Raw genomic sequence first — 144179 nt, 5'->3', positions numbered from 1 at the left:
CCAGGAGGCAGCCATAACTTTAAATTGAGGAATATTGTTTTCTGATGTCCCTTGATAGAAAATCCTCACCCCCCAAGAGAATGTGAAAGTTGTCAAAACAGGGAGAAAAAATTACCAGTTCTGCATTCATCCCTGGTTGCCAGTCCTACATATTTTATTTCTCAGGAAACAGCATGTGATGTTCAAGATCCCATGACAATAAGCCAGACACCAATTAAGCCTTTCAGATTTTTATGGAGACATAGTGGGAAAAATTCAAGCCCATAACCAGAATGTGTACCCACTGCAATACAGAAGAGTTAGTGACTACATTCACAAAAAAGTCAATGTCATAAAAGAAAAAGAAATGTTCTAGGTAGAGGGAGACTAAAGAGATGTGACAATAAATGTGATACCTGATCCTGGACTAGGTCCTATACTGAAGCAAAAGAATAAGTATGGCTTATTATAAATAATCTTTATAAAGAATATTTTGGGATAATGAGACAATTGGAATACAGGTAGTCGAGTAGATGAAGTACTGGGTCAGTGTTAGAATTATGGGGGTTAACAACACAGGTATGCAGAGAATACTCCTATTGTTAGCAAACAAACAGAGAGACTTAAGGGTAAACAGCAGTGATGTATGCAACTTATTCTCAAGAGATACAACAAGAAATAATTCTATGAATAAAAAAAGAGAGAAAAAGAAAAAATGAAGAAACTGATATTAAACAATAGTGAACCTGGGTAAAGTATGTACAAATGTCCTCTGCACATTTTCTTCCATTTATTCTATAAATTATTGGAATTATACCCAAATGAATGTTTGTTGTCTTTTTTTACTCCTACTTGAGTTCAATAAGCAAATAACCATACAAAGTTTCCTGTGTGCCAATCCTTGGGGATACATGAATGACAATGACTTGGCCCCTCACACACCCTGGTCTAGAGTGGAGGACCCAATAGCCTCTGAGTTGAGACAGTTTGGCTCAATTAATCTTGCATGAATTTTCCTGGGGACCACAATCTCTTTGTAACCAATTGAAGTGGACATATTATCCCCATTTATTCAACATCCACTCACTGACATAACCGGACTTTGAACAATCCCTACAGTACAATATTCTTTTTTAAAATTTTCAAAATTTGCCTTAATTAGTTGTAAATGACAGTACAATGCACTTTGATACATCCTATATAATGGAGTATAATTTCTCATTCTTCTGCTTATACGTGATATAGAATGTCACCAGTCACATAGTTATGTATACACATAGGGTAACAATGTCTGATTCATTCTACTCTCCTTCCTACACTCATATCTTCTCCCCTTCCTTCACTCCCCTCTACCTAAAGTTACTCTATTCTTCCATAGATGCCCCCTCCTTGTGAATTAGCCTCTGCACATCAGCTAAAACATTCGACTTTTGGTTTTGAGGGATTGGCTTATTTCGTTTAGCATGATATTCTCCAGCTCCATCCATTACAGGCAAATACCACAATTTCATTCTTCTTTAAGGCTGAGTAATATTCCATCATATATATACACACACATAAACATAAAATAATGGAATATTTTTACCACATTGTTTTATCCTTTCATCTGTTGAAGGGCACCTAGGTTGGTCCATAGTTTAGCTCTTGAAAATTGAGCTGCTATAAACCTTGATGATTTTATAATAAACTGATTTTAAGTCCTTTGGGTATAAACAGAGAAGTGGAATAGCTGAGTCAAAGGGTGGTTCCATTCCAAGTTTTCTGAGGAATATCCACACTGCTTTTCATAACAGTACCACATTCTTTGCCAAAAAAAAAACAACAAAACAAATCAAAACAAAAACCTCACATATCTATAATCTCATCATTGCTAAATGGAGAGGACCCTGCAGAGAGTGGAACAGTTTAGAGACCTGGTTTGAGATCCACAGTTCCCATTGCCCATCTTTCCTTCCAGGACATCTGAAAGCTAGAGTTGAAAGCAAGGTCGGAACTGACTTGCCTGAGAATACCAGAGGCCTCCAGAGGCTGAAGAGTCAATGGGAGGGCTGACCACTCCATTTGGATCCCTGGGCTGGTGTGTTGGTGGAGCATCCTTCAACTTCCCTACCCCAACTGCAAGAGAAAGAAATGCTCTGTGTGCTCACTCAGCTTGTCTGCATCCACCAAGGGGAGCTGCCTTCCAGGCCAGACTAACTGGATTTGTCTTTATTGCACTTGATATCAATAGGTTATTAGAAACTGAATAAATCAACATTTTCCAACATGTTGCTTCAGCCTCCAGCTTAGATCAAGTGTTTTAAAAGCTAGCTTCCTGAAGTTATGTGCAATGAATCAAAGAAACCTTCCTTTCTACAATGCAATTTCTGTGGACTAGGGCAGTGAGAGATGGTACTAGAATTTAAATCTGATGAATGTAATTTCCACAAGTATTCTTTTAAAATGGACGGAGTTTTTACCCAATCATGCTATTGGCTTTTCTCTTGGACTTATGTTTTCATCTGCTTTTCAGACAGTGTGCTTATTCTGAAGGGACAGTAAGCCCTGTCTGAGGAGAGCAATGGGTGACTTCTCCTATAGGGTGGGTCCAAAACCACCTAAATCTCACAGGAACTCATCAGTGCCAGTGGAGCCTGAACTCTGCCAGATTTCAATGTGACCAGTTCCATTTTCCTGAAGAAGCCCACTTTCTGTCCCACTCCCATTTGGTACAACATATCATGACTCTTCAGTTATGCCAAAATATTTCAGATTCAATTTCCCCACCTCCCACCCACATCTTGCCTCTTGGATGTCAAGGTACATGCGTGAAGGAAATGTAAACACACCTATTATGTGAGTACATGAAAGAGGTCCGTCTTTCTAATCTAAGACCTAATGAAATTCCAACTGATCATGGAGAATCTAGTCATTCTACTCCCTTGACCCACCAAACTACAAGTGAAATAAGAACCTAGACAACTTCTAATAAAAGCCCACAGACTACCCTTCTTCAGTGATGGCTGGGTCCCATCCATACTGGTTCAGGTCACCAGCACAGTGACATGATAGAAGTCCCCTCTCAGTCACCATCCCATTGCTTCTGCTTCCACCACCACAGCTGCCATTTTCACATCTGTTAACTCTCAGACAAGGGAGAGAACCCCCACAAACACACCCCATTTCATTCTCATGGCCTAATACCACTTTTCAGAACCTTTTTATCTCATCAGGAAATCTCAGCATATTCACTAATAGGAATTAAAGTTGAGAAATTGAAATAGTTACTAATTATCTAACATAAAACAATACCTTTGAAACCAGAGTTTTGAGATAAAACTCAGCTGCTTCTGTAGGCGTGTGGGGGTCTGTGCAAGCTGCAGGCCCCTGCATGCCTCTCCCAGTGGCAGGCCCTGCCCTCCAGTGTTGCAGCAGACCCCAGAGGCTCACCAACCACTTCTTCTTCTTTCTAAATTCTTATCACATGAAGTTGAAGAATTAACTCTGCACCAGGAAACAGAATGGAACCCTCACACTGGAATACCAGGCGCATAGCAGGTTTTCTCCATCCGAGTTCTTGGCTAGGCATTTATATAGTCCTTGGTTTACTGCTATTGGTCCAAAATTATGCTAATTAGGGTTTGAAAGAAGTACCAGTGCTATTGGTCCAAAGTTATGCTAATTAAGGCTTGGAAACCTTAATTGGCATATTTAATTGGCCAGGATTTTTTTGCCTTTTTTGCATATTTATAGTAGGTTTATTCATAGCTCAGTGGCAAATGCTTGCCTCACATTCCCAAAGGCCTGGATTTGAAACTCTGTTCCAAAAGAGAAAAAAAGAGAACCCCACCCCCACCCCCCAAAAAAGAATAAAAGAAAGAAAACATGTGACTAAACAAAGTTTATCAGTACACAAAACCTTATTTAGAAACATATATGGAATAACATGGACAAATCCTGAAACATTATGCTACATAAAATAAAGTAGATGTGAAATATATGTACTTCATGGTTCCATTTTTAAGATATTTTGCAAAGTCAATACTGAAAAAAAAGCAAATTATGGTTTGTAAGGGATTTTAGAATGGTTGGAGCAAACTAAACAGTAGCATACGATAATATGTAAGGGTGATCAAATGCTCCTATCTCTTATTTTTCATAGTAGTCATATAACATACATACTTGTGAAAATCCAGAGAATAATACAACTAAAAATAATAAGCATTATTTTGTTCTAGTTAAATTTCAATTTAACTAATCTAAACATTTTCTTTAAAATATGTAGGTTTAAAATAATGTTGATAACCACTAGTGCTAATCTATCCATAATGGTCTTGGCTCCATTTCTAGCATCAGTTTTCTATGTGTCTTGAGAACCCTTGTTGGTATTTTAATTTTTATTCTATGCATTAATTTTGGAGCAATTAATTTTTTGATTAGCTTTTCTTTCTATCCACAAATATTGCATAAACAACTCATGTTTTTATTGTGCATATTTTATATTTTAAAATTTTTATTGGTTCTTATTAGTATGACAGCAGAATCCATTTTGATATAATTATACAAAATGAAATATATCTTATTCTAGTTAGAATCCCGTTCTAATGTGTACATGGTGGTGGGATTCATTGTGTTCTTTTCATATACACACATGGGAAAACTATGTCAGATTCATTCCATTGTCTTTGCTTTGCTTGTCCCCCATCCCCTCCCTCCATTACCCATTGTCTAATCAACTACACTTCTATTCTTCTCTCACTGCACCCCGCTTATTGTGGGTTAGCTTCTGCCTATCAGAGAAAACATTCAACCTTTGTTTTGGGGGATTGGCTTAGCACAATAGTTTCTCTTGATCCATCCATTTGCTGGCAAATGTCATAAAGCCATTCTTCATTATGGCTGAGTAATACTTCATTATGTACATATACCACATTTTCTTTATCTGTTCGTCTATTGTAGAACACCTAGGCTGGTTCCATAGCTTAGCTGTTTGTGAATTGAGCTGCTATAAACAAGGATGTGGCTGCATCACTGTAGCATGCTGGTTTTAAATCCTTTGGGTATATACTGAGGAGTGGGAGAGCAGGGTCAAATGGCGGCTCCATTCCATGTGTTTTGAGAAATCTCCATACTGCTTTTCAGAGCAGTTGCATCAATTTACATTCTCACCAAAAATGTATAAGTACATATTGGTAAGTTCTTAAGTCCCAATTTTCATGAAGTCTGACCCACTTCTATTTTCCCACAGCAGATCAGGAAGCAGGAGGTTGAGGTTTAGTGTGGAACTGTAGCAATGTGTGGAGTGGACCTCTGTAGCAGACGTCCATCCAAAGGATGACAGATTGGTGTGCCTTGGCTTGCCTGGCATTGACAGTCTGCATCTGAATGGCAGGCTCCATGAATCCACAAGCTGTGTTTGCCACTTGCTGTAGGACCCACCTGGGCCAACACTCCACCACTCCACCACTCAGCAGCCACTTCTATGCTGGGGCCCATAGGCTTGGCAGCTTGGCAGACAAAGTGTGAATGTTACTTTTACATTACCCAAACAACTACATGTTTTTCAATTTCAAACATTTCCATGAGAAAAAGAGCATAATTTGACATACTCACAAAAGCTCTTAAATATCTGGCTGAAAAGAAAATAGGTAGATGCTCATATTTGCTTCTGCCTTTGATCTACTAAGATATCACACAGCATGAAGTCTATGGAAAATCCCACCATGTACTCATGGGAGAATGAGAAGGAATGAGGCAAATACATTCTTGGTATTATTGTACAGCATAGTTGACCTTTGGGACCCTGAGCCTGGCTGGTACAGGTGTTGTAGTTGGGACTTTAGATGGAGTTTGAGCCACTCTGCACTATCTCTGCTATAAACACAGGTATGCATGTATCCCTCAGTTCTTATCCTGGTCATCATACTTCATCATACTTCATTATACTTTATAGCAGCACAATTCACAATCGTCAAACTCTGGAACCAGCCTAGGTGTCCATCAATGGATGAATGAATAAAGAAAATGTGGTATATATACACAACAGAGTTTTATTCAGCCATAAAGAAAAATGAAATTATGTCATCTGGAGGAAAATGGCTGGAACTAGAGACCATTATGTTAAGTGAAATAAGTCAGATTTGGAAGGTCAAGAGTCATATGTTTTCTCTCACAAGTAGAAGCTAGAGAGGGAAAAGGAAAGAAGGTGGGGTGGATCCATGAAAATCAAAGGGAGATCAGTAGAGGAAAGGGACCAAGGAAGGAAGGGGGGAAGTGCTAGAGAGTGATATTGGTCAAATTATATTATTATAGTGTGTGTATGTATGAATATGTAACACTAAATCGCATCATTATGTACAAATATAATGCACCAATAAATATGTGGGAAAATATTTTAATCAAGCTGAATATTAAATTAAATTCTTTTCTATTTAAGAAAAAGAAGAAGGCTATTCTAGCCATATTTGCATTCCTGCCAATGGAATGGGGAGGAGAAAGACACAGCCCCTCCTTTGAAGGACCCTTCCTGGAAGTTGCACACATTCCTTCCATTTACACCCCATTGGCTGGGATTCAGTCATACAGGTACACTAATTTGCAAAGGGGGTATGATGTATCGTCTTTATTCCCACAGGCTATAGGCAGAGCAAGAAGGGAATACTGGATAAAGGGAGAACAGATATGGGTAGCACAATGAGCAGCATCTGTCAAGAATAACGAATGAGGATCCTCATGGCTTGTCCCTTCTCTTCTGTCTTTGACATCCTACCAATCTCATGTAAACACCTATCTCCTCCCTTGCAGCCATTCTTGACTGCTTGCATCTAACCAAGCACTCTCAAGTCTCCCCATATTCTAGTCCTTTTCTTTCTGCTGGACTGGGCCTCTGTACATTCTTTTTCTTCCCCAATTTCTTTTCTTCTATCTCTTTTCCAGCCTCATTCTCCTGTATTCTGCTCTGACCCTCTCGGCCCCTTGCTCCCAAAGCTAACTCTCTCTCCTGCAACCTCCACAGCACCTTGCACTTCCCTTTCATATGGCACAACATTGTCACCAGTTGTTTTCTCTGTAATCTCTTCTGGTAGGCTGCAAGTGCCTTGTGATGGTTTGAATATTTAATGTCCCCAGAAAGTCCATGTGGTGGAAGTGTGGACCCCCAATGTAGCAAGGTTCAGAGGTGAGGCTTTGAGGGGATGACGAGAGCTGTCACATCACCAGTGGATTAATCTTATTTGGTAGATTAATAATTTAAATGGACTTCCAGATAGTGACTATAGGCAGGTGGGTGTGGCTGGAGGAAGTAGAACAGGGATGGTGATGTCTTGTTTCTGGCTTCTCTCTCTCTCTCTCTGCTTCCTGCTACCATGAGTTAAACAGCTTTCCCCTACTCTGCCCCTGCCCTTTCTCTATGATGTTCTTCCTCATCATGATGGAGTGACCATGTACTGAGTCCTCTGAAACCATGAGCCCAAATAAACATTGCCCTCTTTGTCAGGTATTTTGGTCCCAGCAGTAAAAATCTGACTGACAGATTCCTTCAGGACAGATCCTGGTTCTTCTCCATCTCTCCCTCTCAAGCCCCCTCTCAGCCCCTGCTTAACACAGGTGGGTGGTGTTCAAAAATTCCATGATTATCAAAACTCTTTGCAGCTCACTATTCCACTGTCAGAAGCAAAGCCAGAAGTCACTGGGGTCTAAATATGTTTGGATGTGTCTCCTTTGTAAAAAAAATGTGAGGAGAATACATTTATATGACTCTAATATCAAAACTCTCATAAAGGAATGCTCTGAGGGGTCTCACATCCATGTCTTCATCTGCTCTATTTATCTTGTCCCCCAAAGGAACTATTTTTATTAGTTTCTTTTCTACCTCCCAGCATTTATGCATATGAAGCAGATATGAATATATGCTTATTTTCCTCCATTTCTTATGCAAAAGTTAGCACCCTTCTGCTTCTTGGTATTTTTTTCCCATGCTGAACAGCCTATCCTAGCAACCTTCTGATGTCAGTAAGGAGAATCTCCTGATTCCTCTTTACAGTGCAAGAGAATCTCACTGTGCAGATAAAGCATTGCTTTTTTAAAAGAGTCCTCTCTTTGTCCTTACAAACATTCCCAATGTGTCATTTCACATACAGGAAATTGGGTCTAAAATAAATTCCAAAATGGGATTTCTGCATAAAAGGGTAAATGCATTTGATAGTTATTGTGGTATGGCATTCCTAAACTCAAAAAGGGGGACAGTGGGGGGAAGAGTCAAATATAAAAAAAGGTAATCCTTCAAGCTTTTTAAAAATCATCTTTTCTAAGGAAATAGACCATGAAGATAGTCAGGGAAAATGATCTCACTGTCATTGGGATGTCCTGTCATATTTGCAGTGGATTAGGGTGGGCACCAGGTGTGAGAAATCACTCTGGTTTGCTCTTTTTACAAACACAATACATCTCAATCCAGTGATTTTCTTGGCATTTACAAAAAGCTCATTTCTGCCTGGGGTTTGTACCACAACAAAGCTTTTAATGGAGTTAGAGATAAAATGACAAATTTCTCACATTGGAAGCACTTTTCCTGGAAGTGTGCAATTTGGCTTCCCATCCCATTCTGGGAGCTCTGAAAACATCCAGCATATCAGATTGCAGGGCCATCTGTGGTTCCCTGACTCCATGGGGAGGGGCACAGACAGGAGCTGCCTCTGGCCCTCAGCAAATGTGCTGGAACCAGGCTTGGACCAGGGCACCAGTGTCCTTCTGTGCCCAACAGATGTCCTTCTGTGAGCTCAGAGTTTCTTTCATCTCTCTGAACAGGCATCTGAACTCTCAGCTCAGACATCCTTAATCCCACAAATGCAAGTGTTCAGGGAGCTCATATAATTACAAGCCCGTTTATGGCCACACAGAATCCAGAGCTGTCGAGGACCAGGAGGAGGTAAAAAGACTCCAGAGCCTCTGACCTACTACAAAGAAGCCTGAATGCCAGCCAGCCTAGGCAGAAGTTGGGGGTGAGGGGCCGACACGTCACACTTGCTGGGAAGAGACACACAGGGTGGTGGGGGAAACAGGCCTACACTCCAGAGGGAGACAGCAGAGGGAGAAGAAGGCCTCCAACTCAGGCTCCAGGTGGACTCTAGATCCAGGTGTGTCTCACAGAGGCAGAGAGATTTGGAGCAACATTAGAAACAGGGAAATTCATGAAGAAGGCCGTGCTTGTTCTCAGGGTCCCTGAATCTTCCTTCACATGTTTTTCTCTTTTCAGCTCTCCACTGAACTCACCCCACCAGACTGCGGCCACAGGCTCCCTCTGATCTCACAGCTTACTTTATTTTCTCTCCTAAACACAATATCCACAATTTCCCACTGAAGTTTGACCTGTGGCTGCTCCACTCTGAGCCTGCTCTGGGCCCCATGGCCAAGCCATCCAGCCTCTTCCAGCACTCTGACCTCATTCCTCCCCCAACCCTCCATTCCCCTCCTCATGGGGCTCCCGTCTGCTCTTCCATCACTGTCAGAGTCCCAGCCCTGGACTTTGGCACTGGCTGTGCCCTCTACCTGGAACACATCCAACCCGAACAGCCACATGGCTCCCCTCCTCAGGGCAGGCTTCTCCCTGACCCTTCTTCTTCAAAGGGCATCACCAATCCTCCTCCCACTGGAATTTTTTACCTCCCTCCATTTTGTTTTCCTTCACAGTAGTTATTACCATCTGTGTACACTGTTCATTTTACTTATATCTCCATCATGTCCCCTGAACACATGTCCTCTCTGAAAGGGAGGACTTCTGTCTGTTTTGCATATCTGAAACAGTGCCAGGCACACAGTAGGGCCCTAAATTTTTGTTGACTAAATGAATACAGAAAATGAGAGGATGGATTCCCATAATGGACCTCATCTACATGGTCACAGAAGATAGCTAGGATTCCAGACCAAAAAAAAAAAAAAGGCATTTTCCCTGTCCTCTGTGTTGCTTGTCCTGTGCCATCGGAATTAATGTGTCATCGTTCTGCATTTTGAATGAGAAAGCCCAGAGACTCAAATTCAGAGGAAGCTCTCTAACATGGGTATTTCATGCCATGGTGGCTGAGAGAGCTTTGGCCAGAGTTTTTCTCGGTTTTGTTCTTTCCCTGCCCACTGTCTGCACCAGCCTCAAGGGATAACAGGGGACCATGCAGGCCCTGGTGCAGGTCAAACCAGACAAGACGGGATGGTCATGGAACTGCACCACATGTCTGCAGGTGGACTCTGATCCCTCAGACAGCATCAGCCAAGTGTGACCCAAGCACTGGGCCACTGTAGCCCAAGTGATGAGCACATAGCACAGGGCACTTGTCTCTTCCATAAAAGCCAAACTCCTAATGAGTTTATATGTGATATTAAGGCCAAAGAACAATCACTTTCAAATCACATGTACATGTACTTATGTAGTCTATATATATATATATATATTTGGTCTGGACAGTAGCCAGGCTACAGGGCTTTAATGATTCATGGTAAAAGGGAAAGAAAAGGTGGGGAGACAAGCAGAGAGGCTCTTTGTAGTATATTTACAGCAAAATCCACCTTTTCTCTGTCCTGGATGGTTATCAGGATTCCATGAGATAATGTGTCGGCAACTTTTCACATCACCTGTTAAACACTCAGCACCATTAACTAGGATTACTTAGAAAATATGAATTGAGATGAGGATGAAATGGAAAGAATCTTGAAAACACAAAAATGTAGTCGCCAGCCCTGTTTAGGGTGTAGGAGCAAGTAATGTCTCTTTGTCCTGCAGCAGTGCTTTTCTTTCATTTCCTTTTCCTGTTGGGCACACAGCTAGATCACCAGCTCACTGCTTCTGCAGATCTCCCCATCATAGGTATTGGCAACTCCAAACTTCCTGTGTCTCAGCTCAAAAAACTGAGTGAACCTTGATCCTCTTACTCTGCCTTATATCTAAAATGTAATGGATCCTGTTGATGCTTACTTCAAAATATCTCCCAAAATCAACCAGTTGGGACCTCCTTGACCCTAGATTTTGGTCCCATCAAGTATCACCACATGCCTTGGCCAGTGACACTGTATCCTGACTGGTTTTCCCAATCCCACCATCACTCCTCCAGGACTCCCTCCACTCAGCAAACAGGATGGTCTTCTAATATGCAAATCCAAGTACACTCTTCTTTCTCAAAACCCTTCTGTAGCCTCCACCTCACTCAGGACTTTATAATAACTTCTAAGTTCTTACACAAGCTGGGTCTGGAACTGGCCTCATGTGCACACCTCTTTTGCATAACCCTGCACTAGCCCCCTGGCTCTTCCTTGAAGTAGCCCCCTTGTAATCCCCTCTGACTGGAATGCTTTTATTTCCAGATCTCCATGTGGCTCCTTCCTTTGCTTCCTACATTCAAATGTCCCTTCATTAGGGCTATGTTACTGGTCCCTGTGCATATGTGCATGTGCATGCATGCACGTGCGCATGCACACACACACACACACACACTTCCTGCTTAGCATCCATTGCCAGTGGACATATAACAAGTCTGTGTTTCAGTTTGAGTCCACTTGGCCTGGGACTTACTCTGTTTTGTTCACTGCTGTATCTTTAGTATGTGGAACAGAACTGGAATGCAGTAGATGTGCAAATAAGATTTTTCTTTTTTTAATATTTGTCAATGAACTAAATGAATTTAGTTAAAGGTTTGCATGGGTGCTAATAGTCCATGCACTCTTGAAAAACAGACAAAATCATTTTTCCTTTTCATCACATAGAACAAAAAGGGAAAATGGATCTCTCCTAGCCACATGAGTGCCAAGGACTTATCCCCTGATGTTTCTTCTCAGAAAAGTAGTGGTACTCAAGTGTCCTTGAAGGTCACAAGCTTGCATGTCTGTGTTCACACAGATACAGTCAATTTCAAATGTGTACACACACACACACACACACACACATGAACACACAGCAGTACAGGAGAAAATGTTTCCAAAGGAGGTGGGCAGTCTACCTCTGGGCTCTGGTGAATAGCAGCTAGAATTGCTGTTATTTTAAAGATCTATAATTAATTTACTCCATGACCCCAAAGGGCCATGGGTATTATCTTCATGCAGTGTTTTTTCAATAATGGGCCCAGATAAGCAGCTGCACCTGGAACATGATGGAAATTCAAATTCTTGAGACCTGTGCTTCAGGAACTTGGTGTGGGTCAGCCCACCACCTGGTGTTTCAACAGACACTACAAGTGATTCTGATACATTAAAGATGGAGAACCACTTTCATTTGAATAAGCAAAAACATTCCGGAGGAAAACAAAGTATAGAAAACTGGAAAAAATGTAAAACACGACATTAAGTTGAATATTGAGTTCTGGCTTTAATGTATCAGAAATACAAGGGGTGAGAAGAACTGACTCTCAGGAAAGGGGAACTCTTATCACTTTACCATCACTGATCTCTTACTCCAATCCAGCTGTTCCTTTCAGGCTGCTGTGAAATAAATTAGCAATGTCAACAGTTCCAAAGGAACAGGTCTCTGCCATACTCAGAGCAACAAATATCACCACTTACACTAACTGGTCTGCTTCTGGGAGCCATTAGCCAACTAGGTATAACAATTTCCTTGCCAGCGTACCCCCATGTTTCTTTAGTGGAATAACTCGTGGAAATAGGACATTTTGCAGCGACATTGCTGTAAGGTGACCTTGCTCAAGGACCAGGGCGGATCCGTGTTTAGGGTGTTCCTGGTTTAGGATAATCCGAGTTTAGGGCGTTCACAGTTTAGGAAGATTATTCATGCCGGGAATAGGGCGTACCCTGCTGCCTGGGTTCCTCTTGAGTTCTTAGGGTCAGACAATATATTTGGGAGACAGAAGCCCAGTGTGTGTGGATTTGGGCAGAGAACGTGGATTTCCCCAGAATGTGTTTGTAGACGGCCGGTGTGAGATCGGGAATAAAGAATTGCTGTTTGAATCTACAAAGTTGTGAGTGGCTCGTGATTTGTGCCCAGGGAAACTTTATAACTTAGAAATGAACATTATCCTTTCACCAGTAACCTGTGCTGAGATGTGTGGGATTACAAAGAGAAAGTCCAAAATTAAATATTAAACTTGCTCAGTATACAGACTAAAATGTCTAAATGAAAAAAAAAAAAAGAATTAACAAAGGACAATTATGAATTGCTTATCATTAGATATTCTCCAAAACCCAATCCTCTAGTTGGAAAACAAGAAACATCATAACAGAGCAGCTGAGATGTAGGGGATAACAGCTCTGAGAAGAAACCTGTGTCTTCTTCAAAAATCCCTTCATCTCATACCCTTCACTGTTACTGACCAACACAGAGGACCAGTCACAGATGAGCCCATATCTCTGTGAACAAACCTTCAGGAGTAATGAAAACACTACACCCATTAATCTTATTCCTACTTGTCCTTCAGGACTAACCAGGGGAATCAGCATGTCTAAGACACATTCTCTGATCACTGTCCCTCAATTCTACATTAAATGTCACATTTATATGCAATTATTGCAGGTAGAAAACACCACCAGAATGATGTATTTACATTTTTATTTTGAGTACTTTGAGTGCAAAGTTCCTACAAACAGGCAATTATTATTTTACTTTTATATCCCCAGGAACAAGCCCAGACTAGCACATAAGTGCTCAATAAATGTTTATTGAATGTTGAATGGAAGTTAAATGCAGATACTGTGACTACATCTGGCACATGTACCACACTAATGATTTAGAGGTGAGGAGAAAGACTTAGTTGCTTTAAAAAATGCAAAAAAGAAAGATTATTCATTGCAAATGTAGTAAAAATGCCACTGTAGGGCTGGGGATGTGGCTCAAGCAGTAGTGAGCTTGCCTGGAATGCCTGCGGCCCGGGTTCGGTCCTCAGCACCACGTACAAACAAAGATGTTGTGTCCGCCAATAACTAAAAAAATAAATATTAAAATTCTCTCTCTCTCTCTCTCTCTCTCTCTCTCTCTCTCTCTCTCTCTCCCCCCCTCTCTCTCTCTTCTCCTAAAAAAAATGCCACTGTACAGTCTCCCTAATGGTGGAAAAAATGCAGTTATTATACCAGGAACCATTTTGAACCTGCCATTATTGACTGTGTAAAAACACCTCTGAAGTCTAAATATGGAGACATGCATTATTTATTATAATGAAAGTACTTTACTACCAATGACACTTTAAATCAAGAAATGTGATTTAGAAAAGAATATTTTTAGAACATTTCTTTTTCCCCCTGGGACTCCATATTTTATATGTAAAACTTACGTGAAGCTTTCAAAGTATTACCTTATTTTTTCTCTTTCCAATTATATATAGTAGTATCTTGTCACAAAAAAAAAATTCAGAAATTGTTTTAAATATTTAAATGGACAAATTGATATCACTGAATTAAAAACACATTGTGTTACAGATGGCTAACTCTCTAAAATAAAATTTCATTTTCTTCTTTTGAAAAAATGATTTTCAAAAGTGAGGCTCAATTTAAAAACTACCTATGTGTGGAGGAGTTAGGGGTGTATTTCAGTCGTACAGCATTTGCCTAGCATGCACAAGGCCCTGGGTTCAATCCCTTGTGCCACAATAAATGAAAAAATAAGAGAAATGTGTACAGGAGCAAAACATACATATGCTTCACTAATACATATAAAAAGATATTCTATATATACTAGATTAATGGTTTTCATGAAAGTAATGACCCTGAAGAGACTTAAAAATCTTTGCAAATGTTTCTGTCATTTATGGAACACATAAAACACTAATTTACCTACCACCTCTTTCAACTTTATTCTATTTTTTCTAAAGCATCCTTAAAATAACAGAGGGACATCTTGAGATGAGGACTGAAATGTGTACTTTGCATGTATATTAAGGATAATAGGTGTGATCAAGGGAATTTTAATCAGAGAATAAAGCAGACAGACTTGAATTATTATCACAGTTGCACACACAACAAAGCTTGATTAAGTATCGGAAGACAAAGTGCTGCATACACAAAGCACAAAAAACAGTCTAATAAATATTTCACATGCTTAGCTGATTTCAATTTGTTTCTTACATTTAACATTTGTTTCTTACATTTAGTCTAATCTAAAGTATACGTTTAAATGTTCTCTTTTTCCTAAGACAAAATGATTCAAAACGTTGTCAAAAACCACTTAACCACTGCATACTTTACCATACAAGAGAAAAAAAAAGAGATAAATGATTAATTTTTAAAGTTACCCAGCAACTCCATTGCATCATTTTCATTGTCAATGCCTTCTTCTGTTACAGATAGGGTAGGGCTGTGGATGGACTCAAAGGAATCCTGAGAAAGCATGGCTGCCAGAAGTTTCTTATGCTGCTGTTGCTGTTGTTTTAATCCTTTCGTCTTGGGCTCCATCTTCAAGCTGAAGAAATATTTACCATTGTTTGTGGTGAGTAAAGAGAATTTACAATTTTTTTCATTCGTGTATTCTGTTATGCAAATCAATGGACTGATCAACTAATATTTTCCCCAAAGATAACAGAGTCATAGAATCTCTCTGAAACAACCTGTGGTAATTCACTAACAAATTTCCAAGTGAGTGTGGGAAACCTGAAAACTCCAACACTCACTTAAAAGAGGAGGCACTATTTTCTGCACCTACCAACTGTTGCCATGTGAGAATTAATAGATTTTCTGATATTTTAAAAGAAATAGAAAGTCCAGGTAATTACTTGCTGATTTATAAAACACATATTGTCAAGCAAAATATAATCCATGGGATAAGTATTTTAACCTGCTACACTAAGATTCAAAAATTAAAAATAACAGCTTTAATTTCTTTTGAGTACGTGTATAGAGTTGTCCCAGCACCATTTATTTGAAAACACTACCCCCTCCTCCAATCATCTTGCAATAATTATAGTGATTTCAAGTCCACCTCTTTGCATAATTTCCTAGTTGACTGTTCTTTCTATTAATATATACATGTGTTTCCTCAAAGCCAGGAGACTGTTCTATAAGTATCAACATTTACCACCTTGAGTGAAGTGTGGACACCTCACTTCTGCTTCAATTCCTTTACCTTTCTTACTTTTAAATATTATTGTTATGAGTGTCCAGTAGCAATATAATTTTTGTTTCAAAAACCACTATAAAAAATCCCTTGTATATACTCATATTTCTCCTTTTTATTCTTTCTTTCTTTCCAATTTCCAAGATTCTCTTGTTCATCATTTCCTGTTTGTAAACCTTCCTTCCTTCTCTCATGTCCTGAGCCTTCTTTCTCCACCATCCATTTCCACCTTGATGTTCTATTTTATCTAGGGCCAAGAACTTTGGAGTCAGCTAACAATGGACTGAACCTCTGAAACCATGAGACACAATAGGTTTTTCCTCCTCTAAGTTGTTCTTGTCAGATCTTTTGGTCATAGTGATGCAAAATCTCTTTAACATTTGTTGTACTTGGAATCAATCTCAGGACCTCATGAATGCTATGCAAGTGCCCTACCAATGAGTTGTAACTCTGATTAATTAACTAAAGTAGACACCACTTTAACCAATCAAACTGAGTGTCACCAATTATGGAGCAAGGTGACATTATATACCTCCTGATATGATACCATGAGGAAATATATAATAAAACTATATAATTGTTTGCAAAAATGTTTAATCAAGAAATAATTTGAGAAATACAGATATGGGAACTTTTTTCAAAATAACTAACATGTAGGTAGTCTTCAAAATCCCAATGTCACGAAGGAAAACAATGCCAGAGGACTGTTCTAGATTTCAGAAGACTAAAGAGACCTGACAATTAAATTCTACACACAATCTTTATTGAACACTAGCTAAAAAATAATAAATAAATATACAAACAAAAGCCCATAAAAGATCTTACTGGGAAAATTTGAATATGTTATAAAATTATTATTAATATAAAAACTCATGGCATCATTGTTAAAAGTTTTGATATAATCATTATATTTTAGCTATACAAGAATATATCCTTATTCTTAGGAAGTGCATTCCAAAGACTTAGGGAATTGATAAGTGATAATATCTACAACTTGTTTTTAAATGCCTCAGAAAACAAAGATTGCAAAATGCTAATGAATATGAGTGGAATATATGTGAATATATCACTACTCTTAAGTTTTCTATGGTTAGAAATTTTTCAATGTAAAAAATTGAGGAGAAAAATATATAGAAGCACACACATGAATATGTATTTCATATCTGTCTTCTATTCCAATTAGGTTCCCCAACAAATAAAGTATTATTGCTGAGATATAAAAATGTACCCCTTTAAAAATAATTTTAAAATATATTAATTACTACCCATGTAACTTTAAATAATTAAAGAAAATTAGTTTTACTCAATAGTAGTATGGTTAAAACATAACTGTACATTTGTCAATTGATGGAAGAAGTTTCTTTAGTCCCGATTTATTGTCATGGCATTGGTATCTGTATCATTTCTGTATGTCTATTAACTGAGAAGTAATGTAATGATATGAAAGTCTACCATGACCAGTTTTATTCACTGAGAAGTAATACAAAAAAAATCACACAATTTTAGTTTTGATTTCACAGTTGATAGATCTAACATGCAAATTGTAATTTATATCTGAAATTATTTTAAATCAAATTATTTTAAAATAACTGTATTCGTGGGTTACTGTGGCACCATTAGCTTTGGATTAGGACAATGGACATACATATTATTTTGAACCAAATCTGTTTTCAACATGAATAACATTGGACAAGTTATTTACCTTTTCTTTTCTTGCTTTCATTGTCTGTAATGTAATTATAGTATTGCCTATTATATAGAAAATTTGACAATTTAAAAGAGCTAATATTTGTAGCACTATGGAAAGTAGCTAGATTAATATGCCTGCTGAATAGGGCAATTGAAGTTCTCATTTAAGATTTTGCATTTTATACTGTAAACTTAAATGACAACAAAATATTTTATTGAATAATATCATATGCTTAACAAAATTACTTTGTTTTAATGCAAAAATACAATTATAGTTCTATAAAGATTTTCCCCTTTAGTAATAAATAATAATTCTCCAAGTACTACTGTTTGAAGCAGGTGTTTTATGAAGATTCTGACAAGTTTATTTATTATTATCTGCCTAAATTATATACAGTAACTAGAAATTACATGTTTCATGCAAAATTAAGATATATACTATCTTAAAGATGTTATTTGATATAAATAAACATAATGCCAATGTTTATTTTTGTTCCCATATAATAACATTGTTTTGTAAAGCTAATATATGATCAAAACATGCCTAGTTACAAATAAGTTTATCTTCCTGAATGTAATCTTAGATTTCTACTCCAGGTCCATAACTGTTTTTCTAGATTCCTTGGGGTTGGATGTGCTCAGCTGCATAAACTGTATATTATGGAACACCTCCAAGGAGGGTCTGAAGCTTGACTTTGGTATTAATTACAGCAGTTTTCTATGTTTTTATGTATCAGCATCACCACTGAGTAGGTTAAATAAAGAATCTACAGTGTTCAGATCTGGTTTTGCTGTCAGGAGTTACAAAACCATTTCAGTTTTCTGAGCAGCTTAAATTTTATAATTACAGATAAGGATTGTGAGAATCACATCCGAACACACAATTGATAGGTTCCCAAATGCTGCTGTTAGGTGAGGGCTGAGCCTTGATGATCCTTGAAGAGCCTTGATGCTGGAATTTCAGAAGGCAGAAGTTAAGTCATTGGAATGACAATGGGAGACATTAAAAGCCTTCTGGTTGACATTGATAAAGGTGGTTTCAACAGGTGAGGGAAATAAAATTCTATTGGGAAAAGATTACAAGTGGAGGGGGACAGTGAACAGAAACTAATGGCAGTGAGGAGCCTGGCTGTAAGAACAATGAAAAACAGAGCATTGACAGCTGGGGCCAGGGAGGAGGCTTCCTTTTGTAGAGAGGCATCCCATTAGAGCTTTATGCTGATGGGAATGATCTAGCAGAGAGAATAGAGGCAGACACAGGGAATAAGCAGCTTGCACAGTAGCTGACACTAAGCATCTAGAACCAAGTGAGGGGCTTGCTTTGGGTGGGAGTGTGAGCTGCACCCACTTGGGCACTGGTGAGCCAAGCCCACCTGTGGTGCTGGGAGGGTGCTTGTGGAGGAAGAGTCTCTGAACCTATTTCCTCCATGAAACAGGAAGCAGCAGCATCAGTAGAGAAGAAGATGAGGAGAAGAGTTGGGGATTTGAGGAAAGAAGTGAAGACATGAAATCATTCCTGAGGAAAGTGGATATGTGGATTGTTTAGCCACTGGCAGCAACTTCATCAGGCAGCTCCAGCATGCACCTGCAGTTGGGAGAGCATGAGTTCAGTGACACCAGCCAGTGGAGCCACAGGTTCTCCAGCCTTTGCTGGTTTCACAACAGAATGAAGAATTGGATTATTAAAAGGAAACTAAGACAAAGGAAAAGAGAGTCCAGTGAGTTGAAGGTATCTTCAAGAGACTGACTACAATAGTGGGCCATGGACAAAAGCTGAATAAGGATAAAAACAAGGAACAAGGTGGTGGGTCAGGAGCAATGGAAATTTAACACAATCAAAAATTATCAGGATGGAAAGTTGGCATACCCAAAAGTTGTGTGCCAGAAGGAATGAACATGGACAAAGGCCGACAAAGGGTGAGAAACCTAAAATTGACATTAGCAATGGCAGATAATGATAATGAGAGGGTCCAGGATATGACAGAGGGAATCAGTGGGTCAGGAAAGGTGGAATTCAAAACCAATAATGAAGAGCAGGTAAAGGAAAGGAGGGGCCAGATTCGGGGAAGAATCACTGATGTTTATATTGATTTCACCAGGAAGGTAAGGATTTAGGGAAAGTGCTTAAGTGGGAAAGGGGAAAGACCAGGGGATGGTCAAGCATGGCTTCAAGAACATGTGGATGATGATCAGGCTGAAAATATGGTAATCTGGAAGGCACAATTCTAGGGAGAATTTTTTTTTGGAGGGGGGGGAGGGTGCGGCAGGTAAAGTGATAGAGCAAAATCTGTAAGCAGCAGAGAAGCAAAGACTGGTCCTGCCTCTTCTCTGGCCCCACAGGCTGAGGATCAAAAAAGCAAAAATAGCACCATTAGGAGAAAATAGCCTCAAAATACAAATCTTCTTTTTGGCAAAAGAAACAATCAATGTGTTGAAGAGGGAGCCTACATTTTGGGAGCGAATTTTTGCCACATGGAAGTCTGATAGAGCACTAATATCCAGGATCAGAACTCAAAAAAGCAAGCAACCCAATCAATAAATGGGCTAAAGAGCTGAACAGACACTTCTCAGAAGATGATGCATAATTGATCAATAAATATATAAAAAAGTTCAACATCTCTAGCAACTAGAGAAATGCAAATTAAAACTACTTTTAAGATTTCATCTCGTGCCAGTCAGAATGGCAGTTGTCAAGAATACAAACAACAGTGTTGGTGAGGATGTGGAGAAAAAGACACACTCATGCATTGCTGGTGGAACTGCACATTGGTTCAACCAAACTGGAAAGCAGTTTGGAGATTTCTTAGAAAACTTGGAATGGGACCACCATTTCACCAGGTATCCCACTCTTGGTTTATACCTAAAGGACTTACAAACGGCATACTATGGTAATGTGGCCACATTAATGTTTACAGCAGCTCAATTCACAATAGCTGAACTATGGAACTAACCTAGATGCCCTTCAATAGATGGATGGATAAAGAAACTGTGGTATATATACACAACGGAATATTACTCAGCATTAAAAAATAAAATTATGGCATTTGCAGGTAAATGGATGGAGTTGGAGAGTATCATGCTAAGCAAAGTAAGCCAATCCCAAAAGACCAAAGGCTGAGTGTTCTCTCTGATAAGAGGATGCTGATGCATAATGGGGGGGAGAGCATGGGAAAAATGGAGAAACTTTGGACAAAGGGGAAGACGGGGTAGGGTGGGGGTATGGGGGAAGGAAAGATGGTGGAATGAGATGGACATCACTACCCTAAGTGCATGTATGACTGCATATAAGGTGCAATGCTATATTGCGTACAACCAGAGAAATGAAAAGTTGTGATGCAATTATATACAATGAATCAAAATGTGTTCTGCTATCATATATACCTAATTTAGCTTGAATTAAGTAATTAATAATTTAGAGGGAGAGAGACAGAGAACAATGTTGTGGGCAGCCAGAATGCAAAGAGCAATGCTGAGTGAAATAAAAGGAAGAGAGGACTGGGGTCTTTCTAAGAGCATCTAAGGGTTCTCCGAGCCTTCATCTGGCCCTCCCTTTTCCAGGTCTCAATCTTGGAACTCTTGTGCAGAGAGAGGCTGTAAATCATTTAAGGGCACAGAAATTGGAGCAAGAGAGTCCGGTAACCAACCTTGGAATAGAGAAACAAACACTCTGGGACTTGGTTTCCTCATTGCTGCAATAAGGATAATATTAATGCTTTCATAAAGATAAAGCAAATCTTAGATTTCATCTCACTCCAGTCAGAATGGCAGCTATTATGAAGACAAACAACAATAAGTGCTGGTGAGGATGTGGGAAAAATGATACACTCATACACTGCTGGTGGGACTGCAAACTGGTGCAGCCAATACAGAAAGTAGTATGGAGATTTCTTGCAAAATTGGGAATGAAACCACAATTTGACCCAGCTATACCTCTCCTCAGTCTATTCACAAAGGACTTAAAAACAGCATACTAAAGGGACACAGCCACATCAATGTTACAGCAGCATAATTCACAATAGCTAAACTGTGGAACCAAATTAAATACCCTTCAGTAGATGAATGGATTAAAAAATGTGGCATACATACACAATGGAATATTACTCAGCAATAAAAGAGAATAAAATTATGGCATTTTCAGGTAAATGGATGGAGTTAGAGAAGATTCTGCTAAGTGAAGTTAGCCAATCCCAAGAAACCAAATGTTGAATGTTTTCTCTGATATAAGGAGGCTGATCATAGTGGGATAGCAAGAGGAAGGATGGGAGAAATAGACGAATTCTAGGTAGGGTAGATTGGTGGGAGGGGAAGGGAGGCAGTAGGAAGTTAGAAACAATGGTGGAATGTGATGGATGTTATTATGCAAAGTACATGTATGAAGACACGAATTGCTGTGAATACGTTTTGTATATAAACTGAGAAATGAAAAACTGTGCTCAATATGTGTAATAAGAATTGTAATGCATTCCACTGTCATATATAAATTTAAAAAATTGATTATAAAAAAAGATAAAGTGAAACAAGATAGAAAACACGGAGCATTCTCTAAGTGGTAATTTAATGGATCATGTGTTCAAAGAACACCAGGTGGCATCCTGAAGATTTGCATGGCTTCCAATGTAACAAGAAAGGGAATATTTTGGGAAGCCTTATGAAAAAAAGTAGCAGTCAATATTTCTGTTCGGTGTTAATATATTCAAAGAATCATTTTGCTTTGGTTTAGAAGGGTAAATGGAAAGATAAAAGTTTAAATTTAGTGGCCAAACTCCCCTACCTCAGCCCCCATGGGCTTATTTGTCCTGGTGAAACCCCTCCCAGCCCCCCACCCATCCCACCTTCTGTCTCCAGTCTCCCCTGTGTTTCCCACCTTGCTCCACTCTGCTTCATGCTCTGTCCCTGAGCACAGGATGGTAAAATTCGTTTGATCTGGCCCAGTGTCTCTGGGTGGTAGAAAACTGGATGATGCCTCTCAAGAACTAGATCCTGAGCTTGTAGAGTGCACCTTCATGGTATTTTAGAAACAATCTATCTCTTTTCTTAACTCCAATTAGAAATTAAGTGGTTCCCTTCATATTAAAGCCCAGGGAGTTGAAGAGATCATAAAGTTTTATGCTTGGCTGTTGTACTTAGGTTTTTATGTAGAAGAGCTTAAACAAAGCTAAATACAATGTTTTATAATCAATTTAGTGAATTTTCACTTATTAAATGCTTATTATGTGCCTAGCAGTGTGGGAGCTGAATTGCAGAAGCAAGACTCTTCTTTTTCTTTTCCTTCCTTTTTTCACCTCTTTCTTTCTCATTTCCTGAATGATATTTTGAATACAGTATTCAAATAAGAATAAATATTTTGAATACAGTATTTTTTTTCTTTCACATTACTCTTACCCAGTATCTAGCACATTATCTGCTATTAATGTTCAATAAATATTCAGCAAGTTGACTTTTTTCTTTTTGAACTACTTTTTTCCCTCTTAAATACACATTAAATAAATTCAAAATTAAGGGGATCCATATGTCTTCAACGTGAGAGATAACAAAATCCAGGTAAATAGGAAGATTGATAGTAAAAAGAAGAAAAAAAGATGAATAAAAGTTAGATTATTAATGCATAACTTCTATGCATCAGTCTACAATGATCAAGATGAATTCAGGAGGGTTGAAGCAAGTATTTTTTAAATCTCATTAAAACACATGGTTTTGACATAAATATGGCACAGGTCTGGAGGAACTAGATATGGAGTAAGCCCCAAATGTTGCTTAACACACATGAGGTCTATGGATAACTAGTGCTGTGTTTTACAAAATAATTATTAGAACTGAGACATGTTTTTCTACACAAATAAATTAATGTATTTCTAAACACCTTAAAATAAATTTTAAGCCCTATGAAAATAACTTCATTGATATTCTGGAGCAAGTGTGTGCTTTATATTTCTGGTTTTAAAAGAAATGTGTTAGTCATGAGGTACAAGTTTTGTATATTTTGGATATTAAGGCTTCTCTATTGGATTTCTTTGGCAGATTTACCACTATTAATATTTTATACACTTAAAATTTTCATGTTAGAGTATTTCTAAGTTACTTAAGTTTGACTTTTCTTTGTCACATTTTACATTTTTTTGTATTATGTCCACAATAATAAAAATATGACAATATTAGGGCAATTTCTTTGCTCTTGGTCTTTGCATGTAAAGGATTACCCTTTCTTTGATCTACTTTGTTCTTCTTATCCTGCTTCATTTCCCATCATATGACCTAATACCTCCTAAATTTATGTCACACATTTGTAATTTGCCTGGTCTGTTTCTCTGGAAAGGAAGCATTTCCTAGCTTTATTCACTGGCATATCAGAAGTCATTTTGAACTTTAAAGAAAGGGAAACTTCTTAACAGGAAGTAAATTTAGTTTCTATAGGGACATTTAACCTACATTTTTAAATAATAAGTTTTCTATTAATTATATGGCATGTTTAAAATCAAATAGCAGTGCTAAGTTGCAAAGCCAGTTCACCAGATCTATAATATTTATGGATATTATTCTTGTTTTAATAAGGTGGTTCAGCTTCAAAGGAGCCTCATTAGATTTTCAAGGCTTGATGAGCCTATTTACAAACTCACATTAAGATTTAACAAGTCATTTTAGGAAATTCATTACATGGCTATTGCAATGTCTAATTAAGATGGTTTAAAATAAGATTACATAGGATTATGAAAAATTTTGTTTATATTTATTTTGTAAACATGTGATCATTTTTTATAACTCTTCATGTGCAGTAGGTATATATGCTTTCCCACTAACTGGCCAGACAACCTACAGCTTGTCTGTAATAAGTGGTATCTGACAAACACAGGAAGTCTTGAAGCATTCCCCAACACATCCCCCTCACTTTTATAAACACCCTTTCTTCTCTTGTTCAGGTGTTTTAATTTCTTTTTTTAAAGCTCTCTCAATTATTAATTTGAACGTCAAAGAAAGATTAAGTGGAAAAATGTCCATCAACACAAAATACAACATTTTGCATGGAATTTAAGAGATTCACAGAGCTCTTGAGTCCCATCCAGAGAATTGCTAGGGGTCATGGATGTCATATTAGTGTCTCCTGTTCTTTTCTGTTAGTTTCTCCATAGTACCCTTGCAACTGCCTTCACTTTAACTAGCACTGAACCATTAGAGGTGTCAGTTACATGTTCCAAAATTGTTGAACCTTTTTGTACAATGCCATACTTGGAGGAGGGAGGATAAGCAAAAAAGTTTAATTGACATACATTATTTTAAAAATATTCTTTAAGAAAATATTTCAGGTAAGTTTCTACCCATAAGACTCACAAGGTTTAGTATAACATCTATTTAATTATCTATAAGAGTGACAATTCAGCCCGTCATGTTTCTATCATTCTGCATGAAAGGGAAATTTGGCTACTTGCCAAAGATGGAGTATTGTAATAACAACAATTCAGAGGAAAATATGAACAATAGATGGCAGGAAAAAATGTGTGCGGGCAACAACTAAAGATAGAAAATAAGTTAATAAGCTGGTGAATTAGCTTTAACTTGCAGATGTCTAGTAACAGTCCTTACCTCCATCACTCCTTTAACAGATGCCTATTGACAACAACCATATGCCCCAGTGGGAGAAAGAAAAATGGAAGAAGTCAGGCTTAAAAATCAAATTTTCTTTGAGCAGTCTAGAATATCATTCAGCCTGCTAATGTTTAAAACTGCTAAATTATTGTACATGTTCAGTACTATTTAAGGGGAAAGACTAATATTATAGGTACAGACTCTACAGCCATTAAAAATTTATCTACAACACTTTCTTATTCATCCAATTCAAGCCGAATTCTGTGTGAGCTATTAGCAAAAACACAGGAATCCTGTCTTGAAATAGAAAAGGGAGAAATGAAGTTTCTAACAGAATTTACCACTGTTCTGTACATGTAATTCAGATGTGCACATATTTTTTTTCTGCTCTAATGGAACATCAAGGTTTCTAAGAAATTTTCACTACTTTCTTATATTCATAGGTATGTCTGAACCCATAACTTAAACACAAAGAAAAATAAAAGTGAAAGAAACTTTCCAAGACAAATATTTGAAAGCTCTTCATAGACTGCATGCCTGTAATCTCAATGACTCAGGAGGCTGAGACAGGAGGCTTGCAAGTTTAAAGCCAGCCTCAGTAACTTAATAAGGCCCTGAGCCACTTCAGGAGACCCTGTCTCAAAATTTAAAAAATAAATTAATAAATAAATAAAAGAAGAATGGGGATGAGCCTCAGTGGATAAGCATCCCTGGTTTCAATCCCTAATACTACTACTAATAATAATGAGTTTTCTGAGGAAGGGATTCAATTAGGATTGCAGAAAATGATTCAATTAGGATTCCCCTTTATTCAACATGCCAGAGAGAATAAGAGCCTCCTCACTGAAGCTAGGAAGAACATAGAAGCAGTAAGATAGCCCTGATTATTATTATGATTAAATAAAAACAAAATGAAAGCTGACATTTCTCTATTTTATATTTAAGAACTAAATATCTACCAATGAATAAAGATAAAGGTCTAGTGGATGTTACAAGTCTTATATTAAAAATAAAATTACCCTCATTGATAGGTGAAATTGATCTGGCATTTCTCAGAAGAAGATAAATGGATTTTTAAAAATGTTTTTCTCCTCCTTATATAGGACACTTCAAGCATTTATATAATTTAAAAGTTATTTCTCATGGAAATAGAATCAATTTTCTATATGCCTGAAGCACATTAATGAGTATTTTGGACTTCTTTCCCTCAGGCCAAGTGATAAGTCAAAGCAAAGAACCTCTGAAAGTTATTACATTGTAGAAAATGGTTTTCTCTTAGAGAAAAAAGTATTATTTATGGGCTGCTGCTAAATTTAACAGAGGCAATAGCAAGTTAGTGTGGCTGATCTATGCATAGGAGCAAGGTTTTTGTGGTGGTCAGCTAATGACATAGAAAGTTCCTATTACAAGTTCCTGGTACATTTTAATTATGAGTATTTAATCTGTTTTCTCAATTTGGTGTCAGCCAGGCCTCCCATAATGCTTTCCACCTCAACTTTCTTGAAGTTTTCATTTTGCTTTGAGTTGCACTCTCAAAATGGTATTACAAAACAACAACAACAAAACCAAGATAATCTTGAATATGCTGTGCCTAATAAATATGATCTGGACATCTCAACATTACTTCACTTGTACCAGAATAAGGATGCTTAAGGCAAATTTGCCACCATTTGGGCATCAGGGCTCTGAATAAGAGTTATATGTACTTTCAAGTTTATAATAGTTTTAAAAATTAAATATATTATGGATAATTATATTCAATCATAGTTTTCAACTATAAACCTAAAGAGTTCTAAAGATTTCTATTTTATTATATTTCACATTTACTCTACTTCTTACAGTATATTATGCATTTAAGGTTTTTTTCTTCCTGATAATGAACTACATCATTCTAATACCTCAGGAATCCCCTCTACAAGTCTTAACAGCCAGCCACTTGCTGCCCAGTGTTATAGTTGGTCTTGACTAACAGCTTATAACCTTGAAATTATTTTCCCTTTTGGTTTTAGTAGCAAAGAGATGGTAACCACCAAGATGTGAAGAAAAGCACACAAACCAAGAGCAAGCCTAATGACACTCTAAACTGACATGTAAAACTATGTATTTATTATGTGTGATGTGATGTTTTGAAGTACACACACACACACACACACACACACACACATCATGGGAAAGTTAAATCTAACTAAATGTTTTATCCCACACAAAGCTTACCAGTTTTTCTATATAAAATTACTATGAGGTATCTCATCAAAATCCTGCACTTGGGTTTATTTTCCATTCATCTTGTAGTGACCAGTCATAGAATCCTGGAAGGCATCTCTGCATATCTTCCTGCAGGGCTACAGCCACTGTCTTCGCTTTCCCATAGGTCATTTTTACTTCTTGAAACTGGGGGCTGCAGCATTTCAGCAGCTAGTGGGTCAGCATCATTTTCTTTTTTTTATTATTAGTTCTTCAAAACATTACAAAGCTCTTGATATATCATATTTCATACATTTGATTCACATGGATTATGAACTCCCATTTTTTTACCCCATATACAAATTGTGGGGGATGTAGCTCAGTGGTATAGCACATGCTCAGCATCCTTTTTTTCTCTACCAATCCATTCTCCAATCACTTGGGTCCTCAGAAGAGAAGAATTGAATTCCACTGTTTCCTGAAGAGAAGAAGAGAATGTGCTACTTTAGATGGCTTTTTCTTGTTCACGGACAACAGGAAAATAACCCTGTCTAGAGGGTTGGCTGCTCACTCAAACCAAAATGTTCTTTTCTTTCTTCTGAATTGACATAAAACTTCAGTTCTCCTCATCCCTACTCAACTTCTTGTTCTGTGTGGTTTATGCTGATTCCTGAAGACCACTGTGATACAGGATTTAGTAATAAAATCTTGGATTTGGATTTGGAAGGATACACATGTGTTCTCAGATGAGGAGTAGGACTAGCATTCCTGGTGGAATGAGGAGGGTGCGTTAGGGCCCACAAAATGAGAGCATGGTGTCACTCCTGGGAAATGGTACATAATCTCTCTGGAAGAAATTAGGTTGGGGTCAACAGAAAAAGTCAAGAGGCAATAGGGCCAGATGGGCACATCATCTCCAACTGTGGAGGATCCTGGACTTTTAAAGATCCAGTAGAGGTTTGAAGCAGGGCAATGTCAGGGAGAAGTATGTCATACTAATTCAAAAAATGTTAACCTCTTTTCATAGATTTAAAATGAGGTAACTCACACAATTGAATGACTTGAACATGATTCAGCTATAAAAATTGTATTGCATGAAGATACTGAATATATGTAATTGCTAGGGATATTTTAAGTGAAAAAAGGACAAGTTAAAAAAATACATATACATTGATCTAATTTGTGTTTAGAATTCCTATGGATTGACATCCATCATTAATTCATTTTCTAATGTCCATTGAGTCTTAGTATGTGCAAAAAACTGCTCTTTACTAGGCAAAACATTGAGTAAAACCAAAGTTTTATAAAGGTTTTATTTAAAGGGAAGAATTGAGGGTGATCTTAAACTTTTGATTTGGTATTTCCATGTCTTTTCAACATTTTATGATAAATATAATCTGGTGATTTTGAAAATATTTTGATCTAAGAAACACATGCATTGTTTAAATTATGTCTAATGATAAGTTTTAGTATTAGAAGAGTCTTGAACAAATTTGAAAATTTAGATCTTGTGTTCTGATTCTTTATAATTTACAAATATATAAATCCAATACATGATACAACAAAATAATAATATCATATATGTAATACAGTGTGTAGATAACAAATATAATTTCAAAAGAAGCATATAAAGAATGATGTAGATAATATTTGATAATAATTTCTCCAAGTGCAAATAAGTAATAAAAGGTAGTTGGATACCTAAATATTGTTTTAGCCTATAAAACATAGTAGATATACTTTAATAAGAGTGTGAAACTTAACAAGTAATTTGAACTCTCTCTGCACTTATGTTCCCTGAGTTAGGAAAACAAAGAACTCCAATAGATTTCAGTTGTGAAATCATGCAATTAAATTAATGTCATATTTATCTGCCAAAATTGAATGTCATTTGAAGTAAAGTAATTAAAATGGAGTATTTGGTAAAAGTTAAGTCTGCATTTGCTTTTCAAAGCAGACTAGGGAAAATACATGTTTCAGAACTTAAAAAAATGAATGTATTTACAGAGGCAGAATCTAGTTTGGGCAATTTGAAATGTTATTCTCTGAGTTTTATTTCATCCAACTATAAAATGTTGGTAATGGGAATTATTAAATCTACTATAGCAAATGAATTCATAAGTAAGGGTGGAATCATAAAATTCTGTTTATATGCTAAATATAATTATTTATGGACATGAACTCTATTCAAACCATTTCTCTGCATATATCTGGAAGAGCAGAATTGCTACAAGGCTTGAGTTGGGTAAGAAGAGATGTTTGGTAATCAGTAGGGGCAGAGGATCAGAACAGGAAATTGATGGTGTGGTTTAGCAACCTACAAAGTTTTATTTTATAGGTGATGTATCAAAAAGGTGATACATCATTTTATTTACATAATGGGGAAGGATTTGGTTTGAAGATCTGTCCTGCTATTTGCTCATAGTAGTCTAAGGACTGGTACAAAGAAAGTAACAGTCAGAACAACAGAATGAATAAACTTAGGATCCATAATACAAAGAAAAAAGAAGGAAGAAAGAAAGAGGATTTAAAGTTGGGTATGATCAAAAAATTGTGAACTGCAGAGTATCAGAAAAAACTCTGCAGTGCCATGCTGGGAAATGAAATAAAATTATAGACTCCACTGCTGGTGGAAAGTAGAGTGCAGAGAGAAGGATAAATGGTTTGGTATCCAGGATATTTAACTCCTCTGGCAACAGAAATTTAATAAGAAATAGCTGACAAGCAAGGCAATAAAAAGTCACAGAATCTTGGAGTGAATTTTTAGCTGGTAGTTAAGTGAGATACGGTGTTTTTAAATAAAAGACTAAATTAATGCCTTTGGCTTTGCAATATCGTGGTTGGCAAAAGCTGTTAAATGGTAAGGAAATTATCATGGGATGCTTTTTTATTTTTTATTTTTTGTACCAGGGATTGAACCCAGAAGTAATTAACCACTGAACCACATTCCCATCTCCCTTATCTTTTTTTTTCCTAACTTTGATACAGAGTCTCACTAAGTTGTCTAAGGCCTTGTAAAGCTGCTGAGGCTGGCCTTGCACTTGTGATCCTTCTGCCTTAGCCTCCGAAAATTCTGGGATTGCAGGTGTGCACCACTGCACCCAGCAAGTGGCTGAATTTTGATTCTGACAATTTTCACCAAAAATATAGGTGCAGAAACAGAACATTCAATATAGAAATATAAAGGAAGAAGGAATTCAGGAGAACCTCTGGAATAGCCTGGCCCACACTCCCCAAAATAAACAAGAGGAAGCATCCCTGCTATAAACAATGGAGCCGAATCTGAAGTTTTCTCCACTCTGCTCTGAAGCATCAGAAGGTAAAATTAAACCATGCCTAGTTCTGCTACGGCCAACATTTTTAAAATTATTCAGAAGGTCTTATGTAAAATAGTGTTCAGAAAGCATTTTAAATGAAGGGCCCTGGGCTTTGTCATGCTAGAAACTAACGTCTCTTGAAAGCACAGTTCATCCCAGACCATCCTTAGGAAGGAATAAGGGAGACTAACAGACTGTTGTTCAAGTCATAGCTTTAGTATGCTCCAGCTAAGTTCCATTAGAGAAGAATTCAGTCTCTTCTCTGAGACAGGTGGCTATTTGCTCATGACCATGAGAAATCATAGTTCAATACAAAGTGATTTCTACTAAGAAGTCTTTATTTGGGCATTTCTTTTGCTCTCGTTTTTCCATTTGGCCAGGAAACAAAATATTCTACATTTCAAAAAGTCAAATAAAGCTAGGCAGAATCAGGTGATGCCTTTTGTGAATGGATGAATTTGTAAAGTGGCCTCTTAGAAACCCTGTGGTTGTACTTCCTCACAGTGCAGACCTAAAAGCCCAAATCTCACTTTCCAACTAGTTTCAGAGGTCTGGCAGTATTGTTTCAAGAAACAGAAAATAATGTCTTGTCCATTCCAAAATGAATAGAATAAAAATGAAGCTCACTCATGGTTTAGTGCCCACGACATTTACAACAACACAGTGCATACACAACCTTCAAGGCACCATCTATTGATGACATGGCCATCCAACAGAAGAGCCAAAACAACTGCAGGGAACTACCTGAGATCCACTGCCATGATCCCAGTGCTGGGGACAGCCAGCTCCTTAAATTAACCCCTCCCAAGTAACCTGGTATTTAAATTTCACTTCACTAGGAAACAGGAACTGTTTTTAATTGATTTAAATGAGCATTCGAAGTCCCAAACCAAATGATGTTTGATAAATTTTTGTAGATAAGGGCAACATTGTCCTGTCTGAGTGTAGGACAAGAATATATACATGAGGAAGAATTGGGAATGGAGGTGATGGGGCAGAAAACTCTTTGGGATTTTAAATGGGAGCAAAAGTCTCAAGAAATGGTAATGGTGGGATGGTGATGGCATGCGTGCGGCCCGGGTTCGATCCTCAGCACCACATACAAACAAAGATGCCGTGTCTTCCAAAAACTAAAAAAATAAATATTAAAAAGAAAATTCTCTCTCTCTCTCTCTCAAAAAAAATGGTAATGGAAGTGAGTCTATGCTTATAGAGATAGGGTAGTGGGAAGGCAGCAATGGTGAGAAAAGGGAATTAAGATCTATTTGCTCACATCAGAAATCAGTAAAGGTGTGATGTGTTAAGTTTGAACAGCTATTGCTGAGATCAGTGAGAAACTGCAGAGCTCTGAAGACTAGAGCCTGTATACCACAGGCAGGTGTCAAGAATGTTGGACAATCTGAAGGAAAAGCTGGGTCTTGTCTCCAGGTATTCCAATAGATGTCACAAAGAATCACAAACCAAATACGTAGCAACAGGGGAAAGAAGAAACAAAGAAAATACTATATACTTACTTGGCTGAGCTAATAATGCACATTTTGTTGATTATTATTCTTTGAAAATCTCTACATTTTTAGTGTTTGATTGATGCTTGTGCATGAGGCATACTCATCTCCTGGCGAGTTCAATGTCAGTAAATTGACTTTGGACTCCAGGTAGGAAATTCAGCAGTTAGGTTAAAAAGTGTTCTATAGTATATTTCATAATTATTGAATGTATCTCTAAGAATTACCAAAGAATTAATTAACTAATCAGAAACCCCTTATTTCTAACAAGCTACTAATGTATTCCAATTCTTCTTCCAAGATCAATTTATTTTTCCATTTCTATACTTATTTATTCAATTTATTCTAGTCAGGCTTTCACTCCTTCTCTTTTGAATATTGCCTTAACTGTTCAAAGTTGGCCTGAAGTTGAGCCTATGCCTTATTGCCAGATAAAGAGTCCTGAAATTTTCATCTTATTTCTCCTGCTCAAACACTCTTTTCTGTGTACACTCCAATATTAACAGAATAATACTCAAAATGTTTGCTGTCTAATTTTTAAAATAGGCCAACATGCCAACATATCATGCAGTACAGTAAGAGTCTACATTAAAAGAAAATGAAAAGCCAAGGTGCCTTCCACTCTGCTTGTAGCACATGAACTTGCTGGATTCAGATGGACTTTGCTTATTATCACATTCCTGGTGCTCAGGAGCTAATCCTTTCTAGACTTTACATCTCCTTTAGCTTATATCCCACCCTTTGGGTTTCATTGCTGTTTCTGCTTTTTTCAATTTGCCCTTAATATTCCCTTGTGGAACTCCACAAAGATTAATATGGGACTGTAGGAAAATTTTGTATGAGCCAGCAACGGTGTTCTTCCTTTACAACTTCTAGAGTTTTCTCTTTCTTTCTTCTTTTTTTTTAACGTTTTTTAGTTGTAGATGGACACAATGCCTTTATTTTATTTATTTTATCTTGTGCTGAGGATCAAACCCAGGGCTTAATCATGCTAGGTGAATGCTCTACCCCTGAGCCACAACCCCAGTCCTCTACAATTTTCTTTTGATATCTTAAATCCAGATGGTTGAAGGAAGCTTCTATTACGCTTCCTTCTATTTACAATTTGTGTAGACTTGACTCGCTCATGTCCTGCATGGGTGAGAGGGTGGGTACCCCTAGGAGTGATAGGCTGGCTGTGAAATAAAAGTTATGAAACTAATATATCAAGAAATTAAAGTCAAACAGGCAAGAATATATGTAAATCAGGGGCATGGCCAGTTGAGCCTACTAGAGGGGTCAAGCTTCTAACAAAGAAGAAGCCTGTGTCTGCTTTATTTATAGTGGTACAGATCAAAGGGGATCTGTATGTATAAGGTTTCCATGTGGGAGAAGTCTTTTCTTGGTGCTTGCTTCGCTGGGTGGCAGGGGTGTCACAATAAACAGGTTATTTGGCCTTTGGCAGGCAACACCCATCTCCAGGAGGCTCTTGAGTTGGGTGGCAGGGGTGTCACAATAAACAGGTTATTTGGCCTTTGGCAGGCAACACCCATCTCCAGGAGGCTCTCCTAAGGCTGTGAGTTAGGACAGCATGATCCAGGCATTCTTGTGGTGAGGGTGGGGGTGGGGGTATTCCACCCTGGAGTTTCTGAAAGAGTGTCCTCTCTGCCTTAATGACTAGAACAAATATATATTTATATATAATTTTATATATGGCCTCCAACAGATTTGGTCAAAGACGATTCTTTATCTCAATACTCTGAGTCTAGGAAATTTAGAATGTTACAATATTTGTGTTATGAGTTGGAATTTTTAAGGGAGTCATTTGATTGATAAGAAACAACTTGGAAATAAATTCAGTACTAATATATAGCTACAGAAAATGAAAAAAAATCCACAATTATAAATATATAATAAAATACATACCTTCATTAATGGAATTAGGTGTGTGCTGTTTAACAATGGAGATATGTTCTGAGAAATAGAAGTATATCCCCAAATGGGAAAATACAACAAACTTGGAAGTGTACAATTCATTTCACTTTCCTTTTGCTTAAAGTATTAGTTGAAAAACACTGGTACCTGAATAGAGCATCAGGTTACGTTAACTAATTTGGGAGCAAAATCTACCACTGAGAAACAAAATTATGAGCTTATCTCACATCATTAAAAGCAAAGAGAAAATCACTCCACACAAAGAAAACCTGACCTATGTTCCCAGCCTGTTTGTATATTATTAATGTCATGATGCCATTGTCCTCTGGAAGGTAACATTTGGTTGCTGTTTGCATTGTTATTACTGAGTCTTTATATAGCACATTCATCTTTTATTGGGTTTAAAAGGTCACTTGTGATCTAAGCATTTTCCAGGTTACCCTTCTTTTCTTTTCTTGAACTTGGTGATGGTGTTTGTTTGGTTTGTTGTATTCTGAAAGATTCCATGCTCTGAAAGATACTCTGGACACTGAGGATATATCCAGGATACCTGTCTTTAGAGCCTGCCACTGTACCTGTGGGAAACATTTAAGATGCATGTGTCCTCATATGGTTAGAACAAGGCTCCCATCCTCAGCATTCATCATCAGTCTCTGCAGATTTTTGTCCAAAGTAGATAGGTGAAAGAGGTAAATTGTGTCTGCTTCAAACTTCTCTCTCTATTGGAGAGAATACACTTGCTCTTCTTCAGTAGGTAAAATAGACTGTCTCTAAAATTATGTGTTTTGCAACTATTTTTTAAGGACTTTCACCTAAATGACTTAGATTGTCAATGTGTTCATAGCCACAATTATATTGATCTGTGCCACTCTTTGACCTGCTGCCTCAATTGTATCTGGTCATGCAGATCAAGGGAGCTAGATTTTGAAAAATTTTATAAATTCTTGACAAAAGTGATAGGGATCTGATTTCAGTATTGTGGCTTCTCATGGTTATATAGAATTTTAGTTGCCTGTGTACAGGACAAACTGCAAGACAATTTATCTTTTCTTTCTACATTCTCCCAACTCTCCATTTACTACTTCTGGTCAATTTGGAATTCACCTCAGATCCATGCTAAGTATGGGATTAACCCTGAATCCTAACACAAGTAAACCCATGGCTATCACTTGGATAAATGTCCACCAAAAGCCTATGTCTTAAAGAATTGGTTATCAGCCTTTAGTGTTACAGGGAGATGGTGGCCCCTTTAGGAGTTGGGGCCTATTGGAGGGAAGTTAAGTCATTGGAGCAATGCCCTTGGAGGGGATATTGAGATCCCAGACCTTTCTTGTCTCTCTTGGCTCTCTGGCAAACATGCAGGTGTGCTGGATATTTCCACCATGATGTACTGCCTCACCTCAGGCCCAAAGGCCATGGGGCCATGCAACCATCTGAAACTGTGAGCCAAATGAACCTTTCCTTATTAATGAAGATTGTCTCAGTTATTTGGTCACAGCATTGGAAAGCTGACTAACACCTATTAATGTCAACTGATCCAGTTAATGCCCAAGATGATTCCACCTGGTGGTCCCCACATAAGATGGCACTCCTTTGTGTGCAAACCTGTTTGTATGAAAACAGAAGAACTCTAAATGTGTCACCATGACTCTTACCTGGCTATGCCTACTTCCCAACTAAGAGGCCTCATATTTTAAGGCAGAAAGTCAGCCACCAGGCAGATATTATTGTCTGGCTTATAGAGCTGAGTACTCCTGTCTGCATCAATAGGGAAACACTTTAACATTCAAGCTCTAGAAAGAGTTTGAAAATCAACTACAATCAAGACTTTAATTCCTGGCTTTCACCACCATTTTCATTAGCCCAAGCCTGTGCAATTCCTTTTCCATTTCTATTATTCTCAACCAAGGCCTTGGATTTCCAAATCTTTGTTCTTTTGAGCCCCTAGCTATTTCTTCCCATTTTATTCCACTGAACTCCACCTCATACTCAATCTGTCCACCCCAGGCTCACAAGTCCTTGCCTGAAGTATGGCCACTTCTTTTTGATGCAGCCAGAGCTGCATCCTGTCTGCATTCCATCACTTCTAAGCAATTCCTTGTTCCTCCTTCTATAGGGGATTGTAGGCTGATTATTACATTGATTTTTGCATACACTCTATTACTGAGATTTACTTCCCATTTGATCCCCAACTGGGGTAATTTTCAGATTTTGAAAATATTCACACATGACTTAAAGCTTTGACAGCACCCCTAAACCTCACCATCTTCCACCCATGTCAAGATACAATCAACATTATAGCCTCACAGTTACTTGCTTTTCTCCATTTCTTTCATCCATCTACTCCCATGGCTACACCCTAAAACTTGCCATCCCCAAAACTATCCCTTTTCTGATGCTTTATATTTCAGTATCTCATTCCTTGCTCACTTTCTTTGGTGATGTTGTCACTCACTCTCTGCAGTTCCTGGGCATCTCCCTTTTTGCACACTCTATCAGCAATTCTCTGATCTTACATTTTTTTTTCTATTAGCCTAGACCTCTTCATCAATTCTACTTTTCCTGTAAATTCATTAGCCTTATCTCATTATATATTTCATTATATACTCCAGTTGGTAAATCTTGCTAAAGAAACCCACAACTTAAAATATATAGCATCCTACCTCTGGTCTCTCATCAGATACTGAACATATAATTGGATGCTATTTTACCATCCAAGTGACATAAATTATGTTTAAAAAATGAGCTTACTCTATAAAAATTTAGTTAAGCTTGAGTGAAGAATTTGTTGTTGACTTTCACAAATTGCTGTTTGTGATGTTTAAAATCATTATCTTTTTTGCATTTAAAAATGAAGAAATGTCATGCTATATTTAGCATGGTATCTTCTAGACCAGGAATAGAAAATATACTTCTTTTTCATGCCAATTTCAATTGCTTAGAGTACCAGTAACTCATTTGTATTGACTGCTTAACACATAATGCATAATTTGGTTAACAAGATTTGGACATTAGAGGATTAGAGAAGGTAGACAGTTTTCCAAGCAGTGCTTAGCTGATATGTATTCAACCATCAGGATTCAGCTTAAACAGAATTTCCTCAAAGACAATTTATCTTGAAACTTGATCTAGATCTTGCCATGTGGTCTTTATCATAGGTCTTAACTAATATCCCTGCCATGACAGACTAACAGGTTCTGTAAGAGAACTTTCCTATCATGCTTACCATGGTATCCTATGCTTAAGTGTCTAGCAAATGCTTAATAAATATTAGCTGAATAAGCTGCATGGTTCTAACCTGCAAACCTGCTTTGTACATATTTTATCTGGCTAAAGAGGCCATTTGTTGTCTCCCTAAGGATACCATATACCCCAATTTTCATTCCTGCCATACGCTCAACATTTATAAACGAACCTTTATTAAAGACACTTCAATGCCATTTGTTAGACACTTCAATATTTTATGTTTTCAATGTACATTGTACCAAAATTTCTATAAATAATTTTGTACATAAAAGTAATACTTCCTCTTTCACATTGCCTCTCAGAAGCAGCAAATTCACATATTTGGTGGAAGTAACATTTATCAGTTAACTGTTGAGGACAAAACAATGGAACAATGATGACCTCTGGAACAATGATGACCTCTGACAGGAACATCTGACACAGGTAGCCATTTGGCTAATATCTCCCTTAGGCTTTTTGGCTAAAGAAATGTACTTTGAGATTTTTTTAAGGATCTTATTTGTTTCAATGTAATTTTCAGTGAATTACACATTGGCACTCACAAGACATTAGCTACAGGTCTCAAAAGTGCAAACACACCCAGGTCTAGGTCTTACATAGTCCATGCCCAGTCCCGTCTGTGTGAGGGGAGGGTGTGGACAGGCCTGCTCTGGCTCCTCAGTAGAAATAGCTCTGAAGGGTGAGAACTTGATCTTTTTATCCCCTAATGTAATATTAATTTGACAGAATTAAAACATCACTATTGAAAAATCCAGAGGTACCAAAACCAGCAGCCTTTGCCTTAATAAAAAGCCTCAGCTAACAATCCAGCGACATGGACAAGACCACATTTGCTTTTAACAAAAAGTGAACTTCAGAGAAGGGAGAAAGGCCTACCGTCCTAACCCATGACTTGTGGTGGATTAGCAACCTTCACTCCACCCCTCAAAGAAGCAGCCTCCAGGGAAAAGACCCTCACGGCAAAGGCACATTGCAGGAGCCACCAACTCAGGCCAAACGTGACTGCGAAGGGCACAGAACACCAAGGATGCCCCGTCCTTCCAAACCCACCAGAAACCACGGGAAACAAATGTGGTTTTTGTCTCTAAATTCCCGCCATGCACTAAGGCACCAGAATTATTCCTGACCCCCCTCCAAGGAAACAGCAACCTGAAAGGAAAATAATATTGTCAAAATTGTATAATTCTGTTGTTAACCATGCACCAAAGATTAAAATAGCCTCTGTCAAAGATATATAATATATAGGAAATCTATGGAAACTCTTATGTACAACCTTATCAAATACTTTTTCTGGCTTTTGTACACAAATAGCCTCTTACATTTCTGTGCTTCAGATGCGAGTTCTCTGCCAGGCTCATGTACCACATGGAAATGCCAACTATGTACAGTTCAGTGATGCTGACCCCAGGCTGCCTCCCAAGCTCTCCTTCCCGTGGACACTGGTGTGACAAGAGCTGAGGTAGACAGATCCTAGCTTGTGGGCGCCGACAGCAGTGGTCCCCTCCGTTTCCCAGGGAGCTGTCCTGTCAGTGGTGTGGATTCGGGACTGAAGTCACACGCCAGGGGGAGGTGGCCATTGGAAAGGAGCAAGTGCTGGGCTTTGCTAGAGACAGCAGGAAAGGCCAAGGAGGCCTCTGGGAGCTCCATGATGCCTGAAGGGAACGCAGGGCAGGGCTGCAGGTCTGCGGGGTCCACATCGCACAGCCTCCCTATAGAGTCCAGGCGGAGCCCTCTGGGGAAAGAGAAGGCTGTCAGAGCCAAGTCCCAGCATGACCAGCTGTGGTGGCCATTGCAGCTGCCAGGGAGGCCAGGAGAACAGTAAGAGATCACCTTTTCCATCCAGGGACACCGCCGGCTTCCTCAAGGATGTCAGCATTCTGTCGTGGTTGCTGGGGTAGAGGGACCTATCTACAAGGATGATGTGGAGAGACTCCTCGGTTGCCCTGGTTGGGATCCTGGCCACACAGTGCACTTGGCTGTGTGCTGTCCCTGCATGTGGGCTGAGAGTGGGGGGCCTGCTCCTTGGAGTAACTGTCCATGTCAGCATTGCAGTCACTGCATATGAGAGGGCCACCTGGGTTCTGAAGGAGAGATGAGCCAGGTCAGGGCAACTCCCACAGAACAGGCCGCCCACCCACACCCAAGTGGGGTCCTGCCCCCCGACCCTGCAAATGCCCCCTCCCCAAAGACCTTCACAGGAAAGGCTGGGCACACACCACACTGTTAGTGGAGAGAGGGTCCTTCTTGCTCACATGCCCCAGATTAAGCTAAACTTGCACTTAGAGTAGTCATGCTACTGTGATCAGAGGCAAAAGAAAAAAAATAGAAAAAGAAAAACCCCAACAATTGAATTAGGTACTATGCAGGGTTAAGAGTTTTCTGAACAATTAGAAATTTAGCCTCAAAACAGCCCTGGTGAACACATACTAAAACCCCCTATGTTGCTTATTATTCTGGAAAATTCTTGCTCAGGTTTATTGTACCATAAATAGGAACTAAGAGACACACTCTTCTAGAATTAAAAGGGCACCAGGCCAGAGCTTCCTGTTCATATACTAAATAACACATTCAAAGAGTGCTAGACGGAAATGTAGGCGTCTCCCCGCTGTTCATTTAGTGAGTGGGTCAACCCAGATCTTGATTTCAAAATGGCATTGCTTTTCCTGGTGGAAGCATCACCTACCCATCTTAGGTGGACCAGGTGTCCCAGTGGCTTTTTCTGTCAATTTCCAGGGCTCTTTACTGTACCCAACACAGAGCTTGGGCTGCCTCTGTGTGACACTGTGGACATCATCCTCTGGGAAGAGGCTCGCATCTCTCAGACACACAATTGCAACAGACTCCACGGTTTGGAAACTGCAGAGTGTCTCAGTGATCCTGAGAAGCAGGATAGGTGGGGCTGCTGAGTTACTACTGTGGCAATGGGCCTGTTTTCTAGTACCATTTTCCCAGTAAGCAGTCCTTGAGCATCTGCAGCCATGTTAGAGGAGCAGCTCTCTCATGCCTGGCCTTTAGCTCAGCAAGCGCTCACAAACTCCCACCAACTGAAACAGCACCCCCTGCAGAGAGCTTTCCCTGTGAGTCTGGAATACAGAGCAGGTCTGAGCACTGCCCCTGCACTCGCATCCCTTGGTACCTTCGTGGTGCCAGAGCCCCACACAGATCCCAAAATCCAGGGATGCTCAAGTCCCTTGTATATAATAACACAATATTTGCACATAACCTACATACATTGTCCCATGTAAGTCACCTCTAGATTAAGCATCGTGACTAGTAAAATGTAACTTTGTGTGCACAGCTGTTGGACTGTGTTTTGGGGGAATAATGACAAGGAAGAGAAGGCTGTATGTTCGTCCACCTTCTCCGCCTTTGATATTTCTAGTGTGTAGGGACTCGAACCCACAGATACCAAGGGCCAACTGTGGAAGCATGGCTTGGTTTCAGGGCCTGGGGTGTCCTTTGCAGCTCTTTCTGACAGTGGTCCTACGTTATCCCGACTGGGAGGCTTACTGCTAAGCCCAGATGGTGACCTTCCTGAGAGACAGGATGTTGAAACTTCTGAGAGTTTGCACAGACCAGGACTAAGCTGAACAGCAGAGGTCTGGGCCAGCAGCCGCCTTGTTCACCTGACGCTCCCTCCCACCTAATGTCAGACAACTGAATATGGAGCTAGAGGCCATCTCCACCTACGGAGGACAGTCACTTAGATAGAGCTCCACCTCACTGTGTCAGAGGCCTTACCGTTGCTCTCTCAATGTGCCCGTTGGCCCGATGACCACCCTCAGTCCTGACCATGTTTTCTTGCTGGTCAGAAAGGGTTCTGTGAGAAGAGAGGTAACTTGGAACATTTGGTGGCACAATGGTTTCATCTGCAAGGAGATAAGACAATGAAATATCAGGGTTACGATGATAACAGATGCAGATGCGCATTCACCATCAGGGCCCGAACAGGATCCCCTGGCAGCAGCCATCGAGGCTGTGCAGAGACTAGGAGTCAGTGCAGGTAGGAGGCCCTCCCAGATCTGAGTTTTACCTGAGCTCAGGTCAAAAGCATGCGAGACCACAAAAGACGGGGAGAGTGACAGGAAGGGAGACAGAACTAAAAAAACCACAGCACTGTGATGTTTCAGGGACAATCCACCTCCGCTTATGAGGAGGACATCAGCAGGAATTTTTTTTTTTTTTAGTTGTCAATAGACCTTTAGTTTATTTATATGCTATGGTGAGGATCAAATCCAGTGCTTCACTCATACCAGGCAAGTGCGCTACCACTGAGCCCCAGCCCCAGCCCCAAAGCAGTTCCATTTCTGGTTCTGCCCTGAGTATGAACCCAGTGTCCACAGGACCAAGGCTTCAGTTCTCCATAACCACATTCCCAGAGGTCCTGGAGTTCCCAGAGCACAAGAGCTTTTGACAAAGAGTGTGGACCTGGCTTCTCCTGCCCTGGAAATGAATGGCCACTGTGCCCACCTGTGTTAGTGACGCTGTACTCCTCGCTCTTCTTCCTGGTTTGGTAGATGATGCACACCCACACCAGTGATGTCAGATCGATGCTGCACACCACGGTGATGGTGAAGATGCCCATGGTGGTCCTGTCCTTCCTGCAGCCAGGTGTGGGCAAGATGCTCAGCTGGCTGTGAGTGCGATCCGTGCCCAGTGTGTTGGATATCTCGCAGGTGTACTGGCCTGCGTCCTCCACCACCACGTTCTGGACCACCAGCAGCTGGTTGCCGGGGATGAAGTGGTGCCTGTCAGTGAGGCTCAGGGGGTGGTTCCCCTTGAGCCAGGTGATGCAGGGAGAGGGGCTGCTGGTCGCTTTGCTCTGGAGGGCCACTGTCTCCCCCACAGACACCATGCGGTCTTCCAAGGGTACCACCAAGGATGGGGTCTCTGCAAGAGATCAAGGGATGGCACACTCACTCTGGGGCCTCAGTGCTATGGGTCTGCTTGGTTTTCTAAACATGGCACAATCCCACCTGAGGGCTTCCGTCAGAGTGACAAGATTTTCAGAAGATGGCTGATCTCTGGTCATAAAAGTTCCTGTTCCCAAACTGTCCTGTGTCCCTGTTCTTGACTAAGACCACACCCCTCCTGCATGCTCTTTGGTCACCAGTTGCTCAAGGTTCTGGCATTGCACTGGCCTTTACTCTTTTTAAAGAGATAGGAGCCAGAGTGGTGGGACATGCCTGTAATCCCAGCAGCTCAGGAGGCTGGGGCAGGAGGATTACAAGTTCAAAACCAGCCTCAGCAATTTAGCAAGGCCCTAAGCAACTCAGCGAGACCCTGTCTCTAAATACAAAATAGGGCTGGGGATGGGGCTCAGTGGTTCAGTGCCCCTGGGTTCAATCCCCATCACCCAAAACAATTTTTTTAAAGAGGAAAAAATCCTAAAAGCAGCCCAAATTTCAAACAGTAGCAACACTTTCCTGTAACCCCAAGGGTCCACAGAGCAACTCCGCAGGCTTTCCCCTCAGTATCAGTTCAGACCCCTACACACGTATGCGCGCATACACACCCCCAGGAGTACACCAAGGGTCGAACCTAAGACAGTCAGGGTGGCATTCGCTGACACAGAACCTGCCGAGTTCTGGGCAGTATAGCTGTAAATGCCCATGTCACCTATTTTCACATTAGTGATGAAAAACATGTCACCGTCTGGCATGACATGCATGTGATGCTCCCGAGCCGCAGGGAAGTATGTGCCTCTGTCCTTCTGCCAGGCAATCTGTGGGTTGGGATGGCTGGTGGCCACACACGCAAGGGGAGACATGATGCCTGTCCTGATGGTGATGTCTCTTGGCATTTTGGTAAATGATGGCAGCACTGGAAAACACACACAAAGGGGGAGGTCAGGGGACAGCTGGCTGTAAATGCAGGGAACAGCTCTGGGGCAGAGACTCCCAGTGTGCAAGGGCCACCACTCCATACCTCCATGCCCTGTGCCACCACAAGCCCAGGACTGCTGCAGCCACCTCAATCAGGAGCAGTAAGCTTCCCAGAGAAAGTGCCAGCCTCTCCCCACCACGGCCTGGCACTTCCTCCACCTGTCCACTCCAGCTGGGGATGGAGTCTCAGGCTGTGGCTGACATTCTGCCTACTGCACCTCATAGGTAATAGGTCACACAGGTGGGACCCTGGGAGTCGAAGCCTGAGGCTCGCCTGCCTTCACAAGCCACCAGGACAGAGCCTGGGAAACAGAAATACCTGCTCACCAAGCTGCAATCACAGAGGGAAGGTCCATGCATCCCCAGGCCACCTGAGGGCCATGCTGCTAAGCACACATAGGCAGAAGCACTGGGCTCACTGGCTCAGGCTCAGCAGGCAGTGGGATGCCAGAGTCAGTGTCCAGCTGCACAGCAGGCATCACCATGCTTCCTGTCCAAGCTGCTCTGGTCAGCCAGGCACCATGGCACTCTCCTGTCATCCCAGTGGCTCAGGAGCCTGAGGCAGGAGGATCGTATTCAAAGCCAGCCTCAGCAACTTAGCAAGGCCCTAAGCAACTCAGTGAGACCCCGTCTCTAAATAAAATATAGGAGAGGGCTGGGATGTGGGTAGGCACCCTGGGACCTCTTTTACCTGGTGTAAATAACAAATGCCCTGGTAGAGAGTCACTTAGTTGCCTGAGTCTTGAGGTGGCAGTGAGGCCTCTCTCAGAATACGCCAAGACAACCTGAGTGTGGTCAAGTTTGTTCTGTGGTCTGCGGCGCTGACTGAGCGTAGCCCGCAGGCACTTCTGATAACCTGTGAACCAACTCTGTCACTGGCACTTTAATGATCAGAAAAATCTCCCTGGGTTCTCAGGGTGTGGGGATGTGCCCACTCACATTCCCCCCTTCCCCCTCCAAAAATAGCAGCCCTGAAGAGAGCAGCTCTGACAAGCTGGTTTCTGAGTACAGGACCTCGTCCCACCCACCCCCTACCTGTCATGTTCTCTACTGTCTTGAGAGGTGAGGACCTGCCCCTGCCCAGGCTGGCCTGTGCTTCCACAGCTGTGCCACCGACTCAAGGGCACAGCTTCCCAAAGGGTCTGGGATGCGGGACCTAGAAACTGGACCACGTGGTTCCAGAGAAGTTCAAGGCTCAGATCTACAACGCACCCCGCCTCCCAATAGGCACCCAAAGCTCAGGGAGAGGGTACTTTAACCTGCAGAACCTGCCTCCGGGAGCGCAGGGGACAGTGTGATCTGATCGCCAGTTTGCCTCGGTCCTCTCCGAGGTGGGCAGCCATCGGGGCAGGGTGCCTGGGAGAGACCAACGGGGGCATCTACTGTTCACAGTGAGCCGGGCCTCTTTAGAGAAGGTGGAGCCAAAGTGGTTGGTGATGACACACTGGTAGCAGCCCTCATGGCCAAACGTGACCCTGCGGAGTTGCAGGATGGTGGTGTACTCCATCAATTCCCTGTCCTGCGTGTGCACATGAGAGAAGTTCTCCATGTCTGCGTTGGCCAGAACCTCTTTGTCCTTCTTCCAGGCAAAGGTCATGGGGAAGCTGCTGATGCTGGCTGCCAAGCATGTGAACCAGATTTCCTTGCCCACCATGGCTATTGTCATCTCTGGCTGGGTGATGATCTGTGGCTTTGGGAAGTCGTCTGGGGAGAGAAGGGCCACCGTGAGGAGACAGGGACCAGCTGCTGTCATGCTTGCACAAAACCAGGCAAGGGACAACAGGCCCCACCCAGGTGAGGTCATGAGCATGCCCCTGGACTAGAAATGGGCCACCAGCACCCGGTCACCCAGCCCTCTGGAAGCTTCCTGGAGACCCACATTCATTGCACCTATTGACATGGCCACATAAGAGGTGCCACTTGTCCTGTCCGCACAAAGGACTCTGGCACAATGGCTTCCAGAATGTTGGAACTCCCAGAAATCTGAACTCCCTTCAAATGATAAAAGTACTGCAAAAATGGTCAAAATCAATGGTTCTGATTTCTGGAAAATCAAACACAATGATCCATGTGGTGTGGACTCAAGAAAATGGTGGCCTCTTAGAAAGAGACAGGAGCTCTCTGGTGTTGTGAGTTACCCACCTGCCTCCACCCCACTCTGTAACAGCCTTGAGACTCAGCAGCTAGCAACCATTGAGGGGGCAGGTGGAGCTCCCCCAAAAGCCCCATAAGAGCAGTGTCACTGTGTGACCGGTCAGGCCAAGACCTGGAAAGCCCACTCTTGAAGAAGGCTCACCACAGGAAGCCCTGTCCCCAGGCATCTGATGAAAATAGTGGCCACTGTGTAACCATGCCACTATCCAAGGTGAGTGTGCCCATCGGGGTGAACAGGACAGTGGTCAAGAAACTGAAGGAAAGTCAGGTGGAGGAGATGCCAGTAGCAGGCTCTGTGAGGTCCACCAGAGTCCTGGGAATCAGGAAGGGCACGCCCTCATGCAGGGTGGACACACACCCCGGAAAGACCTCAGGGGAGCCCTCGTTTCTTGTCTGTGCTGAGATGGCAGACATGCACAAGCAGGAAGTGAGAGCACTTGCCAGCACATACATTCACGGCTTGGGTGAAGGACACAGGATTTGCTGATGGGGGTGACTTAAGGACTTCTGTGTCCACCTATTGGCTACTCTCTAGCAAGCCAACCAGGAACTCAAGGGGTTGTACAGAGCAGACTCCACAACACTCATCTAGGAGAGACCCTAAAGGAATGGTGATGGGCCAGCAAGACCTGGGGGAGGATGGGAAGATCTGAGTCTGGACTCACCATGTCATTTTACTTTTTTGTTTTTTTGGTACTTGGGATTGAACCCAGGGTCACTCGACCACGGAGCCCCATCCCCAGCCCTATTTTGTACTTTATTTAGAGACAAAGTCTCACTGAGTTTGCTGAGGACCTCCACTAAGTTGCGGAGGCTGGCTTTGAACTCGAGATCCTCCTGCATCAGCCTCCCGAGCAGCTGGGATGGGGCCTGTGCTACTGCGCCCAGCATATTATTCTATCTTAAATGTCCAATTTTCAACAACCAATTATGAAACAGGAAAAAAATGTCAATACAAACTGTCCCTGAGGAAATTGAGATCTTGGACTAATTAAACAACATTAGCTATTATAAAAATTCTTGAAAAACTAAAACTATGTCTAAGAGAATTAAAGCATGAGAACACTTTCTTACCCAAGCGAAATGATCAATGAACAGAAACTATAAAATTAAACCACATACAAACCATGGCATTTACTAGTAACTGAAATTAAAAATCCACTCTAGGGCGGATATAGCTCCATTGGTAGAGTGCTTGGCTTGCATGCACAAGGCCCTCGGTTCAATCCCCAGAACCAAAACAAAACAAAACAAAATCCACCCTAGGGCTAGGGCTGTAGCTCCCTGGTAGAGCACTTGCCTAGGATGGGTGAGGCCCTGGATTCAATCTCCAGGACTACTTAAAAAAAATCTAAGTAAAATAAAGGTATTGTGTCCATCTACAACTAAAAATATTTTAAAAAAATCCACCCTAGAGGGCTCAGTAGCAGAACTGAGCTTGCAGATGAGTCAGTGAACTTGAGACAGGTCGGTGGTGATATCCAGTCTGAGAATCAAAGAGAATGAAGAAAATACACAGAACTTCAGAGATCTGTGCAAGAGCATCCAGCATGACAACACACAGATACTGTGAGTCCAAGCACAGGTCACAAGGAGGAGGGAGAGTATGTTTGAAGCCCTGATGCACCCAAACTTATAAATTGGATGGAAAACATGCACCCACATATCTGAAAAGTTTAATTAACTCTAAGCAAAATTCATTCAAAAGGCCTAGGTTTATCATAGTCAAGCGTCAAATGCAAAGACAAAGCATCTTCAAAATAGCACAAGAAATATAACTTATCATGTACAGGAGATCCTCAAAAGTATTTGTGTAGCTGACTTCTTATTCAATACCAGGAAGGTCAAGAGGGAGAAATATTCAAAGTATTCAAAAAGTCTGAAAATCTCAGGTGCAGCAAAATTATCTTTCAAAAATAAAGATAAAATTAAAACATTCCCAGATTTTAAAAAATATCCAAACTGAGAGAATTTACTGCTACCAGACCCGACCTACAAGAAATACTTGTGGTGGTGCACGCCTGTAATCCCAGCAGCTCAGGAGGCTGAGGCAGGAGGATCGTGAGTTCAAAGCCAGCCTCAGCAAAAGTGAGGCCCTAAGCAATTCTGTGAGACCCTGTCTCCAAATAAAATACAACTTAGGGCTGGGATGTGGCTAAGTGTTTGAGTGCCCCTGAATTCAACAAAACAAAACAGCAAATGAATTAATCACTCTGATCAAAAGGCAAGGAGAACCATAATGGATAAAAAACTATGACACAGTATACACTACCTACAAGAGGCAGTTTAGATCCCAAGACAATTAAACAGTCACCCAATATGAGACAAAATATTTTATCATGCAAATGGGTCAATCCATCAGGAAGACATAAAAATTATAAATATATGCACCTAACAGAGCTTTACAAAATGTAGAGCACAACCTGTCCGAACTGAAGAGAAGAACAGACAATGTAACAATAATACTCTTATTTCCAATGAAAAGCTAGGCAGAAAAACTAGGCAGATGCAGAAGGAGAAAGAAGACTTGAACAATAGTATCAACCAATTAGTTCTAATATACACCTGTGGAACTCTCCACCAAACCACAGGAGAATATTCTTTTAAAATGTACACAAAACAGTCTCTAAGATAAGACTATATTTTAGGTCAAAACATAGGTCCAATAAGTTTAAAAAGATGGAAATCACACAAAGTATCTTTTTGGATGACAATGGAACGACTTTTAAATCCACAGTGAAATGAGTATTTGGAAAGCAACGTGTGGAAATTAAGCAGTGCACTTCCGCACAGCAGAGAAGAAGTCACAGGGACACTGGAAGATGCTCTGAGTTGAATGAAAACGATGTGTTTAGTTTTCAAGTCTTGGAAGCTGCGCCTAAAATGGTGCTCCTGGACTTATTGCTGGAAATGCCTGTATTAAAGAAGTTTAGGACTAATAATCCAGTTTTTAACCCAGAAAAAGAAGAATAAACTACACCCACCACAAGCAGGAAAAAGAAATTAATCATGATTTGAGCAGAAATGAAAGAAGGACAGGAAAATGAGAAAATCACTGCAAAGCAAAAATTGGTTCTTTGAAAATATCAACAAAATTGAAAAACCTTTAGCTCGACTAGTAGGCAGGAGGGAAAAACAGAAGGCACAAAAAAGGGCACTCCACTACTGACCTTCTTCCAGCCAAAGGAAAACAGGGAACACTCTAACAACTGTACCCAGCTAACCAGACCACCTGGCTGAAATGACAAACTCCTAAAACTGACTCAAGAAGAAACAAATTCTGGCTCAACACTAAGGAGACACTTTAGAATTTAAGAATTTTTAAATGTAGAATTTAAAAATTCCTATAAAGAAAAGCTCAGACTCAAGTTAATTCTACCAAACATTTAGAGAAAGAACCAATCCAAAACTTCCAAAGCATTTTTTTTCTCTTTTTTTTGGACAAGTAGATATAAAGAGAATATCTTCCAACTAATTTTATACAACTATTATTCTAACAATAAACACCTAAGAAAAACATGACACACACACACCACCAACAACCTAGAGAACAATGTCTTTTATAAGTATAGATGCAAAAACTTCAGCAAAAATCCCAGCAAACTGAAATGTACAGCACCTAAAAAGAATCACATACTATAATCAAGTTAAGTTGATCCCAGGAAAGCAAGGATTACCATTCAAAAATCAATGTACTAGACCATTATCAATAAAATAAAGAGGGGGAGAAGAACCCTACACAATCATCTCAGAAACACACACACATAGAATACACACAAGACAGAATCCAATAGCTTTTCATAATAAAAATATTCAAAAAATTAGGGATAAGAAAGGAACTTATTCAACCTCATAAAGGTCATCTCTGAAAAATTCACAGTTAATATGACAATTAGCTGGGCTCAGTGGCATGCACCTGTAATCCCAGCAGCTTTGGAGGCTGAGGCAGGATTAAAGCCAGCCTCAGGAATGGCAAGGCACTAAGCAAGTCAGTGAGACCCTGTCTCTAAATAAAATACAAAATAGGGCTGGGGATGTGGCTCAGTGGTTAAGCACCCCTGGGTTCAATCCCTGGTACCTGTCCCCCCCCCAAAAAAAAATATTGTAAATGGAATTCTTTTCTTGTTGGTTTGTTTAGTGCCTTGCAATTGCTGAGGGTGGCTTTGAACTCGAAATCCTCCTTACTAAGCCTCCCAAGCTGCTGGAATGATAGGCATGCACCACTGCACCTGGCCCTAAAAATATTTTTAAAAAATTTTTTGCACAACTCTCTAGAAACTGAAAAACCACCACCACAATTCACAGACTAGGAAATGCTATTTACAAATCATAGACCTGATGAGGTCTAATATTCTGAATATTCTAATATTCAGAATTGACAACTCACAACAAATATAGAATTCTGAATGTGCTAATATTCAGAATTGATAACTCATAACAAAATAGAGAAATGAATAAATGACATGAGTAGCTATTTTTCCAAAGAAGCTATGCACGATCCAATAAGCATCTAGAAAATTGTTCAACATCATGAGTCATTGTGGAAATGTTAAGAATACCATGAGATTCTACTCTGTTCCCACTAGCAAAATCTAAAATAAAAAAGATAGCAAGTGCCCGAAAGCATGAGGAGAAACCAGAATCTCGTACATTGCCAGCAGGTGTGTAAAATCCTGAAGACACTTTGAAAAAAAAAAACAGTTTGACAGTTCTTTGGTCACACCTAGAGCTACCACAGGACCCAAAGATTCCATTTTCAGGTGCAATCCCAAGAGAATTCACAGAACTAGTGCACAAATGTTCACACCAACATTAATCATAAAATCCCCAAAGTAAGCACCATCAAATATCCGCCATCTAATGCATGGATGAAACAAAATGTATATCCATAGAGCAGCATGTCACTCAGTCACAGAAAAGGAACTGATGCTTTAAAACTATGCTCAGGGGCTGGGGCTGGGGCTGGGGTTCAGTGGTAGAGCGCTCACCTAGCATGTGTGAGGTGCTGGGTTTGATCCTAAGCACCACATTAAAAATAAACAAATAAAATAAAGGTGTTGTGCCCAATTATACCTGAAAAAATATTAAAAATAAAACAAAACTATGCTCAGGGGTGGGGGCAGCTCAGGCCCCAGATCCAATCCCCCACTGTGGGAGAAGACCTGGCAAAGTGAGAAAAGGAAAGTTCCTCAGGCCACATGCCATCCACCGGCACTCATGTTAACTGTCCAGAGCAGGCAGGTCACACACAACCGTGGACTAGTGACCGCCATGGCTGGGGGCCAGGAGAAGAGGGAATGCCTACTAAAGCATGGGATTGTGGTTTCTTTCAGAAGTGATGAAAATGTTATAAATCAGTGATGACACAAATTTTGCAGACTCTAAATCCAAAGTTCACGTTTTAAAGAGACACATTTTTATGAATGTAAAAATTATATTTATAATAAACACACACACACACACACACACACACACACACACACACACAGCTTTACTGAGCAACAATTCACCTACACTGCAGCTCGCCCATTTCAAGTTCACAACTGAATGGTCTGTGGTGCATTCACGAGTAGGTATCATAATGACCACAGTCAATTTTAAGATATCTTTGTCACCTCATGAAGAAGCACTTTGTAGCTACTCACCTTCTCCCTCCATCTCTCCCCAGGCTGGAGCACCTCCTAGGGCACTTTCTGCCTCTACATATCTTCCTGTCCTAGGAATTCCCTGTGACTGGGTCATAGAATCTGCGGTCCTTTGTCACTGACCACTTTCCCTTAGCTTATCATTTTCAAAGTTCATCCAGGCTGTGGGAGGGACGGGACAGGTGGCATTTTATGGCCTGATAATCCTCCAATGTCTGGCTATGCGACCTTCCTCTATTCATCCATCAACTGGTGGTCACTTGGGTGCCCATTTTTCGGCTATTATACGTAACGCTGCTGTGAACACACATGTAGAGAGGTTTCCATTTGATGTGCATTTGTCCCAGGACAGGAACTGATCATAACTGTTTAAATGAAGAACTGCTAAGGCTGCCTTCCAAAGGAACTGTCCATCATGTACTGTCACCCAGCAGTGGGGGGACAGGGGGGCGGGTTTCAGGTATGTCCCCTCGTTTGCCAGTGGTGGCTCCTACCTGGCTCTACCTGCCATCTTAGATGGTGTGAGCAGGTCATGCTTTCAATTTTGTTTTTTTTTTTTTTTTTAAAGGCGTGGGAGAGCACACAGAGCTGGAAACTCTGATCACCTGCCAAGTGTTTTTGTGATTCCCATTAATACCAGATGGTTGGGGGTTTTGGGGAGCGGGGGTGGGGGAAAGCCTGAACTAAATTGAGGCAGAGGGCCGGAGAGAGGTGAAATCAACAACACCTCTAATCCAGAGTCTGCCAGTGCCTGAGGTCAGAGGCTGCTGTAGAAGTCCTCCCAAGATGTCCTCCCTGGATGGTCCCAGGAAAAGGCTGACCTGTGGCAGGAGTGGGAGGAAGTGGCAGACAGCTTCGCTCTAGGGAGCTGTGGAAAGAGATTAATGGTCCAGGGCTCCTTGAGCAATGGGCGATGAACCACAGACCACAAAGCCATTCCGTGCCTAGGGAGCCTGAACTGGGCACAGCCTGGGACCCCCCTGCAGAAGGCATCTAAGAAGGACCAGCAGTCTGTAGATCTGCTTCTGTGTTCTCCATGCTTACTTCTCCCTGGTCTGAACCAGGCAGGAGGGTGGCCATCAGGCCACACTAAGCAGGGGTTTGTACAGGTGGGGTGAAGGGTGAATGCAAGGACAGAGGACAATCCTCTTTCACGTCCAGCAGGAAAATGGCTACTGTCAGAGCCAAAAGTAGGTCACAGTCGTGGCCCAGCAGAACCCCTGTACTGCTAGGTGGGCTTCTGGTTAGGACTGTCCCAGCCAGGATCTGGCAGCAAGAGAGATGTGCAACTGCCCAACAGGGTCTGATGGGTGTGGAATCCTGTCCTCTCTCCTGCTCCAAGCAAATGCCAGGAACAACTCAAAATCTATCTCAATCTTTGCCTCCGTGTTCATGGCCAAGAGGCTGTGTCATTCCTGTCTGGCCTAGCTCATGTGTGTGTGTGAGTGTGTGTGTGTGTGTGTGTGTGTGTGTGTGTGTGTGTGTGTGTGGCTGTTCAGCATTTTCTGTATTCTTTGCAACCACACTTGGATCCTGAGCACTCCTAGTCAAAAAAGATGACATTCTAACAACCAGTAGGAAGGAGGAATCTCTAGTTACTCCTGCAGATTTCAGGGGTTTGGAGAAAACGCCAGAGTTCAGGTGAACCTGGAGGGACTGTTTTTACTAGAGCGAATGTTCTCCCCAGACCCATCCTTCCTACAGTGAACCATCATAAGGTGCATCAATTCCTAGCGACACCAGGACACCAGATCTCTCCTAAAACACTGGAAACATCTTCCCGTGACTGATTATTCTGTCACTGAGTCCCTTCATGCTGCCCTGTGATAAAACACATATACTCCAAGCATCACAGGAGGCACCTTGTGGTAAATGCCATGTGTGGTTTCAGTGGGAAGTAAACTGCATCCAGGGGCCAATCTGCAGCCATGGGATGGGGTTTCCTGGGATCACAACAATGACTCCCACAAGCAGGAGACCCACCTGGCCTCTTTGTCCTTCATGGAAAAAAAAATCTTCCACGAGGTCTTACCACACACAATACTCTCTGGTGGTACTGAGAAAATGTTCTGGCCCTTCAATGACTCTGGGTGGGCACAGGTGGCTTTCACAAAGGCCTGCAGTGTCCTGCTCTTGAGTCATGGAGGCAGTCACTTGAGCTGACAGTCACACAGGAAGCTGTCACTGCTGATGTGGATGAAAGAAAGAAAAGGACACTGAGCATGGGACTTAGTGGAAACAGTGCAGCTTTAACAGCTGAGGACATTCATTGCCACCCACAGCATGTGACGCCAACACCCACAAGCTGACTTGGGATGCCTTCCCCACAGTTTGTTCCTCTCTGCGGGAGGAACAGTGCCTAGAACCTACCTAGAGATTCACACCAAGTGTAGCTTCTGACGGAGTACGTCAGTGTGGAGCCCGACTCTGCCCTCCTACCGAGCTCCAGCGTGGAGCTGAGACCCAATGTCCAGAGGTTGTACTTGGCCCTTGTTCTCAGATTCTGCTTCTGTTACCTTGGGGACACCTTCTCACCTTTTCCTGACCTTGGATACACCTTAAAGTGGCAAGAGCACTTTCCTGATAAATTCCAAACTCAGTCCCCAGCCCTGGGACTTTGATCTCAACTCTGCAACAAGTTCTAATATTTCTTCTTTTTTCTTTTATGGCTGCTACTTTTTGACTGGCCAAGCTGGGTTCAGGGATTGAACCCAGAGGCACTTAACCACCGAGCACATCTCAAGGCCTTTTTATTTTTTTTATTTAAAGACAGGGTCTCACTGAGCATCTCAGGGCCTTGCTAAGTTGCTGAGGTTGGCTTTGAACTCCTGCTGAGGCTGCTTCAGCCTCCTGAGCCTCTGGAATTACAGGCGAGCACCATAACACCTGGCAAAGCTGCATGTTTTCTTACTTCTGAATGTCAGCCTCCCAGCCACACATCCCGCCTGCCTGCCCCTCTCTCTACACAAGCATCACTCAGGAGGTCAGGAGAATGCAGACCTGCTCCCTAAATAGTGATCATTAGTTAACTTCCTCTGCCCACGGAGCAGGAGAATGTTCAACTTGGGTTTTGTGAGCCTCCAAAAAAACCAGAGAGTATTCTCTTTTTCATTTCTTAGCAACTGAGGATAAGCTTTTCAAACAGAAATCAGAATGGGCATATGAGCGGACATTCCTTCCTGAGGAGTCTCACACAAAGATAAATCACCTGGAGAGTCTCACAAAGACAGGTAGCTTCCCTGTCATGTCCCTTACACTCAGTGACAGAAAGGGGCACAGTAAGCCTAGGAAATCCACACACGTGGTGCAGGCCAACAGTCCAGCCTGTTTTTCCAGCTCAGACCAACAAAGCAACCACGGGGACTGGCTTTCTGTTCTCTTTCACTCTGAATGTGATTTTGTTTGTTTGTTAGTTTGTTACTGGGGATTGAACTCAGGGAATCTCGACCACTAAGCAACATCCCCAAGCCCTAGTTTGTATTTTATTTAGAGACAGGGGTCTCCCTGAGTTGCTCAGGGCCTCGCTAAGTGGCTGAGGCTGGCTTTGAACTCACAATCCTTCTGTCTCAGCCTCCCAAGGACTTCCAATGAGCAAAGAAAGTGTCAATCTAGCAATCATCCAGGAAGAGTGTACAACCCATTTCCTCATCATTCCCAGAGGTAAGGTCAGAAAGTACTTCTCTGAAAACTGAAATGATTTATCTTAAAGCCATTATAATAGGGACCCCAGGCCCAGGGCAGAACACAGAGTAGTCCTGAGGCTTTGGATTGTATTTATCAGGCAGCTGACTTTCTGAGTCCTGCTAAGGAGTTACTCTAGGGGTGGGAGGGCAGCTGATGAACAGAAATGGCGCATCTCACTCCTGTGCAGGGAGGAGGGTGTCCCAGGCACAGCTCTTGTGACTGGCTCGCTGCGCCAGGACCTCACCTTCTTGGTGAAGAGCAAGTGGGAACTCCCACCATCAGAATCTCCTCAGGCTCAACCTCCAGGGCACTTCTGAAGTTCCCAAAGGCACTGCATTGGAAAGCCTGCAGACAGAGCCTGGGCCAGGGCTCAGGACAGCTTGGCCACACCACCACATAAGTTAGAGACAAAGGCCAGGCTGACTAGAAAGAGGGGACTGTGAGCTGCCAAGCCTCCGCTGATTCCTGCCTGTCTTCAGCACTCAGGCAAAGCTCAGCCTCCGCAGCTGCCAACAGACACAGCCCCCCATCCCACCCCGCTCCCTTCGCCAGCCACCCCAATACTTCGCTGGCTAAGAGTGTGCATTTTCATGACTCCAACTCAAAGTGTGTTTCTAATCATCGCTTGTGGAAATTTACCCAGAGGGCCACAAAGTGCACACCACAACCTACCTTGTGACATTGGGAAGAAAAAAACAATGGGAATTAACCCTCCAGGCCCTGCAGAGGACTGGGCCAAGTCCAGCCCCAGCTGGGTCAATGCAGTGACTGACTGGAACCCAGGTGGGGACTAAGGCTCAGCGCCAGAGCAAGGCAGAGTGGGGTTTTGTTTTGTTTTGTTTTTTCTTTGTGAGGTGGGGGTGGGGGTGGGTTGCCCAAGCTTCTAAAGGGTTCAGTTCTTCCCAACTAGACAACAGTCTCCTAAGGACCTAAAAGAGGAATCTTTCTCTTTTCTCCCTTCTTTCTCCCCAGATACCCTTTTCCCGTTTAATCAGATCTTTTGGACTCCTGACTCATTTGAAAGTTTCATGGAGGAGATCTGGATTTGTTTTCTGGTACTCGGGATTAAACTCAGGGGCACTTAACCACTGAGCCCCATCCCTGGCCCTTTTTATTTTTTATTTAGAGATAGGATGTCACGGAGTTGCTTATGGCCTCACTAAGTTGCTGAGGCTGGCTTTGAACTCACAATCCTCCTGCCTCAGCCTCCTGAGCCCAGGGATCTTTTATAACCAACATTCCCCTCTACTTGCTTTTTAAGTATCCAGCCCTACATCCAGTGCAGAATCATTTGTCAAGAAGAGGAACTGGGGAAATCTGTTCTTCCGAATCTGTCTCACTCAGATGGACAAGAGAACAGTAGTCATGGTTGGAAGTAGGGAAGAAGCCCAGAAGGCTCTCTCCCTGTGTGGTTCTCCACAAAGCCACGTGGCCCCAGTGAGCCTGTCATGAGCTCCCATTTGGAGGTTCTTAACCCTCCTTGGCAAGAACACCCTTAAGTTCCTCAGCACTAGCTCTTCATGGGACAAGTGCTCGAGCACCCCCTCTTATCAGAGGAATGTTGCCTGCTCTCTTGGGCTCTTAGTCACGGGGATTGGGCCTTTTCCCCATTCCTACCCTCCCTGCCCCAATCAAGGGTCCACCTGGAGTGGCCTCAGGAATGGGATGAGGTCAGGGCACAAAGATGACCACCCTCCGGTATCTGGCATCTCGTAGCACGTCTCAGAAAGCTCACTCAGTGAGACCTGCAGGGGACTGACGTTACAGATGGAACTTACTGGCCACAGAATCAGTGGTGTGTGGCAATGGGAAAGGAGGCAAGGCCATCACTCTGCCTGGGCCATGATAGTGGGGAGCTCCTCTAGCCCCACTTGGTCACGTGGCACCCCAACTCTGAGCATCCATCAGTGCTCCTGCTGCTCAAACCCACCCGGCTCCTTCAAAAAGCCCTTCTCCATGCAGGCTTTTCCCTTTAAGCAAACCCAAGTGAGGAGAACGTGTCCCTGGGGTAACTAAAGGGGTGATCACCTACTTTTTAGAAAAGAATATACTTCACATTATATAAAATAGCTGTTATCACACTACAGCCTGCAGGTTGCTGCTGCTGTGCAGTACAAATTCAATGTCACACAGCCACACCTGTACCCTTATGTATTACAACTTCACCAAGGAGTTTCTACACAGACCCTGTGATCCAGGGTCCAAAATATTCATGACATCACCCTTTAAGAAAAAGATTGTCACTGGGTGTGTGGTGCACACCTGGGATACCAGCAATTCTGGAGTCTGAGTAAGGAGGATCTCAAGTTTAAGGCCAGAATTTGTTTTGTCTGCTTGGGGCAGGGGGTTGCCCTAGCTTCTGAAAAGGTTCAGTTCTTTTTTAGTAATACCCTGTCTCAAAAAGGGCTAGTGATGTGGCTAATTGGTGGTGCACCCCTGAGTTCCATCCTCAGTATTACCTCGCCAAAGGGAAAAAAAAAAAGGTTTTTTCTACCTATTGATCCCAAGTAAGCACCATTTCTTTTCTGGGGGACTGGGGTAACTGGGGATTGAAACTGAACCCAGAGAACTTAAGCACTGAGCCACATCCCCAGCCCTTTTAATATTTTTATTTAGAGACAGGGTCTCACTGATTTGCTTAGAACCTCAATAAGTTGCTGAGGCTGGCTTTGAACTTGCAATCCTCCTGCCACAGCCTCCTGAGCAGCTGGATGATAGGCGTGTGCCAACAATACAGCTTCCCCATAGTATTTTTTTAAAAAAACAGTTTAACTTGCATCTACCCATGAACGATCATAGCTATTAAAAATGTGAGCGTAAAGCAATTATAGGGGTTTGTTACTCTGGAAGTTCTTCCTCATATTCACGAGGACCCCAGGAAGCCTCGGTACTTACAGCTGCTTAAGATTCCTCATCTTGATAAAGGTGTCCAGCTGCACAGACCTGATGGCATTCTCTCCCAGGTCCCTGAAACACAACACAAGGACTTGTGCCAAGAAGCCCTGGGTGCCCTTCCAGCCAGCTCCATGTTTCAAGGAGACTCGGAGGTTTTCTGTGACAGCCTTGGTTTCAGGTGACCCACAGGTGATAACTCCACAGGAGGTGACACGGGGACCTAGCCTGTCTGAGGGGCAGCACAGAGGCAGGTGCAGGCCTGCTCAGCAAGTCAACTGCCACAGGCTCTCCCAGCAGAACTGGGGTTGAACTTGGTGCAAAGAGGAAACAGACTCAAGCCCACCCACTCGAGGGTGCTACCCCTGAAGGATGTGAAGGTCTCAGGGCTGGCTGGTCCCCTTACTCCCAGGGCAAGCCAGAGAAGCTCCCAGTGGGTTGGGGTATGTGTCACTCTGATGGCTGGCCTAGTGGGGGTGGTGAGGAGACCAGGGCCCAGGGAGGAGCAGGGGCAGTGGCAACACAGGGCAGCGGAGGAGGAAGGTATTGTCAGCACACCAGCTGCATTCACTGGGAACACACCAGCTGGCCATGTGTTCTGTGACTGCTCTGGCACGGGCAAGATAAGGGCCAGTGGTGAAGCAGCTGCCGCTTCTAAACAGCCTGTTTCTCGGTTTACAAAGATGCCATTCAATCCTAGCCGACTTCACTGTGGCCGCCCTTGGCAGGCCTGGGGGTCAGGCAAAGTATGGCAAGATATTCACAGGTGCTCCAGGCCTTCCAGCCCCGAGAATGCTCTCTTAGCCACGGACTTGATCTGTTCCCAAACAGAGTCCTGCAGATTCCAAACATCCAGGAAGAGACAGGGTAGAGGAAAATGGGGGAGAAAGAACACACGGTCAGCCTGTCTGGTGAGAGGCAGGGGAAGCTGACCTGCACTGAGATCCCAGTGGGGACACACAGCTCTGCCCCTTTTGAGAGGAAATGCTTTTCCCTCTATTAGAATTCAGGAGCAACGACAGGCTGAAAGTGCATGCACTTTAGGGCCTAAAAAGGCCCCCTGCAGACTCCATCTCACTCCAGTCAGAATGTCGATCATTAAGAATACAACTAACAATAAGTGTTGGTGAGGATGTGGGGAAAAGGCACACTCAGACATTCCTGGTGTGACTGCAAATTCATGCAACCACTATGGAAAGCAGTCTGAAGATTTCTCAGAAAACCTGGAAGAGGACCATCATTTGATCCAGGTATCCCACTCCTTGGTCTATATCCAAAGGACTTAAAATCAGCATACTACAGTGAAATGGTCACATAAATGTTTATAGCAGCCCCATTCACAATAGCTAAGCTATGGAACCAATCTAGGTGCCCTTCAACAGATGAATGGATAAAGAAAATACAGTGTACATACACAATGGGTATTACTCAGCCTTAAAGAATAAAATCATGGCATTTGCAGGTAAAAGGATGGAACCAGAGACTTTTGGCACCCAGGTGCACTCTAGGGGACTCAGTGTCCTATATAGTCATGAGGAGTGCAGCTCTGTGAAGCAGGCCTCGCTCTATACAGCCTGTAGCGTGGCTAGGCTCCCAAAGCAGATGATGCACACCCCAAATAAGCAGCTTTCCCTGGCCAGGCCTGGGGGCAGGAAGCAGTACAGAGCACATTTAGGAAATCCCAGTTTGTATTCTGCCTGCACAGAGTAGACACCTGGCCCTGGCATGGAGGATTGGTTGACAAATTCCTTGAGGTTCCTATCTTCTCGAACTCAACCAGAGTCCCTTTTTTGGACCCAACCAAGAATCTGGAACAAGGCATATAGAAGAAAAAATTGAGCAGTAAAGAAAGAGACACTGGCCTTGTGCCCTGCAAGCTGGCTGGTGAGTCTGGGGCCCAGAGCCCATCTCCTCACAAGGCCTGCAGAGAGCTAGACATTGAGCCAGGGAGGACATCTGGGTGCTGAGTCAGACTTGTAACCCACTCGCCAGGGTGGGAAAGATGGGGCCAACTCTCCAGGCCAGGCTCCTCCAACAGAGCAAATCCCAAGGCCAGTGACTCAGCCTGCTTCCCAGCATCCAAGGGCAGGTCACAGTGCCCAGGCGGGACATCGCACCTGGCGGCCAGGCCCTATTCTGCACACACTCTGCCATCTCCAACTTTCCACCAGGCCCTCGCGCCTGCCCTTCCCTCCCCTGAGCCCTGGCACAAGGGCCAGGAACAGAAAGGGATGCTCTTGGCTCCCAGGAGGACCTGGAATGGATGATGCCAGAGGGAAGGGAACTCTGATTGAAGGTGAACCACTCGCTGTGACTTTGCTTGAGCAAAGTCGGCTGCTGGAGGGGCTTCTCCTTCCCACGGTTCCTTCCTATTATCTTCAGACTGAATGAATCCAGGCCTGGGGTGGTGGCTTTGTGTGCTTGTGTCCCCACTCCTGCTGCCAACGTTTTCTTCTTCCTCTGGCCTGCTAAGTGTCAATGCCTGGCCTCCTAATCCTGGCCTTGTAGGACTTCAGCTTGAATAGCTTGGCCTGGGGTGCTTTGCTCCCCCAAGCAGTGACTCCACTTTAAAGCCAGCTCCACCAGGTGCAACTGCAGAGGGGCTTCCTGTCCCAGTTGCCTGCCGCAATCCCCTGTCCACTGGGAACTCATGCCTAAGATGGGGACCTCAGAGCCCAACACCACTGTCTGCTGAAAATCACACACTCTGCTCTGGGGGCTTTCTGCTGATGGTTTGAAAACTGTCTGAGGCCAAAAATCGAAAAGTTCTCTAAAAATTCCAGAAAAGCATCTGCGGTGACTTCTGGTGACTCACCTAATGGGACACTTAGAGGGACATGCATTGTCACCTCCACCTGGCTGAACGACTTCCTAATGAGGACAAGGAAAGACAGAGTTCCCAACTCCACCTCTTTTGGAAATGAGGCACACCGGACACCAAGTGTAACAAAGGAGTTTTTGAACTAGTTTTTGAACTAGTTTTCTGTGATCGCTTCGAGAGAAGACATAGAGGGTTTAAAATATGAAGCTGGGCCCAGTGGTTTATGCCTGTAATCCCCAGGGCTCAGGAGGCTGAGGCAGGAGGATTGTGAGTTCAAAGCCAGCCTCAGCAAAAAGCGAGGCACTAAGAACTCCATGAGACCCTGTCTCTAAATAAAATAGAAAATAGGGCTGGGGACGTGGCTCAGTGGTCAAGTACCCCTGAGTTCCATCACTGGTATTGAAAGAAAGAAAAAAAAAATGATTGCAGGGACAGTGTGGCAGTGGCTGCTGACCTGGGAATGCTCACTTCAACAGCAGGACCCAGCGTCCTGACAGGCACAATGTGCAGCTTCTGCTTGGTGACACAACACTTTAGGGTTGTCATTCCCTCAGGCACCATCCCAGGGAAACAAGATATTCAACATCAGCTATGCACACATAACACATCAGCTCGAGGTCCAATTCCCACCCAAAGCCATTGGGAGTGGAGTTCAGAGAACTCCCAGAGAGGCCTTCAGGGGCCAGCTCTTCCCTCTTCTGCTCTCCTGCCCAGGGCCCCGTCGCTCGGTCACCCCCACAGTGAATGCCATACAAGATGTGCAGGTTCTTGAGTCCCTTGAAGGCACCTTTGGCAATGTGGCTGATGGAGTTGTGGCTGAGGTGCAGGACGCTCAAACTGCCCAGCTTGGCCAGGCTCTTCTCGTCCAGCCACATGAGGTTGTTGAAGGACAGGATCCTGGGGAGGTGGAGGGGCACAGGTCATTATCAGGCCTCATGGAGTTGCTTACAACAGCCCATGGGATCTCCGTGGGCAGGGAGCATCTCACAGTGGATGTGCAGCTAAGTCATCCACCTGGTCAAGCCTACGAAAAGTGGGAAAGGAGAAAACCCTCCCAAACTCTCCTGAAAAATAAGGAAACCCCATCAGAATAAACTAGAGCATTATGAAACTGAAAATTTCCACCTAGCGAGGACCCAAACATAAGCAGAGATCTAGAAATGGGTGCAGACACGGGAACATGGCCATTTTCTCTGACCCTTGGCTACACAGCTCTTGCTGTGCATGCAGGACAGAGAAGGGACCCAGGTTCCCTCTCCAGGGGTCACCATTGTGACTCTCAGCTTGGGCAACAGTGAGCTCAGGTGCCCTCTGGCCCAGCCTTGGTGTCCCGCCTGGGGATCTTCCAAAATGATGGGGTGTGGGGGGGTGGAATGCTGTGAGCCTCCATGCACATCCACCTCCTCCACCAGGCACGACAGGTAAAGGGAAGAGCCAGGTCCCTGAGAAAGCTGACCGACGTGCAAGCACTGAGGACACACAAATTCTTCCACAGTCAGTGGGTCGCCATCGCTCTGTTCATGCTCCCAGTGTGGTTCAAAGACTCTCTCTCTCTCTCTCTCTCTCTCTCTCTCTCTCTCTCTCTCTCCCTTGTACTGGGGTTTGAACCCAGGGGTGCTCTAGCACTGAGCCACATTGCCAGCTTTTTTTTTTTGAGATAGGTCCCACTAATTTGTCGAGGCTGGCCTCAAACTTGTGATACTCCTGCCTTGGCCTCCCAGGTCACTGGCATTACAGTTGTGCCACACCATGGCCCAGAGGCCTAAGGTACCATCACTCTCCAAGAAGCTACAGTGAGAAGGGTTCTTTAGGTTGCCGTTCCCAGACAGAGCCCTTGACTTCAGGAGCTTTTTCCACACCCAAGAAATCCCTGGGGACAGAGGCTCCTCATGGGGACCCACAGGCTACACCTCTGTTATTCCAAAAATAGGAGGTAGGAAGGGCCTGGAGCTCAATGCCCTGACAGTCCTGTTTTGGGCCTGGCTGGCCTGCTCATCTATCCTTCTTCCTGCCAGAACAGTGTCACTGGCTGGCCTGCCTGTCTCTGAGCTGCCTTTGCTCCCGAGGCCTACACCCCTTCTTAGTCCACTGCTCTCTGGGCTCTGGAGGATCTGCCTCCACAGACCAAAGCCGAAGACACTTACAACTCACGCAGCTTCTGGCAGAAGTTCCAGCCGTCGCGGTGGATGCGCAAGATGGAGTTGTGGCCAAGGTGCAGCTGGTGCAGGGTCGTGAGGCCGAAGAGGTAGCCACTGTTCACTTCCACCAGGCTGTTGTGCTTGAGGTGTCTGCAATGACAGCTCCCAGGGTCAAGGGGTCCGACCTTTACCCAATACGCGGAGTGTGCCTGGTCAGCGCTCCAATTAGACACGGTGGTCACACTGAGGATGTAATGGGAAGCTTGGAGACCCCCCGGTGTGTACACACATGATGAATAGAAGACGGGCAGACCCCAGTGGAGGGTCTGAAGGCCAAGACATACTCAGAAAGTTTGGAAGGGCAGGGGACATTAGCCATAAGTCACTTTTAGCTGAGTCAAAGTGAACCAGACAGATGAGTGGGCAGAAGAGCTCTCAGCAAGGGCAAAGCCAGGAAAGGAACAGAGAGAGAAGGGGAAAAGGGAGGCAGCCCTTATCCTCATCCAACTGATAAAATCTACTGTGCCAGGAGACATGGCATTAGCTCTGGGGTCCAATGACTGTATGATTTTTGTTTTTCTGGTACCGGGGATTGAACCCAGGAGTGCTTAACCACTGAGCCCCAGCCCCAGCCCTATTTATATTTTTTATTTAGAGACAGGGTCTCACTGAGTTGCTTAGGGCCTTGCTAAGTTGCTGAGGCTGGCTTTGAACTCATGATCCTCCTCCCTCAGCCTCCTGAGCAGCTGGGATTACAGGTGTGTGCCACTACTCCTGGCTCCATGACTACAAGATTTAAATCTTAATTTTGCCATTTTGATGGCTTAATGAGTCTGAACACCTATGAAATGGAAATATCCAGAAGAATCCACCTCATGGTGCTGTATGGAGAGGGAATAGAGAATGTACATCGGGGTTGTGGGCAGTGTGAGAATCTGGCTCCCAACAAACTCATTAAGTATGCACAGTAGGTCCCTGACTTACAATATTCCAACTTGTGATGTCTGCACTCTGTGAAGGTGTGAGACTAGCACACATTCTGCAGAAACTCCACTTGGAATTCCAAATCTAGATCTTTCCTACCTGGTACAATCCTTTCTCAATGCAGGGAGTGGCAGAGAGATGGCTCCCCATCAGCCCTGTGGTCACCAGAGAAAAGAATTGACACTCTACCATGTGTTGTGCTGCAAGCTAGGATGACCTGGGGACTAGAAATTAAGTGTATTTTCAACTTATGACATCCTCAGCTCACAGTGGGCTTCTCGGGATATGACCCCATTGAATGAAGAGCATCCATGTGGCATTCCCTCACTTCTCAGAATCCTCACCAATGGCAACTCTGCCCAGACACCTTGTTTCTCTCATGGAAGTTACCAATGCACATTTTGATCTTTTTTTTTGGTACCAGGGATTGAAGTCAGGCGTGCTTAACCACTGAACCACACCCCCACCCTTTTTTATATTTGATTTAGAGACAGGGTCTCGCTGGACAGGACCTTGATAAGTTGCTGAGGCTGGTCTAAAACTTGTAATCCTCCTGCCTCAGCCTCCTGAGCCACTGGGATTACAGGCACACACCACCATCACTGGCCCTAATTTGTATAAATTTGTTCCACATAAAAACGAAATGGTAGAGCCTCACACTATTTTCTTCTGAAAATTCTCTTCATCCTCAGACCATCATCAACTTAGAACTTCAGATTCTAAATGACAGGCTTGAGGAAGGAAGAGTGTTCTGGAATATGCACCACAGAGCTCTAGCCCAGCTGAAGTGGCAAAGGAGGAGAAGCCACTGGCATTCTGGTCATGCAAAGCAGAGATGCTTCTGCATAGTACACTGTGGGGCCTGGACCTAAGCTTCTGGGCTTGGTTTCAGTTATAATGACAAGTAGTGAAGGAAAGAAGTGGGTAAAGATACTGGTGCAGGTGTGTCAACTTGGAAGTAACCAACCGCAAACAGGAAAACCAAGAGGAACTGCTGAGACCCAACTGTCTCCTGAGAGAAGAACGGGGATGGGGAGGGAGGGGGAGAGAGGGGACAGACAATGGGTGGGCAGCAGCTGCTTTCCTTTACTATCTGATTCATTCACACAGAGGCATTACCTCTGATGAAAAATAAAAAAAATTAAATGTTGAACGACAGTAGATTGCGTTCCTCTGCCTTTTTTTTATGTTGCCTTTGTTTCTGGCAGGACTCAGCTCTGATATTGGACACATCTGGCTGAAGATAATGTTCTCTTGATAAAAACTGCACATCTTCAGCAAGTTCCTTGATGAGCTCATAAGACAGAAATAAATCTTCTGTGATGAACTATACATTTTGGGTCCACCTGCACATCAAGGAAGACTGTCAAACCCAAAATGGGGAGGGAAGGAGCTTCCTGTGGAGTGTGGGATTGGAGAGGATGTGGGGAAGGATCTGTTCCACAGAGAGGAAGTGGGGGGTGGGAGGAGGCCCAGGAATGGGCCTTCCTGCAACACCTGACCTGATTCACAAAAACCTCCTCCAAGAGATGTTCCTACTCTGCTATGGAAACACAAACAGATTTGGATGAGTCTGTAGAAACACTGAGTTGGGATCACAGCAAGGCTCAAAGGACAGGTGGCCTTCTGGGCACGGTGGCGCAGGACAGTCATCGAGGCAGCTCAGGAGACTGAGGCCGGAGGATAATGAGTTCAAAGCCAGCCTCAGCAAAAGTGAGATGCTCAGCTACTCAGTGAGACCCTGTCTCTAAATAAAATACAAAATAGGGCTGGGGATGGGGCTCAGGGGTCGAGTACAATCCCTGGTACCAAAAGAAAAAAACAAAAAAGAAAGAAAAAGGAAAGTGTGGGCTGGAGCCCTGCCAGAGCCCGCCCACACTTACACCACATGCATATTGGACAACCTCCAGAAAGCGCCATCAGTCAGCTTGCTGATGTTGTTTCTCTGGAGCTTCAGCACCTCCAAGCTGTCCAGGCCCTGGAACGTGAGGCCCTGGATCAACTGAATCTGATTCCAATTGAGGTCCCTGAAGAGAAGAAGCCCACAGGCTCAGAGCCTCCCTGTGCATATTCCATACACACACACAAACACACACACACACACACACACACACACACACACACACACACCCATCCCGAGTTTCCCAGCCAGTGAGCCAGCGGGTATCGAATGCAAGAACATTTGCAGTCAGGGCATCTGTCGGGATCTCCATGTATGGGGCAGAGTGAGCAAGAGCAGTGGGGGACACCCCATGAATCACACACATTCATCTGCTGGCTCTAGTACTAGTGAGCCTTGGGGGACCGAAAGGACTCTGGGTGGCCTGGAGGGGCAGGGAAGGACACGCGGAGCTAATGGGAAAGCCCTGGTTTCCCCGAAGTATTTCTGCAGCATCTCGTGACCCAACCTCCTCAGCATCATGGAGACCTTCTCCGCAGACAGCCCAGGATCCACACCCTGCTGAGCCTCAACAACTGTTCTCATCAATTTAAACCAAATTTCGACTACTGGCTTGTTTTCCTGATATTTACTCTTCCAATAATAAAAAGAAGCCAAAAATCAATCAATCAATCAATCAATCAATCAAGAGCCAGGCATGGTGGCACAGGGCTATAATCCCAGTGGCGTGGGAGGATTGATAGTTCAGAGCCAGTCTCAGCAACTCAGAGAGGCCCTAAGCAACTCAATGAGACTCTGTCTCTAAATAAAATACAAAATACAGCTGGGGAGGTGGCTCAATGGTCGAGTGCCCCTGAGTTCAATCCCCGGTACCAAAAAGAAAAAAAAAAAAAGCAAGAGACAATCATAAATCAACCACCTTGTAAGATTTAGGAGATAAAGATTGCCATCTTCTGCTTACCGCCTGTAGCCATGCTAACTTCCTGCTAAATTCAAGAAATGTCAAGGATACCATCAAGCCTGAGGTACATATTTTATGGGTAACTTTAAAAACAACACTAAAATCTCTGAGATAAATAAACAGAATGCATGCAGCCAAAGCACTAGCCATGTTAGCTAACCAGCAGGATTCCTCATGTCATCAAGGAGGACACCAGCATGGACTCATACTCAGTGGACCTCATCCCTGCAAGATGAGGTGGGCCACCGGCACCAGACCCAGCTCCAATCTGCTTTTACTAGGTGTTGTCATAGGGGCATTAATTACGGTTCATGCAGAACTTTACTGGGGGCGGGTGGGGGAGTAGGGGTTGCATTTGGTGCTAGGTTCTTGGGGAAGTTTGGCCCCCATAAAATTGGGCTATAACCTTAATTAAAGTGCTGGTATCTGTACTCACAGTTGTGTCAGCCTGGGTAACTTGAATGTTTTTATAGGAAGTTGGGTGATCCTGATTTTGCTCAGGCGAAGAAAAAGCAGTGACCGTGACAGGCCATCAAATGCTCCCAATTCCAGGGTGCCAATGTGATTGCTGGCCAGGTTGCTGGAAAGAGTCAGGAGAGAAAATGTCACAGCCATAGGAGCACTTCCTCGTTCTGTTACAGACACCAGACCCAGCTGGATCCGAGCTGGGAAAACATGCTAAGACATACCCAGAGGGACAGGTTTACCGAGAAGATGCCTATTATCACGAGGCTTCAGAGCCTGCCCTGCCACTGCAGGTGGCAAGACTGTCCAAGGTCAACCTCCACTCAGCCCAGAGCACACAGCACCTGTGGCTAGTGGGCCCAAGAGGGCGGGAGTGACCATCAGACACCTCCACCCCGACCCCTGCTGCAAACCTGCCAACCTTGGGCCACACCTGGCCCGCCACCCTAGGCCAACTGAGAAAAACCCTACACAAAGCACAAAGTCAGCTCAGAGGCCAGGTCAGATTCCATTCCATGATTTGGGGAATCAGTCTTTAATCCTGAAGTGGGTCTCATTTTTGGACTTACATGATAAGTGTGTACAAGCCAATTCCTTAAAATGATTTTAAATACCTGAAAGAAACCCTCTAGTTAAGGAGACCCAAGCCAAGTTCTTTAAAAAGCAAGCCATACCATGCCTGTAATAACAGTAGCTCAGGAGGCTGAGGCAGGAGGAACGAGAGTTCAAAGCCAGCCTCAGCAAAAGCGAGGTCCTAAGCAACTCAGTGAGACCCTGTCTCTAAATAAAATACAAAATAGGGCTGGGGATGGGGCTCAGTGGTTAAGCTCCCTTGGTTCAATCCCTGGTATCCCCACCCCTGCCAAAAAAAGACAAGAAATACTTTTTCAGGGCCATCTCCTTTGACCGTACCGAGCGGATGGACTGCAGTGTACAACACAGATATGTGTGTCATACTGTGTGCAAAGCATAGCAAGTAGTGGAAAAGAAAAGGGAAAAAATAAAGGGAATAAAATAAATCAGTATTCCTATGAGAAGTTACCCCTCAACACCCTTCTTACTGCTTTTCCTAGACAAAATTTTGGTGGTTTTTTTTAAACAAAACAAAACAAAAAACAGCACCTAAGTGAAAAGGAGAAAGCCCAGGGATTCTTCTACCCTGGGGGGAAGGAACAAGGCTCCTCTGGATTCTTTACCAGGCAGAGCCCCAGCAGAGGGCACATGAGGATTCTTTAAAAATGGGGCTTGACTGTTTGTTCTTGACATTCCAGATTAGAGAACAGCCTCTGGGATGAAGATAGAGCAGTCACAAGCTGCCAAAAGAGAAAATCCCTCCTGCTTTCTTGCAGGGACAGAAGGTCAGTGCAATTCCATTTAGCAGTGGTGATTTCTTGGTTCTGAGCAAGGGAGTGTCGGGCAGCAGCTGGACACCTCGGGACAGGCTCCACTTGAGGCTTAACAAAAGCCAAGGCCTCCTGTTCCGATTTTGGCACCTTGATGCAGCCTGAGAATGACTTGGAAAATCTAGGGGCCAAGGTTCATCTTCCCTGAAGAGATGGGTCATGACTACCTCTAAACAGGACTCGCAAATGAGCTCCAAAATGACTCCAAAACAGTGATGACAAAGGGAATGGAAACTCACTCAGATTTGGAAATTTCTCTTCAGATTCTTCCCCAGAGCAACACTTTCCTACCCACAGGCCGTGGGTGCTGCAGGTTTTATCATTTTTACTCCTGCCTACCATCCACACTGCAGGGAAGATGGGGCCCAAACACAGGTAAGAGACACATCAGCACAGTCCTGAGAACACACAGAACTAGGAACTGCCTTCCCAGACAGATCCTGTGATCAGATCACTGTGCGACGATAGGAAGAAAGAGCCTGGAGAGTCTGCAAAGCGCTCTCTCTACAGTGTGGGCCTCTAAGCTCCCCTGAGCCTTCTCTCCAAGCTCTGCTGGGAAGCAGCCCAGTAAGTGGGAGTAAAAGCAGGTTTTGTGATCAGGGCAGACCTCAGAGTCTTGAACTCTTCTGTCTGAGGGGTGAGCTTCCAGGACAGGCAAGTCCACCTCTCCCTGCCCAAGGTGTCCACCTTGGGTGTAACACAGACGAATACTATGGGACTGGAAATGTTCCATCAGTGGGCATCAGAGGCCAATCCGTACTGCCTTGCACCATCCCCAGGGCTGAAAAATTATTATGATTTGGATGTGAGGTATCCCCCAAAAGCTCACATGTGAAATGGTGCAAGAAGGTCCAGGAGAAATGACTGGGTTGTGAGAGCTTTAACCCAACCAGTGAATGAATTCCTGATGGGATTAACTGGGTGGTGGCTGGAGGCTGGTGGTTGTGGCTGGAGGAGGGGGCATGGGGGCATGGCTTTGGGGTCTCTATTTGTCTCTGGAGAGTGGAGTCTCTCTCTGCTTCCTGATCACCATGTGAGCTGCTTCCCTCCACCACATTCTTCCTCCATGATGTCCTGCCTCCCCTCGAGCCCTGAGGAATGGAGCCTGCTATCTATGGATGGAGACATCTGAAACTGTCAGCACCCAAATAAACTTTTCCTCCTCTACAATTTTCTGGTTGGGTTTTTTTTTAGTCACACAGTAGTGAAAAAGCTGACCAAAGCAGAAGTGAAATATGCAGACTGTGTACAGACCTGAGCAACAGAGGCCTCCAGCTGACCTAGAAGCAGAGGGACAGCCCCAGCCTCAGAAGTACTTACAGCTCTCTTATGTACAGTCCAGGGGGAAAGCAGCCACTCCAGATTTCCGTGATATTATTCAAACTCAGATCCAACACTTCCAAGGAAAGGTAGGCCTTCAGCTGGCTCCCGTTCACGCTGCGGATCCTGTTGTGTTGCCTGAAACACACAAGTGGAGGTGACTCGGGCATTTCTTTTTGCAGAGTAACTACAAGAGCCAGGCATAGTGGTGGACGCCTGTAATCCCAGTGGCTCAGGAGGCTGAGGCAGGAGGACCTTGAGTGCAAAGCCAGCCTCAGCAACTTATTGAGGCCCTAAACAACTCAGTGAGACCCTGTGTCTAAATCAAATATAAAAAAGTAAAAGAATTCTCTTTCCTATTTTACTAGTTGTTTGCTCTTTCATAACATGACCCTCTAGTGACACTCAAAATGAGTTTTCCTGTTGTTCTTCCCATTCATGATCAGCTGCTGGCTTCAGAGATTATGGTGGATTTTCTCATACGGGACAAGCTGTTTGCAAAAGTATGGGGCAAGAACACAGGGGTGATCTCTAAGTACACAATCATGGCATGACCTGCATCTACTTATATACCCACCATAAAGGATGTACCAGCGCAATTGGGCAGTTCCAAACCAATAACCTTCTGCAATCTTCAGGACCTAGTCCAATGCCATGAGATAAAAGGCTTGTAGGCATGAGCCCAGGTTTAGTCATATGGCTGTGTGCAGTATTGGGGATTAAACCCAGGGCCTCATGGATGCTAGGAAAGTGCTCCACCACTGAGCCACATCCTCAGCCCTCTCTGGGTCAGTTTAATCCAACTTCACAAATCACTATGCACTTTCACAAATCACTACTGACACCTCCCATGTGCCAGGCATGGAGACTTACAGGAGATTAAACACACACACAACACACACACACACACACACACACACACACACACACACACAGATAAAATCATGGTAATCTCATACTTTGCTGATGGGACTGCATTTGACCCAGTTACCCCACTCCTCAGCATAATACCCAAAGGACTTAAAATCAGCATACTACAATGACACAGTCACATCTATGTTTATAACAGCTCAATTCACAAAAGCCCAACTATGGAACCAACCTAGATGCCCTTCAAGAGATGAATGGATAAAGATAATGTGTTATATATACACAATGGAATATTACTCAGCCTTAAAGAAGAATGGAATGATGGTACTTGCTAGTAAATGGGGGGAAATGGAGACTATCATCCTAAGTGAATGAAACACACCAATTCCAAAAAAAAAAAAAAAACAAAGGCTGAATGTTCTTTCTGATATGCAGGTGCTAATTCAAAATGGCAGATGAGTAGGGAAGAATAGAGGTACTTTGGATTAGGCAGAGGGGAGCAAAGGGAAGGGAGGGTGTTTGGGGGGTAGGAAGGATAGTACAAGAATGGGACATTATTACCCTATGTGCATACATAACTACATGACTGGTGTGATTCCACATCATGTACAACCAGAAGAAGTTATACTCCATTTATGTTGGATGTTTCAAAATGCATTGTACTGTCATGTATAACTAATTAGAACAAATTTTAAAAAATAAAATCCTGGCACTCTGCAAAGGGAGAGAGGAGCTCACTGCTGGGTCTCACTGGAATCAAATCCCTTGCAGCTCTAATGGCATTGTTCCTCAGTTTTCTCATCTAAATGATGCAGCCGAAACCTGTCATTTCTGGAATATGGGCAACCCAACTTAAAACCGTGCTAAAGGGATAGCAGACATTAAGGAAAGTGCTCTGAGGGTGTCCTGCCCACCTAGGAAGGCACTGTCCACCATGACTTATTTTCATCTTTAACCCTCGAGGCCTCTGACAAACCCCAAATCTAACCAAGGGAATCTGGCTCCCCATGGGACAGGTGGGAGGGGTGGCAATTCAGAGGCAGGCACAAGAGAATGGTATGGGGGGGTCCCTCCCCTCCCAGGAGCTGGAGATGACATCATCAAATGGTTAGGGCGCCCCTGGGCAGGCTACAGGCCGTACCTTCCATCCCCACCCACTGGCAGCCGCGAGGTCAGTTCAGGGGTCGCATGGACATTTGTAAATCAGGTACCTGGCAAAGGGCTACTACCCAGAATATAGTCAGCACTACCCACCCCCCCCCACATTCCCATAGCTTCCACATCTGCACGTTCCACTAACTGTAGAAGAAAATGCAAAAGAAACTGTCTGGAGTGAACATGTACAGACATTTTCCCTGTGCCTGTCTCTAAATGGCATGGTATAGTTATCTACACAGCATTGATTTACACTACATGAGATAATGTAAAAATTTGGAGATGATTTAAAGCATTGATTATATGACACTATTGCATTAGTTTGTACAAGGGACTTGAGGCTCCATGGATTGGTATTTTTTTTGGAGGGTGGGGACTTGCATGACTGTATATATAGAATCCCTAGAACTGACAGCAACAGAGAACAAATGTCCTAATCAAAACAGGGGCAAAGGGGACCTGGGGCTGGGGCTCAGTGGTACAGCTCTTGCCTAGTATCTGTGAGGCACTGGGTTCGATCCTCAGCACCATATAAAAATAAATAAATTTTTAAAAATTGGCAAAGGACTTTATAGATGTTTCTCCAAAGAGGACCAAGTAGCCAACAAACCCATGAAACCATGTTTGAAGTCAGCCTTCACAAGTAAAATGCAAAACAAAACCCTGATTAAATATCCGCTCACACCCATCAGTGTGGTCTCTATCAAATTAAAAAAGATAAAAAAAGTTAAGCAGGGGTGAGGATTTGGAGTAATCAAAACTTTGTGGGAATGTGAAATGATGGAAAGCTGAAGAAAATGGTTTTCTGACTCCTCAAAACATTAAACACAAAGCCAGGAGTGGTGGCACACGACTGTCATCCCACTGGGATGACAGGCATGCACCACCATCCTTGGTGCCTTTCTTATTTTTTGAGACAGGGTTTCACTAAGTTGCTGAGGCTGGCCTCAAACTTGTGATCCTAGGCTGGGGATATAGCTCAGAGCTTGCCTGGCATGCACAAGCCCTGGTCCAATCCCCAGCACACCACATACACACAACTTGTGATCCTCCTTCCTCAGCCTTTCAAGAGGCTGGGGGGAGGGTTATAGGTGTGCACCACTCCACCTGGCTCATTTCCATATTTCCTAACACATTTGGTTATTGATTAGTCTTCTTTTAGTCTGGCTGGCAGATGGTCCAGCAGGCAATTCCTCCACCAGAAGGAGCATGGTTCTTTATCATGAGGGAAAAAACATACCCACCTCAACTGTGGCCATAGGTTCTACACTGAATACAGACACAGAGCTCCACCATCTGAGAGTACCACTCAATTTTTGAAGACAACTATTACTTCATACTTCCAGGGATAAATAGCATGCTAAAGAGATGATTCTTCACATGAATCTTCATGATGTCTGAAAAGGCTGGGCCTTCTGCTACATATTAGGAAGTTTTAATGGCAGGGGAGTGAAGAGAAAGGAAAAAGGCCTCATGTATTCCCACTCCTTAGGCAAGAATAAATGCTCCAGCCCCAATTCAGGCAAGCACACGTGTGCACGTGTAATCAGTTTGAGGATTGCTAGCAACTATTTATTACTCAGTATGATTTCACCTGTGCCTCAAGACTAATTACCGACAGTCCCAGCTCAGGTCCCTAGGCCAAGACTAATTTTCCAAAATTAAAGTCTAGGTCTCTTTCCCCCCTTGCTTGCAGGATGAGCCCTTAGGGGGACTTTAATTATTCACCCAGCCCTAAGGGGTGGAGGCTCCTGTGGCTGCCTCCCCTCCAAGACCTGCTCTTTAATTACACTTTAATGTGAATTGATCTCTGCACTAAGGAGACTGTAAAGAAGATTGATCTCATATCTCTCTCTCTCTCTCTCTCTCTCTCTCTCTCTCTCTCTCTCCCTCCCTCACTCCCCCCCTCTCTCTCTCTCTTTCTAGAGGGTTTGTTTGCTAGAGAGTTAGGTATTCCCATTGATTTTATGTCATTAGCAGATCCAGCCAGGAAGAGGGCTCAGGCGGTTGCTGCCATTGATCTCTCCAGCTCCTCACTTGCCTCACTATGAGAGAGGTCACCCACAGGACACCAGGTTGCTTTCCTCCCAGGCTGTGTTTTCTGGGACTTACAATTTACTAGGATGTTAAATATTGCACCCCCCCCCTTTTTTTTAAAGAGAGAGTGGGAGAGAGAGAGAGAATTTTTTAATATTTAATTTTTAGTTCTCAGCGGACACAACATCTTTGTTTGTATGTGGTGCTGAGGATCGAACCCAGGCCGCACGTACACCAGGCGAGCACGCTACGGCTTGAGCCACATCCCCAGCCCTGCATCCCTTTTATTTAATCAGTTTTTCTTCGGCTAAGAGGTCACAGCAAATTAGAGGACTTAGAACCATGTCAGGTATTTTTATTTAATTTATTCATACTCTAAGTCTTCCAGGTACATTTGTTAACAGGAGAGAAAAAATTTACTCAAAAGCAAATGACAGCCATGTGCAGTGGCCCATGTGTGTAACTGCAGAAGCTGGGGAGGCTGAAGCAGGAGGATGGCAAGTTCAAAGACAGCCTTAGCAACTTAGTGAGACTCCAACAACTCAGCAAGAAATATTTAGAAATAAAATATTTTTTTATAAAAAAAAGGCTGGGATGTGGCTCAGTTGTTAAATACACCTGGGTTCAATCCCTGGTACAAAACAACAACAACAAAAAAAGCAAATGACATTTTCAGATATGTGGACACCAGAGGCTGAAAGGAAGGGAATACAGGAAGTGAATGCTGATGGGTGGAGGGTGTGAAGGGGGTCTCTTTTTGTGGTGGTAAAAATGTTTTAGCATTAGATACTGGTTATGGTTGGACACCATTGAGAAGGTACTAAAAGCTGAACTGTATATACCTCAAAATAGTTAAAATGTTGAGTTCATTAATTTCATCTCAATCTAAAAAATCCAAAGAGTCCAAGTGCAGTGGTGCACGCCTGTCATCCCAAGCTGAGGCAGAAGGATCATGAGTTCAAAGCCAGCCTCAGCAAATTAAATGAGACCCCCTGTCTCTAAATAAAATACAAAAAAAAAAGGGCTGGAGATGTGGCTCAGTGGTTAAGGACCCCTGGGTTCAATCCGCAGTAACTGCTACACCCCAAAAAATTTTTTTTCAACATTAGAAATATTTCAGTGTATTTAAACACACACACACACACACACACACACACACACGCACACGCACACACCCCTAAGGAATTTTGACAGCAATTTCACAAAGTCACAAGTAACTGTGTCAACCTGGTTTTTGTTTTTATCTCCCACCTGGTGGATACAGGTCGGGGAGAGCAAAGGAGGTGGCAGGGTGAAGAGGTGAGTTCTGACAGGTACCACCACCACCTGGAGAGGAAGCCTGGCAGACACAGCCAGGGCGGCCTCTGCATGGGGTTCAGAGTGAAAATCAGTTTTCTGTCTGCTTTCCTCCCAGGAATGAAAACCAATCAGTCCTCCACACGACAACCAACCTCCTCCATGGCGTAAGTGCAGAACTGCCGCAGGAAAAGCAGAAATGTTCCTTTAGCAGAAATGTTGCTTATGCCTCAGACAAAATTACTGTTGCTGTGGGAACTGTAACTGAAGTTTCCTGGACTTCGAATTAAAAAAAAAAAATCTCAAATGTGAAATTCGACTGGCAGACTCTGCTCCCATTTAACAAAAGGCTGTTTCTTTTTCTGAGAACTATTTTTATGAAATTAGCACCCTCGCTCCAACCCAATCCTATTAAAAGCTTTCCTGGAGTTTTATGCTTTCTGTTATTAAGGACAAATGGCTCTAGTATTATCCTCAGGACAAGATGCAAATAAAGCTGCTCTCTGACAAATACTTTAATTGAGTTAGATCCCTTTAAACAGAAAGTATTAACCAATTGAAATTGTGCTGTAGGACCCAAGTTCCCAAAACTCTAGATCTCTCTCTCTCTCTCTCTCTCTCTCTCTCTCTCTCAAAGCCCTGATATTAAAGTCAGCCACAAAACAAAACCTCTTCCCAGGAGACCCTTCCAAGTGTGACACCCAGCAAAAAAGGGAACTGGAGTCTGAGAACTCAGAGCAGGCCTGTGTGACAGAGAAGAAGAACTCAGCTCCAGAAGCCAAGTCTAGGATGACAGGTGTCTGAGCTGAAAACCACAAATCTGCTATTTCTGCTGAAAGACACAAAGTACAAAGAGCAGCTACTGGACAGACTGACCAACCATGTTTTCAGTGACATTGCCCCTGCCCTCTACTTCTGGGTCACCCAAGAAATCGATGCCTGATTCAACAAAAAAGAAAAAAAGGAACTTGTCCCAGGTCACGCCTGCATTGGAGGCAGAGAAGGACACACACCAGATCTCCACTTTTCCTTTCTGCATTAGTCTATAAACTTGTCGCAACAAAATTGTCTCCTCGAACACACATGGCCTCACAGTAATCATATTTTGCTTACTTTTCTGATCCTCCACCTGCTCAAAAAAGGGAAATAAACCACTGAACAGGGTGGCACATACCTATAATTCCAGCAGCTCAGGAGGCTGAGGCAGGAGGATCGTGAGTTCAAAGCCAGCCTTGGCAACTTAGCGAGGCTTTAAACAACTCAGGGAGACCCTGTATCTAAATAAAATACAAAATAGGGCTGGGGATGTGGCTCAGTGGTGAGCTCTCCTGGGTTCCATCCCTGGTACCAAAAGTGGGGGCAGGATAAAATACTGAGGGACTAAGGACTCACAGATGTCAGAGTACAGCTCAGTGGTACGGCACTTGCCTAATATGTGAAAGGCCCTGCGTTCCATCCCCACTGCCTCAAGCAAGCAAAAATGAAGTTTGTAACTATTTGCACATTTTCAGACAATGTGTCAGTGCTTCCACGTCACCTTGGAACAGCCTCTGGGACACAACTTCACGGGGCACAGGAGACACCTAATAATTACTCACAGAACACGGGACACATTTTAATTCTAAATTTCTGCAAGGCAACAGTACCTATCAGGAACACATGTTCTTCTAAGCTGATCAATGGGCACCGCTTCATGGATGAAGATGCTAAAAGCCTTGTTGGGTCAGAATGGGAAAAATGTCTTTTGGCTACAAAGTGACCCTCATCCACTCTCTGCTCATCCTCTGTTGTTCTCTCCTCCATCCTTCACGTAGACCACAAAGGAAACCCAGAAATGCATGCAGAGTGACCGCAAAATCATCTAGACTCCTGTTCCCCAGAGGTCACGCTGCTAACCTAACTGTCTGCAGACACTCGGTCCAGGCATCCAGTCTGAAAACCTCTGAGAAAATGAAAATAAAGACCCTTCCATTTCTGTTGTCTCAGAGAAATCACTGCCCAAGTCAGATGGAGACAAACTTCAGGCCAGAGAGGTTGCCAATGCTAACCTGCATTTTCCAAAACTGAATTGGAGTGAGAAGGGAGTCTCTCTCTCTCTCCCTCTCTCTCTCTCTCTCTCTCTCTCTCTCTCTCTCTCTCTCTCTTTTTCTCTCATGTACATATTTCAATGCAGTCTAATGGAATAGCAGGAACAAGGCCAGACAGCCCCACTGCTACTGGCACTGGGGCCAGGGAACAGAAATGTATTTTTAGTCAGCAGAGCAAGAAGTGATTCAAGTGCCACAGGCCCGGGGTGCAAGCTGGGGGCCTTCCTGCCTCTGGCATGGGATACCTCACAGTAACCTACCATGCTCCTTGCTCCAAGGGCAGGGGGTGGACAAAGAAGCCTTGGAAGGACACACGTGTCCCATCTCAATTCCACCTCTACATTTTGCAACTTAGTATACATTCGGGGAGTCGCACCTTCTTCTCTAGCAACTCCAAGATATGCTCTGCTATCCTGGCTCCCTCACCGAACAAGAAAAGGAGGAATGAGTGGCCGAATGGCCTGGGAGCTTGTTAAAAATGTGGTTTTGGGGGATGTGGCACTGCATTTCTTCTTTTGGGGTGGTGTTGGGGGTGGGGTGTGCCAGAAATTGAACCCAGGGACACTTGACCACTGAGCCCCATCCCCAGCCCTATTTTGTGTTTTATTTAGAGACAGGGTCTCCCTGAGTTGCTAAGTTCCTTGATTTGCTGAGGATGGCTTTGAACTCACCATCCTCCTGTTGCAGCCTCCCGAGCCTCTGGGATGACAAGCAGGCAACACCGCGCCCGCCTGGCTGTGACCCTGCATTTCTAATGGGCCTGGTGTGGATATGATACTGCTGGTGCACAACCTGGGCTCTCAGGATTCATGAGCATCTCCGTGCACTTGACTTGAGGAACACTCTGAGGGTTTCCACATCCCCAGCTCACCTCTCCAAAGGCTGACTCATTTAATGTAGCCCACGATTAGGCACCTTGCAGGTGCTGCGCACAGAACAAGTGGACACAAAAAAGAAAGTGAACCCTCTGCTCATACTTCAAGGGCCATGGTTTTCCTGCTTTCAATATTCATTCCTTCACAGGGAACAAAGACCGTCCTACAATGCCTGTGGGCCTACAGTGAGGTCTCATCAAGACCAAAGGAGTTATGTGAGAACCAGCCACCATTAAGAGCCACCAAGAATCACATATTTGCTAGGTGACCCTCATGATATCAAGTGCTTCATGTATGTTCTGCTTCCCTCTAGGCCTGGCCCTGTCCACTTGTAATCCCAGTGACTCAGGAGGCTGATGCAAGAGGATAGCAAGTTTGAGGTGAGCCTGGGCAACTTAGTGAGGCCCTAAGCAACTTAGCTAGACCATGTCTCAAAATATAAAAGAGTCTGGGGATGTGGCTCAGTGGTAGAGTGCCCTGGTTCAATCCCCAGTATCCCTCCCCTCCAAAAAAATGTCAGAATCACATTATTCTTTTATGAGATTCAGAGATGAAGTCAACTGTCCAGGATATGGTGAGCCACCACCCAGCCCCTCCCCAGGCTTTCCTGAAGAACCCTCAGCAGCCTGGAAAAAGGTTCAGCTCCAGAGCGTGTTTCAAAAGTCTTTTCCGTGAACACAGGGCCCACAGCCAGCCAAAATCCAAGATCGACGCACTAACCCGAGATCTTATTAATAGTGCCTTCCTGCCGTATCCCCCTGCTCAGCCTGCTGAGTTCCAGGGTTCCAGAGAAAAGGACGCACAGAGGTGAGCAAACGAATTGTAAAACTAGCAAAATGAAGATAAAGTAAAAATGTGCAGGGCTGCAGTTTGGACAGGAAATTCAGTAGGAAGGGGGTGCTCTGCTCAGGAAGCTGCCCAAAAAATCTGGTGGAGCGCATGGCTGGACTCCCAGCTGGGAAGACCTGTCAGGCTGCAGGAGCAAGGTCAGACCAGGTGCCTCGTCCCCAGCAAAGGCAAAAGGCTCAAATGATCACACCCCAGGGCTTCCTCACTGCGTTTTTTGGTTAAAACCATTTATGTCCTTTTTGGTTTCCTCTGTAAGAACACCCAGATTTCATTTCAGTCTATCATTGACCATTACAATAAATTCCTCTTTTTTCTGCTGATTTCTGAGGCCAGGGGGCACTTCATTATTATATATATATATATATATATACTTTTATGGCTCATATATATATATTAGAGCCCTAAAAATAAACTGAGTCTCAGTCCCAAATTCACTGGCACAGAGCTGAGCCTGCTATCTTATAATTCACACGGCTTCCTTTAATTCCAGTTTATTCACCTGAGCTGCAACTTCATGGGTCAGAGAGCAAATAGAAAAGTCCTAGCATCCCCCAAATGGGAGACAAGTCAAGGGCCGGAGAACGGCTCAATGGTAGAGCACATGCCTAGCTAGCATGTGTGAAGCCTGAGGTTCCATCCCCAGCACTGCCGGAAAAAAAACGGGTGTGGGGGGCAAAACCTCCAGCTTTTGATTCTGCAAAACCCCAGAACAGCAAACAAGGCATTTTCTGTGATGAAGGTCATTCTCCACCAGTGAGCAAGCATGCCACCTCAAGTTCTCCTGCCACCAGTGTCAGCAAGCCAAAACCACGGACCCACCATGGCCCAGAGCCCCCAGATGGCACTACTCACAGAGAGAGAGACACCACATGTGGAGAGGCAGCACCCAGGGACGGTATGGCTGTCAACTCATTATTATGGAGGTACCTGTAACAAAAGCAAGAGAGAGTGGATAATATGGAGCACTTAAGTTAAGCATTTAGAAACACAAACATACAAGGCCAATCAAAACCACCGTGAGCCAGGCGCGGTGGCACAGACCTGTCATCCCAGCAGCTTGGGAGGCTGAGGCAGGAGGACCGTGAGTTCAAAGCCAGCCTCAGCAACTTAGTGAGACCCTAAACAACTTAGTGAGACCCTGGCTGTAAATAAAAATAAAAAGGCCTGGGGATGTGGCTCAGTGGTTAAGCACCCTAGGTTCAAATCCAGCTACCAAAAAATAGATAGATAGATGATAGATAGATAAATAGAAACCCCCTGCTGCATTCACCACAGGAGGTGTGAAATAAAAGAATCCACAGTGAGTTTTTAAAGAGAAAGAAGTTCTATGAAGTCACAAAGCCTAACTATTTCTCACATCCCTGGTAAGAAATTAACACTAACATCAAGTTCAGAAAAGAATCAAGACTAACAGACATTGAGTAGTGAAAATAGGCCCAGATAAAGGTTCCAGTCAAGTGTGGCCCCAAGTCCATCCTGGTTGGCTCAATCAGTCAGGAATGGATCTGGAAAGGAAAGACTGTCCCCTCCTGGTTGCTCAGTGCTCTGCCTAAACCACAGGGCAACATGCAGGAACAGAAAGCTGGAGCCCAGTGGCTCACTACTGTGGGGTTCTGAGATGCTGGTCACATATGGGACTGATTATTTCAATGCCTTCACTATGAAATAACAAAGGGGCTGGACTCAGAGATGTTCATCCATTTGAGGTTCCAGCTTCCCTGGACTCTGATGGAGTCTCTGGATGGTCTTCCAGGAAAACAAACATATACACATACTTTCTGCACACAGACATTGTAAAAACCCTCTGCAGACAGGATGTGCTCTCCAAGTTCCCTTCCTGCTGGAAGGTTCTAAAATCTCTCTTTCCACCATTGATATCTCTTAATGGAAAGGAAATCCCATGGACACAGCTTGCCTGGTATGCCCCCAGAGGCTGTACAATCTGGCCTCCTTACATGGACATGTATTTCCAAATCTGGGAAAAGAATCCAAAAATCAGACTTGCAATGTGAGCCCAAGAAACCTCAGGAAAGCCAAAGCAGTGTCCAGGCATTCTGCCAGGTGACGGGCTTGAAAGAAATTGTACTTGAGATGCAAAGTCAAGGGAATAAAAATGGATTATCTTGCTATCAATTTTTAAAGGGAGATACATCTTACACACAGGGCACTCTCTGAAGACAGGCCACTGGCATGACAGCTGTATTCATACAAGTAGAGAACCCACATTTGCCTGAACAGAATCATCTAGTTGTCTGCCATCTTTTACAGAAATGAATAGGAGAAGTGAAAAAAAAAAGAAAGAAAGAAAGGCCTTGAATTATCCCATTTGCTTTCTTCGGTGCCAAAGCCAGTTAGGGATGAGGCTTGACAATTACTGGGCCGTAGGACACAGAATGCCTGCTTAAATAGCTTCATGACTGAAGCATCTGGCAGAGAGAAAACAGATCTGTATCATGTGGCAAATCCTTGTTTGTGTGTTGAAATAGGCAATTAATTACTTTAACAGTCTGTTATCTGATGGTCCCCTGAATCAGATGGTTTCTGCTTCTACCTTTTATCTCTCCCAACCCTGCTTCGAGATCCATTTCCCATCACGGTACTGAAAATTCTCCCTCAGTCTTAATCATGACCAGGAAAATTTCACAGTACCTATGAGCACACATATCATGAGAGGACACCCTCCGTTTTCACCAGAGCAAGAAAAGCTCAGCTCAGGCGCCTGCTACCACCAAGGTGTCTCCTAGAGATTGACTCTAAAACAGAAGATGTGGTAATAAGAAGAGTAGCAGGTAACTTAACCAAAGGCTTACTATTTACCAGATGAAACTCTAAGAGGTTTTCAGCCTATGGACTCATCTTTTGGACCATAGAAGTGGGTCCCAGGAATGTTTCCATTAAAATAAGAGGTGTTAAATAATTGGACCAACATCACTAGCAGAAAATAGCAGTGGCCCAGGAAATCTGGCCCCAAAGTCTGGGTTCTTAACTACTATCTTTATGGTTTTTTTTGTTGTTGTTGTTTTGGTTTTTATCATTATCCCCTCAGGGGCACTCGACCACTGAGAGTCATTCCCAGCCCCTTTTTTTGTATTTTATTTAGAGACAGGGTCTCACTGAGTTGCTTAGGGCCTTGCTAAATTGCTGAGGCTGGCTTTGAACTTATGATCCTCCTGCCTCAGCCTCCTGAGCTGCTGGGATGACAGGCATGCATCACCACGCCCAGCTTGTTTCTTTACGATTGTAGCGAAACCCCTGTATGTATTATGTATAGTAATCATCACAACAACTTTGAGTTCGTTTCCAGTTATTACTGCTGTTTCCTAGATGACACTCATTTCCCAAGTCAGTTTAAGTAACCGGCCAGGGGGACATGGCCAAGAGATGAACAGTGACCTCAAATCAGAGAAGAGCAACAAGCAAACAAGCCAACAAGCATGAGGCTGGCCAGAAAGCTCCTAATCCCTTAGGTAACATTGAAGTTGTTTTTCTGCCTTGATTTGAATTGGAACCTAAAACTGAGTATGTAAAAACTCTGGCTAATGAGCCTCCAGCCCCCAAACAAAGCTGATTGCCATCAAAGGCCCTAAAACTCTTGCTGAGATATCTGGCTTCTATAAAATTTTTTCTGATGATTCAGGACCAAGAAGTGCCTCAAATGTATCGGACAATGAATCACGGCTCAACCCAGGAGCTGGAAGGAGGTGTAAGTTAGGTCAGTGGGGGCTGCGAGGGTTGCCTGACCCCAGAGCAGAACCCAGACAAGACCTGACCCATTCAATCCTTAAGGTCAGCGGGGACTTTTGGGTCCCTGAGTTTTCTCCCCAAACTTACACTTACTTAGCTCAGTTCAAGGGAAAAGTTACATTTAAATGTTACAAAGGACATTTCACAGAACATCATCATCATTAATTATCTTAATGAAGTTTGGCCTTTTAACCAACAATATAAAACATACCCAAGGAGTATTATGGAGTCATAGCATCTTTTTTTCCTTGCCAGACTTATTTATTGAATAGCTGATGGAGGCACACAGTAAATATTTCAAACCATTTCAAAAAAGAATACACGGAGTATACAGTGAAAAAAAAAAGTTCCTGTATCCTTCAGTCTACTGGCCTGCCTCCAAGGGGAATCTCTTGCTGCAGGCTGTGAGAGATGTGCATGTGTTTTTATTTTACACAAAGCTTGTGTCTTGTGGGCTATTCTGTACTGCTCTTTTCCCCTCAGTAATAAGTCTTGAGGAGGTCTTCACAAGTCTTTCAGCCAGCTGCAGAGCAGTCCTCTGCTGGTATGAGTGGTTTAAAAAAAAAATGGACCCTTTTCTTTACTGATTTATTTTGCCAATTTGTTCTTGGTAGGCAGAATGGTTATTCCAATTGCTTCCAACTAGACAGAGATCCAACTACTAACAATCAAGTCAGGAGGAGGGCTGGAACTTTGGTTTCCCTTCTTTTTTCCCCTTACTTATTAATCTATTTATTTATTTATTGTACAAGGGGTTGAACCCAGGGCTTCATGCATGCTAGGCAAGTGCTCTACCACTCAGCCACAGCCCCTGGTTCTTCTGTTTTTTACTTATTTTGAGACAGAGTTTTCTTAAATTGCCTAGGATGGTCTTAAACTTGCCATCCTCCTCCCTGAGCCTCTGGCGCAGTTGGGATTACAGGTATGCATCACCACATCAGCTTGGTTTTGTTTCTTAAGAGGGATAAAGCCATCAGGAGCACGCAGGACCATGATTTTAAGAGACTTAATAACTGAGGTTATGCTTTAGCTACTGGAGAATAATGCATACTAAATAATGGCTTTAGCAAGACTTCATGATACATAATATCTAAAATTATTTTTGTATAATGACAAAGAATATATAGCTCTCCCTTGGTATCTGTGGGGTTAACTGTAGGAACCACCCCTCCACCAAAATATGACCAAGACATTTACAGAAAACTGTAGCAGTATTTGTATAAATCCTATGCATCTCCTCATATAAACTTTAAATCACTTCTAGGTTACTCTGAATGTTATCTAATGTTGCATAAAGGCTATGGAAATAGTTGTTACCTTGTATTTTTAGGGAATAACAACAAGGAGAAAAAAAAAGGTTGTATATGTAAATTTTTCCCCATTATTTTCAATCAGAAGTTGGTTGAATCCATGGCCATTAAACCCATGGACATGGGGAGGACTGGCTGTGGTCACTTTAACAAGTGCATACAATAATCAGGGTGAACACGGACCCAGTGCCAGGAATCTGTTGCAAACCTGAATGGCAAGCCAACCCTTTCAGGAAAATAGGAATGATCATCCATCCCAAAAGAAGAAACTGAGACAGAATGACAGAAAAGGAATTTTTTCAAAGAGATTACACAACTTGCATTTTTTTGTTTGTTTTAGTTTGGTTTGGGGGTTTTCTTTCTCTTTTCTTTCTTTCTTTTCTTTCTAGTACTAGGGATTGAACCTAGGGGCACTGAACCACTGAGCCACATCCCCAATCCTTTTTCTATTTTATTTAGAAACAGGGTTTTGCTGAGTTGCTTAGGGTCTTGCTAAGTTGCTGAGGCTGGCTTTGAACTTCCGATCCTCCTGCCTCAGCCTCTGGAGCTGCTGGGATGACAGGCGTAAACCACTGAGCCCAGCCAGCTTATGTTTTAAAGTCGGATCTCCTCATTCTCAAAACTTGTAGTACCTTTGTTTCCCTTTTCAACCAATGAAAATAATACAAGTGCCAACCTTATAGGGTCTGGGCAGGTTACAGCTGAAATAATGAAACATAAAGGTTTAGGATACAGATACATGGGAAATACCTAGCTAGTGGTAGTGATTCATAGCCAAAAATAGTGCCTCAGAGCAACCCCTACCCCACCTGTGCCCAACATACAACCATCATGCGCTCTCCTCATGCATGTGCATGAACGTAGGGAGGCAGTGGGCAGCAGCCTTAGATGCTGGCAGCACAGCGAGCCATAAATACCCAATAGCAGACACAGGCTAGGCTTCCTCGCCCCTCAGAACATTTTAGGTCAGTGGCTCTGGTGAGCACATAGGGGTATCCACAGCAAGGAATCTCAGTCAGGCAGCAGTATCATGAGCTGAGCACCATTTTCACAGAGGACTGTGTAAACAGCCTTCCTATTATAGAAGAGCCTTGGTGTCCAGCACCCTCCTGGGTGGAGGTCCTCCTGGTGGGCCCTCAGGGCTGTGGGAAGTGCAGACCATGTGGCTTGGAAGCAGCTGTCTAAGTGGCCCCATGTTCTCCAAGAGCCTCCAAATGGCTGGCTTTCTCCCTCTAACCAACCCACAGTATTATGTGGTTCGAGGGCCTCCAAAATTAAACCACTGCTAAGCCACCCCCGGCTCCTTTGCCAGCCATGGCTCTGACACTCCTCAGCGTTTGGGAGAACTGGCTGCCCCCTGGGAAATACTCAGGCCCAGCTAATTCTGATACAACTGGGTATAAACTGTGATTCTTGAGGGTTTTTTTGGTTTGTTTTGTCTTTTCTTCCACATCCTTTCCCATCTCCCCACCACTCACCCCTGACACCTCTTTCAATCTCCAGGAGTATCAGAATTCCTGCAGAAAAAGCCCCACACCAGGCTTTCAGTGAGGAGTTCTGCTTCTCTGGGTACCATGTCTGGAGATTCCAGGGAGTGGCACCAGGGAGAGAAGGCAGTCAAGGTAGGTAAAAGGTTCAACCTGTCAGTCTCCAAAAATGTGTTTCTATACTAGCACTCATCCAGGGCTGCCCAGTTCCAAAAGTAGCAAAAGAGAAATAATACTCAGTGAGCCTTTGCCATAGCCAGGGCCAAAGCATCATCTTCAGTTAATAACTACAATGATACTGATCGTGTGTCACTGTGTTGATGGCACAGAGGAGGCAAAAGAAACACTGAGGAGCTGTCACTTGTCCAGGGACACAGACTCAAACGAAAACCCCAAAGGTCAGAACCAGAACTCAAATGTCAAAATCCAGTTCTGCTTGCCACTAAGACGAGTGTTTCCACCCCCACTTCACCCTACTGTGTCTGTAATAGATGACCTTGGTTTTACAAGACCCACTCAGGAAGGCAGTGCTGGGGGTGGGGGGATTCCACTCTTAAAACAAGGAAACTAGAGGTTGGTGGTCAAGAGAGCAAAACCCAATGGAAGTTGAAAGCCTGTGTGAGCAAGAAACAAGAACTAGGGAGCTAGCAAGACCAATGCTGAGAGCACCGTCTGAAGCATCCACAAAGAATGTGTTAAAAGAATGTCTCGTTTTTTTTTACTGTCAAAATGATGGTGGGGTGGGGAGGCTAAGGCAGGAGGACCACAAGTTTAAAGCCAGCCTCAGCAACTGAGAGAAGCCCTAAGCAACTCAGTGAGACCCTGTCTCTAAATAAAGTATAAAAGAGAGCTGGGGATGGGGCTCAGGGGTTAAGCTCCCCAGGGTTCATTCCTAGTAAGGAGGAAAAAAAAGAATGCAAAGTAAATTCCATTATGAACGAAATATCAAAAAAAGTTTAAATCCAGACAGTGTCAGCAACGGTGCTATGTCAAGCCATGCTGGAGTCTTGGGCAAGAGGAAAATGATCAGTAGTACTGATTCTACCTCAGTTCAAAGTTTTTATATTTTGCTCCTCGTAGATATTTGAGGGAGGGGGGATTAATTTTGATTTTTTTTAAGCATTGCATCAAAATAGTCATTACCTCGAATGCTGAGTTTGGGGTGCCCTCAAAATTTCTATGCCGGAGTCAAGTGCCCCACCTTCCTCTCCTGAGCCCCTTCCCCATTTTCATGTCTTATTCAGGCACCCAGGACAGTGCCTGACATAGAAAAAGGTGCTCAAAGAAGTGTTAAGTGGAAGCCCAGATGATGTTAGAGGAAATGCCCCAATTTTAATTTTTGTTCAACTCTAAAAAGAAACCACAGCCAGGCTTTGGGGCCATTATTAGGTACATAAGAGTTACTTGAACTCAAGCACTTGTAGTACCATGACAATCAACCTGAAAAGTGAGATGACTACTGAGTGACAAACGGGAAGGTGGGATGTACAGCATGGATACAATGGAAAAAGGGGTAAATCATGAACCATGCAGAGGAGCACAAGATTTCATCACACTACTCATAATAATAATTCACGTCAATTTAGAACTTATGAATTGTTTATTTCTGAAATTTTCCATTTCATATTTTCAGACTGTGGTTGACCACAGACAACTGTACTGTCATTTGTCAGTAAAGGCATAATGATGAAAATACCCCTTCACACAGGCTTACACTGCCCATCTCGGAGAGTAAGGAATGTTCCAAAATGAAAGGATTTTCTCCAATATTTTTCCACCCCTCTACCAACCATACAGAGATTTAGGGAAAGCACTCACATTTCCTGTAGATTTGTCAAGTCCTCAAAGCCAGCAGGGTCAATCTCAGAGAGTTTGTTGTAACTCAGGTTTCTGGTAAAGGAAAGGAAAAAAATAATCTATACTTGGCATTGTGCACCGAATTGACAAATTTTATCTTTCCCCACTTAATCCCTTCCCCCCAAAAATCCAAGCCCTCTCCCTCCTAATACCCATTGTCTCATGCATTATTTTAAGTAACATTTTTGCTACTGAAATTTACAAATATACCTCTCTTGCCCACTTGCATCCATAAACAAGGCACTGAAAGGCAAGCAATGAATATGCCAAGCACCTGAGGCAATGGATTCAAGCAATATCATTTTATCACCTAACAACCTGTAAAGAATTCCTAAAGTGAACCAGACCCCTATCCACATTAAGGTGTCCTGGTCCAAATACTCTGCACCAAATACTTTGAAAAAGTCCAGGGCTATTCTTTTATACATACATGGAGTCTAACTTCCCATTCTTGTGTTTGTTCATGATGTGGAGTTTCCCTGGTTGTGAGTTCATATATGAACATAGGAAAGTTCTGTCCCATTCATTCCACTGTCTTTCCTATTCCCATCCTCCTCCCTTCCCTTCATTCCCCTTTGTCTCATCCAATGAACTTCTATTCTTTCCCCACCCCTTATTGTGAGTTAGCATCTGCATTTCAGAGAGAACATTTGGCCTTTGGATTTTGGGGATTTGCTTATTTCACTTAGCATGGTAGTCTCCAGCTCCAACCATTTACTGGCATATCAAGGCTATTCTTAATGACATTTTTATTAATGTTTGACTAATGCATCAACATCAAACAGCAGTAAAGAAATGAAGAAAAGGTGGTTCAAGCCTTTTATTGTCTAAGCCAGTGGTTCTCAATCAGGAATGATTTTACGATGAACCCCCCCACACAACCCCCCCATGGGGAGACAGCTGGCAATGTCTAGATACATAAAGACAGAGGAGAATGGGTGGTTCTGGTGTCTAATGGGTAAAGGGCCAAGGCTGCTATTCAACATTCTACTGTGCACACAGGCACTGTCCCACAACAGAAATATCCAGCCCTACGTGTCAATACTATCCTGAGATTGAGAAACCCTGGTCTAAGCAAGAATTCAGGACTCAAAATTGCTCAAACACAATTTGAGTTGTTGTTTACAAAAAGAAACTACAAGATTTGGAATTACAAGGCTCTTTATGAGCACAGTATCTCCATGCCACGATCATCACACAGAAGAAGGGAACCAGGTGTTAAGACATTCACACTGGTATGAACCCTAGGCAGGGGAAAGCTGGCAGAGCAGCCTTCTCAGGTGATACCAGCTGTCTCACTAGCTCAGAATCACACATTTCTTCCCATTCATCCCCAGCTGTACCCTCCAACACCAAGAAGGGTGAGCTTCTCTGATCACAGCCTCAACCTAGACCAGTTTCATCTTTTGGGGACAGAAACCATGAGATGTGATCTCCAAATCAGCCCCAGCTTCTCACTCCATACTCCTGCTGCAAAAGTTAAGTCCACCCAGCCTGAGCAGGCCAAAGTGGTTGATGTTTCTCATTTCAGCTATTCATTCCACTGACATTCCTGACAATGAGCAGCCCCAGTAATCAGGAGTTGAAAGTCTGCCTCTGAAAATGTCACCTAAGTGGCAGCTATCTTTTAAGGTTACTCCAGAGACATTTCAATCAATAATAACCTAGAACTGAGAGCCATTTCCCTATGACATGGAAGACATTCATCTAAATAAAAGTCAAGCTGCACTGGAAACTAATGGTACCTCTGTGTTTATGTCACAGCCTGAATTAAAGGCCATTTGTCCAGAAATTAAGAGGCCATAAAGACTGAAGGTGGTAACTTTTAAAAAATATTTTTAGTTGTAGATGGACATAAAAATAAATAAATAAGCAAATGTGTTATGTGGTGCTGAGGACTGAATGCTGAGTCTCACGCTTGTTAGGCAAGCACTCTGCTGCTTGCAAGCACTCTACAGCCCCAGCCCAGGTGATAACTTTTAAAGCCAGATACTGAAGTCAAGTGCGGGCTTGCTTGTACTCGGGGGTATTTATCAATGGGTAAATAGAAACCAAAAGGCTAGACCTGAGAAAGAAAACCCACAAAGGGAGAATTTCTCATGTCAGAAAAAGGACTGAGATTTTCTTCTACTCTGAGTGGATTATCATGGCAAGTGAAGGGGATGGTGGCTACCATTTCTACAGGTAAAGATACTGCAAGCTTCAGGCTATAATTCATATCATCACAGGCAACTTGAGAGATGACCTGGAGGAGACATGACAGAAGGGCTCTCAGAAACCATGGAAGCAAGAGATGCAAAGAGTGGATGCTTCATGCAGCTGGCAAAATGACCAGGACACCAGCACACTTAACAGTTGACATTTGCTCTCCATTTAAGAAAACAGAGCCAGCATAGGTAAATCTTCATTTTCCAGAAAGGCTCAAAATATGAATTCTTACGGGAAATCCTTTTTTTTTTTTTTTTGGCGGCGGGGGGGGGACTGAACCCAGGGGTGCTTACCCACTGAGCCCCATCCCCATCCTCCTGCCTAAGCTGCTGAGATTAGAGGTGTGTGCCATGGTGCTCAGTTTAGTCTAGAATTTGTTTTTAAATTTCCCATTCTCAAAATGGGAACCAAACCTTACGTCATGGTTCTAGGGAAGGTCGTGTTGGTAATTTCATTGGAACTTAGTGTGTACTGTGTGTAATTCCTCAGAAGGTAAAAACAGCAGAAACAGTCTCACAAGCTTAAAGGATTAAACAACTAATAGGTTATATGGTCTTCCTCACTCGCACCCCTTGAAATCTTGAAGGGGCCAGTCGCTCTTCCTCAGTTCTTTAAAAGCAGGTGCCTTCTGCGGTGAACAGGGCAGGTTCTGAGGTGGAGGAAGAGATTGGCGAACGGAGCCTGTGATGCCCCAGAAAACACGTTTCCCAGGCCATCTCTGGGTGCCCACTGGTGCTCAGGAGTTGGGTCACTGGGTTGTCTAGTCCCCGTTTTCCAGCTGTGGTGTTCAGCTGAGCAAACATCTGGAGGCTTCAACTATGCAAAGGAAGAAGACATTCAGGAGTCCACCCAGGATTGAGAAATGGGCATAGGCTAGCTGGGAAATGAGACTGAAGAGGAATACCTGGTTCTAAACTGGAAACCAGTCCTTCCACGGGGAGCTAGCATCTCATTCTTGTCCAAGATGGGACCAAGCATTTTGCTACAGAGGCAGTAGTTTATGGGCAGCACTGGTTTGTGGGGACCAAGTGGGCTTGTTTTCCCTGCCACCGGTTACTCAAAAATCAACGGAACTTCTTGTCTCTCCACTTCCAAGAAGTCATTGAATTATTGTTCGCCAGCTCCGAAGAGCATTTGCCAAGTTTATAATATGTGGTTCACCTGCAATCCAGGAAGGTGCTGGTCAGATTAGGTAAATACCTATTAAGCCTATAGGATTACGCTCAGGGCAGTTCTGAGTGGGAGCATCTTGCAAGAGACTTAAGCCTTCCTGAGGCCCTTTCCCCTGTCAGGATGGTCTTTTGTGTGCTTTAAAGGGTTTGCATCAGTATACACCCCACCCCACCATATTTCATCACCCTTTTCAACAAATCTCTTGAGTTATGAGGAAATGAATATTTATCATTTTAATCATTGTTTTTAGCAGCGATGCAGATTGAACCTAGGGCCTTCTGCTTGCCGGGCAAGTGCTCTCCTACTCAGCTACACCCCAGGCCCCTCCTTTCTTCTCCTCCTCCTCCCTCCTCTTCTTCCTCTAACCCTCCCATTCATCATCTTTCTCTGTGCTGCTGGGGAGTGGAGCCCAGGGCTTCACGCATGCCAGGCAAGCACTCTACCACCGAACTACACCCTCCTACCCTTGAGATTTATTTTTAAAGTTCAAGTTTCTCCTGTAGGTGCTGTTTTACTCGAAACATTTATTGGTTATCCCCGGGTTTAGAAATACTGCTTGATTATGATTTAGATCCAGCACAGTTGGATGGATGGTGATGATGGACAGCCCGTCTGCATCATGGCATGAGGTCACAAACAGCTCCTGAAACCTTGACATATGGCTAGTGAGGACTGGAATTATAGCTCAGTGGCTGAGCACTTGCCTGGAATGTGTGAGGCCCTGAATTCGATCCTCTGCACTATATATAAATAAGTAAATTAAATAAAAGATCCATTGGCAACTGAAAAAAAAGAAATTCATACATATTTGTTACCAGGGATTGAATCCAGGGTGCTTAACCATGGAGCCGCATCCCCTGCCCTATTTTGTATTTTATTTAGAGACAGGGTCTCACTGAGTGCCTTAGGGCCTCCCTAAGTTGCTGAAGCTGGCTTTGAACTTTCAATCCTCCTGCTTCAGCCTCCCAAGTTGCTGGGATTATAGGCCTGCACCACCATGCCTGGCTCTGAATTCATAATTTTGTGTACTGTTAGGTAGTTTAACTATACATGGCCACATGGCTAGTTGGCTAGGTTTAGAGAGAGATGGGACTTCTTAGCTATAGAAAGACTTTAGCTCTTGACATTCCGTGGCTCTCTGGGGTCTTGCCAGGAAGCCTGCCTTTTGAGCACCCTCTTGTCCTACCCTGTTACCCAGTTTGCCTTTTCTGATATGCCTGGGTAAAACCTGAGCTGTTCTCTGCCGAGGTGCCTCTTGTGTGTTCTGCAAATGGTGGGCCGCACGGTCCTCTTTGAGCAGATTAACTGAAAGAATATCTATGGCTGGGCTTGGGCTCCATTGTTCCAAGATCTCTGCACCCTTTGTGCAAAGAACAGGGAAAATTTGTGTTATGACAATGGCTGACAAAATATTTAACGAAAGCTGCAATTGGCAGGAACTAAATCCCACCCCCCTGAGGTTTCTTTCCCCTCCAGCTCTGGGCTCCTTACTGAAAGGTACAGGCATGCCTTGGATGGCATCTGTCCTGCTGAGAGATGAATTTATTTTGACAGGAGAATCTAAAACCTTCAACTGAAGACCCATTCAGATGTCAGGCCTGGGAAGGGGCAACTGTGTTCCTTGAAATAAGTGAGATGCTTTAGATGTGTGTCATGTCAGCTGCCACCTGGAAACAGAGCCCCAGCTGAGGTTTCCACTGGTTAGCTCACTGATTGTTCCTGGGGCCTGAGATGAGAACTCACACCCCTTTGTGCAGAGCATCTTTCCTTAATTAATGAGAAATGAGTTGACAGTAAGCATATTGATCAAAGAATTAAAAAACACTAAAAGAAAAAAAATCTTATTTAAAAACCTCTTTAACATTTTTTTTAAGAAAACACACCAGTGTTCATAACAGTGTTATTCACAGTAGCAACCCAAATGTATGGATGACTAGATACACAACATGTGGGACATCCATACAAAGGAAGACTATTGAGCCTTAAAAAGAAACTCTACATGTGTGACAGCATGGGTGGACTTTTTTTTGGGGGGGACTGGTGATTGAACCCAGGGGCACTTAACCATGCAGCCACATCCCCAGCCCTGTTTACATTTTGTTTGGGGACAAGGTCAAGCTAAGTTCTTAGGGTGGCTTTGAACTCATGACCCTCCTGCCTCAGCCTCTGGAGCTGCTGGGATGACAGGTGTGTGCCACTATCCGGGCATGGCTAGACCTTGAAGGCACTGATTTCAGCAAAATCAGCAAGGCACAGGAGGAAAGGTACCATCTGGTTTTTGTTTTCTTGTTGCAATTCCAACAAGAAATCTAGAGTGGCTGGCTTCCAAGGGTGGTGGACACATGGGGCAGAGCCCTGTTTAATGGTGTGGAATTTCTGCTGGTGATGTTGAGAAGGTCCTTGAACTGGGTGGTGGTGATGGTTGCCTGATGTGTGAACGTAGGCATGCAAACAGCCCACTGAGAAATGGCTAAAATAGGAAGTCAACTTTATGTTGTACATATCTTCCCACAATTAAAAATTAAAAAATCACATGGGGAGTTTTTCTCCCTGAACTGGGCCAATAAAACAGTGCCTGTGAGGATTGTATGTTTGACTGTAGAAGGGAGAACACAGTCAATTACTTTCCCCATTGCCTAATGGAACATTTGAGGCTCAGCTGCTTGTTCTGGGTTTAGGGACCTCTTTTTCTTGAACTTGAATGCTAGGGCAGCTCCATCCCAAGGCAGTGGCTGTTCAGGAGACACAAGCTTCCGCCCTGGGTTTGCTCTATGTTGCCCACAAGCGTCCAACAGGAGACTCTCCAGGCAGCCCTGACACTTGTTCATACGTGCCTTTTTCAGTTCATTGAAACTCAAAAAATTCCCTGCTTCTGGGTTGACCCAGTGGGAGCTCACATTTCCACGTACACGGTCTTCCTCTCTGGGGCTCTGTCCTGGAATCTCACTGTCAATCCTGATGCTGCTTGACCTCTGGATAATCATGTTTAGGGAGGACTCTCTTCTCAGGTAGCCTGGCCCAGGAAACAGAATGTTGACAGCACTTCTGGACTTTAGGGAGATGATTTTGGCTCTTTAAAGGAAAATCAGAGGGTAGTGGGGCTGTGGATGATTTTATTCTAAGCAGCTGAAGGATGTAGGTAGACACTTGCTAGGGAGGAAAGAGGGAAGTGACTTCAAAGCATAACCATCAGGAGATGGTGTAAGACCCCGTGAGTCCCAGCTGTACTCCTGGCCACACAGGGAGCCAGAAACAAGCCCGTCACTCAGAACTACTTCCTCAAGAGCCAGTGGTCCAGATCAGGTCAAAAACTGGCAGTCTTCTGGCCATATGTAGCTGGCAGACAGGTTTTGCTTGGCCTATCCTGTATTACTTTTTGTGTCCCCCCTCCCCCAAGTAATTAAAAGATTCTACTGGGCATGGTGGCACTTGGCTATGATCCCAGGGGCTCAGGAGGCTGAGGCAGAAGGATGTGAGTTCAAAACCAGCCTCAGCAACTTAGAGAGGCTCTCAGTAACTCAGTGAGACCCTGTCTCTTAATAAACTATAAAAAGGGAGGGGGATGTGGCTCAGTGGCTAATCACTCCTGGGTTCAATCCCTGGGGTCCAAAATATAATAATGATAATAATAAAATTAAAAATCCTAGATTACCAGATGTTCTTTTTTTCCATAGTGATGCTTTCCTGTCTTTAATGAAAACCAGAACCAAACAGCCTGAGAATACATATTAAAGGATTATTATAGAATGATAAAACTGCACCTTAAACTTGATCTTCTCCTAGCATCCTCACCCCAGGATTCCTGCTCAGGAGAAGATGCTGTACTTGCTGCCACTCTATTAAGTAAGCTAAGCAGCGTATGTTCCCTGCCCTGGGGTATGGAGACAGATGACATCCCATATAATATCAAGCAAAAGAATGAGTTCAGTCAGGTGTAGTGGTGTATGCCTGTCATTCCAGGAGCTCAGGAGGCTGAGGCAGGAGGATCGCAAGTTCAAGCCAGTCTCAGCTACTTAGCAAGGCCCTACATAACTTAGTGAGACCCTGTCTCTAAATAAAAAACAAAAAAATGGAGGCTGGGGGCTGGGGATGTGGCTCAGTGTTTAAGCGTCCCTGGGTTCAATCCCTGGTACTAAAAAAGAAAAGTGATTTGAATCTCAACACCATTCATACAGCTCATTTTGTGAGCTTTGGGTCAATTACATTTCAGAGAGTTCAGTAGAGAGTCATGATTATTTTAATTTGTGAAAACATGACACAGACCATTCTCTGCGGGAATGAGGGAGGTGACTCAGGAGGAGATAACACATATCAGCCATATAAGGATTCAAAGCCACTGCCTATTTTCACTCCTTAAAATCTCCTAAGCAAATCAGTGTGGGCCTCTGAAGTATAATACCTTAGACGTTAACTGCCTGTGTAACTCTGTGAGGTGGGAGGCTTCTCCACCTTAAGTTCATATCTCTCTCCCTGTCCTGTCGGACAGACACATATCTTCTTCCTCTGGTAATCCAATAAAAGCCTGGACAGATATTTGAGCATGCACTTACCATGTATAATTACACTGTCAAAAATTCTGATATAAATTAAGGTAAGATCAAGTCCCTGACCTGAAGGACCTCATAACCTATGGGTCAGGTAAAGACTGCTAACCAAATAACCGTAGCCAAAGGCCCTTGGGTGGCAAGCATAGGGTAAAATGAAAATAGGTACCTCTTAGGCCAAAATCAGGATGCAGGGAAATTGGTTTCTGATTGAACATGAGTTGGAAACACCTGAAGTTTCCCTAAATAAATCAATAAATATTTCAGTTTCTTTTAAAAACCACAGCTAGGACAGCATTGCTGATACCGACAATGGGCTCCGTATGCTTGGCAAGCAGCCCATGTGCCAAGACCTCACCACTCCTTACTGCTACTCAGCCAGGCCCTCTGGGATCACTGGCAGTTAGGTATCCAAGTGGCTATTTGAATTTGTCATCCATGGTGTGGATAACACTGAGTCCAGGTGGTGACATTCAAAGCAGGGAAGAGCAGTTGTGATGAGAAAGGCTTATCAGAAAAAAATGCAAGACCTCTCTAGGCTGACTCTGAAAGAAAGTAAAAACAGCACTGTTCTCTTCAGAAAAGAGCAGAGAAGGGTAAACCAAGGCACGGAGCCTAGGAAGTAAAACTAACAAATAAAACGGCGAAGAAACCAGGACCTTCTAGAGAGGGAAGAGCAAGACACACCACCAGCATTAGAGCCAAGTGAGAAGAGGAGCTCATGCCCCCAGACCCTCAGCCCAAGCGGCAGGTGATCCAAAGGTGCTATGAACCCCCACCAATCCCAGGGCCAAGTCCCTCATTAGCATTCATCTATAGGGCCATTAAAGTTGACTTCCATAGCAACAGAGTATTTCCTTGTTCATCTATCTAAAACCTCCAAACTAAATAATCACGAGGCCCAGACCGTTTTTCTTCCCATCACCAAAGGCAGTGGATCGTACCTTAAAACAGGAGCATCTAGGATCTGGTTTTCCTACCAAAATTGTAGCCTGGTCCGTGAAGCCATTAAGTGTATCGTGGATTCTGTTGTTTAGGTGGGCTTGGTGGAGGCTGGTCCTGGGGGCATGCGGGGGAGCCTACAAATCTCCCTAACAGTCACTCATTTACATGGTCCGTGCATCATGGGCCCCTAAAGATTAATTAATTTAATTAAGAAGAGGCACCCTGGCACACTGGCCCTGCAGCTGGTGAATACTAAAGAAGCAAATGGCCTTTGGGCAGGGAAGAGATAGCTACCTGCCATAACCTGACCCTCCCAGGGAACGTCCCTGGGATCATCAGCAGTAAAGATGCACATAAAGCTGCCATTTGAGTCTGGCATTACAGGGAGGCTCGGTAGAAATGGCAAAGGAGAGCAGAGGGCCAGAAGTGATTCCTGATGCTCAGGACTGCCTCCCTGTTCTACAGGCTCCATAAGGGAATCCCAAAGCTACCCTTTCAGAGTCTTTAAGCTCTACAGGACTTTGCATATCTACCACTCACACCACAGTTACCCCATCCTGGACCTTGTCCAGCAGAACTGAGGATGGCCATGCCTCCCTGTCCCCAAAGAGGCCATGCAGGCCCAAGAGGCGGCACCCATGGCACCAGAGGGGAGCCATTCTGATCCCGGGAGCACAAGGTGCTCAGCTCTGGCCCAGAGGCTGGAGGTCCTCCCAGCTGAGGGATGGAGGAGTCTCCTAAATGAAAACCATGCTCAGGAGGCAGGCAGTGGAGACTTTTGCCTCTGAAGTAGTGAAAACAACTCAAAGTAGCGAGAGATTGATAAGGCTGAAGAAAAAGATGCTTCACTCAAGTAGATAAATTTGGAATCTGAGGTTCTCCAAGTGCTTCTGCTTACAGATTATATGGTTCTTCTTTCTTAACACCTCTACCTGTACCCTCTGCCCCTATAAATGTGCACTTTCAGGAGTCCACCTACCTTCACAACCACCAGAGTAAGATTCGGTCTATCTGTTAAAGACATGTTGCAGCTTTAAAATTCATTCATTTGGGGTGCATCCAAAAAGGATGCAGACCAATTATCCAGAATACAAGCAGCAATAATTGTTGGCAAGGATGTGGGAGAAAAGGTACATTGCTGGTGAGACTGCAAACTGGTGCAAGCATTGTGGAAATCAGTATGAAGATTCCTCAGAAAACTTGGAATAAAACCACCTTTTGACCCAGTTATTCCACTCCTTCATTTATACCCAAAGGACTTTAAATCAGCATACTTCAGTGACATGGCCACATCAATGCTTATAGCAGCTCAATTCACAACAGCTGAGCTATGGAATCAACCTAAGTACGCTTCTAAAGATGAATGGATAAAGAAAATGTGGTAAATATACACAATGGAATATTACTCAGCCTTAAAGAAAAATGAGATTATGGCATTTGCAGGTAAATGGATGGAACTGGAGACTCTCATGGTAAGTGAAATAAGCCAATACCCTCCAAAAAACAAAGGTCAAATGTTTTCTCTGGTATATGGATGCTAATTCACAGTAAAGGGATGAGGGCTAAGAAAGAACAGAAGTACTCTGTATTAGGCAGAGGGGAGTAAAGAGAAGGGATGGGATAAGTAGGTGAGAAGGGCAGTGAAATGAATCAGACATTATTACCCTATGTGCATATATGATTAACAATCAGTGTGATTCTACATCATGTACAACCAGAAGAATGAGAAGTTATACTTCATTTATGTAGGATGTGTCAAAATGCATTCTACTGTCATGTATAGCTAATTAGGGCAAAAAAATGCAAACCAGTAACCTTTGGGAAGACTTCCTGGTACCATGCATCAGAACTGCATACATTCTAACACAATCACCCCCTAGGAGATCCTGTGATTGAGTTCCTTCTCCAACACTAGCACAAGTCTGTTTGTAACACTCAGGACTTCCCACACTCTGGGCCCACACCTGAGGCACAGGGAGGAAAATAACTATTTTAACATAGCCTCATAAAAGTACTCCTGGCCACAGGAACAAGGTGGCAAATGCCAAGCCTGTCTTTCTGGCAGAAGGTATACCCCAGGATTTCCCTGGGATAAAAGGATAAGAAAATCCGATGCCACTAACTGGATTCTTCAGGAATTAAACCCCCAACCATACATTACTCCTCCTCTGGGTGCCAAAGACAGAGATAAAAAGGTCCAAACAAATTAAAAAAAAAAAACACTCTCTCCCTCTGAATCCTTAAAAGTCACTGTCACCCTGGAGTTTCCAGGAATCAGGAAACAGTCAAGGCATTTTGTGCCTTTTTCACTTAACCCCCATTCTGACAAATTCACCGACATAATCCAATCAGAGGAAATATCAGTGTAAACCCTTCCTATTATAGAAATGTGTGACAAAAGATTAAAAAAATAAAACTTGGTGTTGACTCGATTCAGGACACACCAGTGATCAGAAGCTTTTGTTCTTGTTAGTAAAGTAAGTAGTTAGGTGGGGATTCTAGCCAGATCTACTTCTGGATTACAAAGGGACCAACGTATCATAAGTGGCCTGTCTCCCTCCCTCAAGCAGGCAAAGAAGGAAATGAAAGTGGATTGTCTTAAGCAAACACATTTGTACAAACAACAGCTTACCTTAATGTTACTGGACTCTCTTCCTCCCCCACCTCCATACCAAATTACAAAAAAAAAATAAAAAAAATTAAAGGACAAAAGAGTGAAGCCATTCATAAGGAATCCCCTGGACAAGAAAGCCCACAGGTGGCCCCATCACTTCCATTACTTGCCCAGGTCCTTTATCTTTAAATGGAAATCACCCCCACAACATCTCTGTGACCTCTCTTCATGCCTGTGTGAAGCCTGAGCGTCTAGAATCTATAAAGCAAATATAAAACTCATGCTGTCCTGCCCTGGATGAAGCGCGAGGTTCCTTCAAACATTTCTAGGCTTAACCTGTCTCCCTTTTCTGGACTCTCCCACAACCAAAAAATGAAGGCCACTCGAATCCGGAGATTCGAGTGACCTTCAGCAACTCATTGAGACCTTGTCTCTAAATAAAACATAAAATAGGGCTGGGGATATGGCTCAGGGGTTGAGTGCCCCTGGGTTCAATCCCTGGTATCCCCCCCCAAAAAAGTGGATCTTAGCAGTAAATTCTACTTCCTAAACTGTATCTCAGCCAATAATTAATACTCTAACTACAAAAATTAATACTGTACCAATAATTAATACTGAAAGCTCTCAACCAACCAAATGAGAAAACAGAATCTACTCACAACATTTCAAGAGCTGCACAATTATCTCTGGCTAAGTATTTTACAGAAGATGAAGGGCTGGGAATATGGCTCAGTTGGTAGAGTGCTTGCCTCACATTCACAAAGCCCTGGATTCAATCCCCAGAACCAAAAAATAAAAATAAAAAAAAGAAGATGCAGAGATCTGCAAGGTCAGCTGCCCAGTGAGTCACAGACTTTAGTGGCTTGGTTATCAAAGTGGGATCTCATGCTGCCCATTTTTCCGTGGGGCTTTTTAAGGTTTATGTGTGCTATGAAATGCTCAGCTGGAGCCAAGAGGCAAAAGTGTTTCTTTCTATAACACTATGACATAACCAAACACTCTCAACTTGAAAGACGATTTTCCCCACCACGGTGGGGCAGTGGCAAGACCTCAACTGCTGGGTGTTGAAATGCTGAGAATATATGAAATCGGGTTTGACAACACGGCTTTTCAGCAGGCACTATTTTACAGACTGGTTTCTTATTAAAATATGAACTTCAGCACACCTGTCATCCCAGCAGCTCAGGAGGATGAGGCAGAAGGATCATGAGTTCAAAGCCAGCCTCAGCAACTTAGCGAGGCTGTAAGCAACTCAGTGAGACCCTGTCTCTAAATAAAATACAAAAAATGGCTGGGGATGGGGCTCAGTGGTTGAGTGCCTCGGGTTCAATACCTGCCCCCGAAAAGAAACTTCACATGCCATGAAATGACAGGGATAAAGCATCAGATAATCTGTGTGACCTCCATCCTTAAATACAGTCAAGCATTATGTCAATTGGAAACCTGGCTGTGGTTTTCTTTGGGGTTCTGTTTGTTTTGACTCATTCATTCACCAAGGCCTCTAAAAAGATGCCTCACCTCTTCCATATATTCTGTATCTACACTCAACAACATTCGTGTGCAGTTCCAGGTCATTTACTCCCAAGGCATTTGTCTTAAGAGTGGATCCTGTCAGGTGGGCATGGTGGCGCACACATGTCATCCCAGCCACTCGGGAGGCTGAGACAGGAGGATCACAAGTTCAAAGCCAGTCTCAGCAACTGTGAGATGCTAAGCAACTCAGTGAGACCCTGTCTCTAAACAAAATATAAAATGGGGCTGGGGATGGGGCTCAGTGGTCAAGTGCCCCTGAGTTCAACCTGGTACCAAAAAAAGTGGATCTTATCAATAAATTCTACTTCCTAAACTGTACCTCAGCCAATAATTATTACCGTACCTACAGAATGTGAGTCCTATTTTTTTTCAACAAACCACCTTACGAAAAGACAATTCCACTTACAGAAATGTAAAAAACACACCCTTACCCTGTGGATCTGTAGATACTCTATCCTCACTGTGCTGACTCAGTTCACAGGGCTTCTTCACGTCTGAGCAGGAAATCAAACCCCATGGTTCACACCAAGCCCAGACATCCATTGTGGCAGCTACCTTGAAAACACTGGGAAGTCTCTGCTCACAGCATTCTATTCAATGAACACAGTCTCGGGTTCTAGCCATCACCTTTGCAAGAAGACAAAATTAAGTCTGAGTTTGTCAAAGCCCCTGCTCATCTTGTCCTGTATCAAGGAACTCTTATACAACTTTGCTCCCACAAGAACAACAGCCTTGGGGTAAGTACCGATTGCTGCTGCATACTTCACAGGAGCAAATCCAGCACCCTCTTCCATTGTAGGCTGGTTCTGTTCCATGCCCCCAAAATATAGGAGATGAAAGCATGGTTCAGGATGCAGGCCCAGTTGGCTCAGAAGGGCATCCAGATATCAGATTCGACCCTTATTTCACCAAGTCTCCAGGACTGGCCTCCCACTCTGAAGTCCTCCCCCCACTCAGAGCTCCCACCCCAGATCAGTCTGTGTGGTCACACAAGCATGACTTGGCAAAACTGTGCTGGAAACATTTACTTGCAACAAACACAACTGGGATCAATAAGCCAAAGCAAGTTTAGATCTGGTTAGGCTAAAGCTTGCACAAGCCCAAGATGAAAACCACCCATTCTCAAATCCCGAGTGGCACCAACTTGTCACGGTGGTTTATAAGGTCACAAGCACCTGAGAAAAGAGCTTTTCTTCCTAGAGGCAGGAGACAAATGGTAGGCCTGTCCCACCATTGGTGTCAATATTTATCTACAGCCTGGGTATTCATGGCCATATAAACCAGGCACCCTTTTCAATCCACTCATTCACATCATTTGCCACTACAAAGCCCCCAAACAGAGATTCATTTACAGCTTGAGTTTCCTCTCTGCCACTGCCATAGAGGCTGGCTGGTTGGCTGCAGAGCCCGCGGACTATGTCGGCTGTAATCCTGGCAGTTTGAGAATAATGCTCTCCAAGTATTGTAGAACAACCAATATCAAATGGCACTGCACCTGAGGACAATCAAGAGGCAGGGAAAGAAGATGAGGCACCTGTTCTCTCCCTTCCCAGGTTAGGCATGGCTCCTGCGCTGGAAATGAGCAAGGCTTAGACCCCGCAGGAAAGTAACTGAACCCAGGCATTTCTGAGTGTCACTTCCTCACCAAGCAGGCAACTCCAGCCAGCATGGAAGAAGCTATAAAGAAACCTTCTTTATGCTCAGCTCCAACCTTCCTCAACATCTTCCTCCTTCCCCCCTTCCCCTTTGGCCTCCCATTTTCTGCCCCCTGCCACACACACCACCACTAGTACCACTCCCAGTAAAGGTGAGTCACAATTTGTCTTCCCAGGTAAACATCAGATGAAATAATTAGCCCATTAATCTCAACTGTTAACTCAATTCACAATAGCTAAACTATAGAACAAACCTAGGTGCCCTTCAACAGATAAATGGATAAAGAAAATGTGGTACATATACACAGTGGAACATTACTCAGCCATAAAGAAAAACAAAATTAGGGAATCTGTCGGTAAACGGATGGAACTGGAGATTATGATGCTAAATGAAATAAGCCAATCCTCCAAAAGTCAAAGGCTGAATGTCCTCTCTGAGAGGTGGATGTTGACTCAAAATAAGGGGGGCAGGTAAAGAAGAATAGACGTACTTTGGATGAGACAAAGGGGAATGAAGGGAAGGGAGAGGGATGGGAACAGGAAAGACAGTGGAATGAATGGGACAGAACTTTCCTGTGTTCCTATGTGAGCACACGACCAGGGAAACTCCACATCATGTCCAACCACAAGAATGGGAAGTTAGACTCCATGTATGTATGATGCCAAAATTCACTCTACTGTCATGTATAACTAATAAGCACAAATTAAATATATATCAACTGTATGAGGCTCTGGGGACTCTGGAAATATCTGTGCATAGTAGAAACCAGGTTCACAGATGGATTTTCTCCAAGTCTCTCCCCAAAACTCAAAGTCTTCAATGGGGTGCTAAGCTGGAGCTCTGTCCATGAGCTTTCCTGGCTTGCACCAAGGGGACACCCTTCTGTGTAAATCAAAGCCCTAGTGGATGGCTCTCTGTGTAGTGACAAATTAAAGAAGGACCTGCAAGCCCAGGGCAAGTGACAGGACAGATTTCTCAGGCTAGCTCTCACTGACTTGCTACACTACCCTTCTGATGACACAACCTTCCCCAGCAGATGGGCAGCCCTCCCATGTCCCTGTCCAGGACTCTGGGCACTGGTAAGGAACTTATACCTTCACCTTTATACCTCCCAACAGGCTGCAAAACACTTTCACTGCCTTCTAAGCAAAATGTGACTGTGAGTGATGAGCTGACATGATGCCCGTGTGCCCATGTGCCCATGTGGTCTGCCAATGGCCAGCCTCCTGCCTCTGCTGAGAGCAGGCCCACAGCTGAAAAAGGTAGCAGCTGAGGGTGTAGTCAGCTTTCATTTCTTTCCTTATATAAAAAGTATATATAACATTTAAACAGCCAGTATTTCCTCATGTACACTCCTGTTAATAATTCACAAACCCACTGACTTTCACCAAGGATAAGAAATTTTAAAGGTGGTTTGTGCAAACACTCCTTTTCTTGCTCTCACTGAACAACTGGTTCATTTAACCGATGGCTTCTGTGGCCATTAGGAGCAGGCAGCACTGCAAGCATATGAAGCCAGGCACACCACAAGCCCAGTCTCTTGGCCTCTGGGTTACACAGTCCAGGTAGGCAGCTTTGGCAATGCAGAGATGCAGCACCAAGGGGCCCCGCTTTGCTTATAAGACATTATAGTGATCATGCTTTTCCCATTTCTCATTTGGCCCCTCTAAACAGACAACCTCCAAAGATGCCAAGCCACAAGGCAGCCTGTCTCATTCCATGAAGACACACCTTGGCATCCCAGACACACCCCTGCATTCCCTTTCCCCACAGACCATCCATTCACCACCTCTCTTCCTTGAGCCAGAGACAGAACCATAAAATCCTATCTAGGTGTACTGGGGACAAGGTAAAGGGAAAGGGGGACCCAATGCAGTCTTCTCCAGTCACTAGTTGAGTGCCTCCAATCTGCTGCTTGTAGGAGGATTACCCAACAGTCGCTGGTTGTTGTTTTAACCAAAGGGAATTAAACCTCAGGGCCTGACTTAGCTCCAAAGTTGGGGACTTACTGTAAGCCACAGCACAACCCAGGTTCAGGAATCCATAATAGCAACAACGCCACATAGGTCCGTGTAAGACTCACTAAAGAAGTCAAATATTAACCACCACACACCTCAAGGGACATTCTATCACTTGCACCGTCTCCACACATTTTCCATCATGCCTCTGAAAGGACTTTTCTGCAAGTTGTGACCATGGAGTTTGAAATGAATGGAAATGAGTGCAGGTTTTGGTTTTGGTTTTTTGGTTTTAACCAACTACCAATCTCAATGTGTACAAGTGGTCCTGAAAAGGCAAACAGTTAACCCCAGGGACAAAAGTGTAACAGCCAATGGAGTACAGTGGCCCATGCCTGTAATCCCAAGGGCTCAGGAGGCTGAGACAGGAGGATTGTAAGTTCAAAGCCAGCCTCAGCAAGTTAGCAAGGCCCTAAGCAACTCAGTGAGACCCTGTCTCTAAATAAAACACAAAATAGGGCTAGGGATGTGGCTCAGTGGTCGAGTGCCTCTGAGTTCAAACCCTGGTACCCGCACCCCAAAAATAACCAAACAAAAGGGCAGATGTATAGGGCAGCCAACAGCGGGTCACCTTGAGAGGTGTGCAGAGGCAGGCACTTCACGAACAGGAGAAAAGTGTCCAGCAGAAAAGCCAAGGGCCGTGCACAATTGGTTTAAAGGTCATTGAACACAAGACTGTGTCTTAAGCACCTGATATGTGCCAGGAGTGGTGCTGGACTCCAGAGTCACTCAGGTCAACAATATAGGCTCAGCCCTCAAGGAATTTGCAATCAGAAGAAACCAGGCCAAGCCAGGAAGCAGAGACATGTTCCAGAGGCCTTCTTGATGAAGACATTAGCCAATCTCACACCTAGGTGTTCTGGAATGGCCCTCCATGGTGAAAGGAGATTAATCTGTGACCTGAAGGGGAATACAAGGCACACCAGAAAAAGCTCTGCAGGGGAATCTACCCAGTCCTACTTGGACCAGATCTCAGAAAGTTGCTGGTATCAAGAAACTACAGGAGAAGGCAGGGCTTAGGGTACACAAGGACCTGTAGCTGAGCCCAGGAAGTGTAGGGTGGGGGCTCTTGCACACAAGACTCCAAAGCAACGTTCCTAGTAGGTTTTAAAATGCAGGTTCCCAGGGCTGTAGTTGTGGTTCAGCGGTACAGCGCTTGTCTAGCATGTGCGAAGCCCTGGGTTCAATCCTCAGCACCATATAAAAATGAAATAAAGGTATTGTGTCCAATTACAACTAAAATATTTGTTAAAATGCAGATTCCCAGATTCTAAACATCATAAATGAAACTCCAAGGTCTATTCAGGAGTTTTAAAATGCCTACTATTACATTCTGGAAAGCAGTACGGAGAGTCCTCATTAAACTTGGAATGAAACTACCATTTGACCCAGTTATCTCACTCCTCAGCATATACCCCAAGGACACAATATCAGCACACTACAGTGGTGCAGCCACATCAATGTTTACAACAGCTCAATTCACTATAGCTGAGCTATGGAAGCTACCTGGGTGCCCTTCAACAGGTCAATGGATAAAGAATAGGTGGTCTCTATACACCATGGAATATTACTCAGCCATAAAGAGATTATGGCATTTGCTGGTAAATGGATGGATCTGGAGATTATAAGGCTAAGTGAAATAAGTCAGTCCCCCAAAACCAAAGGTTGAATGTTCTCTCTGATGTGTGGACGCTAACTCATAATAAAGGAGTGGGGGAGGGAAGAAGTTCACTGGATCAGACAAAGGGGAATGAAGGGAAGGGAGGGGGGTGGGAATGGGAAAGGCAGTGGAATGAAATGGACAGAACTTTCCCATGTTCATATATGAACACACGGCCAGGGAAACTCCACATCATGTCCAACCACGAGAATGGGATACTAATAAGTTATATTCCATGTATGTAGAATATGTCAAAATATACCAAACGGTCATGTACATCTTTAAAAAAAAAAGAAAAAGGAAAAATAAAGTAAAAAAAAATGAAATGCCACCTGGTGGGTCAACCAAGGGCTACCTCACTTGCCTGCAGAGGTCAGCCTAGACAGGTCAGCCCAATGACCAGGCAGCTCACTGAGCAGTCCCCTCAGGTGAGGCTGTCAGGATCCTTTCAAAGTGCACCTAAAAGGTCTTCTTGCCAGTTTACCACTCCCCAACCCTCCCACCCTGCCCTCCACTCAGTTCTAAAATGGGACTACAGAGTAGAAAATCAAAACCAAAACCAGAGGGTCTGATCATGCACACTGAGTTCAGAGGTTCCAAGTGTTTTGCAGAAATTCAGTGCTGACCTCCTTGAGGGACTCCATGAGGTACTTTCTCTCTGGTTTCTTGTTTTCCCATTAAAAGTCACCAGGGCCATAGTTTTCAATTAGCTGTGTCAGCCCACCACCCTGCAGCCACCCGAGTTTGAGATGTCATCCCTCCCTCAGCTTCCATTCTGCAGCAAGCATTTCACACCTTCATATTGTAAACCTGTCCAGAGCAATTACCCTGCCCACAATTAGACAGCCTCAGTGCTGCATTTCTAATTTATAGCTGCAAAGCTCAGGCAGCGGCACAGGCAGGATCTCCCTGGAGTGGAGAAAGCAGTCAGACGGGGAGATCAATAAATGCACACACACACAGCAAATCTCGTTAGAGCAGAGCAGATTCTCCCATTCTCCTACTAGCAAACACTGTGATAAGCTCCCCTGAACAATCTGGAATTGCGGATTCATTCCAACAATCACCACTGCTTGGGCTGGGGCTGGGGCTCAGTGGGACAGCACTTGCTTAGCTTAGCCCATGTGAAGACCTGGGCCCAATCCCTAGTACTGCCAAAGAAAAAAAAAGAGAGAGGGAATAGTGACTGCTCTTTTCAACCACATTTACTACCCGCCTTACTCCCACAGAGATGGGGCCAGTTAATAGACAAGGATAGTTATAACATTTTTTTTTTTTTACTTTTTTTTTAACTTTGATACTGGAGATTGAACCCAGGGGCACATAACTACTGATCCACGTCCCCAAACTTATTTTGTAATTTATTTAGAGACAGAGTCTCCCTGAGTTGCTTAGGGTCCTGTTGTTGCTGAGGCTGGCTTTGAACTCATAATCCTCCTGCCTCAGCCTCTGGAGGTGCTGGGATTACAGGTGTGCACCACAGCACCCTGGCTACTTAACTATTTTTTGACTTTACAGTGGTTCAACAGCCAGATACATTCAGGAGAAATCATACTTGATCTGGAACAGAGGTAGAATGCCCTCTGGGTGGTTTGTGGGCAGTGGTAGTGTATCTGCGGCTCCCAGGGGGAGCCTTGTGACTACAGGGGGAAAACAACCCACTCTGCTGACCCCCCCTTGCCCCCGTAATGCTCAGGAGGTTGGGCCTTTTCGATGCATCTCAGACTTAGAACATTTTTAACTTCTGAAGGGTTACTGAGCTATGACCTCTTCATAAATTGAGAAGCAATGGTAGTACCCCTTTACAGTTCCACTGGAAGATCTCAGAAATCTGAAAAACCTTAAAAAGAAATCTCTTCTCACCTGAGGAAGGTAAGCTGGAGAGGAGAAGCAGAACTATCTGGGGTGTGAGACTTGAAACTGGAATACCTGGGTCTTTTTATGATGAGCTCTGCCCACACCGAACAAGAGGAAGACAGCTGACCCAATTAACACACGGCAAAGATCTGAGTAGACAGTTCTCCTATAAAGACATGCAACTAGAGAATAAACACAGGAAAAGAGGCTCAACTTCATCAGTCAACAGGGAAATGCAAATCAAAACTACCTCACATCCTCTAGGATAATACTGAGTACTGGCCAGGTCGTGGAGAAATGGGTCACTTCATACAATGCAGGTGACAGTGAGAAAAGGTGCACACAGCCTCCTCAGGAACAGCCTAGCAGTTCCTCAAAGTTTAAGAGTTGCCATCTGCCCCACCAACCCCATTCTTCACTAAGTACCCAAGACAAAGGAAAACATACACCCATGCAGAACTTGTAGACACATGTTCACAATAGCATTGTTCTTAACATCCAGGAAGACAAAACAACCTAAATGTCCACCAACTGGTAAGTGGATACATGAAATGTGGTATAGCTCAACTACTGCATATTATTCAAACATAAAAAGAAATGAAGAGCCAGGCATGGTTGTGCATACCTGTAATCCCAGTGGCTCAGGAGGATGAGGCAGGAGGATCACAAGTTTGAGGACAGCCTCAGCAACTTAGAGAGGGCCTAGGCAACTCAGCAAGACCCTGTTTAAAATAAATATGAAAAAAGGGCTGAGGGGGCTGGGGCTGTAGCTCAATGGTAAAGCACCTGCCTCGTGTGAGGCATTATTGAGTTCCATCCTCAGCACAACATTAAAAATAAATAAAGATACTGTGGATTTATCTACAACTAATTAAAAACAAAAGCGGGGTTGAAGATGAGGCTCAGTGGCTCGTCACCCCTGAGTTCAATCCCTAGTACCAAAAAAAAATTGTTTTTAAACAGAATGAGGACTGATACACACTACACATGGAAAAATCTTGGAAACACTACAGTTAAGTATGAAAGATGCCACACACTATAGGATTCCACTTATATGAAATGCCCAGAATAGGTGAATCCACAGACACAGGAATTAGGTCATGCCAGAGAATGGGAGGAAGGAGGAACAGGGAGGGACTGTCAGCAGGTACAGAATTTGGTGTGGGTGATAAAAATGTTCCAGAATGAGTGGTGATGACTAAATGATTCTGAATATCCTAAAAACTCAGGGTCTCACCTGTGTATAATAACTGTGACTTGGGACACTGACACAGGATTTCAGATTTGACATCAGCCTCAATGACTTAGGAAGTCAGGGATTCAGGAGGCTGAGGCAGGAGGGTCACTAGTTCAAGGCCAACCTCAGCAACTTAATGAGGCCCTTAGCAACTCAGGGAGACCCTGTCTCTAATTAAAATACAAAAATGCCTGGGGAAATAGTCCTGTTGTCTTAGCAGGCTTTCAAAATCCCAGACGGGAAAAAGTTGCCCAGTTTCTTCTGTACCACAAAAATGCAGAAATAACCTTTTCCTCTAAGTACCAAATAAAGTCGAGACCCGACAAAATATCCAAATTTAAGATGGTGAAACCATGATACTACCACCCAAACTCCCTCCCACCAAGTTCTCTTCTCTCTGCTTCCCAGAAGGAGCCAAGAGACCTCAGCTGGAGTTTATCCCTCACCAGAAAACAATTTCTCAGGATTTCATAAGAGCATCCTTTTTTCTTCTTTTAAGTAATTATTTAATAAGGCTGTGGAAAGCAGGGCTCCCAGTGGCCTGTCATTCAGAAATTAGGAAAAAGCCAGAAGGCAGGAGTAAATGTCACCACAATAGGGGAAATAAATTAGTTAGATTAAGATTAGGATCTAACCCCTTCCTGTGGTTGGGCAGGCACAGTTGACAATAAGAGCAAGCTATTTCTGGAAAAGTCCTGGCAGAGGAAAAGTGTGGAGACTGGGGGTTTCAATGTCACTCTATTTTTTTTTAATTTAATACCAGGGATTGAATCACTGAGCCCCATCCCCATCCCTTTTTGTATTTTATTTAGAGATAGGGTCTCTCTGAGTTGCTGAGGGCCTCACTAAGTTGGTGAGGCTGGCCTTGAACTTATGATCCTCCTGCCACAGCCTCCCAAGCTGCTGGGATGACAGGCAGGCACCACCATGCCTGGCTAATGTCACATTCAAATTTAAGGTGACTTGAAATGGGTATGAATGGCCAGACCTTTGCGTGCACAGGTAGACAGGTACTCTGGGCCATGAACAGTTCTTTCAATACCCAGGCACTACCGAATAGCACTGCCAGGCTAGCAAAGATGCAGTTCACTGGGAAGTCCCCAAACCTAATGGGGCCAGGATGCTAACCCACATCAAAGAGTCCAGTTGCTCCTCTTGTGCAATAAACCCCTTCCACCCAACATCATCCACACTCTAAGAGCAAAGTTCACTCTGATACAGGTGGCTTTCTCCCTTTGTAGCTTTTTTGGCAAGTGTGCTTTGGCCTGGTTGTTCATTAATACATAATCAGGACCTTAAAAGCATTGTTTTGCCTTCTAGGGAGGCTGTGGCCAATTTAATGCAGCTGATATTGTCCCTGGGGGTGGGAGAACCACCTTGAACCCGGCAGAGAACTCAAGAGATGCACAGTCTAGAGGGTGTCAGTGTATGTACACACACACACACCCACCCCCCCCCAACACACACACACATAGTAAAATATTTTGCAAGATGTTTTTGATTTCCCCAGATGGCAAAGGAGCAAAATGAAATCAGTTATCTCACCATAGACATTGACTGGGTATTTCTTTCCCTTTTATCCTTTCAACACCAAAGGACTTCTCACTTTTAAAACCTTTACTGGTGCCAGATGCTATGGTGCACACCTGTTATCCCAGCAGCTCAGGAGGCTGAGGCAGGAGGGTCGCAAATTCAAATCCAGCCTCAGGACTTGGCAAGGCCCTAAGCAACTCAGGGAGATCCTGTCTCTAAATAAAATACAAAAAAGGCTGGGGATGGGGCTCAGTGGTTAAGTGTCACTGGGTTCAATCCCCAGTATCAATCAATCATCAATCAATCAATAAGTAAATAAATAAATAAATAAAACCTGGAAGGAAGTGGTAATTTCGGTGGTAGGAAGATAAATGACTGAGAAATGCCACCTTCCGATGTCAGAACTGTCTGTGAGACTCCCTTTCCATGCATGCACTACTTTTACTTTTCGAGTCAGACACACACAGTGACAACTCGCTTTCGAGACCCATGTTTACTCTGCTGAAAGCCACACTCTAAACACGGGCCCGTCTGTCGGAGGGGAGCAGCTTACAGGCCAACATTGTTTATGCTCCAAGTAGGTTTGACAGAAAAACCACATCAATTTGTTTTAAAATAATTTCCATTTCCTGGAAGCTGTTCCTGAAGGGTTCTCAGCCACATTAAACTGCTCTGATTCCTACCAGCTATAGGTACCCAGCACACTGAGCCACAGACAGGGCAGCCAGGGCACGGGAGCCAAGACGGCTGTGCAAGGGCTCAGGCAGCCTGGGAGAGCCCCAGAGCCTGAGAACCACTGCAATGTTCTCCTCCACAACTCATAATCAGGATGGGATGAAGAGTCAAAAACATAGACCATGCCCACTGGAAACAGTTTTCCATGGAATCACACCTGCACTTGCCCAGGAACACCTCAGACCTAGTCCTAGAGGTACAGACTCCTACTCATGCTCAAAGTCCACACCAAGGTCATTTATCAAATGGAGCATCAAAAAAAGGAAGGAAACTGAAAATGAATGCATGTGGGTAACCTGTGAAAAGTTTTCAGCCAAGGAAATGCAGATGAACCCAAACCAATCCTTATACACCACACAGGTACATGGTTACAGGAATAGAAAGCAGCATCTCATGTTGGTGAGGGTGTGAGAAAGGCAAGCACAGGTTCACATGTGAATTGACTGCCTTTTGGTGGGGAGCAAAGTGACACCAGAAGTCTGAAGAATTTGCATATCCAGAGCACTCTGGACTTGGTAACTTAACCTAAGGAAAGAAATGCATAAACATTATGCATATAAGGATATCTGACAAAGTTTTAGGGGAGAAACTAACTTAAAATGCTCAATATAAGAGAGATTTTAATTAAAACTTAAATCAGCCAGGGAGCAGCAGCACATGCCTATAATCCAAGTGGTTCAGAGGCTAAAGAAGGAAGATCACAAGTTCAAACCCAGCCTCAGCAATTTAGTGAGACCCTGTCTCAAAATAAAAAATAAAAAGGGATGTGGCTGAGTGGTTAAGTGCCTCTTGGCTCAATTCCTGGTATCAAAGAGAGAGAGAGAGAGAGAGAGAGAGAGAGAGAGAGAGAGAGAGAGAGATACTTAAATACTTAAACCATCCCTTTATAAACATTTAAGCCTGGAGAAAATATTCCTGATACTTAGTCTTTAAAATATAGAACTTCAAGCCCATCATGGTGGCACACACCTGTCATCTCAGTGACTTGGAGGCTGAGGCAGGAGGATAACAAATTTAAGGGCAGCCTTAGCTACTTAGCAAGACATTGTCTCAAAATAAAAAAAAAATAAATAATAAGGGGCTGGGATAGCGCACTTACCTAGCATGTGTGAGGCACTGGGTTTGAGTCTCAGCACCACATATAAATAAATAAAGTTCTATCAACAACTAAAAAAATTTAAAAAAAGGGTTGGGGATGTAGTTCAGTGGTAGAGTACTCCTGGATTCAATCCCCAGTACTGCAAAACTACTTGTTTGTTTGCTTATAGCTTCGAACAAGTATTCAACCAGAGCCACTACTAGAGATTTATACAATAAAGTGAAAATAATTATGACTAGTTAATGAGATCAATGAGTCTTTTTTCTATTGTAGTCTTCTCCTTATTCAATAAATACCTAACATTTATCTCAGATAAAAGTAACTAAACCTCCGAACTAGAGTAATGGGTACATAGCACAAAGCTTTCTCCCACCCCAACCCTGCAAACTAGTTCAGCTCCTCAGGTACAAAGGCCTCCCTGCAGAACCACAGCCCAAGCCCTCAGTGACCATTAAAAGCAACATCTGAGAAGGGGCAGAGCCCAGCTCTCCAACTGCTCTTCCTTAGCTTCTCTGGGCGACGACCCAGGGAGGACCCACACTGAGCCCAGGTCAGCAATGATCCTGCTGCTGTGGAGGAAAAGGCCGTGTGCCTCACCTCTGAGATCCACAGAAGAGGGGCCAGGTTTACACACTGATCTGCCCTGAACCCTCCTGCTGCAGAGGTTTCCATAAACCAGTACTTTGGCTCTGTCGACTGAGGGTACGGTCACCCACCCTGAGGGCTGAACAACTACCTCTGGTCAAGGAGAGCAGTCATTCCCTCTGCTAGCAGAAAAGAGTGAGAAAAAACTACCTTGGCCTGGTCATCATACTTGTCAAAGCAGAGGTCTTAGCAAAGGCACTAAGAGCCCCAGCAACCAAAACTTGCTGTCTGGTGAGGGCTCAGCATAAACTGAGCAAAATGACCACAAGGGGAAGGGTGTCTATACAGTCTTGGTCTATGTGAGAAGCAACCCTCCCCACGGCCAGCTCCGCAACCCAGCTCCAGCAAAGGGGCAGAGGACAGACCATGTCAACAGTGGGCAAATGTTCAGTGGGTGCCCTGGCCAAACCACCACTGCGGGGAGACCTGTGGAGGCCCGCCCACCTGCCAAGGCCAGCCACTAGGGATCCCCTGTGAGAGACAGGTCACAGGCACCTCGTCCATGAGAAAGGGATTTCAGTGACAATACCTGGACATGGGATTTCAAAGTCATCTCAGCAAAATTCAGAAGTGCTACAAAGACTGCCAATCAACATGGCAGGTAATCAGCTGGCCTGTCCATCTTCTGTAAGTTCTAGCTATCTGTTATTCTTTCCATCCTTCTAAATTCCTCCACACCTGTATCTTGGATGAGGGGCGGAGGAAACTAGAAAACATACTGACTGATGAGCCCTGGGAGGTCTAAATGATTCTACTTGTCTGGGAAAGGCATATCCATAGGACTTTGAGGACTATATAAAATGAATACCCATGTTCTTATCTATATTAGCATCTGTGCTAAGCATTTTTAAAAAATATTTTTTTTTTAGTTGCAGTTGGACACAATACCTTTATTTCAGTTATTTATTTTTATGTGGTGCTGAGAATTGAACCCAGGGTCTTGCACATGCGAGGCGAGTGCTCTACCGCTGAGCCACAACCCCAGACCTGTGCTAGCATTGTAAAACATTTTGTGAGTTGACGATGGGATACCAGACCTTTATTTATTTATTTTTCTGTGGCCCTGAGGCTCAAACCCAGAGCCTCACATGTTCTAGGCAAGCTCTCCACCATGGAGCTACATCACCAGCCCTGTGTTGAACATTTTATGTGCCCCAGGCTTCAGACTAGATTCTGGGAAAATAACAGTTAATCAGAAACAAAGCCAGTCTCTGCCTTCAGGGGGCTTACAGGCTAATCCCTTAAAATGTCTATGTTAAGGAATGCAGAATCCCCCAGGTGGACAGTCAAGTCAAATGGGATGTCAGCCATGGTTTCTGGGGGAAGATGTAAGGCAGCCCCCTGTGGCCAGAAATGAAGTGAGTCAAGAGATCCTCTACTCCCCACTAAAGTCTGCATAACCTGACCCAGAAAAAGCGTATAAAATGAAAGTTTAACATAAAACTAATCAACAAAATCACTGACAATCTCCCCTTCCTTCCCTCTCTCTGCTGCACACCCCCTCCCCTGTTTTAAATGAATGGTGGGACGCAGAGGGTGGCCACAGAATTCTCCCAAGACCACATGTACCTATCAGCGCCACCCAGCCCAGAGCATGCCAAGGATTTCAGGCAGAGTATAAACTCCATTGGCAGGCTAAACTGTTTATATGTACTTGATTTAAAAATACACCACCAGGGTCAGCATTAACACCAGGGCCTTATCACCAAGGCTCTTTGTGAGCTGGTCACACAAAGCTGGGCAAGGACTCACCTGTCTTTGAGATATGCCTCGGATTGCAAACTGTCTAACAATGATGCCTCAGTGAGATTACAATAAAGTCACCAAATATGCATGCATTTGAGAAAAACACTTTCCAAACCCAAGGATTCTTTACTGTTTATAAATATTTACTTCTTTTTGATCCCCCAGCATATAATATTTGCAGTTGCTCCAGAAACCAAAGAAACATGGAGCAGGGACACAAACCACAACTAAAAGAAACAATAAATAACAGATGGCAAGACATATGTACATGCCACCAACCCCCTTCACCAAAAAGGAAAACCAAAAATGGATGGCAAGACACACGCCTAGAGAAGAAGCAAGCTCTTCATAATCACATTCGAGACACCATTTGTAGAGCACCAGCTGTATGGCCAGAACTGTGCTAGGTGCTTTAAGTCACCCAAGAGTTATAGGACCCATGACTGGCCTTAAGGGATTTAAAAACTTGAAATGGAGTAAGTGCAAGAAGAGCAGTATTCTTTCTAGATACCATTGTGTAGATACAGGTTTGAATCCCAACAAGTCATTCAACCACCTGGACCTCATATGTATAAGTCAGAGGTGAGCCAGGTGAGGTGGGTGCACTCCTGTAATCCCAGCAGCAGCTCGGAAGGCTGAGGCAGGAGGACCATGATTTCAAAGCCAGCCTCAGCAAATTAGTGAGCACCCTAAGCAACTCAGTGAGACCCTTTCTCTAATTAAAATATTTTAAAAAGGGCTGGGGCTGTGGTACAGTGGTACAGCACTTGCCTAGCACATGTGAGGCCCTGGGGTCGATCCTCAGCATCATATAAAAATAAATAAATAAAATAAAGGTAGTATGTCCCTCTACAACTAAAAATATTTTTTTAAAAATGATGGAAGTAATGTCTCATAGGCTTAAGATGATTATTCAATTAGTTAATGACAATGGATCCTGCTGCCAAAAGAATGTAAATTGCTATTACTGCTGTCATTTTAATTCTAACATTTCCTCAAGTTTCTGCCTTGTCCTAAAAATCCTACATTACTTCACTTCTGTCTTCATAACAAGTGTCGTGAGGTAGGCACCCACTAATTATCCTCATCTTACAGAGGGAAACTAAATACATTGACCAACTTTGCCCAGAGGCCACCACTCTTATCATTGAGCCCCATAACAACATGGCTGCTCCATCCCTTCCCCCACATCTCTCACACCCAGACACCTAGGATGCAGGAGTTCAAACAGGAAGAACACACAGTGTTATCCCCCTGAAAACCCTGAATCATTGCTCTGGGATAATCACTGGTGAGCAGGGCCTGAACTTATTCGAAAAGCTCAAAAAAAAATACTTCAATTCAGGCTCTCAAGTCACATTTGTTTTAAGTATTGATTCTGATTAGCCGATGCTGGTGACTTTTTTAAAAAGATGTCACCTGTCTCAAAACAAAAGGGAGGAACATCAAGAAATAAGTGTAGTGATCATATTGCTTTCCATATATTGACATGTCTAGTTTAGGCATCATACTCTCATATCCAATCATCTGCCAATTTCACCTACATGTTAATTTTTTTTAAAAAAAACTCTGAATAGAATTTTCCAACTACAGTGTAACTTTAAACTTTTGTGATTCTTCTACATTTAAAAGGAATGCCATTTCCCAATATACAACTCCCAGATGTAGAATTCAAAGATGATTCATCTCACAGAACAAGTGTTCTGAGACATCAGCTCCAAATAGAGGAATAATTTGGAATTCCCTTCTCTCCCTCAAAGTAAGAACTCACCTCCATCTGCTTTTTTGCTCCACCAAAGTTTGCTTTCAATTATATTTCCAAATTCTTTTAACAATAACTGCCCAGCGTCTGGCACCAACACAACTGATACTTTGAAGTGGTTCTCAGGCAAAAAATAAGGAGAAAGGAGGGGAGAATCATCCATAATTTTCGTTTTAGGTCAAATAGTCTCTCTGACGTACAGAATCGAACAAACCACAAGCCATGGCTTCTCGCGGAGGGTCTACATTGTAAGGTGCACCAGCAGTGGAGGAGATTTGGATCTGTCTCTGTACCTTCTGCTGGCTCCTGAGAGGAACACAGGCCATCGGCGCAAAGAAGATGGTCCTTCCTGCACATCTGTGTTCCCAAGTCACTTCTGTCAAGGGCTCCCCACTTGCCAATTAGGAATACTCACACTTGAGGGGCAAGGCTTGTTAGAACCCCCCCCCCAAGATAAACAAGGAAATCCTGCAACCCTTTCTGCCCTGAAAGAACAGGCCCATCCCCAAGACAGAAAGCCCTGGGGCAATAAGCAAAATATTTTTTAAGGATTCCTTCAGACATGAAACTGAACACCCCAAATTTCCAAGCATAATGGAGAATAAAAAAGGGAAGCATGAAGAATTCTCTAATCAGAGAGACTTAGAGGATCCTCTGGGAGAGGAGAGAGATAAATAATAGATGCACCAGAAGGAAGTCCAGGAGAAACAGAATGATTGATAGTGACATACTAGGCTCCTGGAAGGGTAGGAAGATCACTTGGCCTATTTTGATCCTCAAAAAACACACTGGAAAAAAGGTCATCTTAGGGGCTTACAGGGAAAAAGCTTTTCTGAAAACGTAATTTTCTTGGACTGTTTCCTTTGGTCCTTAAGTAGTCTAAGTCCTGTTCAACTTTTTGTCAAGAAGTTCCAAACCACTAACTGTGGCTCCAATTTTACTGCTTGTTAGCTGTAGCCCCAAACAAAGCTCCAAATTATAAGGACGTGTTCTAAAGGGGGGGGGGAGAAAAAGTCAAAAGTGAGTTTCAACTTAGAAAAATTTACATGATAACGAATGAGTGAACACTCCCGAGGCTGAGGTAGGAGGATCAGAAGTTCAGAACTAGCCTCAGCAATTTAGCAAGGCCCTTAGGGAGACCCTGTCTCCAAATAAAAAGGGGCTGGGGATGTGGCTGGTGGAAGAGCAATGCTGGGTTCAATCCCCAGTATCCAAAAAAAAAAAAAGAAAAAAGAGAAAAGCTCAAGAATTTCCACTGAACGCAGTAACAAATTTCATGTGGAAGAAATGTAGATATTTAAGGCATAGAAAATAAAAGCTTCTAGATTCTGCATGGTAAGTAAATCTTGTAGGAGTCTAATTTCTACAGGAAACAAATTTTTCAAAATTGTCACTGGACGAAGAAGCAACCCAGACACATCTAGGGAGACTGGAAAATTCTGTCTGAACTGGATCAATAAAAGGAGGAGAATGAGATTCAAAATTGCAGAAGGAAACCACTGGGCTCTACATACTAGGCTGCTAAGTTTCCACCCTGAAAGGTACACTTGAGAGGTCTCCTCTGAAACCTGCCATGCCCCTTGCTTGGAATTAGTCAACGTTTTCTTTGAGCCTAAAGGGAAAAGGAAGCAAGGTTGAGCACCCTTTATCCAAAATGCTTCGGGCCAAAAGTGTTTCAGATTACAGATTTTTTTTCGATTTTAGAATGTATGCATGGCAATGAGACCCAAGTTTATACATGAATCCACCTATGATTCATATGACCTGGAGGTAATTTTATATACCATTTTAAAATACGTCTATGTGAAGGAAAACAAAGTTTCACAGTATGGAATTTTCCACTCATGGTGTCATGCCAGGACTCAAAAATTTCAGATTCTGGACTATTTTGGATTTCAGATTAAGAATGTTCAACCTGTGCTTTCTTTGTGGGATATTTGCTTTTCCTCAACAACACCTAAAGGTCTATGCAAGGGTCCCTCACTGAGGCTCCTACCATACACCCTCTTGCTCTTTGCTGCCTGAGGTTTCAATCTAAAGATTCCACTCAGAGGCATCAAACATGCGAATATCATTTTATTTTATTTTATTTTGTGCTAGAGATTGAACCCAGGGTTGCTTAACTACTGAGCCATATCCTCAGTCCTTTTTATATTTTATTTAGAGACAGGGATTCACTGAGTTGCTTAGGGCTTTTATAAGATGCTGAGGCTGGCTTTAAACTCACAGCCCTCCTGTCTCAGCCTCCAAGCCACTGGGATGCAGAACATTTTTAAAGGTGAGCGCAGTGGCCTGTAATCCCAGCAACTTGAGAGTCTGAGGAGGTTCACAAATACAAGGCCAGATTGGGCAATTTAGTGAAAGCCTGTCTTAAAATTTAAAAAAGAAGAATAAAAGATTGAAGATGTAGCTCAGTGGTAAAGTAACCTTAGTATTGATCTCCATTATTGCCCCCCAAAGAGTACTTTTCAATCAAGTATACTAAACACCGACCATCCTGTGATGTTATTCCCTCTTTGTTTCAATCAGAACAAAATCATAAACCTGAACATGCTTTTGTGTGCTTTTCCACACAAAGCACAGCAACCATGGGTGTCCTTCCCTTACACTCAAGTCCCCTGCAGTAACACAGAGCTCAGCAGCACTGCAAATACTGCCATCACACAACCCAAGTTTCCAGGCACTTCAGGTAGAGATGAAAGTCAAACAGCCCTCAACAGATAGGAAATTAAGGAACCAGCCCAAGATCCCATTGGCAATCAGCAGCAGAGAAACCCCAAGGTCTTCTGAAACTCAGCCACATGCTATTTTTCCATTTTACCTCATTCCTGCCCTCATAGCTTTAGAAAATTAAGTTTTTTCCTTTTAGGTCAACAGCTTTCAGCCCTCACCCCAGTTAAGAAACTTACAAGATATCATGCTCACTAGGTGCAGTGACACACACCTATAATCCTAGTAGCTCAGGAGGCTGAGGCAAGAGGATCAAGAGTTCAAAGCCAGCCTCAGCAACTGAGTGAGGCCCTAAGAAACAGTGAGACCCTGTCTCTAAATAAAATATAAAAAAGAGCTGGGGATGGGGCTCAGTGGTTATATGCCCTTGAGTTTAATCCTTAGTATCAAAAAAACAACAAAAACAATAAAAAAAGATTTCATATTCAACCAAGTACTACTGGAGACCCACAACTCAATAAGATTTCATGTTGGCTAGTCTTTAGGACAGTGCAGAATAGAGTATGACTTACTCATTTCTAAGTGCTGTTTCCAATGGAGATGTGAAGAAATCCAAACATCTCCACATCAGAGTGCCTAATTTTTCTCCTAGGCAAAGCATAGCCCTTCAATGGAACCAAACTACTCATGTCCTATACACAGGCACTCAATCTGAGAAGCCAGTCAGAGGCATTTTGCATGAGGAAGCCCTTGATGGCTACAGAACACTTATTTTGGTTAGCTCTCTGAGTCTCCTCTCCTCCAAACAAGGAGGAGCACCCGCCCCATGGGGCAGCAAGCCTCTGCATCCATCACTCAGTTCCATCCACAATTCACTTCCTGGAAGCAACATGCTCTTCTGGCTGTGTATACGGTTTTGCAAGCACTGGGAGCTGGTGTGCCAGACACTCACACCAGTCCAGGTGTCATTTACCAGAGACCTCTGCTCACTCAAAAAAAAAAAAAAAGTGCTGAGGGAACTAGCCAGAGATCACCACTGCTGAGAGGAGAGGAAGGCCCACCTTCTACACTTGCTGGAGAAAAGAAAAAAATAGACTCTGAGCTCAAGTTGTCCTAAACTTTGAGGGCTTTTGCACCTTCCAGGATTTTCTCTGCCATGTCTGGGGCTTAAAATAGTCCTGAGAGCTGGGGGTGCAGCTCCGGGGATGAGCCTGTGCTTATTCGCATGTGAGAAGCTGTGGGTTCCAGCCCCAGCCCCACAAAACAAACACATAAATCACTCCCTATTCAAAAAAAAAAAAAAACCTCAAAATCAGATGTTCAAGGTCTGTTGAGCTTGATTATGTGATATGAAGGCAAGGAGATAAAAAGACAGAAGTGAATACCAAAGGACCATCTAGACAAGCTGTGTACTTAGAGAAAGAAAGAGGTGGGAGAGGAGAAGGAAGGAAGGAAGGAAGGAAGGGAGGAAGGGAGGGAGGGAGGGAGGGAGGGAGGGAGGGAGGGAGGGAAGGAAGGAAGGAAGGAAGGAAGGAAGGAAGGAAGGAAGGAAGAAAATAAATCTCAGTTTAAGTTCTGGAAGGATTTAGTCATCTAATTTGCATAAACAGGATGGGAAGTGGAAAAAATTCCTTTTTTCTCTTTAGCTTCTCCAAAAGAATTGAAATCAGCATACTAGAGTGATGCTCTTGCTTCTGAATTCAGGTCATCTTCCCTCAATAAAGAACAAGAATGAAGGTTTGTTCTGCCTCAAGGACCTCCCTGCCTCCCCACTCACAATTCCAATAGGCCATAATTCAGTTTTCAGAACGTTTAAGCCAACATCATTCTGTGACTAAATATGGTGCTTACATTTACGCCACAGGAAAGAGTCTAAGGTAGAGTGTATTTAAAGATCTCCTGAAGCCATGCTCCCCAAAATAATTTCAAAGAAATCAAACATCTGAGTTCTAAGAAGTTCAGCTTCTACTAAGGTTCTTGGAAGCTGGAATAAGGCTTGGCAGTGTCTGCTGCTATTTATGAATGTGCTGGTTGAACCATGCCAATCTCACCTATGTAATGGGATTGGGAGACTCAGTTATGGCTCCGCTACTATAAGTGACTGCACTGAATAAATTTTCTTCAGGTCCTATGAAGGAAACTATGTTCCCCTCAACCAGCTCTATTCTTTCTATTCACAATACATTCACATTCACTATTAAAATGTTTGACTTCCTTTATGCTAGGCTTAGAAGCAACTCCCAAATTAGATGCACTGCTTGGGGGGCAGGGAGGTCCCATAAAGCCCCAGGTCTCCTGCTATCTCAAACCCACAGCCTGAAATTGTTTGAACTGGCTGAAGTAAAATCTGGTTCATGTGCTTATAAACTAGCTCAAAGCATTTTCGAGACATGATGTATTTACAGGGTGTAAACGCCATGAAAATACAAGAAACGTTATTGTATCAGATACAGAAACTTTCTCCACTCCTGCCTTGCAGAATCACTGACAGGAATACAAACTGTATAAATATTCTCACAGAAACTTCAGAGTAAGACTAATGGTTTGACACAACTAAAAATTAGAGGGAAAACACATCTATGTGACTCCTTTTTAATCAGAAATAAAACTGCACAGATATTTTTCAAAGGATACTATATGCCATGTCACCCCATGATAACCAAAAATCACACGCTGCTCAAATCTTGAGATCTAATCAGTTAACACCATAATGAATGTAATCAAGTCTCCTGAAGCTCTAAATACCCAGTTTGGTATTTATTCATCGTCAAACGTGTGAGTATAAAAGAGTGCAATTTTCAAGGTATTTATTTAAACTGTGTGAAATGTCACCTCTAGGCAACAGAAAAGCCTTTAAAAAAACAAACAAACAAAAAACTCTGTTCTGCTTCCCAAAAGGACAAGGCAAAGTGGATCTTGTGACTACAGGAAAGTGCAAACAAGAGGACACTTTGTCCTCTCCCGGAAGTTACTGTTTGGGAGCTAAAGAGCCTTCCTCACAGTGCCTCTGACACATGGATGGCATGGAGTCACACTTCCAACAGGTGAACATACTCACTAAAGGAAAAACCACAACTCTCCAGGCTGTCTCAACTGAATAAAATACTATTTCAGGGCAGTACCGGGTTCTGCCTCCCAGTACCCTAGGACCACTGATTTTTCCCTGGGTCAGTGAACTCTTCTGGGAAAGATAGCACCTAACCACAACTAAGGGGTCCTCACCAGCTTCTGCATTGTATGGCGCTTGCTTGTGGAGCAGTGTGTCCTGTAGGCCAAGCTAAAGATGTGCCCCATTGTGACAGACACAAGATCTTCACCTTAAAAAAAAAAAAAAAAACTTCTCTTCTTTCCCTCACAGTAGCCAGGCTCAGTCTGTGTGTTCTGTGATTGAACCACAGGTGTGTTGGTTAAAACTTCTATCACCAGTTTTCTCCTTTTTAAACAGTGAATGTCATGCCTGAGGTTACAACTGCGCCTCCCTTATGTTCTGGGAAAGATGACATCTATTCAACTGAGAAGTGGACTATTCAAGCAAGGCCTTTTCTGGAAGGTACTCAGAGGTCTACAGAGATGCTGCTCCTGATAAATGGACAGGACTTGACTCGTGGACCGAATTTTTTATAAGTAAAAAAAAAAAAAAAAAAAAAAAAGGTTATTCTATTCCACCCTATTTACAGAAATTGAAAGTCTTTTTCTCCCCCCTGCCAAATCTCCTCTAAGAAGTGTCCCACCAACTCCAGACAAGTTAAAATCCTGACAGCACCGAAATGTGCTCTTTTGGGAGAAACAAACTGCTAAAATCAGTCAAGACCCTGGCACATTCTCCTGATGCAGCATGACTCCAAAACTAATTTGCACCATTTATGGAGGAGAAACTGGAGGGTGGGCCCAACCCCACTGGATCATGAAGCACAACTGGGGCTCCAGGGAGCACGCAGGAAGGATCTGGAACACAGTTCCCTAACATGCCAATCAAGCAGAAAAGGACAAATTCTGGGTACTCCCAGATCTCTAAGAACTCTTAAAAAGCTCCCTTTCCCCTGAGTACCTTCTGGAAGGGATCCCTTGACACCCCACCACCACCACAACCATCTCAAGTCACTATGGTCCTTCAGATCTAGAGGCTGCTACACACATACACTCATTAATAAATAATGCACGTGGAACACTGGAGTCCCCTTCATTCATCCCCACTACAATACTAAGGAGTACCAACACCCAAGAGGTGGGAGAGGAAAAAATCATATCCACAGAATTCTGCACTCTGCTCCAGACTTCTCCCGCCCTCCATCCTCAGCCATAACACAAATATGCTCATCTCCACTTTTCACTCACTCACTAACCCTACAACTTCTCACCTCCACACCCAGAGGACCCACACTCATAGGCCTGCAGACCAGGATCCACAATCTGCTCATGTCCATGGGCCCATGAGGCGCACTTGCTCACCTTCACAACCCTAAGAGACTTACACCACCTATTGCTCACTTTCAGACCTCCAAGACCCATGCTTTCTCACTCACCTCCAAACCTTCACTGTCCACGACCGCTTTCCAACAAACCCCACCAGTCCGACTCGCTAACCTCCAAACCGCCACGACCCATGATGGCTGGCCTCCAAACCCACAAGAGGTACATGCTCACCTTCAAACCTTCACGACCCCATCTTCCCCTGCCCCCCCCCCCCCCCCGCAAACCCCAAAGTGAGTCACTCACTTCCAGACTCTCAAAAGATACACACACTCCCCTTCAGAACTTCAAGACCCATGATCATCGTCCTCTAAACCCCATGGCAGGCCCACTCACCTCCAGATCCCCACGACCCACACTTGCGTAAGTCCAAACCTTCGTGATGCACACTCGCTCACCTCCAGACCCTGACACACGCTCTCTCTCTCTCTGCCCCCCATGCACGACCTCGTCTCTGCCACCCCAAGCAAAGTCCTGCAGCCTACACAACTCCAAACACAACCAATCTGCACCCCTTCCCGGGGGCCCCGTCCCGTGCCCTAGTGACAGAGCCACTGGACGCAGGGAGAGCGAAAAGGGCGGCACTCACAGGCTCTGTGTCCAGGCGGGTAGGTCCCCGGATGGCGTCGCCAGTCCGCGCCCGCTGCAGTCCAGCGAGTCCCCAATGCAAGTGCAGGCGGTCGCGCAGGGCGCCCGCTGACCGGCCTTCAGGCGACGCCGGCTTCAGGCGACGCCGGCTTCAGCTGAAGCAGGAGCAGCAGCCACAGGAGGAGCAGGAAAGGCGAGCATCGTGGGGCCCGAGCGCTCCCCAGACCAGCCGCGCCATCTTGTCTGGAGCGCGCCTAGAACTCCGGGCTGCCGGCCGCAGGCGCCGGCGGGCATCTTCCTCTGGGATGGGACGCAAAAGTTGTAGACCTGGGGCTGGACGGCTTCTTGGGGCTCGCAGGGCCCCGTGCGCCTCGCTGTGGCAGCGCCACGTGCAGGGCGCGCTCCGGCAGGGTGGAACTCGCACCGCGAAAGCCCCGCTGCCCTCTCTGCAAGCGTCCAGGCTGTCCAGACCCCGCCCCCGAACTCCTGGCCGCATACACACCCCCTCGCCCCGGCGCCCGTGGCCCAGGTTGGATGTTTTGCAACAGTGCTGCTCCATGCTCCCGCCTCTGCTCATTGGCTGCCGTGTCCACAGCGGCCAGCCTGGAGGGCTATTGGAGCGCTTGCAGTGATCCTGCCCCGCGGCCTGCCTGGGCACCCCGCCCCCACCCTCTTTTCACACCCTATGTGTGAAGTCGGGAGAGTGGGAGGAGAAAGGGAGGAATGTCCCTCGCCTCTGCTGCCCATCCCCCCCCCTTTTTTTTTTAAAGAGGCAACAGGGTTGTCCTGACTGGCCGCACATTCCTGGGCTCCAGTGACCCTCCTGCCTCGGCCTCCAGAGAAGCTGAACTACCAGGCTTGCACGCCTAGCACCTTTCCTGCATTTTAAAGGAAACCTACAAGGTATTGATATAGAATGAGGTCTCAGGATGCAGAGAGAAGTCATAAAGATAGGCGCTCCAGGCCTTGGGGGACAAGGGAAGTTCAGTTAGGAATGTATGGCTGGCACTTTGGAGCTCTCCAGCTTGTAAACAGGGCTATGGATTTAAATCAAACTCATACCCATTTTCCAGCAGCAAAGACAGATTTAAGACATATTTCCTTCTTAGTTATTTCCTTAGGGATGGCTCCTTCCTCCTAGCACAATCTGGAGCTGGTTTCTGCACCTGCCTTGTTCTTGACATCTTAAATCCCTCAATATGTCCTTATTTACCAAAATGAATGTGCACTGCAGAAACCAAATCTCAGAGGTATACCCACTGCCTCGCCCCTAGTTAGTTGAAGAATACTTGTGGAAATCCTCCAGACTTCGATAAAAGGGTTGCTGTCTGGTTGTTGTTGCTGAGTTTATTTTGGTTTGTTTTGTTTTTTAAATCAGATTTTTTAAAAGACAATTTTCAAGAAGGCATGTGTCACATACTCCAAAATACATGGAGAAATAACAGTAACAAAAATTCTAACTTTGGCTCGTACAGATAAGAACATAGTAGCCATGTGTAATAACAGTGCATGGAAATAAGGTTTACACACAAAAAACTTTCTGAAAAAAAAAAGAGATTAGCACTGATATATATATCTGCCCCTCTGGGCGTTTTGGCTTGCCAGTATCTTTCTGTCTTTTCACAAGAGTATGCAAGTTTTTAACATAACCGCACACATTGTCAAGAAAATTAAGCGGGTTCATGTCTGTTGAAAAACATTTGCTTCAGACATTGTGACTTGTGCTTTATGGAAACATGCTGGAAGAGAGGGTCCTCAGAAAGAAAAAACAAAAAAGGGGGGGAGGGGATTTTTCCATATTCAGCACAATTTAAGGGGTTTGTTTAAAGATGAACTAAATGGGTTTTACCTTTCCTCAGCCATCTGAGAACTTCTTGTCTTTAAGAAAAATTGGGCTTGGACTTGGAGACTAGGTAATTACTGTGTCCTCTCAAGTCTATTTCCAATTCTATCTTCTCTGAGAAGTATTTCATGATCTTCCTTTTCCATTTGGAACCCTTGAACATTTCATTGCTCCCTTTTTCATATTTTTAGAACTGGAAGGGGCCTTAAATTTGGTTTGGCCCAACTTTCTAATTCAGCATATGTGAAAGCAAAACTTCAAACATCCGGGTTTTCCATAAGCCACTTGACAGACTGGAGGGCCTGGGTTTACAGATCATGTCTCCTGTGTTCTCTCCACTGCACAGTGCCACCTTCCCAACCTCATCATTGCTGACACATCTGATAGACATGTGGGTATTCTCTTCAACTTAAGTAACCACAGCAGAGATGCTTACAATTTGAAAGTGCTGCCCTACTTTCTGAAAATACTTATCCTCACTCAATATGAGTTTTTCTTTTTAATCAGGATATTCATATGTCAGAAATGTTCACAGTGAGATGCATTTCTATCCATGAGTCTAATTCTTAAGCATTTCTCTGTTTCATAAATATGAACTGAATATATTTGCCTAGGTTCTAGGCTTTTATTTTAATAAAGCACTTTAAAGCCAAATACATCATGATGATATTAATTTCCAAAGAGAAGCTTTTATGAACTCTTCTACTACAATCAGAAATTATTTTCTGAACTAAACTACAGCTTTCAGCTTTTATGATGAAGCAGTTAGCAAAGGTTGAAGATGTGCTGAAGAGGCACTGTATTCTCTCCATGACCCCCACAGTGCTTTGTTAATTTCCAATATGATCTGGGTGCCTGCTTTTCTTTTGGTTTAACCTGTTAACATGTTTTATTGTCAATGTACCCATTATTAGCAAAGATTGGTTCAGAGTCCCTTGCAAAAGATAACATAATAATAGTCAATTAGCAAGACCTTTTTATTTTCTGAACATCTTAGCATAAATCCTATATGCTCTTCCTTGTTAACTCCATCTAGCAGAACCATTCTTATCTTTCAAAGCCTAGCCAAGTTCATGACAGAATCAGAAGAGTTCTTACTCACACCTGTCGGTTGTTGTATATATATTTACTCTTGCCACTATTCCATACCACCTGCATGACCATGCAAAATAGATTGATAACCAAAAAATAGTCCATGTGGGAATTATGGCAGAGATGAGCAGGGATTTTGCTATGTGGTTTTTCCTGACCAAGAAGAACTGTCACCATACAAGCTTGTCACATAGTTTGAAAATAAAGTTGGAGGAATTTCAAAATCTTTAGCTTAGTATGGTAGTAATAGTAGTCTGTCTTTGATACAATTACAATATTATTATTAAGCTAATGTCAGCACAAGACAATTGTAATCAATTATAACAGTAAACATAAAGTTCTGGAATTAAAAGTTATTATACAAAATACCCAGTTAGACTATGCACCAGCTATATAATTTTATGTGATGTAATTATAATTCTAAAGTTCTGAAAATTTTTATATGAAATAGTGTTTTAGGATAAATAGTCACTGAACAAATTTTAGAAGTGTAAGCCTATAATAGACATGAGCATATCATTTAATTCATCTTTCTCTGTCTTGGGAAAGGACTTTATCTAAATGTATCTTAATAAAACTTTTCTCTTAAAAAAAAGAAGAGGAAAAATGGATCACGCCTTTTCTTAGAAGAATGTTAGTATACTTCATTAAGAAATAAAAATGGATCCAGCAGTCTCACTTCTGAGTTTTTACCCAAAAGATCTGAAATTAGTTTGTCAAAGAGATATCTGCTATCCCATGTTCACCAAAGCATTTTTTACAAAGTCAAGTAATAGACAACCTAAGTGTCCATTAAGTGATGAATGGATAATGAAAATGTGGTATATACATACAATAAGAATACCACTTATGCTTAGAAAAGAGGGGAATTCTGTTATTTGAAACAACATGGATAGAATTGGAGAACATTACACTAAGTGAAATAAGTCTGGGATAGATAAATACCACACATTTTCAGTTGCTATGTGGTTTTTCCTGACCAAGAAGAATTGTTGTCATACAAGCTTTTTTACTGTGAAATCTAAACTAAACAAACTAATTGAAGAAGAGAGTAGAATTTGGGCTATAGAGGCTGTGAGTGGAGATGGTGGAGAAATGATGGTCAAAGGGTACAAAGTCTCAGGAGTTTATGTTTTCTCCATGAGATCTATCACACAGTATAGTTCAAAGCTATTGAGAGTAAATGTCATGTTGCTACCACAAAAAAATATTTGAGATGATGAATAGCAATTAGCTTGATTTAATTATTGCACATTATATCATAAATCATAACATTAATTTGTACACCATAAACATACACAATTAAAATTGTTGATTTACAATAAATTTTTTAAGTTAAAAAAGTTTTCTTTTTAATTATTTAAAAATTGTAATCCATATATGGATAAAAAAATTTTTGAAGCATACAGTTCTGATTTTAAGATCTCAGTTGGCCTTTGGGGAGGGTTGGTTCTATGTGACATCTTCACACATGCATAATCACACTTTGTTTATATCCATTCTCCCTCTTGCCCCTTCCCTCAATGTTTTTCTCATATTAGTAAAAAAGATAGGAATTCTTTTATTATTTGGGCAATAATTCACTTTGTAGGGATTTTTTTTCAATGCCTTCAGTATTTTATTACTTACTGTACATCTTTATAACCCTCTGCATTTCGAGAGTGAAGTGTGCAAAATCATAAAGATTGTGGAGCCAGCAGCACAGGGAGCTTGTTAAGCCTACTGTACTCAGCTGTCTGGACCTGCTGATTCCATCCCACCTTCCCAGCCAGCTCCACAATGTGGAGATGTTGCCCTATGAAACCTTTTCCATTGCCACAGCCCAGCAGGTTGCAGATGAGGAATAGGGAATATTACATGCAATAACACATATCGCATCAAGATGTGACTTTGCTGTTGCTAATTTGGGTCTTGGCTCTAACAGGAACATTAAACTTCAGCCTTTTCTCCTAATCAATTCTGCTTCACTAAATTTGCTTCACTAAATATTGATTTCCTCAGGTGGCTTTAACAAACTACTGCAAACTTGGTGTTGGCTTAAAACAACAGAAATCTACTCTCTTAAAGTTTTAGAGGACTAAATGTCTGCCTGAATGTGCTCCCCCAAAGGATCTAGAGAAGAATCCTTCCTTGCCTATTCCACCTTCTGGTGGCCTCAGGGGATTCCTTCTAGTGGCTGTATCGCTTCAATCTCTGTTTCGTTGACTTTCCTTTCCCATCTTAGATAGGTTGTATTGACAAGGTTTATATACTTCATGGTGCACAGCAAGATGTTTTGATGTAAGTTGTGAAGTCATTAGCACAATCAAGTTCATATCCATCACCTCAAAAAGTTATTTTTATGGTGAAAACACTAAGATCTACTCATGTAGCCAATGCCACATATTCAATACATTATTATTAATATAGTTCTCATGTTTTACATTAGGTCTCCAGAGCTTATCTTATAACTGAAAATTTAAACCCTTGCACCCAGATTCCATTTCCCTAGTCCCCTCCCCTCAGCTCTAGGCAACCACTTTTCTACTCCGTTTCTATGAATCTGTATTGGAATGGGATCATGCAGTATTTGTATATGTCTGACTTCTTTCACTTAGCACAATGACCTCCAGGTTCATCCGTGTTGTCTGTCTTCACATGGATTTTCTTCTATCTCAAATTTCCCCCTGCCTTTTTCTTCTAATGTTATCTGTCATTGGGTTTAGTGTCCACCCAGATAATCCATGATGATCTCATCCCATAATCTTTACCTTATTTACACTTTCAAAGATCCTTTGTCCAAAGTTATAGATTTTCAGGGATTAATAGATGACATAGATTTTAGGAGCTACCATTCCACCCATTATTAAGATATTATTTTGGTTATCATTCTTATGCCTGGATCTGGTTTCTTCAACCTTCAGCACCTGGTTGATACTTTAAGAGCTTCATCCCAACCACACGTTTTCTTCCACCTAGAAACTCCATTCTCATGTTCCATTCATCTTATAAGACAAGGGGGCTTCCCTGTGGAGGCTTTGGAAGCAGAGAGCCTGGGTTCGAATACAGATTCCACCACTCCATTCATTTGTTCATTCACCCATTCATTAATAAATGCTTACACCTACTCATTGCCAGATACTGTTCTAGGCATTTAAAATAGAGCATTACACAAATAGGCCAAGTCTGCATTCTTGAAGATAACTTTGAGGGTAGGAGGAGACAAAAAATAACCAAATAATACAATACATAACATGATCCTAATGTCAACAAGTGCTCTAAAGAATAATATAGCAAAGTAAGTGCAATAGAGCCACATGCCTGTGGAGATGCACCTTTATTTATTTATTTATTTTGGTACTGGGGATTGAACCCATGGGTGCTTAACTACTAAGCCACATCTTCTGTTCGTTTATTTTGAGACAGTGACTTGCTCAGTTGCTTAGGATCTTACTATGTGGCTGAGACTGACCTTGAACTTGTGATCCTCCTGCCTCAGGCTCCTGAGCTGCTAGGATTACAGGAATGCAACACAGACAGATGAACTTTTAGATGGGTTTGACAGAAACAGCCTCTTCTTCTAGCAGCTAATATTTCAGCAAAGAGTTGAGCTAAGTATAAGACTGATCCAGGAGAATTTGCAAAGTGCTTTCCTAGAAGAAGGATAGCAAAAAGGCCGTAGGGTAAGAAGAACTTTAATGAGGTCAGTGTGTTTAACAATAGGCAAGAAGATCAGCTATTACAATATTACACTCCTGTTCATAACAGAATATTATTCACAATAGCCTAAAGCTACCAGCAACCCAAATGTCCATCAGTAGAGAATTAATACACAAAATATGGTATATATATATATATATATATATATATATATATATATATATATATGTAATGGAATATTATTTGACAATAAAAAGGAAGTAAGTTATGAAACATAGTAAAACATGGATGGACTCAATTACATTGATCTAAGTAAAATAAGCCTGTTAAAAAAGACAAGGACTGTATGATTCCATTAATATGAAATACTTAAGACTGGTCAGATTCATAGAGGCAGAGGCTAGGAGGAGGAAGGAGTGGTTAGTTGTTTATTGGGTATAGAATTAGCTTTGCAAGAGCTGGGGATGTGGCTCAAGCGGTAGCGCGCTCGCCTGGCATGCGTGCGGCCCAGGTTCGATCCTCAACACCACATACAAACAAAGATGTTGTGTCCACCGAGAACTAAAAAATAAAAATTTAAAAAAAATTCTCTCTCTCTCTCTCTCTCTCTCTCTCTCTCTCTCTCTCTCTCCACCCCCCACTCTCTCTTTAAAAAAAAAAAAAAAGAATTAGCTTTGCAAGACGAAAAGTTCTAAAGATTGGTTGTACACCAATGTGAATGTTCTTAATATCATTGACCTATACATTTAAAAATGGTTAAGATGGTAAATTTTACATGTATTTACTGCAATTAAAAACCAAGTTTAAAAACGTTATTAAAACTTTGTCTTAGTGTCTTCATTTGTAAAATGAAGATAATCGCAGATATCTCATGCATTTGATGAAAGAATGAACAAAATCATCCATGTAAAATGCCTTTACATGCCCTGGCTTGTAAATGCTGTTACATGTTGACTGTCCTTATTATCACAGTTGCTGTTCTTTCTGTGATTGTTCTTTCTGTGAATGAAAGAAAATATACAACCCTTGATGTTCTGCATTTGGATTATTTTCTTAACATAATAGCCTCAAGTACTACCTGTTCTATGCAAATGACATAATTTTATTTTTCTTTATGGCTGAGTGAAACTCCATTGTGTATGTGTACATTTTCTTTATCCATTCATCCACTGATGGACATCTAGGCTGGTTCCATAATTTGGTTATAAACATAGTTATGCATGTATCACTAGAGTAAAATGACTTTAATTTTTTAGGATAAATAGTGAATTATATGGTGGTTACATACCTAGTCTTTTGAGGTACCTCCATACTGATATACCCAGTGTTTCTACTAATGTATAATCTCACCAACAGTGTAAAAGTATTTTTCTGCACATCCTCTCTAGCATTTAATATTGTTTGTATTCTTGATGACTGCCATTATGACTAGTATGAGATAAAATTTCAATATAGTTTTGCTTTGCATTTCTCTAATTTCTAATGATCTTGAACATTTTTAAAAATATATTTGTTGTGCATTTGTATTTCTTCTTTTGATAAATGCTGTTTCATTTGCCCTTTTATTAGTTGGTTTATTGGGGGGTTGAGGTGGGTTTACAAAGTTTATTGAGTTCTTTATATGTCAGAAGTGTAGCTAGCAAAGATTTTCTCCTACTCTGTAGATTCTCTATTCACATTCTTAATGGTTTCCTTGCTGTACAGAAGCTTTTTAACTTGATGCCGTCTCATTTATTAAATTTTCACATTATTTGAGGAGCCTAAGGTGTCCTATTGAGAAAATCATTGCCTGTGTCTCTATGCTGGAGTGTTGACCCCACGTTTTCTTCTAGTAGTTGCATAGTTTCTTGTGGAATTCCTAGGCCTTCAATCTATTTTGAATTTATTTTTGTGCAGGGTGAGAGGGAAGGGTCTAGTTTTATTTTTCTTCAAATAGTTAACTGGTTTTTCCCACCAACATTTGTTAAAAGGCTGTCTTTTCTCCAATGTATATTTTTGGGATCTTTGTCAAGAATCAGATGACTGTATATATGTAGGTTTGTCTCCATGACTTCTATTATGTACCATTGGTCTATGTGTCTGTTTTTAAGCCAGTAACATGCAGTTTTTGTTACTCTAATTCTGTAGTATAATATGAAGTCAGGTATTATGATACCACTAGCATTGCTTTTTTGACTAAGTATTGCTTTGGCTATTCTGGGTTCTTTATTCTTCCGAATAAACTTTAGGACTGTGTTTTTTTTTTTTTTTTCTAATTCTGTGAAGAATGTCATTGGTATTTTGATGGGGATTGCATTGAATCTGTGTATTGCTTTTGGTAGTATGTTCATTCTAACAATATTAATTCTGCCTATTCATGAACATGATAGTTCTTCTGTCTTCTGAGCTCTTCTTCAATTTCTTCTAGTTTTCATTGTAGAGGTCTTTTACCTCCCTGGTTAGATTTATTCCTGGGTATTTTATTTTATTTGAGGCTATTGTTAATGGGATTGCTTTCCTGATTTCTTTCTCAGCAGATTCATTGTTAGCATATAGGAAAACTATTAATTTTTGTATGTTGTTTTCTAAACTGCTACTTTGCCATATTTGTATATTAGCTCTAGCAGTCTTTTGGTACAGCTTTTTGCATTTTCTAGGTATAGGACCATATCATCTGCAAATAGTGATAATTTGAATTTTTTTTAGATTTTTCTCCATTTTATTTCTTTATTGTCAACTGGTTGTTCTTAGGAGCCAGCCAGTATAAGAGGGCAAAAGGAGATAAAGAGAAATTCCTGATATCACCATTTTAACCATGAAGTGTGGTCTTGCCCAGAAGAGTCATCTGCAGCATTTTAGAGTTTTGTTACAGTCTCTCAGTGTTGGTTTTAGCTGTCAAAGCCACTCATTCTTTGGTTCTGGTACTTAACACTAAAAGTATTGGACTAATATAAATATCATTCCATGTTGATAAAGGTGCTGGGCAATAGAAATTCTCATAGGACTGTTTATTGCTGTAAATTTTTTTGAAAAATAAAATGTTCCTGATCTTTAGAAAAGCCCATTAAAATTTTGCAACTAAAATTTAAGAAAGCACACACATATAAAAATAAAAATAGTTCAAGGACTAACGGTCCTTTCTACTTCTCAGTCATAGGATCCAGTAAATCATTTGATGATTCCCTTTTTGAACTCCATTTTCTGACTTGTATGGCCACCTAATTAACTGGATCTTCTCCTCCCAACCTCTTCAAATATGTGTTTTGGATTTCATTCACAGAATCTTTTCTTTTGCTTAAATTTTAGTGCCTCAGGATGGTACCCTCAGATCTCCAATCTACTCACCCCACGTTCTTCTGTTGATGCCTTAATTATTCACATACACTTGATGGTTTTCAGTTCTCATCTTTCATTTGAAATCCAGATGAGTTTTTCCACAAGTCTATTTGCTAACTCCATCTGGAAGTCCTCAAATTCAACTTGTGCCAAAGGGCATGTGTTTTCATTACTTCCTAGTCTGCTACGCATCCTGCCTTCTCTCACTATGGGGACCAACTGTCCAAACTAAACACTTTGTCAACATCCCATCTCGTTTCTACAAATCACTGTTCTGTACCCTATGGATTGGCAACTCTTGTTAATTTACCTTCTAAATCTTTCTCAAAACATCTCCTCATCTTTATTTCGCAGATGCTCTTTCATTAAGAATTCCAGCTTTTCACTATAGACTTTATGGAGGATCACTGTGGCAGGTGCCTGGGGTCTGCAAAATTATGGACCCAGAACTCTGGCCCACCATGAGAAGTGCACAAATATGAGAAAACTGAATGGCAGACTTAATATAGATTATTGAAGGGAGTGCCCTATCATAAGGTTGCATATTAGCAAAAGGATCACCAGCAGCTGAGTACTAAAGCCTGGAACATTGGGTTTTCATGGGTTTTGAGAATGCAGTGCTGAAATACAGGCTATAGACCTGGTGGCAGTACCTCATCCCAGGGGAGGCTGTATCTCCCAGAGGATGGTCAGTTCCAGGGATCAGTAACTGTCATTGATCTGGGATTCTGAAAACCTAAACAGCCTCAACATTGGAAGCATGCTCACCTGTGTATCAGGCTGTTCTCCACAGTCAAGAGATTATCTAGCCACTTTATCTAGGATAGGCCCATTTGGTGTCATTACCCGACCCAACAGGAACTTCTAGACCTTTTAATAAATTTATGTGTACAACAAAAAAAAGGAGTTCCACTACTGTTAGCCAAGTGCAGTGGTGCACACCTATAATCCCATGGACTTGAGAGGCTGAAGCAGAAAGATCACAATTTTGAGGCTAATCTCAGCAATTTAGCAAGGCCCTATGCAATTTAGTGAGACCCTTCCTCAAAAAGGGGGGGGGGTGATGCAGTGGAGGGGTAGCTCAGTGGTAAAGCAGCCCTAGGTTCAATTCCCAGTAACAAACAACAAAAAAGAATTCTACCACTTTTAGATTAACAATTTACAAATACAAATGTACAAAAAAGAACCACTTGGGCCCAGTGCAGTGTAGCACAACTATAATTCCAGCTGCTCAGAAGGTCAAGGCAGGAGGATCACAAGTTTAAAGCTAGTTTTATCAGGCCCTAAACAACTTAGCCAGACCCTGTCTCAAAACAAAAAAGTGATGTGAGAAATGACTCAGTAGTTTGGCGCCATGGGTTTAATCCCTGGTATCAAAAAATAAAATCCCCAAAACCTGGAAAGCTTACTAAGAATGATACCCCAAAGTACAATTCCTCAAGAAGTTCTGATGGGCTTGGCCAGAGAAACACTATATGAATCATCACAACAGTAACTCTTCTGATCAGTTAATTGGCTCCCCTGCTTGAAAATATTCAAAGATTCATCCCTGCCTACAAGATACACTACAACTCCTTCACATGGGAAACCATGCTTTCAAACTGCAGACAACTCCTCAAATTCTATTTCTCAATTCCTCAAAGAAGCCATCTGTCTTAAGGAAATGTCTCTGGAGAATAGATCTTTCCTTCTATCACTGACTTAGATCAATCCCATAATAGTTAATACTCTTTCATTTAGTTCCCATTAATGGTGCTTCTAACTGTCAGGCTCAATGCTAAATTCTGATCTATAGATCTTATTTAGTTGATCTTATTTAGTTAATCTTATAGCCATATGGAGCAAATGGCATTATTATTATAAATTTACCATTTGAGGAATCTGAGGCTAAAGGAAATAACTTGCTTATGATCATGGAGCTATTAAGTCCTGAAGTGGGATTTTTAATCAGGCAACAAACTTGTTGCTACTTCTGAAATACAAATTCCTCAGGACCTTGACAGGGTACCAAACGCTAATACCAAGTCTTTCATATAGGAAATGCTCAACTTGTGCAATTGACTTTCTGAATGACCAATGCTAGAAGGCAGACAAGACAAGAAAGCAATCATACTGTTTATTAACTTTGACAAATGTAATTTAATTTTCAGGTATTTTGCTCTTAAGACTAAGTAAAGATCATATGTATTGTTTACTTAATTTCCCCCAAAGGTTTACAATTTGGAAAAGTGTAGTAGTTTAAAACCAGAATATTGACATGAATACTGTCAAGTAAAAACAATTCCTGTTGCTCTTTCCTAATAACACCAACTTCCTTCCTGTCTACACACAAATCTGTTGTCTATTTCTATCATTTTGCTGGTTGAAAATTTTTGTATGAATGAATGATACAGCATGAAATCTTTTGCAACTTTTTTTCAGAATTCTTTTCTTCAGAAACTAGTGATTTATGTGATGGTTTTCCACTTCTCTCCCAGTCTGCAACTCACTTTTCATTGTCTTCAGATAGGCTTTAAAATAGAAAATGTTTTAAATTTTGATAAGGTTCAATTTATCAACTTTCCCTTTTATGGATCATGATTTTCTTTATGTCAAGGCTCAAAAAATCTGTCGAGCTCTAGATTTTTAAGAATTTCTTCTCTATTTTTTCCTTCAACATTTTGTAATTTTATATTTTAAATCTAAGTCCACCATGCATTTCTAGTTGATTTTTTTGTGTGTAGTGTGTAACATTTAGTTGGAGGATCATTTTCAGGCCTACAAACATCTGACCATCCCAGCTCCATTTGTTGAAAAGGCTATCCATCCTTCATTGAACTGCTTCTCCACATTAGTCAAAAATGTGAATCTTCAATTGTCTCGATACAACATAAGCTTTAATTTTAGAATTCCCCATTTCAGGGTGATGAGAACTATTTGTAAGTAGATAAAGGTGACATTGTGAATACACTAAAGGCTGTGGAACTGTGGATTTTAAGATAGTTAATTTTATGTTGAGAATCTCAAGAAGAGAATGAAGAAAAGAAGTTTCTCCTAGCAAAGCATCTGTTTAATGATTTATACAACTCAAATAAGGTTTTCAAAGATTGTGTGTAGAAGCCTCTCAGCACCTTCCAGTCTATTCATCATTCAGTATTTCCAGCTTTCAGTTTCTAGCTCCCTCCTTGCTAAAGTTAGGTAACGTCCTAATGTCTAACCTCCGGTAAACATTTTTAACAGTGAGGCAACATGTGGGCAGTCAGAACAGCAGCAGTTCTTAGTAGACCTAATATTTCCTGGTAATCAATCCCCACATGTCCTTAGTCATTCTTTGACCATTATTTATGTTCTCACTTGTCTTCAACCCTCTGAAGTAAAGTGCCCTCAACAGAACACTCTATTATATCATGGGGTAATCACTCTGTTTCCCTCTGAGTACACAGCTCTGGAATAATATATTTTATCACTTTTCTGGCAAGGAGTTCACAGGCTTCTGTTAAATGAGAGCAACATAGTGAGTCAAGGGCAGAGAGTCTAAGACGTCTAGGACTTGCTGAATTTCCAGGCAGTCTGGTACTAAAACTTGCTCCCATGGATTCACAAGGAAGAGGGTCCACATTTAGTTATCTGGAAAATTTCAGATTAAAAGAAATCTTGGAGGTGGCATAGGTGAGACAAATAACTTTCTAAATCTAGGGGTTTATACTGTCACAGTATGATCTGGCTTTGAGCAATCAATCAGAATTTATATTACTACATTTAGATAATCTTCAAGTGGTCAACCAAGGTCAAGCTGGAGAACCCCATACAGTCTATGTCTTTTTAATACTTCTTGTGAAGAAAAAATTAGTCTTTAAGTTATCTAACTTTTGATACCTAGGCCATCGCTATCAAGTATTCTAAATTTAGTCCAGAAATCAGAGCAAACTGGAGACAAATTTTAACATATCAAAGTGTCCTCCAACCAGACATCGCATCACATGACTAGGCATGGGAAGGGAGAGGATACCTTTGAATTCCTGTGGAATAAGCTCTTCCTGGCCATGGTGTCCTGTACATAGGTTCAGGGTGAAAGAATAATGCTTTTAACCCTAACTTGCTGTGACTGTTCACTTATGTAAATACTTGTCATCTCTTCCTTCAAGCCTCAGTGACACGCCATCAGGTAAACACACTGCCATCCCCATTAGTGTTTTAACTATTTTTTTCCTTTCATGTTATTTCCCAGAATAGTTTCCCCGTATTGTCCTTTGATGAATACTTGAATTTCAGGGAAATATTAACAAGTCTTCCACAAAACACATCCCATTTTCTCATGAGATCAAAGAATACTGCATACCACGTCTCTCCTCCAAAATCACGTTTGTTATTATGACATTAGGAGGTTGGGGAGTCCTGTAATAAACTTGCTTAACTTTGTGTTTCTCAAACCTAATTTTACCCCCACACACACTCACACAAATCTTTCATGGTGTGTGCCTGGGTGCCTATATGTCCCAGGAACATTTCAGTAAAACAAGGGGCCAGAAGGCTATTTTAAAACAAACAGGCTACACTTGCTGATACTATTTTCTCACTCTTAATGCAGTATTAAATTTGGCATCTCAGAGCCTACTAGCAATCTGCAAATAGTAAAATCCAGTTATTGAGTTTTTGCTTCTTCCATTAATATTGTTTTTGACATTTCCAAAGCTAGCCCACACCTTCAACAACTACAGATTCTTCAAGCTTCCCACTTGGAATTTTTAATTCCTTATCACTGCCATCAGCTATTTATCTCAATTTTCTTATACTCTCTATGTCCAGACCTCTTAGCCCAGCCTTCAGAGATGCACAGTAGCCAAACCCCATCTTATTTTCCATATGTCTTTTTCTAATCACATTGGCATATCTTTGTCCTCTGTCCAGACGAATCTGTTCACCACCCTACCAAAATACCAGTGCATTTCTGTCTTAGAGTCGTTCAGTTCTAGCTAACAAGGTTAAAAAATTTCCCTTATCCTGCTGCTTAATTTTATTTGTCCTGAAAGCCACTGCCCTTGCTAACCTAGCCTTCTCCCATCATTTTTATATTAATATCAATGTTTCCTCCTTAGCCTGTAAATTCCATTACAACAATAGCCATATATGTGTTTCTAGTTACAAATTCTTCAGCTTAGCTCAGTAGCTGCTAAGTAATCTGTAGATGTTCCAGAAGTTCAAGTTTAATTGAATCTAAATTCAATTTCTATTGCCTGTGCTTCTCATTGCTTTCCATTGGTAGTTAACATTTTGGTCTGTGCACTCCATGAATCACCTTAAATATACCAATTTTTTTAAGCTTATGTTTAGGGAATTATGTGTATTTGTAACACCCTCAGCAAACAGGAAGATGGCTCATACATAATTTAAGTACTGGAGACACCTTGAAAGCTCAGCTAGTTAATTCAGAGAACAGCATAGGTCTTATCTCCCATGAAGTTTCCTATGCCATGTCTCATTATCAAGCTTCTTATTCTGGTTCCTTCCTAGTAGTTCCTATCTCTCCAGCTCATATTTATACATTTGCTTCATGTACACATATCAACTTCATTCTACTGAGCTTATGATTTTTTAATATCAGGGATTGAACCCATAGGTGCTTAACCACTGAGCCACATCCCCAGCCCTTTTTATTTTCGAGATAGTGTCTTACTAACTGCATAGGTCCTTGCTAAGTTGCTGAAGCTGGCTTAGAACTTGTGATTTTCCTGCCTCAGAATCCCAAGTCCCTGGGATTCCAGGCACAACCCACAGAGCCAGTCAAGTTTGTGAAATCTTGAAGGGTGAAAAAAAAATCTGTTTCATAGTTGGTCTTTTAGTCAGGGAAGAATGTAAGAGGAATTAATTACATGTAAATGAAAAGAAGCTGAACTGCTTACACTACAATTCCCTTTATTGTTGATATTTATGATACAATGTTACTATTTCAATATTTAATGCACACACAAATAAATGAAATAAAATGCATAATGCACTCTGATAATTTTAATCATACACAAAATATGAAGTGATCAGAACTATATTACATAGATATTTTACAAGAAAAGGGGCTAATCACACATTCAGATGAAATATATCATTAAATTTGGGATGTTATACGATGTTAAATATAGATATACTTAAAACAATTACTATTTATAGAAGCAATTTGATATTTTGCTATTTAAAATAATGAATACTGTGCAAATGAGTACTTATAAAAATATTTTTTTAATCAAAAAGCTACGTTCTACTCATTTACTTGGCAGTTACAAAAATATATATTCATCTGAAACTAATAAATTTCCTTGAAGCATTAGATATTCAAATTTGAAAGTGTTTTCAAGAGTATTTCACCAACTTAGTATTCTTGACTACATACAATATTTATATGCACATGATATTAGAATAGGTTTGTTACAAATATTGCCATTTTAAAACATACAAGTGATAAATAAACACAGACACACTGAAGATTTCTGAACCAAAAACCAACACAAACACTTCACCCACCAGCTGCACCATGTACAACACAAAATCTTGAAAGCATTTGTTGAATATCTACATGACATTTATTCTGTTATTTGCACTTAAAATTAACTTTCAAAACCTTCCTGTTTCTAGTAGAACTGTAATTTTAAAACTTAACAATTTTCTTTTTAATCAGCTACTTCTTGATGGCAAAGCCAGATCAAATAATTTCAAACTGAATTGTGAGTAGTATGGTTTGTATTCTGAATTTCCCTCAAAGGTCCAAGTAGTAGAGGGCACTACTGGTGGAACCATGCAAGTGGGGCTTATGAGAAAAAGTTATGTCATTGTGGGGTGTACCCTTGAAAGGGACTGCAGGACCCTGGTCCCTTTTCTTTCCTTGCTTCCTGATCACAAGTTGAGTGGATATGCTCTGCCATGTACTCCTGCCAGGATCTGTTGCTTTGCTGCAGGTCCAATACCATGAGGCCAAGTGATCATTTAGAACCTCTCAAACTGTAAGCTGAAATAAAGCTTTTTTCTTTATAAGCTTATTATTTCAGGCATTTTATAATGGTTACAAAAAGCAGACTAAAATATACCAAACCAGCATCAGTGATTGAAAGATGTTCAACCAAGTACACTTACTACTTTGGACACCTCTGATGTCTACATTACATACATTGAACAATTCCATTTTTCATATCTTAATGTAAAACAAGACATAAAAATCTCAGTGACTTCTATAATGAGTTATCATAAAAACAAAAGTAGTAAATACATACAATATATATAGACATACACACAGATATGTCTCATTTTGTACACCTAGTAGACTTCAGAAATCTCTTTTCAGAGAGAGATGCAAACTATCCTGAGTGAATTAGGCCTTGTGTCTAAGGAACAAAGGCTAAAAGATACACAGGCCATGTAACAGTCTTCCATGCTTGCTCATAGATGCTTTCCAATATGAATATTGAAATTGCTTTTAATGGAAAATTGTTGAAGTAGCCAAATTCTTCTGAAACCTAAGATTAGCCATAATGACTATTATGGAATTGCAGCACCAAGGAAGATAGTGGTGGCCAGTATTTGTAAAGGGAATCACCTGGGGCTATTTTTGGCACAACCCCTCTTATATTTTTCCCAACCTGTTCTGAAAGTTAAAGCTTTGCTGAGAATTATCACTAAAACTGCAAACACTTGAGAGAATACAAAATATTTTTTCATAATTGAAATTCAGATCATCCTAAACTGTTTCAAAATCTTTTCCCCTAATAGTTAAAGAAGACAACTGACAACCCATTCAACAAACAGGTAAATGCATATATATAAGATATATATATATATCTTATATATATGAAGTGATATATATAAATATATATATGTATATATATATTAAGTCACTATTAATATGAGTTGTCAAACTATAATTTAGTAAGATGTTACAAATAAAATTAGTCCTTAAATATTAAATATAGTTTCCAAAAATTCAGGAGCAACACAGTCCACTCTAGTATCAATAGTACTTGTAAAGGAAAATGACATTTAAATTAAAATATAAAGTACAAGCGACCTGAAGGATGACTATTGATTTTACATTTCCTTATTATGAGTTTATAAAAACATAAGTGAATAAAAAAGATGCCCAATAATCAGCATTATACCATGTTATACAGAAAAAGATCTACTTCATCTAGTGAAAGAATATTTAGTATTTTAGGTAAAAATATATTCTTAGTTTTTAAATTCATGGAGCAATTATTCTCAACCTAATACTTCCAAATCAATACATACTAATCTTGCCTATAAAATGTGCTGCCAGAGGACTTGAAAAGGGTTTGCTTTCCTTAAATCAGTTTGTCCCTTACAATTTGCTTGCCTGTTCATTTTCTTGGCTAGTACAGTTATCATTAAGATCAACTTCATTTCCTTTTTCGTTTAATGATCACAAAATTTAAATGAATAGTTGTAATCAATGTCATATGTTTTTTAGTATCCTAAGAAGTTGACCTCATTTTAAATTGAATATTGTTGCTGCAAGAAGAGTAGCCAAAATGCACAGGACTCTAAACCACTGGAAAATGTACTTGAAGGGACAGAAGAGAGTGTGGGACTTCAGGTTGGGATACTGGTTTTTAAAATAAAGCTTACAAACTAAATTCAACATCACATAGCTAACAAAAGTAAAACTAGTACAGAAATTCTTCCCCATCTTTAAATTTTAATGGAAATAGATGTTTTCAAACTCCTCATACTCTTTAACAGCACACTAAATTTTATAATATTAAAAAACATGTATCAGTTATGATAGAATATTTATGATGCATTGATTTTGAATTACTAGTCATTATTTTAAAAATACTTTTTAGTTGGAGATGGACACAATACCTTTATTTTATTTATTTATTTTTAAATAGTGCTGAGGATCAAACCCAGTGTCTCGCATGTGCCAGGCAAGTGCTCTATCACTAAGCCACAACCAAAGCCCCACTAATTAATTATGTTTAAGTCAGGTCCTATGCAGAGATCCCAAATTTCAAAGCATGACCCTCCTTCCCTTTTAGGTAGGAAGAGGCAGATGTCCAAATCCAGAGTTTGGATGAACAGTTAGCAGGTTTTAGCAATATTTGAAGGAACCTTGGTTATAGAGGAAGATGGTTCTAAAATTCAAAGAAATAATTAAATGTCCAGTATCTTAAGGAGACATATTTATATTATGGTATTGAAAAAATTGATCCATTATATGATTTTTTGTTTTGTTTTTCTACTATTACCACTGTTTTGGAATTAACAGTCAAATTTTATATCATTACATTCCAGACATACAATATATATCTAAAACTGCCATCTTAGATTATAAGGCAATGATATAAAATATTTTGTTCAGTTTGCAACAACCCTGGGTTTCCTCAAAATGTGTATCCAAATGGTAAAATGTCCAGGAAATTCTGTGATTTTCATGTGTTAAAGGCATTTCACATAGTTCCATTCACTTTTTTTAATTACAGATGGACACATATCTTTATTTTTTATTTATTTTTTTAATGTGGTGCTGAGGATCAAACCCAGTGATCTATACATGCGAGGCAAGTGCTTTGCCACTGAGCCACAACCCCAGTCCCCATTCACTATTTTTTTCATCTCAATATGTATATTTTCATGGCAACACATGCCATATAAATCCAACTTTACTAACAAGTAATTGGTAATATTACAATAGTTGTTATATCAACATGGAAAAGCAGCATAACATATTCAGAAAAAAGGATTTCCTGGGTTTGAATTTTGCTTCTATCACTTGCGAGTCATACGAACTTGTACAAGTCACTGGAACATTCTTTACTTCAGTTCCTCAAATGTAAATAAAATGGGAATGATAAAAAGAATACCAACTAGTATCAATGTTATGAGGATTTTGTGAAGTAGTAATAAAATGTGGGAAAAGCAATCAGAGGTGCCACTTAGCACACAGTGATCATTTAGTAAATATTAGTTACAGATATTATTACAGTAAAAAAAAAAAACAGTGACTCATGTTAATGTAAACCATTCAGGCTTTCATGAATTTAGTAAGTGGCATATACACTGATAGATTGTACACTTACATTTAACCCTGAAATATTATTGAGCATATTCTATTATAGAGATTAGACCCTTTAAAATATGTTAATTTGTAAATACCTAAAGAGCAGACAGTGGGGCCCAGGAGATGTGGCAAAGTAAAATGTTTAGGTGACAGGCCTCTGATGAGGATCACTGCCAGGATGGTGACTAGAAGACAGTAATGACAACATGATAAGTACCAGCTAATTATCCAGTTGTGTTCACTCATTAGCCCTGTGTTGAAAGTTATTGAATTTTTAGAATAGGAAAAAAAATCACAAAGTAGGTGAGCCTTCAGGAT

General features: G+C 42.6%; 1 protein-coding gene across 1 annotated transcript; it reads right to left on the bottom strand.

Moving 5' to 3' along the window:
- Window positions 1-38891: 38891 nt before the first annotated feature.
- LOC143386391 (leucine-rich repeats and immunoglobulin-like domains protein 1) lies at window positions 38892-124492 on the bottom strand. The gene is given in 22 exon segments (XM_077108274.1): window positions 38892-39151; window positions 39252-39331; window positions 39333-39495; window positions 40105-40261; window positions 41163-41290; window positions 41892-42311; window positions 42963-43244; window positions 44690-45010; window positions 53138-53299; window positions 57683-57756; window positions 58446-58500; window positions 58503-58516; window positions 61061-61399; window positions 62647-62790; window positions 65508-65651; window positions 66922-67065; window positions 69674-69811; window positions 79695-79769; window positions 87202-87273; window positions 123935-124053; window positions 124056-124149; window positions 124209-124492. Coding segments are annotated over 22 exon segments (3669 nt in total).
- Window positions 124493-144179: the final 19687 nt, after the last annotated feature.

The sequence above is a fragment of the Callospermophilus lateralis genome, unplaced genomic scaffold, assembly GCF_048772815.1.
Source record: "Callospermophilus lateralis isolate mCalLat2 unplaced genomic scaffold, mCalLat2.hap1 Scaffold_323, whole genome shotgun sequence".
In the NCBI taxonomy this organism is placed as follows: Eukaryota; Metazoa; Chordata; class Mammalia; order Rodentia; family Sciuridae; genus Callospermophilus; species Callospermophilus lateralis.
The sequence above is the reverse complement of the archived record's forward strand: the minus strand, read 5'-3'. Positions and strand labels throughout refer to the sequence as shown.